General features: G+C 50.9%; 36 protein-coding genes across 36 annotated transcripts; 19 read left to right on the top strand and 17 right to left on the bottom strand.

The window, feature by feature from the left end:
• Positions 1-2,799: 2,799 nt before the first annotated feature.
• Positions 2,800-3,994, bottom strand: GCG54_00010156 (uncharacterized protein; the record flags this gene model as incomplete). The annotated part of the gene is made up of 4 exons (XM_045410087.1): positions 2,800-3,544; positions 3,605-3,751; positions 3,826-3,925; positions 3,976-3,994. The coding sequence occupies 4 exons, from the start codon at positions 3,992-3,994 to the stop codon at positions 2,800-2,802; spliced, it is 1,011 nt and encodes a 336-aa protein (XP_045260254.1).
• A 1,049-nt stretch (positions 3,995-5,043) lies between these two features.
• GCG54_00010155 (uncharacterized protein) lies at positions 5,044-7,735 on the bottom strand (the record flags this gene model as incomplete). Its single annotated transcript, XM_045410086.1, has 2 exons — positions 5,044-7,424; positions 7,483-7,735. 2 exons carry the CDS (start codon positions 7,733-7,735, stop codon positions 5,044-5,046), a joined length of 2,634 nt encoding a protein of 877 aa, XP_045260253.1.
• Positions 7,736-10,102: 2,367 nt separating this feature from the next.
• Positions 10,103-11,447, top strand: GCG54_00010154 (uncharacterized protein; the record flags this gene model as incomplete). The annotated part of the gene is made up of 4 exons (XM_045410085.1): positions 10,103-10,262; positions 10,325-10,431; positions 10,501-10,673; positions 10,721-11,447. 4 exons carry the CDS (start codon positions 10,103-10,105, stop codon positions 11,445-11,447), a joined length of 1,167 nt encoding a protein of 388 aa, XP_045260252.1.
• A 702-nt stretch (positions 11,448-12,149) lies between these two features.
• GCG54_00010153 (putative formamidase) lies at positions 12,150-14,117 on the top strand (the record flags this gene model as incomplete). Its single annotated transcript, XM_045410084.1, has 8 exons — positions 12,150-12,224; positions 12,276-12,294; positions 12,480-12,537; positions 12,590-12,820; positions 12,898-13,200; positions 13,259-13,347; positions 13,409-13,651; positions 13,780-14,117. 8 exons carry the CDS (start codon positions 12,150-12,152, stop codon positions 14,115-14,117), a joined length of 1,356 nt encoding a protein of 451 aa, XP_045260251.1.
• Positions 14,118-14,408: 291 nt separating this feature from the next.
• Positions 14,409-15,611, bottom strand: GCG54_00010152 (putative ubiquitin thioesterase otu1; the record flags this gene model as incomplete). Its single annotated transcript, XM_045410083.1, has 2 exons — positions 14,409-15,196; positions 15,245-15,611. The coding sequence occupies 2 exons, from the start codon at positions 15,609-15,611 to the stop codon at positions 14,409-14,411; spliced, it is 1,155 nt and encodes a 384-aa protein (XP_045260250.1).
• A 1,520-nt stretch (positions 15,612-17,131) lies between these two features.
• Positions 17,132-21,064, top strand: GCG54_00010151 (Chromatin structure-remodeling complex subunit RSC2; the record flags this gene model as incomplete). The annotated part of the gene is made up of 5 exons (XM_045410082.1): positions 17,132-17,637; positions 17,694-17,796; positions 17,858-18,710; positions 18,773-19,332; positions 19,841-21,064. Coding segments are annotated over 5 exons (3,246 nt in total), but the record flags the coding sequence as incomplete, so codon positions are not given.
• Positions 21,065-22,720: 1,656 nt separating this feature from the next.
• Positions 22,721-24,109, top strand: GCG54_00010150 (uncharacterized protein; the record flags this gene model as incomplete). The annotated part of the gene is made up of 1 exon (XM_045410081.1): positions 22,721-24,109. The coding sequence occupies one exon, from the start codon at positions 22,721-22,723 to the stop codon at positions 24,107-24,109; it is 1,389 nt and encodes a 462-aa protein (XP_045260248.1).
• Positions 24,110-25,953: 1,844 nt separating this feature from the next.
• On the bottom strand, positions 25,954-29,187 carry GCG54_00010149 (White collar 1 protein; the record flags this gene model as incomplete). The annotated part of the gene is made up of 2 exons (XM_045410080.1): positions 25,954-26,247; positions 26,314-29,187. 2 exons carry the CDS (start codon positions 29,185-29,187, stop codon positions 25,954-25,956), a joined length of 3,168 nt encoding a protein of 1,055 aa, XP_045260247.1.
• Positions 29,188-33,999: 4,812 nt separating this feature from the next.
• GCG54_00010148 (Importin subunit beta-3) lies at positions 34,000-37,646 on the bottom strand (the record flags this gene model as incomplete). The annotated part of the gene is made up of 6 exons (XM_045410079.1): positions 34,000-34,207; positions 34,265-36,336; positions 36,389-36,820; positions 36,874-37,137; positions 37,197-37,358; positions 37,464-37,646. 6 exons carry the CDS (start codon positions 37,644-37,646, stop codon positions 34,000-34,002), a joined length of 3,321 nt encoding a protein of 1,106 aa, XP_045260246.1.
• Positions 37,647-40,888: 3,242 nt separating this feature from the next.
• On the top strand, positions 40,889-42,474 carry GCG54_00010147 (Protein SDS23; the record flags this gene model as incomplete). Its single annotated transcript, XM_045410078.1, has 3 exons — positions 40,889-41,248; positions 41,304-41,770; positions 41,826-42,474. 3 exons carry the CDS (start codon positions 40,889-40,891, stop codon positions 42,472-42,474), a joined length of 1,476 nt encoding a protein of 491 aa, XP_045260245.1.
• A 516-nt stretch (positions 42,475-42,990) lies between these two features.
• On the bottom strand, positions 42,991-43,460 carry GCG54_00010146 (uncharacterized protein; the record flags this gene model as incomplete). The annotated part of the gene is made up of 4 exons (XM_045410077.1): positions 42,991-43,054; positions 43,122-43,184; positions 43,245-43,315; positions 43,380-43,460. 4 exons carry the CDS (start codon positions 43,458-43,460, stop codon positions 42,991-42,993), a joined length of 279 nt encoding a protein of 92 aa, XP_045260244.1.
• A 2,264-nt stretch (positions 43,461-45,724) lies between these two features.
• On the top strand, positions 45,725-46,042 carry GCG54_00010145 (uncharacterized protein; the record flags this gene model as incomplete). Its single annotated transcript, XM_045410076.1, has 1 exon — positions 45,725-46,042. The coding sequence occupies one exon, from the start codon at positions 45,725-45,727 to the stop codon at positions 46,040-46,042; it is 318 nt and encodes a 105-aa protein (XP_045260243.1).
• Positions 46,043-46,710: 668 nt separating this feature from the next.
• On the bottom strand, positions 46,711-48,791 carry GCG54_00010144 (putative membrane protein C3B8.06; the record flags this gene model as incomplete). Its single annotated transcript, XM_045410075.1, has 6 exons — positions 46,711-46,881; positions 46,939-47,331; positions 47,385-47,576; positions 47,638-47,751; positions 47,808-48,484; positions 48,539-48,791. The coding sequence occupies 6 exons, from the start codon at positions 48,789-48,791 to the stop codon at positions 46,711-46,713; spliced, it is 1,800 nt and encodes a 599-aa protein (XP_045260242.1).
• A 2,375-nt stretch (positions 48,792-51,166) lies between these two features.
• Positions 51,167-52,024, bottom strand: GCG54_00010143 (Lactamase-like protein nscB; the record flags this gene model as incomplete). Its single annotated transcript, XM_045410074.1, has 1 exon — positions 51,167-52,024. The coding sequence occupies one exon, from the start codon at positions 52,022-52,024 to the stop codon at positions 51,167-51,169; it is 858 nt and encodes a 285-aa protein (XP_045260241.1).
• A 1,306-nt stretch (positions 52,025-53,330) lies between these two features.
• Positions 53,331-55,216, top strand: GCG54_00010142 (putative ubiquitin carboxyl-terminal hydrolase 8; the record flags this gene model as incomplete). The annotated part of the gene is made up of 6 exons (XM_045410073.1): positions 53,331-53,415; positions 53,489-53,725; positions 53,780-53,890; positions 53,993-54,768; positions 54,824-55,022; positions 55,080-55,216. 6 exons carry the CDS (start codon positions 53,331-53,333, stop codon positions 55,214-55,216), a joined length of 1,545 nt encoding a protein of 514 aa, XP_045260240.1.
• Positions 55,217-55,580: 364 nt separating this feature from the next.
• On the bottom strand, positions 55,581-58,589 carry GCG54_00010141 (NADH-ubiquinone oxidoreductase 40 kDa subunit; the record flags this gene model as incomplete). The annotated part of the gene is made up of 15 exons (XM_045410072.1): positions 55,581-55,807; positions 55,864-55,935; positions 55,996-56,113; positions 56,171-56,287; positions 56,350-56,518; positions 56,626-56,640; positions 57,039-57,133; positions 57,188-57,523; positions 57,575-57,733; positions 57,785-57,926; positions 57,979-58,070; positions 58,129-58,223; positions 58,276-58,338; positions 58,389-58,402; positions 58,462-58,589. The coding sequence occupies 15 exons, from the start codon at positions 58,587-58,589 to the stop codon at positions 55,581-55,583; spliced, it is 1,842 nt and encodes a 613-aa protein (XP_045260239.1).
• Positions 58,590-59,217: 628 nt separating this feature from the next.
• GCG54_00010140 (putative 26S proteasome regulatory subunit rpn9) lies at positions 59,218-60,476 on the top strand (the record flags this gene model as incomplete). Its single annotated transcript, XM_045410071.1, has 3 exons — positions 59,218-59,485; positions 59,512-59,777; positions 59,835-60,476. The coding sequence occupies 3 exons, from the start codon at positions 59,218-59,220 to the stop codon at positions 60,474-60,476; spliced, it is 1,176 nt and encodes a 391-aa protein (XP_045260238.1).
• A 266-nt stretch (positions 60,477-60,742) lies between these two features.
• Positions 60,743-64,617, bottom strand: GCG54_00010139 (Rhomboid protein 2; the record flags this gene model as incomplete). The annotated part of the gene is made up of 8 exons (XM_045410070.1): positions 60,743-61,231; positions 61,283-62,399; positions 62,459-62,708; positions 63,621-63,779; positions 63,840-64,027; positions 64,100-64,181; positions 64,237-64,374; positions 64,437-64,617. 8 exons carry the CDS (start codon positions 64,615-64,617, stop codon positions 60,743-60,745), a joined length of 2,604 nt encoding a protein of 867 aa, XP_045260237.1.
• Positions 64,618-65,240: 623 nt separating this feature from the next.
• Positions 65,241-65,732, top strand: GCG54_00010138 (Zinc finger protein bud20; the record flags this gene model as incomplete). The annotated part of the gene is made up of 3 exons (XM_045410069.1): positions 65,241-65,290; positions 65,321-65,524; positions 65,597-65,732. The coding sequence occupies 3 exons, from the start codon at positions 65,241-65,243 to the stop codon at positions 65,730-65,732; spliced, it is 390 nt and encodes a 129-aa protein (XP_045260236.1).
• An 89-nt stretch (positions 65,733-65,821) lies between these two features.
• On the bottom strand, positions 65,822-68,858 carry GCG54_00010137 (DASH complex subunit DAM1; the record flags this gene model as incomplete). The annotated part of the gene is made up of 4 exons (XM_045410068.1): positions 65,822-66,085; positions 66,338-66,388; positions 66,458-66,924; positions 68,837-68,858. 4 exons carry the CDS (start codon positions 68,856-68,858, stop codon positions 65,822-65,824), a joined length of 804 nt encoding a protein of 267 aa, XP_045260235.1.
• On the top strand, positions 68,769-70,641 carry GCG54_00010136 (CRAL-TRIO domain-containing protein C3H8.02; the record flags this gene model as incomplete). The annotated part of the gene is made up of 4 exons (XM_045410067.1): positions 68,769-69,839; positions 69,893-69,934; positions 69,987-70,086; positions 70,142-70,641. Coding segments are annotated over 4 exons (1,713 nt in total), but the record flags the coding sequence as incomplete, so codon positions are not given.
• A 168-nt stretch (positions 70,642-70,809) lies between these two features.
• Positions 70,810-71,538, bottom strand: GCG54_00010135 (Hit family protein 1; the record flags this gene model as incomplete). Its single annotated transcript, XM_045410066.1, is given in 5 exon segments — positions 70,810-70,917; positions 71,043-71,146; positions 71,163-71,262; positions 71,326-71,408; positions 71,493-71,538. The coding sequence occupies 5 exon segments, from the start codon at positions 71,536-71,538 to the stop codon at positions 70,810-70,812; spliced, it is 441 nt and encodes a 146-aa protein (XP_045260233.1).
• A 1,001-nt stretch (positions 71,539-72,539) lies between these two features.
• Positions 72,540-73,298, top strand: GCG54_00010134 (Nuclear import protein mog1; the record flags this gene model as incomplete). The annotated part of the gene is made up of 3 exons (XM_045410065.1): positions 72,540-72,616; positions 72,678-72,927; positions 72,981-73,298. The coding sequence occupies 3 exons, from the start codon at positions 72,540-72,542 to the stop codon at positions 73,296-73,298; spliced, it is 645 nt and encodes a 214-aa protein (XP_045260232.1).
• Positions 73,299-73,608: 310 nt separating this feature from the next.
• On the bottom strand, positions 73,609-75,577 carry GCG54_00010133 (HMG box-containing protein C19G7.04; the record flags this gene model as incomplete). Its single annotated transcript, XM_045410064.1, has 2 exons — positions 73,609-74,701; positions 74,754-75,577. The coding sequence occupies 2 exons, from the start codon at positions 75,575-75,577 to the stop codon at positions 73,609-73,611; spliced, it is 1,917 nt and encodes a 638-aa protein (XP_045260231.1).
• A 6,739-nt stretch (positions 75,578-82,316) lies between these two features.
• On the top strand, positions 82,317-88,251 carry GCG54_00010132 (1 3-beta-glucan synthase component FKS1; the record flags this gene model as incomplete). The annotated part of the gene is made up of 3 exons (XM_045410063.1): positions 82,317-82,519; positions 82,578-87,857; positions 87,912-88,251. 3 exons carry the CDS (start codon positions 82,317-82,319, stop codon positions 88,249-88,251), a joined length of 5,823 nt encoding a protein of 1,940 aa, XP_045260230.1.
• A 1,076-nt stretch (positions 88,252-89,327) lies between these two features.
• GCG54_00010131 (Serine palmitoyltransferase 1) lies at positions 89,328-91,138 on the top strand (the record flags this gene model as incomplete). The annotated part of the gene is made up of 5 exons (XM_045410062.1): positions 89,328-89,558; positions 89,635-89,735; positions 89,793-90,303; positions 90,363-90,854; positions 90,926-91,138. 5 exons carry the CDS (start codon positions 89,328-89,330, stop codon positions 91,136-91,138), a joined length of 1,548 nt encoding a protein of 515 aa, XP_045260229.1.
• Positions 91,139-93,017: 1,879 nt separating this feature from the next.
• GCG54_00010130 (Cell surface mannoprotein MP65) lies at positions 93,018-94,264 on the top strand (the record flags this gene model as incomplete). Its single annotated transcript, XM_045410061.1, has 2 exons — positions 93,018-93,087; positions 93,141-94,264. The coding sequence occupies 2 exons, from the start codon at positions 93,018-93,020 to the stop codon at positions 94,262-94,264; spliced, it is 1,194 nt and encodes a 397-aa protein (XP_045260228.1).
• An 804-nt stretch (positions 94,265-95,068) lies between these two features.
• On the top strand, positions 95,069-96,896 carry GCG54_00010129 (Delta 8-(E)-sphingolipid desaturase; the record flags this gene model as incomplete). Its single annotated transcript, XM_045410060.1, has 2 exons — positions 95,069-95,313; positions 95,393-96,896. The coding sequence occupies 2 exons, from the start codon at positions 95,069-95,071 to the stop codon at positions 96,894-96,896; spliced, it is 1,749 nt and encodes a 582-aa protein (XP_045260227.1).
• Positions 96,897-103,367: 6,471 nt separating this feature from the next.
• Positions 103,368-106,653, top strand: GCG54_00010128 (Protein VAC14-like; the record flags this gene model as incomplete). The annotated part of the gene is made up of 9 exons (XM_045410059.1): positions 103,368-103,435; positions 103,553-103,715; positions 103,791-103,958; positions 104,057-104,708; positions 104,767-105,662; positions 105,721-105,839; positions 105,896-105,975; positions 106,027-106,186; positions 106,290-106,653. The coding sequence occupies 9 exons, from the start codon at positions 103,368-103,370 to the stop codon at positions 106,651-106,653; spliced, it is 2,670 nt and encodes an 889-aa protein (XP_045260226.1).
• A 108-nt stretch (positions 106,654-106,761) lies between these two features.
• On the bottom strand, positions 106,762-107,688 carry GCG54_00010127 (uncharacterized protein; the record flags this gene model as incomplete). Its single annotated transcript, XM_045410058.1, has 1 exon — positions 106,762-107,688. The coding sequence occupies one exon, from the start codon at positions 107,686-107,688 to the stop codon at positions 106,762-106,764; it is 927 nt and encodes a 308-aa protein (XP_045260225.1).
• Positions 107,689-108,418: 730 nt separating this feature from the next.
• On the top strand, positions 108,419-110,048 carry GCG54_00010126 (DnaJ-like subfamily C member 7; the record flags this gene model as incomplete). Its single annotated transcript, XM_045410057.1, has 2 exons — positions 108,419-109,411; positions 109,458-110,048. 2 exons carry the CDS (start codon positions 108,419-108,421, stop codon positions 110,046-110,048), a joined length of 1,584 nt encoding a protein of 527 aa, XP_045260224.1.
• Positions 110,049-111,096: 1,048 nt separating this feature from the next.
• Positions 111,097-117,928, bottom strand: GCG54_00010125 (Autophagy-related protein 9; the record flags this gene model as incomplete). Its single annotated transcript, XM_045410056.1, has 11 exons — positions 111,097-111,133; positions 111,204-111,675; positions 111,735-111,791; positions 111,853-111,945; positions 112,004-112,136; positions 112,201-112,236; positions 112,320-112,389; positions 112,489-112,654; positions 115,498-116,389; positions 116,441-117,167; positions 117,231-117,928. 11 exons carry the CDS (start codon positions 117,926-117,928, stop codon positions 111,097-111,099), a joined length of 3,381 nt encoding a protein of 1,126 aa, XP_045260223.1.
• Positions 117,929-119,747: 1,819 nt separating this feature from the next.
• Positions 119,748-119,888, bottom strand: GCG54_00010124 (uncharacterized protein; the record flags this gene model as incomplete). Its single annotated transcript, XM_045410055.1, has 1 exon — positions 119,748-119,888. A coding segment is annotated over one exon (141 nt), but the record flags the coding sequence as incomplete, so codon positions are not given.
• Positions 119,889-124,474: 4,586 nt separating this feature from the next.
• Positions 124,475-126,668, top strand: GCG54_00010123 (Conserved oligomeric Golgi complex subunit 6; the record flags this gene model as incomplete). Its single annotated transcript, XM_045410054.1, has 2 exons — positions 124,475-124,795; positions 124,854-126,668. 2 exons carry the CDS (start codon positions 124,475-124,477, stop codon positions 126,666-126,668), a joined length of 2,136 nt encoding a protein of 711 aa, XP_045260221.1.
• Positions 126,669-127,252: 584 nt separating this feature from the next.
• On the top strand, positions 127,253-129,838 carry GCG54_00010122 (Protein SAP1; the record flags this gene model as incomplete). Its single annotated transcript, XM_045410053.1, has 3 exons — positions 127,253-127,290; positions 127,343-129,543; positions 129,618-129,838. 3 exons carry the CDS (start codon positions 127,253-127,255, stop codon positions 129,836-129,838), a joined length of 2,460 nt encoding a protein of 819 aa, XP_045260220.1.
• A 395-nt stretch (positions 129,839-130,233) lies between these two features.
• Positions 130,234-130,725, bottom strand: GCG54_00010121 (uncharacterized protein; the record flags this gene model as incomplete). The annotated part of the gene is made up of 1 exon (XM_045410052.1): positions 130,234-130,725. The coding sequence occupies one exon, from the start codon at positions 130,723-130,725 to the stop codon at positions 130,234-130,236; it is 492 nt and encodes a 163-aa protein (XP_045260219.1).
• Positions 130,726-135,880: the final 5,155 nt, after the last annotated feature.

Here is a 135,880-nt window from a genome sequence, read left to right as displayed (position 1 = left end):
TTTGGTACTCGACACCCCGCTGCCATTGGGTCTTTCGGTAGGTCCAGCGGGGGGCCCTCCCACTGTCTAGGGTGCGTCCAGGGGCAGTACCCTGTTTGGACTCCCGCAGGCGGCCCCTAAATGAAATCCCCAGACCCGTTTTGGTAGGTACCTTAAGGAATCCGTACCTTGGCCCAATCAATCTTCCCGTCGAGCTGCCTGCCCGCCGGTCTTCAATTTTTCGACGACGGCCTTCATTACACACGCCGCACATTCTGGCTTCATATTCCGACATTTCCATACGACATCAAGCTGTCAAGGCGACGCGACGGCAACCGCTGCTTGGGTCTCCGTGTCTCGTGCATGACCGTGTCTTTGCCCATGTCATTCGTGTTCGCATACTTAGCTAAGGTACCTACCTATCTAGGCATGTACGGATATCGCCACGTTATAAATATTATACGAGCGTCATCAGACCCTTATTAAGTTGTGTACTTTGAGAAGTTGGGATCCCTTACAAAAACAGACAGCACTACTCACTATCAAACGACCACAAGATCAGGTAGATTGATCAATTCGCCGTTGCCGCTGCTCAGCCTCCCTTGAGTTGCTGGCCTCTTCGGATTCCGGCAGCTGATTGATGTACGGTTGATCTATTCCGCTTTCTTGTCTACATTGTGTGTACGTCGACCGCCGCCGCCCCGTCACATCAGATCTGGGATCCGTGTTTTACAAGACAAGACGAGACAATAAGGGTTCATAGGTACTCATCCAAGCAAGTCGTTGCTTTGCATTGCGGCCGTGTGTCCCGACTCGTCGGCCGCGGCCGATGGTGACATTTGCCCCCCGTCCCCTCCGTTCGAGTCGCCAGGTTCCAGCATGTCAATTGAACCCGCCGCCGATCAGCCCCCCGTCGGCCGCCAATCATTCCAGAACAGAGACCCCGCCGTGACCATGTCACCGGCTTCGATTGGATCGCCATTCGAATTGACTCTGGCAGGCGTGCGGGACTAGTGAAACCTTCCCCATCCATCACCGCTGTGGAACCGCATCTCGTTCATCAACTAGGCAGCCATATAAAAATCTTCCGAGAAGCACTCGTCGTCTCCTCGCCAGCAAGAGACTCCTTTTTCCTTGCTGTAATTCCCGCCTCCGCATGCCGAAGGCCGGAACTGGGGCGGATAAGGCAAGGGAGGTTTGATAACAAGAACAGGAAATGGCTCAACTGCAGCCAAGTTGTCCATCATCTGCCGAGGAGGGGGGGGCCTATTATCATAAGGTGGGCATCATCAAATCCTGCAGTCTGATATGGGGCACCAGATTCATCATGACATTTCGGCCGCAAGATTGCACGGATGCGGTCAGCGAGTGTGTGATGACAGGACACAGATTCAGATCGAAACACGCTGCCTGATGCAGTGCCGGAATTCCATTCTCGTACGGATACTGGACGTTACCTCATGGAACCTTCCAAGTCGGCTTCCACAGGGTGGACCGGTCAGCACCTAAAAAAACAAACCCAGCCATCACGCCGCGCACACACGCCTGCACAGCATCTGTAGCCCTGCACAGGAGATATTGATAGGAAATATTCCATAACCTGGCTATATCGTGGGTAGTGCCGTGCGGCAAGGTGCAGGGAAATGAGAGCAGCTTCACCTGAGAGCCAATGACAGAAGCGAGCCTCGAAGGATTGTTGTTAAATGAGCTCAACAAGTCTAATCAGTTTGATCTTTTGTTTGCTTGGTGCCTTGCATAGAGGCACGCGGCACGGTGAGCTGCTGCCGCCAAGCTTACATAAGGCGAGAGGTCAAGCCACACACACATGGAGACTTCGCCACGGACCATCCACAGCTATTTTTGTCCCCTTCCTAATTCGGGTGCACGGTTGCAAAAAACTCCACTTTTCCCGACGTTCCTACCTATGGAAATCCGCCCCGATCACACCCATCCCGATAACATGGACGGCTCTGAATCCATCTCGGCTGCAAGCATAAAGGCACCTCCGCCTTGAAATATCGGAAGCCTGGAATCCTTTCCACCAAAGTGTCTATACACTACTCTGGTCCACCGACCGCGGCTATCGTTGGCGCTTGTAAGCCTTCGCCGGACAGACGCCGCAAGCGCGGCTCAATGCTCACGCAGGATGAGCCCTACCGGCACCGCCTCTCCTGCCTATTTCGAGGTCCATTTTCAACCTTTTTTCTCCTTCTGCAACTCGCAATCCCCCATCTCATCCTGGAACCGAAAACGCCAACACTGACGGCCCAGAATCCGTTTGCCTGAGAGAGAATCCGCCATGTTTGGCAATTTTGAGTGGTTGCCTTTCGTGTTGGACGTCTTAGCTCACGATCCTAGTCCACGATCAAGATCTCATCGTCCGAGCTCTGACGCCGCAGCCATGCCGATGGGTCTCTGCTATTGACGTCGTTCTTGCTTTCGCGTTCCAACACTTCGACCCTGCAACAAGCGTCATTGTGCAGCCCTACTGACTCCCGGAAACTCGACGACATACGCATCGGCGAAAGCTTTGATGGCCTGATTATGCCCCTTGCGCCAGACACGAACCACCCAGGCCGTGCTCCATGCGCAGCCACAATACCGTGTTGGAACTTTGGCCGGGAAACCAGCATCTGGAAACTTCTTTATTCAGGCTAATTCAATCTAGAAGGGTGCCGTATACCCTCTATTCAATTCTAAAATTACAACCCGCTACGCCAGACATGGAGCAAATCCAGCCTCGACTCCAACAAGCACCCCAGCCCGAACACACCAACAGCCCAACAAACACACGACCCCCAAAGCCCATTCATCGGCAACTCACACTGCGCCAGACCCCTTCCTCGTCTCTCCGCTGGCATCTGTCTCCCAGAAGCGATCTTTGCTGCGATCACGCCCCCGAACCAGCCCTCCGAGGTCAAACGGATCCACGACCGTGAGCCAAAACGGCCGCGGGTCCTTCCATCCGGGCCCGTCAACCTCCGTAACCCCGTCCTTGGCTATGTACACCGTGTACTTTTCGGGCAGATACCTCCGCGGATGCCGCACGTTGAACATGACCACGTTCGCCAGCATCAGACTCGCCTCAAAGACGTAAAAGAACCACTCGTACCGGATCGCCGGCGAGATGTCCTCGACCTTCATGTCCGCGTCCCATTTTGTGTTCGCAACCCCAAAGTACTCCACAATCCTGTACACCGTCCTCGTCAAGATCAACAGGACGCTGATATACAGCGTCGTCAACGGTCCAGCCACCCCCCTCGTCCTCGCGAGCCCCAGCTTCGCGCACCGCCGCTGGAACGCAGCAGTCAGGGCCACGAAGCACGCAATGACGAAGATTTGCAGCAGGAGGGAGGTCTTTATGAGGGCGTGTCCCGCCTTCATCTCCTTGTCCGACAGGGACCGATTCGCGGAGTAGCTCGCGCCCCATCCGTTCAGCGCCTCGATGATGCTGGAGAAGAAGGCAAAGGTGCTCAAGACCCTGCCCGGGTGGAGCGGGGAGCAGTAGGGGGCGTAGTAGAGGACGCGGCCGAGGATGTGGTAATTCGCGAGCTCGAGAAGGGGCCTTGAGCACACAAGTCAGTCAGGCAGTGTCTCCCATGGCAGGGGGGCCGCTACTACTCACGGTGCCGCGTAGATTAGACACACGCTCGCGATGAACGGGTTCAAGTCGTCGTAGTGATACGATCCGTAGATCCGCATCGCAAAGCCCGCCGTGAAGAGTAGACAGCAGAAGGAGAAGAGAGCCGTAACCTTGAAGAACTTGTAATGGCTGCGAGGGAACCCGTCAGTTGCTAAAGAAACTTTGCAATCGAGGGGGCCAGCACCGCAGGCCACCAGACATACTAGCTCTGCCAAAAATGCATCATCCCCGACGCCAGAAAGGCGACTCCGAAAAAGACCGGCGCCCCCTTATTCGGAGCGTAGAAGTAATAACTCCCATCGACTACAATCTGTCAGCCCCCCAAGTCCTGCAGCTGTCGGTGCTAGACATACCATAGTTCCCGTCCGTCATGGTTATTCGCAAGTCCGGTTCTATCGAGCATTCAACCGTGAAAAAGGCAGAAACAGGTCGTCGTAAAGCAACAGCGAGCTGTCGACGGAAGTCATCTCAAGCCCATGCCCAAATATATATACATAAATCCAAACATTACACCCTCCGAGAAGCCTCATCGTCAGTTCAGCCCCGTCTGCCAATCCCACACAAACCCGAGGAATACGGTCTAAATCAGCCTTACACCCTGCCCAACCAATCGCATCGCTCCCTCAAATACGATTCACGAAGCCGGCATCAGAGATGACCCGAACCCAAGACACGTCCCTCAAGTATCCATTCCTCTCATTCGCTCTCCCTCCAGAAAGCCAGCTACTGGTGCAGAGAGCGTGCATACCTCTGCCCTTTGACCAGTGAGGTCGCGGTCGACACAGCCGTCGGGGATAGCACGTGGCGCATCATCGTCGTATCTCGCATTGGTCTGAGAGAGAAAAGCCACACGCCCTGGGATTGAGAGCGTCTGGGAAGTGTACCCGACGAGCGAATTTGAAAGGGCACCGTTTGCATGGGTCTGGTGCGTCTAATGTGTTGTCAAAAGCCACCGTCTTCGTTCAATGACCATCCAAGATGAAGCTCTCCCGTCGGTACAGCCGAGCTGGATTTTGCTGATACAGCTTTTCGCTCAACGATTCGTTCAGACACGACCAAACTCATGCCAACGTAGAATGTAATCTCAATTGGTACCTGATGGAATCTCTGTCCTAACTAAATGCTTCATGATACAAAAGCAGAGGAAACAAGAACCCAATACCACCGTGTCCCAGGCGACTAGTATTTGTACATCAAAACAAACCAGCCCAATGAACCATGACATGCCGGCCGCAGCCTGGCACCAATCGGCGGATCCGACATATGAAGTCCCGAGTTCCCCCAGATATCCAAGGCCCGCCCGCGCGGAACCTCATTACGCAAACGCCGCAAAAGGTTTCCATCCTAGATGCAATCCCTAGTAATTAAACATACAGTGGTCATACATGAACTCATTAAAGACGTTTTTGGCTTTGTAGGCTTTAGTCAACTTCCCATCCGCGACCCATTCCGTCCGCATTGTCGTCCGCCATGCGGTCGTCGTAGTCGCTGTCGCCTACCACGCTGTTCGCGCGCGATGACTCAACTTGGCTGAGGTAGTAATCATCATCTTCTCCCCAACTGCTATACTCGTCGTCTGAGTAGTCCCATTGCACAGGAATGGTCTCGCCGCCCTCGCCGAATCCAAACATCATACCGCGCCATTCTCCAGCAGCGATCTTGGCAGCTACTTGGAGCATCAGAGTGATCAGATGGGCGGGTGGGCCCAGCAAGACTTCGCAGGTCTTGGAAACAATAGCCATGGGAATCCTGCGGACGATGTCGAGCCGGCTGCGGAGGAACGGCTGCCGTCTGGTGGCAGTAGTCGTAGACGCGAAAAGGTTGGCCGCTGACGGCAAGGTGGACAGGGCTGTGCGACCGACCGAGATGCTGCTAGTTGTTGCCCGGTGGCGCATGTATGGGCGGCGAGCAACAGCTGTTGTGACGGCTTCATCCTCAGAAAGAGCAACCTTGTCGGGTTGCCCTGCAACTTCGGATGGGATATCCGGTGCGGTTGCAGCGCTCTCTTGAGAGCTGTCATCCGTGAGGCAAGACGTCGCGTCCCAAGTGCGTCTAGTCTCGGGAGTGACTGTCATGTCAGAGATGTCGCGATAATGCCATGGCTTCTTAGGAATCAATATGTTGTCGTGCGGATACGGGAATCTCGTGGGCGAGACTTCCGATGCGGGTGACCGTGGGATCGGAGTCACGGGCGAGTGCCACGACTTCACACTATGAAACGAGTCGGATGAGTCTGTCGGTGACACCGGTTCCTTCGCATCGTCCTGCTCTTCGAGAATAGGGGTTTGTCTCATTGCTGACTTTGACGGCGGCGAGGTGACGAGAGTCAGCTGAGGAGGGACAAGAGCGCGACCTTTTCTAAAGCTGCGCAACTTCTTCCGTCTGCCAACGCCAACACCGTTGCCTTCAAGAACCTCGCCATCAGTTCCAGAAGAAGACTCTCGGCCCGATCCAGATCCAGTGTCACTGGCATTGCCTGTCTCCGCTTGAGGCTGTACCTCGACGACCTTGATCTCTTCAATAGGCGCTGGTAACGAAGGAGCTGCGGCCAACTTCTGCTCGTAATTACGAATCACATCGTAGATATTCGTAGGCGTGGGCGTGCCGACTTCAAATGAAGAGGGGGACCTTGGGGTCGCCTTAACGGTAACCAACTGTTCTTTAATCTGAGGTTCAGCGGTCGGGCTCGATGACGATCTCGAGTGTCCTGGAATCATCAGTTTGCTAGCACGTTTCTCCGCGCCGTCCTTGTCGACAGGAGATGTTGGCATCTTTTCCTCGGGCTCATGCGATGCTTCTTCACTTTTGTTTTGCGTTTGAGGACTGCTAGTAACTTCCTTGAACAGTGAGGGGTCCACGGCAGCAATGGCAATGGCGGTGGTGGGGCGAGTTGTCTCCAATTGCTCCCTCGATTCTTGCAGCTGGGCCGCCTTGTCCTTCTCATTATCCAAGTTCAGAGATCTCCCGGCCAGAGATTCCTCGGCCGGGGAACTTTCGGACCGCTTTTGGAATTGTTGTTCGACGGCAGGTGCCATTCCTGTCTCCTTGGGCTCTGTCAATGAGCCTCCTGAGGCAGTGGTTTCGGGGCCTGATTCAACGCGGCTCTTCTCCGGCTGAGGATTTGAGGCATCTTCCGCCTTAATCTTCTCAGCAAAGAACCGGCGACTTTTCTCGGCATTTGTGATGGTTTCTGTGGCAGATGCACTCGTCTGAGTCTTTTCCTCCTCAATCGCGGATTCGCTCACGAGTCTCTGTTCTCGGGGCGGGTCGCCAGACCGCGATGTCTCGGTGCTGGTTCCTCGCGATTCAGAACTTGACTGAAATTCGGTGCCAATAACAGAAAAACGGCGCAGTTCTGTTCGGCCTCTGACGCTGAGGGATGCCGAAGCCCTCCTCTGAGTCTTGGGTGTGAGAGCCTTGGGTTGCGTGGGCGATATTTCATGGGTCGGCAGGGAAAGGACAGGCAGAGCACCCTTGACTGGAGGCGTCCATGGTCGCTTCTTCACTGGCGTCTTTGGCTTCTCTGGGAGCGCAACAGTAAATGACCGCTTGAAGGGGCATTCTGTCTTTTCGAACTGCAATATCTGGGCAAGTACAACCTTGAAAGCCGCAGCGAGTTCTTGCTCGGTAGGATTGGTGACCGGGATCTCTATTCTCCAATAGTTGGGTCGACGTATTTGCAAGACAAACTTGCTCGAGTCTTCTTCCAAAGCCCAGCATTGGCTCTTGGGAAGCATTGGCTGCAGGGCGGAGCCACAGTTGAGAAAAGCAACGGAGCCAGTACGATATATGCGAAATGGACCTGGACGCATAATTGTCAGCGAATGATGTAAGTCTTGGAGAGATATCGCCGGACTGACCGATTGCAATCGTCCTCTCTAACTGCGAATACGGCGACAGAGTGCCAGGCTCGTCTGCGGGGCCACGGCCGGGACTCCGAGCGCGGCCTCTGGAGGCAGCCGAGAACGCGACAATCTTGACATTGGGATGGTTGTATAATGTCTCGACAAGGCCACCGACTGAAGCAGATCGAGGGGCGGGCACGGGCGATGCCGTTATCGGGGCTGTCGCGACACGGCGAGGGGCCGGGTAGTTGTTGCGGAGGGATTCCATGGTGGTGTCCCTGGATAAGGGCAAGAGAGTGAACGGCGTCAATCGTAGCTGATGGCTCCGTCACGTAAGGGCAGGTTTTGTCGGCTGATGGGAGGAAACGAGGGCGAAGAGGTGGCCTTGGGTCATGTCGATAGCGGGTTCGGCGACATGGCAGGCTCCCGGGGATCTCTTGAATTTTCCGTGCCGCTTTGTTTCTCGCAATCTCCGTTACGTGTTCGTCGCGGCGTCTGTCTTGCTTTCACGGGGAAGAGATGTGATGGCAAGGGGCAGAAAGAGGGAATTCGAGGAATCCGATCGGCGGACGGGAGTTAGGGAAGGAAGGTAGCGGCGCGGGTGTCGATTGGCGCGCAGCGTAAGGTAGGTAGGCGAATGCAGGAGGCGCAGCTGTACAGATTACACTACCCAAGTTTACCAGGCGAGGTACGCAAAGTATTCGTGGCGGGCGGCGTGGGCAAGGAACGGCAAGATGAGGCAGGTTAGTAGGTTAGGTTAGGTTAGGTTAGGTAAGGTAGGTATGAAAGAGAGGGACAGAATTAGAATTAAGGACCCCTTCCGAGCCGACAAGATCGATAGTTATGCGATGTCTTGCGCGGGTCTCACTCAGCAGCCGTTCAACCTCTGCTGCAGTGCTTCAGACGAAGAAGAAACCACTCTTGCAGCAAAATGCAACGAGACAACCCCACGAATCGAAGACGAGAGGACACTGAGAAGGAAAAAAAGGTTTTTGGAATGGTGAATGGACTGAGGATGGTTGGGGAAACAAGCAAGGCTATGCCAGGGTGCAGCACAACCTGGACAGAAGCTTGGACGGATTTGCTCATGGTTCGACCAGGGGGCGGTAGTGTCACGGCTTCCTGGGGACTCGTTCGACGCACCACGCGCCGCCCGGGGGGTTCTGACGCTGCCGGTTTCCTGCCAATGCCTACCACAGCGCGTCTCTGTTTGATCCCCTTGCTCTTATTTGCGGCTGCTCTGCAAGACCCTTACGATCTGCGCTGCCATTGGGCACGAAGCGCAGAAACACTCGATTCCAGTCGTCCGGGACAGGACTCAAGACATACGATATTTTGCCAGACGGGCCACACGGGCGTGGCCATTCATTCACATGTTGTGTCTCTTGTTCCCGGTTGAGATTGAAGGATCCCCTAGGATATGCCATGCCCCTTTCTAACTGCCATTTGTGCTTGGTACCGTAAGGGGTATGATGCATCCCACCTCGGTTTAAGGTACCTCTTGTGCGCAACGGACGCAAGCCATTGCACTAATCAACCAACAGCGCGTCTCTTGATGGTGCCCGGCCCCTCTGCATCTCGCCAACCGTCGACGTACTACGTACCATCAAGATTGAGATTGCTACAGTGCGCGAGTAGTATCCAAGGCTATTGGGATCGGGGCGGGGACAACCGACGTATCCCAGCGCAAATACTCCCTCAGCACAGCGGCTCTGATGGGGAATTATGGGGGATCCCGGACGCAGAAATCCTCGCTAGGGGAATGACATGCATGGGGGGTCCCTCGACACATTGTCACTCACAGTCACAACCCAAGTGAGGCCGAGTGACGGGAGAGTCAAATAAATGCTCAGTGCCCTCCGTCTGTGTTGTTGATGGTGCTCAACTGCAACTGAGGTTGACTGTGTGACTGTGTCTCGACGTGCGCTCATCGCATTCTTCGACTGAGCTTCCATCTTGGTTCCACCGGGTCTCCCATGACAACTCCCGTCCCAAAAAGCCTGCATAAAGAACGCGGCCCAAGATCCGAGCAATGCGGCAGGGGTTGCAGCTGTAGTCGATGAACACGTTTCTGGGATGCAAGTTCGACGCGTGGGCAGTGCGTGCAGCTGCAGCTGTAGCCAAACGTAGCCGCAGCATCCCGCCAACATGAACCGGTGCCGCAGCTCTAGCCTCTACTTGCATATGGATTCCGTGCCCATGTGATTCGTTAGGTACCTACCTAAGGTATCCGTAGATAACTACCTCAGGTTATCCACTTGAGCCAGCCTGAGCACTGACGCCCACACGCCAAAATCTGCATCCGTGAGAGGTGCCAGAGGACAAAGGACATGCAGCTGGCTGCCAGTGTCAGTTGAGTCCCCGTGAGGGAGGTAAGATAACGTAAGCCTGTCAACTGCACGGACCATACCTGACCGCCCTGCGCAGGTGCCTCTCCAGCCGTTATTCCCGGCAGTGTCGTCATCATTGGATCGCCCGCCAAGTCAGCTCGAGCTCAGCTCGTCTCGTTCTGGCCAGCAGCCCCGGTCCTGTCTGACGAGAGCTCGCGTGCCCCTCCAACCATCGTCGCTGCGAATCCTCAATCACAGAATATTCTGCGTTGATCTGCACAAGCAGCCCAGCATCCGACGACACCATGGCCACCGAAAAGCGCGAAAAGCGCGACATCCTTCCTTTGGACAAGCTGCCACTGGACAAGCTCCCTCTGGACAAGGAGACCCTGAAGCAGGAATTCGACCTGTCCCACTTTGACATCAACTCCGTCATTCGAGGTGCTCAATTGACCCTAGTCGGAGGTAAGTTGTCCAAGACCGCCGGAGACATGTTATTTTGGAACAGACTGGCTGACTGCAAGAAGCTCACCGAGCGTTCCAGAATCCGGCCCTCTTCACCTCCGATCACTACCGACAAGCCGGCGTTGCTGTCCTGACTGGCCTCGCCATCCGCCTGATCATCTCCGTGCCCGTAAGCCTCCGGTCGAGTCATTCGAGCGAACAAACATTGTTTTGCAGTTGAAAGTTGACAAGCGCCTAGATCATTGGTGTCAAGGTTCTTCTTTGGTTTATTTCCCTGCTCTTTAGCTTGGATCATGTTACCTGGGACGAGAAGCTCGTGGGAGGCCTCAACTTCATTGAGGAGTACGTCCTCCAAGTGCCCTTCTTCCTGATGGCCTTGATGCGATATGTCACTCCTACTTTGGACAACATGTAAGTCCACGAGACCTGTGGCCGACCGGCATTTGCTGACAATTCAGGTTCATGGACTCCCTCAATTGGGTTGATAGGACCTACGTCCAAAAGCACAAGCACGATGACCCTAACCACCTTCGGGATATGTACTATCCCAACCTGAAGCAGTACAAGGTCAGCGACGGCAGCACTCACTCTACCAGCACGGCCGAGGCCATCAGCATGTTCCTCTACCGCTTTGCCCGCAAAGGCGCCATCTCCCTCGCCATCTTCGCCCTCTCCTACGTCCCCATCGTCGGCCGTTTCGTGTTGCCCGCAGCCAGTTTCTACACCTTCAATAAGGCCGTTGGCTTAGGACCTGCTTCAGTCATCTTTGGAACGGGAATATTCCTGCCAAAACGCTACCTCGTGATCTTTTTGCAGAGCTACTTCGCCTCCAGGAGTTTGATGAGAGAGCTGCTGGAGCCTTACTTTTCACGGGTACACTTCACCAAGGAGCAAAAGCGGAACTGGTTCCGCGAGCGCGAGGGGGTTTTGTTCGGCTTCGCAATCGGCTTTTACACCATGATCAAGATCCCCCTTGTCGGTGTTCTGATTTACGGCATTGCGGAAGCTTCAACGGCGTACCTAATTACCAAGATTACAGACCCTCCTCCGCCTCCTGCCGAGAAGGCTGCATTCGCGGAGAGCCAACAGCAATGGACCAACAAGCACGAGTTCCTCAGCTTGTCGCTTGCCAACATGGATGCCATTCACAACAAGTCATCGGGAGAGACGCACAAATCTCAGTGAAGGCTTCTGGGAAACGTCGAGTGCGCCCTATGGACGTGTCAGGCGTCAAAGACAGTATTAGAGCCTTCTTATCCAATAGCAAACCCCTGTCATCACCTCTATCGTAGATTGCTTAGCGCGTACTCTGTCTGGTATTGCTGCACCCACAAGGCACAGAGAGCATCCACATCAGATGCCGAGATAACTACCAAAAGCGACCCCCAAATCAATTACGTTTCAAGAAAGGGTCTCCATGCGGAATGAGATCACCATGAAAGTCTTATCGATTGGCGTGCCAGTTGCGCTTCCAGTCGGCCGGCGGCACAACCCAGACGTTTTAATGCGGGGGTTTGCCAGATACAAGCCCGATACGGCAATTGGAGGGGAACTCTCTTATCAGACGCAAGCTCCGCACTGCTCCCGGCCCCAACACCGTAACAGTCGCCTAAGAACTAATCGTATCTTCGTTTGCATTCTCCAACTGATAGCCAGGCGTGGCAGATGAGGCGTTGTTGGGTGCATGGGATAGCTCATTCCGAGGAATGAAAGGCGGGGTAGTTTGGAGGTGCTGGCTTGGGCTGGATGTTCTATATCTAAAGAAGCCGGCCTGTTTGGGGTTGGCTACAGATTCTTTGGACACCATCGTCCTCAAGTCATACACGCATGTTTCCTTCTTGAAAGCAATCAGATTCCGCACACTTGACTCTCGGATCTTAATTCGTCATGGGAAAGACTGGTATTCGAACGGCTAACAAGGTTAGCTTTGACAAGCCGGCTTCTGAACAGCCTGGACTTCATGTGAGTTGATGTTCGGTGCGCGTGAAATGCTGCTGACACTCATTCATTTAGAATAGATGGCATCCTGATAGTAAGTGATCAGTATTCGAACTGGTTGTGCCCTACTCTGGCACGTCACCAGCCAAGATCACATGAACGGTTCTGCGTGCAGTGCCGTTGACGATCATTTTCATTTTCGTCTCTGTGCTCATCTCTCCACCCCTTCATCTCTGATTTAGTAGTAAGAGCAAGGTCACTCTCTCTGACGCTCTGCAGTTCCCTTCTCCGGAACGATCAAGGATGGCGAGACGGTCAAGATTGAATGCGTAGACTGGTAAGTCCTCCCCTTCTCTCAATAATGTTCTCGCAGCTCAAATTCATCTCAGGACCGGCGGTCAGATTGGCAACAACGACTCCGCAGACGACATGCTCAATGTGGATCTCACCAAGATTCACTACCTCTCGGGACCCTTCGAAGTCGAAGGCGCCCAGCCCGGCGATCTGCTTCTTGTCGAAATCATGGATGTCCAGCCCTTCGAAGACCAGCCGTGGGGCTTCACGGGCGTCTTTGACAAGAACAATGGCGGCGGATTCCTCGACGAGATCTACCCGACCGCGTATGTTGTTTTTCTCATGATAATCCTCGTTTTGCAGGAGCCAGAAGCTTGAAAGACTGACATAGATGAGGGAATAGCGCAAAGGCAATCTGGGACTTTGAGGGAATCTACTGCACATCGAGACACATCCCCGGCGTCAAGTTCGCGGGCCTGATCCATCCCGGCATCCTGGGCTGCGCGCCCTCCGCCGAGGTCCTCGACACCTGGAACACCCGCGAGGGCGAGCTCATCAGCGCCAACAAGCTGGAGCGGGACGTTGCGAAGCCCCCCGAGCCGATCAACGTCCACGCCGGTGCAGCGGACGCTGCGCTCCAGGAGAAGGTGGGGAAGGAGGGCGCGAGAACAATTCCCGGACGACCGGAGCACGGGGGCAACTGCGAGTGAGTTTACAGTCTTCTCGGATGTTTGCTGGATGACAGAATGCTGACGGGGTCACAGCATCAAGAACCTGAGCAGGGGAAGCAAAGTCTACCTCCCGGTCCACGTTCCCGGTGCCAAGTTCAGCGTCGGCGATCTGCACTTCTCCCGTAATGCCCCCCCCCCGTAAGGAGTGTACCGATAAAGAACTAGTGCTAACACGCGAACCAGAGGGCGACGGAGAAATCTCATTCTGCGGCGCCATCGAGATGGCCGGCGTCATCACCATCAACTTCAAAGTGATCAAGAACGGCGTCGCGGACCTCGGCCTCAAGTCGCCCATCTACATCCCCGGTCCCGTCGAGCCTCAGTTCGGCCCCGGACGACAGATTTACTTTGAAGGTTTCTCCGTCGACGAGCACGGCAAGCAGCATTACATGGATGTGACGGTCGCATATCGGCAGACCTGTCTTCGTAAGTTCTCTTCCTCTAACGCCACTTTCCCCCTGAGCGATCCAAGAGATAAGGGTCGGAGTCGACCTCAGCGGAGGAACTGTCCAACGGAAAAAAAGATGGTATGCCGCGATGCTGACATTGGCAAGGCGTTATCGAGTACCTCCGCCGCTTCGGCTACAGCGATTACCAGGCCTACCTGCTCATGTCCTGCGCTCCAATTCAGGGCCACGTGGCCGGCATCGTCGATATCCCTAACGCGTGCACGACTATCGGTCTGCCGATGGACATTTTCGACTTTGACATCTCCCCGGCTGCCGGCAAGGTTGAGAAGCGCGCCTTGGGCAGCTGTGCTTTTGCTACCGGGGTGACGGAGGGCAAGATCACGAAGGGCGGAGAGAATAGTGAGCACAGCTACGGTGGCGGACTGACTTACAAGAAGTCCGTGGTGGAAGATGTGAAGGACAAGGTAATGGGCGGTGTGTGAGAGACGGACTGTTGTCTAGCTGTTTCTGATAGTATCTTGTGTAGTTGAGAGTTGGAGCGGAAGAAAAGCCGCCAGTGAGTCCCGGAGGCTCTATGCACAAGACTTCAGCATGTTCGTATCTCGTTTGTCTAGGAATAAGGCAGTAATTTGTTCACAGTCCTTCTGGCAACCTCAGCCTCCATACGCCCGTCTAGCCTGTATTCTCAGCCTCTTCTTCATCGTCCAACAACTCCTAGCGCGCTTCCATGACCAATGCAAATATGAATCACTGCATATAACGTCACACCCTCCTCAAAAATCAGGGATCTCGCTCATCGAGGTGTGACCTGTTTCGCTCGTGTGGATGCGAGCCTCGGCCGTGCTAGTACCAAGCCACTCGCAACCAGGAGCGTTACACTTCCGCAAGGCACTATCTCCCATGGCAGCAAAGGCACTTGCACCACCCGCACCGCTGTGAGACACATCTTTGATCTCGTCAAAACCCATGTGGCCCGTTTGCGAGGCATGTTTGTTGGCCTCCTTCTCACCATTACCGATCCAATCGCAACCAGCAACGGTACAGCGGAGCAGAAACTCGACAGTGTCGGTGAAGTAGTGCATCTCATGCAGCTTGCGGATCAGCTCCCTGGTCTTGTCAAGAACGGCCTCGTCAGAAGTGCTCCAGTTGGTGCGATCCAGCTCGGGAGGTAGATCAGAATGGGTGTAGGGAGGCTCCGAAGGGCTGCAGGCAACCCGGTCGTAGTGGATACCCGAGTACACCAGAATGCATCGCGACTCCTTGTTCTCGCCGAACTTTAGCGGGTTCTGGCTCTTGACGTCGAAGGCAAGAACCTCGAGGTCAAAGAGGTCAGAGAAAATTCCCAGCTCGATCGCGCCGCCCCAGCGGTCTGGGTCTTGCATGGTCCGACAATACTTGTCCGGGGCCATGCCAAGGACAGCTTCAGAGTATTCATCAGGATGCTGGCGAATGTAGTCGGCGACCATCTTGCGAAGTTCCTTGGCCTCCATCTGCTTGCCCGGAATGGCGCCGCCGAAAGCTGTGAAGAGGCAGCTATTGTCGTCGGGCATGACACGTAGTACTGCGCAGTGTGAGCTTTCGCGCCAGGCGGGTATTGATGGCTACTTACGCAGGGTTGACTCGCGTTCAGGCCAAGGTATGCTGATGTCAGAGGGGGTTGGATCACCCGAAGAGTCCAGGCGAGGCTCTTTGGACAAGGGCGCTCTTCCTTCGGAGGGTCTCGTCACGGGCGGTGGGGGCGTAATGACTCTTGGCTGAGCCGGCTCAATGGTGAAGGACTGGCCATTGAGGCCGAGGTCCTTTGCGTTGGCATCTTTTTGCTCGAGAGTGAGCGTTTGAAGAGGATAGCCGTACTTTAAGGCGAAATCGGCGATGCCAGTTGACTTCTTGATCTCGTCGAAGAGCTGACCCACGGTAGCATCATCTCCGAGGGATACTACACCAGAACCCTCCGGACCCCTGTACCTGGCTCTCATGGCGTCCGGGATTGGCGATTCGGGAGAGTTATGTTAGAGCAAAGGTCCAGGTATGGGGGAGGAGGATTAAAGATGCCTCTTGTTCCGTCTTGGGGTGGGGTGAGAAAAGGTTCTAAAAGCGACCGGAGACGGATCCGGAGGGTAGCCGGAGGGCAGCCGAGCGGTCTTGGCTGGAACGGCGGGGTCGCGGAGGGACTAATCTTATCTCAAGCAGATACCGGGGTTCCAATGATGGCGGGGATGGATGGGGCCGGTCGTAGCCCAGGATTGAAATGATGGGAGTCAATGTCTCAGCAACCTTGCTTCAAGCTGATGTATTGGAGCCAGGTTGATCGGACAGGCAGTGTATTGTTTCGGTGGCCCACGTTGCGGGACGAGTGAGCTGCAGTCGCAGGTGATGAAGGCTCTGTTGAAAGGCTCTGTTGAGTGAGCAGTGTTGCGAGTGTCTTGGATACGCAAGGAGACGAACTAGAAGCTTCTCCGCTTATTAAGTACTTCTGGAAGACGTCGTCGGGGTCAAGATTGAAGCTAGGACGATGGAGCAAAGACAGGGCCAGGTCAGAGCGTCGAGGGCGGCGACTGCTTTGGGATGCTTCTGTATTCGAGGTCAGACGTGTGTAACATGAAATGCGAGCCAAAAGAAGGCCATAAGAGAATTGGGATCGGAGTCGCGCTGTCCTCATCCCACTCTGATTGTCGTCGTGGTGTGGAGAAGTACTCCAATCAGATGTGTTTGGCCATCTCACTGGACACACTCCGGAGATCCAGTGACAATGACTTCATTGTGTCCATCTCGCCAGCAGCCCACTTTTCGATTTCACCAGAGACTTGCGTGACGTTTGCGGATGCTCTCCACTGGGCCCAAGTCACTTCATAATTGATAGCGAGGCCGTTGGATCGAGAGCCTTTGTAGGACGGGAGTCTCACCTCATACCTAATTGGGCAGGCTGTTTCAAGGATTGGTCGTTGGTGCAACTTCCAATTATTGGCTTCCAAGAACAAGGGTGGAAACAGTTGTGGCGTCGTCAAAAGTCAATGGAGAATTCGAACGACAACGGGCCTATTGATATCGATATTGTAACTTTCCAACCAGCAACAAACACTGAATGTGAATAGAATGGGACCTTCCTCTTAGTACCTTACCTTCAATAGTGGTCTGTCTACCTTCGACCGTTCAGCCGTTTTCGTTAGCCGAGGTGGAGCCGGCACACAGTCAACCCTGGGCAAGGATGCTTCCTTGCTAACACCCACGACCGACTGGTGCCTTGTTGCACTGGGCCATTGCCATCTCGGCCATGTCTAAGGTACCTAGCGACTAATAGTACCTGGCCGGCCACAGCACCAGCCCAGCTTCCGCTTCGCCGCTTTCGCGAACCTTCAATTCTTCCCTCTCGACGGTCTTTTCTGGAAATTTTGACCTTTGCGACAGAGCCTCTCCTCCCCCTCTCCCACTCAGGCTCACCTGTGCAGAGGGTTTAATTACTCCACTGACCCTTTGCGCCGCCAATTACACTCTCAGAGACGACCTCCAGTTCCCGTGCCTGCGCTTCGAGTCGGCGGTGCAGATGATGTCTTCGACGCGCAGCGACGCGCCCGAAGTGCGCGAGTCCATCGAGGCCAAGGTTACCAACGATGTTGAGATGACCGACGCACCCGCCGCCGCCGCCACCTCGGCCGACACCGCTCCCATGCCCGTCGATACCACTGCTGTTCCCGCGAAACTGGACGCTTCCGACAAAATGGATGTCGACGCCGACGCGGACGCCGATGCCAATGCAGATGCCGGCGTGGATGCTGATGCAGACGGTGAAGCGGACGCTGATGCCGATGCACCTGGCGAAGTCGACGTCGATGCAGACGCAGACGCTGATGCCGATGCAGATGCAGATGGAGACGCTGATGCCGATGCCGACGCTGACGGAGACCCTGACGACGGTGCTGCTTCTCCAGCAGAGTCTGAGCCGGGCGATCTCTTGGACATCATCCAGATCCTCAACACATATCTCAGCAACTATAAGGACGATGAGTATGTGTCGCACCGAATCGTGCCAATTGCGCTTCTTGCTAACATATGGTTCGTAGTGGAGAGTGGTGGGCCGCCAGCTTCCAGCGTATCCCGAATAAACGCCAGCTCCCTGACTATTTCGAGATCATCGAGAACCCCATAGCCTTCAGCACCATTCGCGTATGTCTTGCCTAACAACAAATTGTACAATCACTCAGATTGAGAAGCTAACCTGTGACAGCACAAAATAAGTAAAAAGCAGTACAATAACTTCTCCGAGTTCGTCCGTGATGTTGCCCAGATCTGTCATAATGCTCAGGTGTACAACCGACCTTCGTCTGCCATCTTCAAGGGCGCCACTGTAATCAGGGATCTTCTTAAGCAAGAGCTACAGAAGCTCGTGAACAAGGGTACCATACAGCCTGCGGAAGCCGAGCTGCCGGATCTGGGAGAGCTACCGCCTGCCGAAGAATCCTCCCCCGAGGCTGAGTCCGAAGAAGAGGAAGAGGAGGAGGAGGAGGAGGAAGAGGAGGAAGACGAAGATGACGACGACGACTCTGACGATGATGGGAGAGGGCGTCGCAATAGGAAGCGGGGGAGAGCGTCATTTGGCAGACGCCAGACTGGCGAGGCCAGAGAGGAGGACGAGCACAAGAAACGCGGCCGCCCTCCCAAGGTTCTCACACCCCTCGAGGCTCGTATACACAACGTCATCAAGGGCCTTCGGAAAGTCAAGTCAAACGACGGTGACCTGCTCATCGGTCCCTTTGAGAAGCTGCCCGACAAGACCATGAACCCAGACTACTACCAGGTTATCAAGGACCCCATTGCGCTGGATAACATAAAACGGAAGGCCAAGAGGAAGAAGTACCCGACCGTTGACAGTGTCCTCAAGGACATTGATCTCATGTTCAACAACGCCAAACGTTACAACGAGGAAGGAAGTGATATTTTCGAGGCTGCAGTAGAGCTGCAGAAGCAGGCCCATGGACTGGTAGCGCAGGAGAGGGCCAGACCCGATGATGAGTTCCGAGACGAGGACGGCAAACTACCGTTGGCTGAGATTCAATACAACGGCCAATCGTGGAAAGTTGGTAAGTTGCGTCCAGTAACCCCTGGTAGCATTGCAAGTGGCCCTGATTAACAATGGTTCTAGGTGACTGGGTGCACATTCGCAACGTCAACGACATGGCCAAGCCCATTGTCGCCCAGATTTTCCGCACCTGGCAAGATCGTGCCGGCCAGCGGTGGATCAATGCCTGCTGGTACTACCGTCCCGAACAGACGGTCCACCGATACGAGAGGCACTTCTTCGAGAACGAAGTGGCCAAGACGGGCCAGTATCGTGACCACCAGATCGAAGAGGTTCTCGACCGATGCTTCGTCATGTTTGTGACGCGCTTCAACAAGGGGCGGCCTCGCGGTCTGCCACATGACAAGGAGGTGTATGTGTGTGAGTCTCGCTACAACGAACAGACGTGCCGCTTCAACAAGATCAAGACGTGGGCCAGCTGCGTGCCGGACGAGGTGCGGGAGAGGGACTACGAGATGGATTTGTTTGACCAGCCACGGCGGCTCAAGAAGGTGCCCAGCCCGATCAAGCACCTGCTGCAAGCCGACGCGAAAGAGACGGACGAGCTGCCGAAGCCAACATGGGGAGCTCCAAACGCACCGCCTATCATCGGCGCTGTGCACCGTCGGCCCCGGGAATCGAACGTAAGTCGTGATGTGTTTGCTGTTTCTTTGCTATTTCTGCCCACTGTTCATCCACACTCTGCAGGCCTGGTCTGGCTGGGACTACTTGGCCTTCGGCCATTCTCACTCCCAGCCGCGCCGCCTTACCTGACCCTGGTACCGCCCAAGTGAATCCTGTTGCATGAGCTGTAACCCGTGCCCCGACACCTCTTCTCTCTTTCTCTCTCACACACACAACTTCTGCGTCGCCTTATCCAGTACAACCCGATAAAGAGAGCGGCGCAGAGGCGATGGTTCAGCAGCGGCAGTACCCTGCATCCCGTCTCCAAGCCCTGGCGAAATTCCTGCCCCCGTCACTCGTTTGCTCACCCTCACTCACCCTTCACACTCATCTTTCCGCCTCTTTTTTCTTGATTTTCCCCCCTCGCCCTCCCTCTCCGCAGACGTCGCATGTCCGTCTTGCTGTGGTGGCTTTTTTTTTTTTTTACCAAGACCAGCCGGGTTCTAACAAACATTCCTTGGGATGTAGGAGTCCCCTCCACCTGAACCAACACCATCGCCGCCTCCCATGAGTCAGGAGGCTCCTCGACGCCCATCGGTTCTCCAGGCAATGCGACAAACGCCCAGCGACATGTCGATGAACAACCCGCCAACGCCGTACGGACACGGAATGGGCGCGGCGCCTTCACCGTCGCCGGCGATGTACGGGCAGCAATACACGCCTCAACACGCGTCGGCTTCGCCTGTCGCGGTGCCTCATCAGACACCAGTGCCGCTGCCCCAGATTCCTCCTCACCAGGCGTCTCACTCTCCGCAACAGCCCATCCGTCCCATGTACCAGCAGCAGGGATACGTGCCAAGCCCCTTCCAGCAACAGCAACAGCACCCACAGCATCCACAGCACCATCCCCACCAGTTTCAGCAACAGCAGCAGCAGCAACAGCACCTTCCACCACAGCAGCAGCACCACCAGCCGCCGCCGCCGCACTACCCGCAGGCCCAAGCGCCCCCCGTGGCACAGCACGGACATGGACACCACCAGATGCATCCACAAATGATGACAGCAAACTCTTTGGGCCCAACGACGTTCAATCACCACCAGATGCAGCCTCACCCAGCTGCAGCCCGCACCCCCATGGCGTCTGCACCCAATGCCATGCCGCCAAACAACGCCTACAACCCCCCGCGCCCTCCCGAGGTTTTTGTCCTGCCCGACCACATCAACGACCAGATTCCCGAGGAGGTGCGCAGCCAGTACAACAGGGACGAGAACGGCAGAATCATATTCTTCACCACACCGCCCGCTGCGCGCCCCGAACACGGTCTCGCCCCGGACCACGCAAACACGGGCCACAGCCTCGCCTACCTTGCCAAGAGCAACCCGGAATGGCTGTCGGAGCGTGCGAGCAAGGCAAAGGCCTTCTCCGTTGTCAAGCAGAAGGAGCTGAAGACCAAGATGGTCATTGACGAGATCACCAAGGGCAAGACGCAGGAGGAGCTGCGTGACTGGGCGAGCGACGCATGGGCTTTGTATTGGAAGAGCCATGCCCAGGAGACGATGCGCATGCGCGAGGATGGCGACCTGGATGGACACGACCAGATGGTGAGGGAGCAGCGTGCAATCAAGGTCAAGTCCAGAAGGGAGCGTGAGGAGGAGGCCGACAGGGCCGAAGAGGCCAAGAAGGCCAGCTATCTCGAGGGCATCTACTCGGCCCACACCAGCATGCGTTCCTCCAAGCCACGTGGTGTCTGAACGCATAGTTCACCAAGACGTCGCTCTAATGGATGCTACGTGTTCGCGCTGCAGCAGGCGGTGGACCAAGATGCGTAGAGATTTAGCTTTCTCTGGGTAGACAGACGGGAGGAGTTTCGGTGGGTGATTCAGCTTGTTGTGATACCTTTTGGGGTTTGGAGTTTTACGGAAACCATTATGGCTCAGTGTGTCGACATGGAACCTATGGAGTCCCTATGGTTATTGTACATCATAATGCTAAGAATTGAAGACGCAAAAGAACATTCCTTCCAGTCCCGATAGCGTCAAGGTTTTTTGCCGTGAAAAGCTTGTCAAGTGCCCAAACACACACACACACATACACCTTGATGATGATTATTGATGACGGTCGAGTTCGTCCCCAGTACCCCTGTTTCTGTGATGGAAACAATGTAGACATGCAACATTGCCATTAGGTGGGTAGCTCGGTAGAAACAAAGATAAGATTTAGTGGCGACCAACTGGCCAAGGGAGAATAAGAGCTATCCAGTGCCTGATTCCAGGATCGAGGTCGTGGTGTCGGGTCAGGAACCTCGCCCCACAAATCCAGGTCCTAAGTTCGCTGTCGACAGGACGTCCAGGCACTAAAAGAATCGCTGCAAGGCCTTGCCGGGGGCGCCGCCCGACCACGCACAAAGCGCAGGTGCCAGCCCAAAGAGGGTCTAGTGCAGATCTGATTCGCCCACTCGAGACGCTCCAGCCACTGAGTGCGGTGCAAGGTGACTCTGACAGCGAGATGCGCTGGACCTTTTTCTCCCAAACACCTCAGGCCCAACCAATGTGGGAACCGCTGGGGGGCAACTTCCTGCGGCACACTCACGGGACGCTAAGTGAGCCTCAAGCGCGGCTAAACCACCATTTGCTGACGTTCTCGACTTGCCGTCTTCACCTCCTCCTTTCACCTCTTTTTCGCCTCCTGCCCTCGTCTTCAAAAACCACTCGCAGTCACCCTCAAAAGCATCATCCCTCTTTAGAGGCACCCGACTTCTGTCCCGAATCACCAAATCTATCTGGTTTTTGGCGTTGTTGCGTCTGCGTTTCCTTGCTTTCCGTTGACTCCCCCCACTTTGCGTTCTTTCTATAGTTCAGGCAACGAGGCAAGACCAAGCAAGGTTGGCATCTCTCAGATTCCATCCAAGTTGTCTTGACTTTTTCCCTCGGATCCGTAACGCAGACTACCAATACGAGCAATCTTTTCCTCCCAGGGACCATCTACATACAATTCATCGTCTAGCACACCTCACCCGGGTCTCTCGCTACTCAACCATCTTTCTTAGAAGAAGATTGCGAACTTTACTTTCCCGACACCACAGCGGTTCATGATTAGCAAAGCCTGCATACGAGAACCTGATATAAGGCACGATGGCGTCCACAAGCTCTCGCAGAAAGCCTCGACAGAGACGGCCACCTGCTAATTCTGATATCACGAATTTGAATTCCCAGCACCTCACTAGTATCATGTCAGAGAAACCCTGTCTTGGCGATTTTTCAAAGATATTTTCTCTTTTGAATCATCATCAGAACCCCGCCTCCCCTACGGATAACGATAGTCCGTGTACTCAGCAACCTGTGCCCAGTCAGAGCATCTCTCCAAGCTCACGCCTTCTGTACATCCCAGACTCCGTTGTCAGAGACATCATGGGTGGGAAGGTTCCCAAGCTTAAGAGCAAGGTTGCCGGCCAGAACGCTACTAACGCCACTTCTCCCCTACTCTCCCCCCCACTGTCTGCAACTTCAAGCGACTCAGACTCGGTCTCGTCGCGTGGGGATTTCGATCCGGTCGACATGGAGTTGGATCTGAACGGGGGTGCTGGTTTGTCAGACGTCACCACGCCGCCCGCCACACCTCGTCTCAAGGCCACTTCTGTGTCTGCTGGAGATTTTCTCTTCGAAAGGCACACCGCACACAGGCTTCCCGTCTCTTTCGAGGAGTCTTTTTCGAACCGCCTTGCGCATCAGTTCAAGGCGCACGACCAACGATTCGAACAAATGTGTGCCAAGCTCGACAACAAAGTGTCTCACGACAGAGTGTACATCTTTGTCGACGGCTCCAACATCAGCACCAGCTTCTACCAGGACCTCAAGAAGAAGTTTGGAATGCGCCACAATGAGCCGCTCCCCGGTTGCCTTGACATCGTCAGACTGCATGAGATATTGCAGCGAGAGAGGCATGTCATGGCCTCCCACATCGTTGGCTCTAAGGCTCCCGGCAAGACTGAGGCTCAGTACTTCTTTGATGCCGAGGAGATCGGCTACCAGAAGACCATTCTTCCTCGAATCCCCAAAGATGGCAAGAAGCTGTTCTCGAACACGTCTGATTCTGACGACATATATTCGAGACGCCGTGAGCCCATGCAGGAGCATCAGGTTGATGAAAACCTTCAGCACCTGATGATCAACTGCGCCGTCGACAACATTAACAACAAAGGTGTCATCATTCTCGTCACTGGGGACGGCAACTCGAATGAGTCAGGTACTTCTGACGGCTTCCCCGCTCACGTTGTACGTTGCCTATCGTTGGGTTGGGCTGTTGAAGTGTACTCTTTCAAGTCGGCGTGCTCCGAGGTCTGGACCCAGCCGGAGCTTCTCAGCAACAAAGAGTGGGCTGGCCGCGTCTCGGTCCACTATCTGGACAGCTATTTGCACGACTTATGCAAGCCTTCTTTCGAGAAGCAACTGTCGGAGGTTGCTGCAAAGCATGCCACTCGGGCCTCTTGTCGCCCTACACCCATGACTCTGAAGCGGATGACGCCGATCGCTGAGGATAAGGTCACCTCCCCTCATTTTCACGCCGCTCACCTTGACAACGACTGGAGGACTCCTTCCCCCAAAAAGGCAAAGTTCACCGGTCCAGCGATGTCGGTGACTGCTACCAAGTCGCACACCACGTCCGATTACCAAACGCTTTTGCAGACTGCCAGCACCTTTGGCGCCAGCAAGACCACCTTTGCCTCCACAAACGGTTTTGTGGGCGGTTGCTTCGGCTCGTTCCAACAGCACTCAGCCATCTCTGGTGCCAAGGTGTAATCAAACTACAACCCATGGCAACCGTGTGCTCGCCGAAAGGTGCACCGGGATCGCCCTCTTTCGAATAGGTAGCCCGTCGACGTCGTGCGTCGATGGGATTTGGGACATGCACTTGGTAGCCTGCTAGACATTGGTATGTCATGCAGGAATGGGATATGAATCGGGAACGCAAGCTGCGAAGCGGCCCGACTTCGCTGGCTTTTGCCTTCTCTTTCTCGACTCGAGAATCTACCGGCCGGCGTCACAAGGGAGGGGGCATGAAATAAGGCCCTCGTGCACTTTGACACTGCCGATGATTACTTACTTGGATGACAGGCAAACAGCAATAACCGCTATACCAACAACAAGCACATTTTCATTTCGAGTTCTTGGCTATGCTTCTTATTACGGCATACGCATCCACGGACAATCTCAGCTTTCTGGGTTATGTCTGTGTGCCTTTTTTTTTATTAGCATTTGGGTTTTCTGCGTTATCTGAGAGATTTTGCGAGTCCGTTCCGTCTCTCTTCCTGGTTCTCTTTCTTTTCTGGTTCATGTTTAGCATTGTTTGGCATGGCTCTCTTCTTTATTTACTTGCCGCATCAGCGTTGTTTGTTTCCTTTCATCGGAACAATGTTCATGACAACAAGCCTTGGTTACGAATCGGGACGTTTGATATGGTTAGGGAAAAGAGATACCCCCCTTCCTCATTTGGTAGCCTCATGATTTTGTTCTTAGACGGCAATTAGGCAAAGGGTGTACATACATGGTATCTGGACAGGAGAGATGCAACAGCACGGATTGTGGCGTCCCAGGGAATCATCGAGGGATAGGATAAGCCGAGAAGCATAAAATGTCCGGCAAAGGTCCTCGGAATACCGAAGGCTGAATCGAGGTATTTCATGTTTCAGTGCTCAGCTCACAGAAATACAACAATACAAAACCGACTTGGCGACATCACAGCCTCGGTCACACAAACTTACTGTCCCATCTATCTCATGAGTGAACTTTTACTTTCCACATCGCCATCACAAATGTCCAGCGCCCAGCCACAAGTAGGCACGATTTCATTCAGTTACGTCGTGCACACTCATAGCCACCAAAGCAGGCTACGTAGGTGTTTGATCCTACATCGCCAGCATCGAAGTCGCAGGCTCCTTCGCGCAAAACGAACTTACACCTCGACCGAGACTGTTATTGAGTGGGCAACGAATATTCCTTAGCACACACCTTGCGCGGCACCATTCGCGGAATGATAGGAAACAAGAAAGGTAAACCCAACCTCCACCGCCGCTCCCATAATCGCCGGCCGTTCAAAAAATACTTTGCCGATGTTTATTTTTCTAGTCACGCTTCCTCACTCGGGTAAACCAGATCATGTCGCGCCGCCGTGAGGTGCCTGCAAGCGAAAAGGGGAAAAAAGGAGACGGATGGCAAATGAGCACCTGCGAGACCATCACATGTACATCCCAGAGAAAATCTTGACCTGCGGGCAAGAAGAAGGCAAAGTAGTTTACGCCCAGAATGGCGTCTCAACATTGCTATCGAAAATGCGTAGCAGAATATAGCGTGGCAACAAAATGGACACATCCCACTTCTCGCGGCTTCCCGGCTTACATAAACTAGCGCCCCGTGTGCGTTGAATATTGTGAATCCAACGGCTTAAATTTGCAATAATAACATCCGTAAAGCTGCCAAATATTTCAATCTTTCCTACCGGCGCCGGCTTGAGGCATCTCTTGGGTATACCGAGCCATCACCTAGAAAGAATCGTGAAACGATAGAATTGTGGTATCTCGAAGGGGAGGGAAGGCGATCAAAATCATTAGTTGTTTGGCTGTAAAAGGTTGTAGTTTGTTCGAGCGTTATCCAGGACCGGTGACTCCCTCCTCACGTATCGAAGTCATGCCACCTTTGCTGCCGCCTTCAAGCAGCGGTTTGCTCGGTGGAGGCATGGTATTGTGGCCCTTGGATACACTTGTAGCAGGCGTCGCGTTGCCTGAGGATCCGTCACTAGGCCGAGCCGGTGTGCTGCTACTGGCTTTTACCTCGTTCTGCAGCTGGGAAGAATGATTCGGGGAGTTCGACTTCTTGCTCAGCGCGTCCGCATTCGTGTTTGCGCCTCCTCTAGAGGAATTGCGTGGGGACACGCGTCCAACCTATTCCTCATTAATATCGTGGCCCTCCGGTCGTGAGTCTGCCACTGATGGCTCGGCGCTTCTCACCTGCTTCGCCCAGCGTAGACCACAGCTGTTGCACAAGTCTCGTTGGCCGCTCGGGCCGCGTCGCCACTCAGGGGTATTGCGGGTGTGACAGTTGGCACAGTCGCGAACGACGTTGCCTACACCCTTCCTCCGCTTCCTCTTCTTCTTGTTGGAGAGCAGGCCGCCAAGCTCTTCTGCAAGGATTCTGTTCACCTTTTCCATTTGACGTAGCTCGAACTGCCAGCTGGAGCACTTTGTGGTCCTCAGCTCATCAAAGATATTGTCGTCTGCGGCTAGAGCAGCATCTTGATTGCCTGGAACGGTGTTGCCACCAGACGTAGATATTGGACCGGTCTTTTGCAAGTCTGTTGTCTGCATAGCTTGTGCTTGAGACGACGACTTGACGCTTCCTGGCGGTGTTGCTGCTGGTGCGATAGCCCTTGACGATGCTTTCAACAGCTTGGTTTGAGCCAACAAAAATGTCGGCTTCTGCCCCAATGATGCATCTCCGGGGTACAGGGTTGTATGTGCCTGGAGAACCTGGCCTCTGTTGTTATGAACCTCGTGTTTGCAGGTAACGATCTTACCCCTTCTGGCCTTTTCGATAGCACGGCCGAACTCGGCACGGCTCTCACGACGCATGAGCTCTTGCATGCTTGTGCCCACCAAATCGCTTGGGTGCTTGTCGAGTAGAGATCGAATGTTGGAGGACACAAACAAGAACATGCCGGATACGGAAATTTTTGTCCACAGCTCACTGTCGCCAATGCCGCCATGAGCCTCTAACTCTCGCCGGCTGAGAGCGAACACCGGTCGCTTCCTTCCGACCAGGATAATACACTTCCTGCCCTTGCCGTGCTCAAAGAAGAGCGAGCCATGGCTTTCAAACCATGTGTAGCCGCTCTGTTTTCTTCTGATCCGGAAGACGATATTGACGGTGTTGCCGGCAGTTGCGTCCTTCAGCTCGCGGGTTACGGGGACTATGTCAGAGGGATGACAGATAGTCGACAACGCATTGCCGACCAACTCTGCGCCGTCATACTCCAGAACCTTCTTGCAAGAGGGCGACAAATACATGAAGAGCCCCTTCAAGGAAAGGACATGAACCACATCATCTGTATTCTCCAGTAACATCTTGTCCCAGGATTGCTTATGCCAGTCGGACACTACACCCTTGGGATTGAATTGTTGGAGAAGGGTCGACACGTCGTCGATTCCCAGTGTTTGTCCGTTCTCTGGCTCGACATGATTCGCTGTGGGTGGCGTCCAAATATACTGGCCAATGTCGCTGTGCTTATAGTTGACCTTGACACCGCCATTTTCTTGCCCCTGGGCAATAGCATCGGGGCACTCGACCAGATCGATCTGAAAGCCGACGAAGAATCGTACCTCGTTTGGGTCATCCCACGGAATCGGAATCATGGTAAGGAGGTTGAGGAAAGGCTTGCCACCCTTGCGGTAGTTGATCAAGCTCTGCTGGACCTCTCGACCCTCTGCGATTTTCTTCTTCAGGTTGTAGACGGAAGCATCGTCAACAAATTCTCTCTTCGAACCAGCCTCGACCTTGCCGTTGGGAGACTGGAGGAAGCGGCAATTTTGACCGACAATTTCATGACGGCTGTAACCCGTCAAGTTCTGGAAGTTGTCGGATACGTAAATGATAGGGCAGTCGTTGAGTGAGACATCGCATACAACAAAGGCGCAAGACATGTCGACGGCGCCGAGGTGAATTTCGGGGTTTTTTCTCGTCGCGACATACCATAATGCTCGCAGCATATCGAAGCCGCTCTTGGAGTAGACGTTCTTTTCCTTGCTTTCCGCGCGGGGGGTTTCGGGTCCCGCGGCTGGCGTAGTAGACGCGGTGGGAGGCGCAGCAGCAATTTGGCTTGTTGCCATGGATGAAGATCTGTGATTAGGTGACTGTGAAGAATTATTGGTCGAATTCGACATTTCCCTAGATATAGAAGACGGCGTCTGTGTCGGCCCAGTTCCAGTTGATCCAAAGTTCACAGCATGAGAATTTGACCGAGCATTGGTGTTGCCGTTGTCATCCTTGTCCGGCTGCGTTTGATATTGCTGGTTCATGTTCATAAGGTCGTCGTCGGTAGTAGCCATCTCTAGCGGCGTCTCGAGAGCGCTCTGAGGCGCCGTTACCGGAGTATCAACCCCCGCCATATCCATTGACATGTCATTCGAACTAGTGTTGAGGGGGCTTGGAAAGTTGTTCGCCATCGAAGTCTGGCCGTACATGCCCATGCTGGTAGTCGTCGGCATTGAGGGAACCTGCATAGCAAAGGAGTTGGGCGGCATCATCGAATTCATCATGTCAGGCGAGAAAGTGGTGAAGGCATTTGTTGGAGACATCTGGAGTGATTCGGTACCTGGGTAACCGTCCATCGCGCCAGGTATTGAAATATTGCCGGGTGCGTTGTTGCCCATGCCTACTGTGTTGCCCGACATGCCGCTGTCCAAAGCTGTGTCCATGCCGCTGCTCATCTGCCCAGCGATGTTGGCGAACTCGCCGTTCATGGCCGGGTTCTGGAAGGGGTAGTTGACGAGTTGACTATCACTGGCGCCGAACTCCATCATTGACATGCGTCGATCAGGGCCTCCGTTCTGGCCGGGCTGATTCTGGGATATGAAGGGTTGGTGTGACTGATGTATACTGCGACGGCGTTGAAGTTCGTGGTGATTGGAATTGATGATATCGTCCAGGGAATCGCCTCCGCCCATCATGTTCATGTCATGACCATGGCCATGTCCGTGGCCCTGGCTGATCTGCTGAAATCCATGGCTTCCGGGTTGGCCCTGCTGCTGCATCGGATGCTGCTGTGAATGTCGCGACATCTGTCGCTGCAGCTCCTGGGGAGTGAGCTGTGCGTAGTAGGCCTCCATGGCGAGTGCATCTGTGTTTGCCGCCCCCAAGATGGATATCGGAGAGTGCTGATTATCTCGCAGCTTCGGTGTGGGTCTTAAGATCGTGAGTCGTCAAGGCTTCGCGGGTGATTTCAGCCTCCGCCTTGTACTTTTCTCTCCCGAGGCGCCGGCTCAAATGGTGCCACCTGTGCATGCGGTCGGGGAGGCGTAACGGCGTCAGCAGGGCAGCTTCGTCGAAACGAGAGGCTGGAGAATGGGATTACGGATGACGAGGGCGAGGTCGGAACGAACGAGGTAGTCGGGGAGGGAGAGAAAACGCAATCTCCTGGCGAAAGACGTCGTTCACATGGGTCGTGGCTGAGGTTTCGAGGGCCGACGATGGCAACAATAATGCGGTGCAGCAAATTCTGGCCGGTCGGAGTGGAAAATTGAATGGAAGCAGCGGGTGTGGGTGTGGATGTTTCGTTGGCGCGGTCAATGATCGGGGCCTAGAGGTTTCGGAGGCCGTCGGTGGTGGAAAGTCGTGGAGAATCTAGGATAGGATGCTGCGGGGAGAGGAAGGAGATGGAGTTGTTGGCAGCAGTGGTGGTGTTGGTGGTGGTGGTTGTGGTCGTAAAGGAGGGGGATTTGGTTTGGGGGCGGCACGAAAGTCGAGGGGCCGCCCATGGTAATACCACACACGGGAGGTACCTAGGTAGGTAGCGGCGAGGTGTCCCTGGTTTGCAGGTTTGGATGCTGTTGCCGCTGGTGGTGGCCTTGCCTTTCAGGGCAGCCTTGGAAGTACCGCAGTACTCGGTCCCGTCAGCGCTGCGTGGTCCACGCCCACCGGGGGATTGGAGGCCGGGAAAGCCACAGAGACAGAGAGAGACCTTGGGGTTTAGGAGAGGTTCCCGGTCAACTTCGAGTGAAGAGCGAGTGAGGAGCGAGTGAGGAGGAGGAGCTTGGGGCGCAAGGCCGTAAGAAGACAAGGAACGTCTGATGTCTGTCTACGGATACCTACCTCACCTAGCCTAGCCCTTCGGCACCGGGCATTGATTTTTTTTTTTTTTTTTTTTTTTTTTTTTTTTTTTTTTTTTTTTTTTTAAAACGGGCNTTTTTTTTTTTTTTTTTTTTTTTTTTTTTTTTTTTGACTTTTATTTATATTGAACACGGGCTCTGGTTCGTTCGTTGCTGCAGGTAATAAACGGACATTGGATCAGGCACCGTCGACTGCGGGCGGCATTAGATGTTGTGTTGGAGCCCAAGTCTTGTTCTCTACTGAGGTGTGATGAGCACTGGATTGCAGCCCGGCCGCGACGCCTTTGAGGGTGCAATCGTCCGGTCGAGTCACATCCATCGGCGCTGCAAGACATGGCATGGCATAGCACGGCATGGCAACAGGGAAGCACGATGTACGATAGCCATATCGTGGAGCCGAGCAAGGAGACTTTGACCCGGTGCGGAATGTCGACGACTTGCGATATCAACGCCCTTGGTTTACTCTACAGTGCCTCACGGCAAGGTGTAGCTGGCGAGATGGTATCCGTAAGTTGTGCTGGCTGGCTGGCTGGCTGGCTACACTGCTTCGGAGTGGGCCATCCATGGGCGGTCCGAGACCCCCACTTCGCCTGCCCAAATCCAGCACCAGTACGGCAACATGCGTGAGGAATCAACGGCCCCCGAATAGGTGTGTCCCGCAAGACATGGCCTGAGTCTCTGAACTGCCCGCGCTACCTTACCTTGCCCTAGGTACGCTGCGCTGTGAGGTAGCCTGTGCCTTGGGCTTATTATTAGGTGTCTTTCAAAGAACGGGCAAGCGGAGCTAGCATTTCCCAAACCTTGGAAATGGCTCTCCCATTGCCACCGAGGCGACACATAACTAGCCGAAACCGCTGAGAGTAGGGGCTCCCCTACAACTCCCACGGATACTCTGGCTTAGCTAATAAAGAAGGGCAGTACACTTTGGCACGCCAGAAAATCCATTTCGTCATACAACTAGGCCTTCCAAACTTCAGACCTTGGCCGTACAGCACACCACCAACGCACCAAACCAAACCAAGGGCGCACTACAAACAATGCCGCACAGCAAGAAACATCCAGCCCCGGCTGGCCGGCGACAGAGAACCGTTGGTCCCATCCTTCCCACCGCGCTTGGTGCTGTGAGGCGTAAGGTTCCTGAGGTACGGTAGGTAAGGTGAGGTAGGTATCGTAGTAAACCTCCTCCCAGCCCCCCCAGGAGGGCAACGCATACGTAGATAGTAGATATCGGTTGTCCCAGCTAAACATGACCGTGAGTTACCCCCAGCACCCACCACCTAACTACCTGGCGTCCCATCTGCCTTTCCCGTCTGTCGCATTCTGCACTACCCAGATCCGTACCCGTACCGATATCAACATTCCCCCGTTTTCCCATCCCACACTCGCGATCTGCCCGTCCGCGAGTTGCCGGACTGATCGCTGACTACCTGACTCGCAGCAGCCTCCCGGCAGCCTTCTCGTCTCAGCCGCCTTCCAATGCCTCGTTTCTCCTCACCCCTCCCCCTGCCGTCCCCAGCCTTAGCAACCCACCCAGTTGGCCCAGTCCTCACTTAGACTCCAAATCCTATGAACAGCCATGTGTAGACCTGACCATTAGGGATTTACGACAGCCACACATATCACGCGACAAAGAGGACTGCGCTGTGGTGTGTGTACGTGTGATTGTGAGTGTAAGTAAATGTGTGTGTGTGTGTGTGTGTGTGTGTGTGTGTGCCCTGCGCCTATTCCCATGCGCCAGCCAACTAGCCCTCTCTCGCCATGTGACGAGCCGAATAAGGCTCCGGAAGAAGCAAGGATCAACAAACCCATCATCCGCTAGTTGTGATGTCTACTAGATTGATTTCCTGCCCGACCTACACCGTCTCTTGTCATCGAGATGTGCCTCTGCAACGTACGAAAGGCAATGCCACGAACCGTCCAGCTGTCAGTCATGTGCAAGGACGATGTGCAACCCCTTCCCCTCCCTTGCACAATTCCTCAACTCAACCGCGAGCCAAACGGAATGGCAGAAACGCCCAGCGGGAGCTTCCTGCACCTTTGCATTTTTATTTTTTACGTTCTTTTCTTTTTGGTTGGTTCGCCGTCTCTGAAACGCTTGTGATGAGAGAAGCCCTGCTAGCAGCAGCTCTCGGGAGGTGCGCCACCCCTTAGGCGTACCAAACGGACGTGCATCGATAGCACCCGAGCTGCCTTACCATCCCTTTGCCTGAAGAGAAAAAAGACCCAGCTATCCGGGCATGCCCACGAGGTGCCATTGCTTGGAGGCACTAGGAGAAGAGACGAGAGGGAAGGCCCTGAAATGGGTAGGTCGGTCCCCCCCCGGGCGCGGCTGAACCCCTGGAGCTATGCTATGCGGCCATCGCGATGAGATAGATGGGTCCGCGCGAGCTCGATGGTGTCTCTTGTGCGACTAGCTACCAGTTATCGACGTGCCTGCCATCGTTACACCAGATCCCCATCTTCGAAATCCCATCCCCGTGATCGATGCAAGGTCGCGTCACACCAAGCACAAATCCTCCCCTTCCCCCCGTCCCGTAGACATAATAGTGCAACGGGCTTGCGCTTCTCCAAAGTCCCCTCCCTCGAAGGCCCCGAGGGCGGTCGGACCTGTCAGTGTCAGACCAGACAGCTGGGCTACACCGTGCCCTATCGGAAAGAAAGAACCAAGGAAAAGGATTTGACACGAAATGAGAAAAAAGGGAAGGGGGAAGGGGAAGGGGGGGCGGAAAAAAAGAGAAAGGAAAAAAAAGGTAAGAGATTCGGCGGGTGGCTGTATCCATAGTTGCTGTGTTGGCTTGACTGAGCGCGCCTGTGTGCAACCGTGACTACAGTGTGCGGTTGAGACTGAGACGTCAATACCCCACACCCTCCTCCCCTGCAGCAGATAACATGGCAATTCAATTTGCCCATCTTTTTGCAAGTCAGGTTTCCCGCCTCCTTGTTCCCAGATGTCTCCAGCCAGCCAATCAATCACTCTTCATCTTGCCCATACAAGCCCACAAAATAAGACAGAACATCCGGTGAACTCAGACAGGAAGCAAGTGACTATCAAAATCTTATTCGAAGCCAAAGATGTCATTGTCCCTTATTTCGCGTCGATGGATAGCCGGGTGAATGAATGGTGGCTCGTCTGCAGTCGGTCCGGCATCAAGAGCATCTCAGCCGTATGGCTGACCAGGCTCATCATTCCTCACCTAGTGGCAATGCAGGACGAATCCGACATCACTGAGCATTTCCTGCCACCTCGTCGGCGTGATGTTTTAGACCAGAATTCTACCAGCTGCCGCCACTTCGGGGGCCCCATTCCCGACTTTGGCAGCGTCGGGTGGCAGCTTCATCACAGTACTGTTTCCTCGAAGCCGCGTTTCACGTCAAACATAGTAGCATGACCGGACCCGATGTTGCTGCTCCCTTCCGCGCACACAATCAGATTGGCATATTCGCGGTGCTTCATCATATCGGCTTGAATTTCTATCTGCAAAACAACCTCTCCTTTATATCATCGTATCGGCGTCACAGTGCGCCACCATCGGGCGGCGGCGAAAAAACGAAGGAACGGCCCAGACCGGCCTTCTTCCGCACACATGTTCATCCTCCAAGAATATCTCGGCTCTTGACGCCTCTTTCTTCCATGCTAGTTTTGTGTGGCTCGACATATTCAAAGTCCAAAACGGTTGCTGCGGAGAGGGTCTTTTCTTCGTGCCTGTGGTATCATCTCAACATCCATCTAGTACAACAACCCCCAACTCCATTTTCCACGGAATGCTGAGCCTCGTGTGTGCTACTTCAACTGTAGTCAAGCCACTAGAAGATCTACGAGAAGTAGGCCGTAATCGTACGTTGGGCTTCGGGTGAGAACTGCTGGAGCAAGGGTGCGGGATTCACGCCCGCCGCGGAGAGGAGCGCCTTGATAGCCGTGACAACGCGGCTGGCGGTTTGCCCCTGGAGGGTGTCTGCCTCCAATGCCTGAGCGGTGAAGACGAAAACCTTACCGGCCTGGCCCATGACCGCGGGATGTTGCCTAAAAGTGATTGTGTTAGCGAATGCCCAAATTGCTTCATATATATTCATCACTTACTGGTCAATGAGCTCAGCCAAGTAGGCATAAGCATACGGCGCCGCTTCTTCATCGTTGGTGACTGGCAGAGTCTCGATCCACTGAGTCACGATGCCATTGGGATCCTGGACAGAACTAGCGTTGTAGTGTAGAATTTTGGCGATAGCGGCACAAGCGTTTTCCGTGGCGTACACGTTGTCTTCGCTGCGCGCGTCGGGAACTTGCGTGACTTGGAAGAGGAAAGGCATGGCGCCGCCCAGAAATTGAGCCCAGGGAGCACCGCCACGGTGAGCAGCCACACCAATACCATACGCAGCGGCCTGGCGGATAGCCGGTGATGAGTCCCTGCAGCCGTCAACAAGAGGTTGAGTGATGTAGTTGGCGTAGCGCTGGCTTTCGGGCCCGCAGTATTCCAAAACGTCGTCCATAATGCAAAGACCCCACTGGCGCTGCGTCGGGTCATCTGACTTGAGGAAGCCTTCGTAGGTGCTGATCAGACGCTCCCAGGCAGGGAGGAAGGCGGATCCGTGGTTCTTGAAGATAGCGTGGAAAGCCTTGTTCATGTCTGAAAGGAGCGTCTGGTCATCCTCAATGGCCAATAGAACATCCTCAGCTTCATCTTCTGCGTCCTCAGCAGTCGCACCCTCCTTGTCTTCAGCGCGCTGAGCGACACGGTCCTTATAATCCTCAATGGCGGAGTGAACAGAGTCAATGAACCGAGAGAGGTGATCGGTTGTAAGACAGCCCTTGCCAACTACCTCGACTGACTCGTAGAAGCACTGGTACATTTCGGCCAGAGTATCGATAGCAGGCTCGGCGGTCAACACCTCCAGAAGCTTGTCGACGGTGGCAGCCCACAGTCCGCTGAGTTCTGGGGAAGGACTTCCGTACGTCTTCTTGTAAGAGCTGAGGAGCTGGGGTACCAACTTGGCAGAGATGAACCTGACCGGATCGTGAAAGAAGAAAGCCAGGCCTGGCAGAGCGATCTTCTCCATGATCTGTGCGACGTAGGGGGCAAAGCTGCCCTCGAGTACCTGGGCGTAGACGACCAAGAGCTCAATAGCCATATTCTTGTCTTCCATAGTGCTAGTACGGATGCCGATCATCTTGCCTTTGAGTGGAACAAGCTCCCATCCATCCTCTTGTTGGATCTGCTCGACCTGGTCATCGTCGTCCAGAAGCTGGATGTCGGCCTTCGCACTGGCCAACTCAAGAAGAGGAGGCATAACGTTGGGCAGGAAGGGCAGGAACTCTTGTCCAAGAACTCTGCACATGCGACCCCAGCAGTGCATCAGGTACTGAGCTTGCGGATCATCAGAGTCCGTAATGTTAGCCTGAATGTTCGCGAGCAGGTGAACCAGGGTCATGGCATCCTGGCCGAGTCTCTCCTTGCCAACAGCCAGAGCGATCAAGGTAGCACACTCCATAGCCTTGGCGCGAAGAAGACGGAATTCCTTCTCGTTCTCCGTCTGCAGAACATTCACCAACAGGGGCATGAGCGTGTCGTAATACTTGGAGAAAGCGGCCTCCGCGGCATCAGCAATGGTCGCAATGGTCGACAAAGCCTGCTCCTGGACGTATCGCTTCTCATTCTGCAGGAGCTGGAAGAGATGAGAGAGCAGCTCATCCAAGTAGGGCTCCAGGATGGACTTCTCGGCCTCCTCACAGAAGTTGACCAGAGCCGCAGCAGCATGAGACTTAACGCGGGCCTCGGGGGAGTCGAGGACGGGGATGATTGCCTTGAGAACGCGGTCGTAGTAGTCCGTTTGCATCTTCGGCGCGAAGTCCGTGCTCATTTGACCCAAGGCATTGCATCCAGCCCAGCGCACGCGGGGATGGGGATCCTTGAGCGCAGGAACAACAAGATCGAGGACTTGGCTAAGCTCCCCGATCATGAGCTCTCTACAGCCCTCAGAGATGGCGGAAATCGCCATAAGGGCCGCATGCCTATCTCTCCAAGCCATAGAGGTCATCATTCTAGGAAGCCAGTTAAAGGTCGGGGCGAGGATTGTCTGTCCGCCAAGCTTGTTGGCCAGTCGGTCCATGCATTGCTCTCCAGCAACGTGGTTTTGGTCGCTCTCCTCTTGGTCAAGCTAGAATTCGTTAATAGTTAAGCGCAAAGCCTGGGAAGTAGGAGCAGCTCACATCATCAGACGCCAGCCATTCAGCAGCGTCGTCATCATCTTCGCCCAGGTCGGTCATCAAGCTCAGGCACTGAGTGATCATGTCGTTCGTGTATGTGGGGTCCTTGCGACACAGAGATGGCGCGTAATCGGCGAAAGTCGCCATCAACTCCAGGGCGTTCTGGCGGCAAAGATTGTCGAGGTCCTTATCCTGAATAACAGAGACGGCGAACTGTACCAAGTTATGGAACAGAGGCTTGAACATCTTCGGCGCAGTCTCGGCCATATCGATGAGGGCGACGAGGGCGCCGCTGAGGTCTTCAGAGTCATGGCTGTCCTTGATCGGAGGCAGGATGTTGAGGACGTCGGGGATGAGAGGGTAAAACTTGGGCTGTGCCTTCTTGCCCAGGTTTCTGAAGAAGGCGGCAAAGGCCTCCATGGCAGCCAGGCGTACCTTTTCCACTGTCAATTCATGTTCTGCATGGTGGGCGTCAGGGTCCTTCATACCTGAACAGATTCATCCTTGAAGCCCTTCTGGAAGGCTCCGATAACGTTGTCCTCGTGTTGCTTTTCGATAACACCGGGTGTGGTTGAGAAGACGCGAAACGCAGTTTCGCGCTTCTCGGCGTCGGGAGCTATGCTAAGCTGGAAGAGACCTCCAAGGAGTTCGGGCCAGGAATCGTCTGCCATGATGTTAGGCCCAAGTTCAATCCCAAGCGCGGGGCTTCTCGCGGGCGTCTGAGGTGAGTAGAGTGTGAGGTGAGGGACGTACTGTTCTCGGTGTATTGCCTCGCTACCTCAGCGACAGCATCGCTGATTTTATTTCGTACGGCACGTTGGAAGTCTCCTCCCAAACTCTCGAGAAGCTTCTGGCGGATGACGGCAGCCTGGTCCTTGGACAAGGACAAGAACATATCGACAAGCTCGCCGCGCTCATTTTTGCGGCTCTTGGAGGCGATTCTTCGGAAAATAACGGCAGCGAAAGAACGTGTCTGTTGTGGTGGTGAAATTAGCCAGAAGTCGCGTCGCGAGGGGCAGAAGAGGGGCAGGGGTGGAGAGAGTGTGAGGGGAGCCCAGATGCGAGAAGGAAAACATACCGAAGTATCAGCACCGATTTGAATCTGCTCAGCCAGGCCCATCAACAAAACCTCGGGACGGGTGGTAGTCCAGTTGTTTTGCAGATGCTCCTCCGCTTGCGTACGGACAGAGTTCTCAGGGCTCTGCAGAGCTTGCAGGAGCTGTCCTAGCTCCTGGTGGACGTCTGGCGGCAACATGGACATGATTGCGACCGGTGGCAGTGGTAAATGCTATCGAGTCGAAGAAGTTTTTCGAGACTGAAAATGACCAGCCCCAAGACCAAGACAGTCGGGGCGGTGGAAGGTGGACAGAACCGCGCGAAGGGCGATGTGGAGAGGCTCGGAGGGATAAGAGTTGGCGTGTGTTTGGCTCTGGAGGGGGGTGCGTCTCTCGCTCGCTCTGGCTCGGTGGTTATTTTTTATTTTATTTTTTTTATTTTTTTTAAACCTTGTCTTTTGGCGGTTATCTCTTTTGAGAGCGCCAAAGTAAGCGAGCGCGCGTCGGAAGGCGGAATAGAAGGAGGAGGACAGTAAATTTGCGGGTAAGTACAGTCAACTACTGGATGCAGCGACTGGCGACAATGAGCATGGTATGCGTTGAGGGTGTAAAGAGGGAAGGAGTGGTTATGGTGGCTCAAAACAAAGGAACTCGTCACAACAAAGATATGAAGTGAGGCAGTAATGCCCACGATGGTTGAAGGGACTGGAGCCGGGTCTTTGGAGGGGAAAGCAACACAAAAATGACATGGAATAATTTTGCGCGGGGCTGTTGGGTGGTGGAGCAAGATAGGTACGCTGCTGCCCGCCCGCACACGCCACACCTCTTGAGTCCCTCCGCTCCACTTGCTGAACGGCCGGCCCATGGTGCCTTACCATTGCTTTGCGAGTGCCTTCCCTACCTACCTACCTTACCTGCCTTGTATACGCTACCTGATTACATAAGGCACATCTACGCTGTTAAACCAGGAACTTACATAGGTAACCAGGCAGGCAAGGACCAAGCTGGCAAGCTGGGAAAGGAGTCCAACCCGACACGCCTCAGGTCCCGTCGGGTCGTGGATCGGTCTGCGGGCTGGCGGTAGCCCGTGGTACGGGCCATCCGTCATTTGGTTCCATTCAATGCCTACTTGACTGGTTGCTCCCCAAGGTCTGGAATTGTTAGTGGGTTGGACTTTTGACTGGCTGTCAATGTATGTGAATGTTACCCGGTATTGCCTTGGGTACTTTCCGCCGGTAATTAGACATCAAGTCCCGTTGTAAATAGGTAGTTCATCGTTGGCTAATGAGGCAGGGCAGCAAACAATGGATAGTCATTGACCAGCCTGTCTCGTTCTGGGGAACAATCTTACCGGCACGTCCGTGGTATGCCACAGGATGCTACACATGTTGATGGGCGTAGCACGACAGCTGCCATACCTACCTACGTACCTTGGGTACGCAGGCAGAGCCCACTTGCTGGGTAGCAATCAAATGCCTAACAAACAGGTAGGCACCCAAAGCACCAATTTGTATTATTAGGACAATCGGTTCTCTCAATGGCTGGAGACTTTGCAACGCCCTGCTCATTGTGCAGCCCAGTCCTGAGGCATGTCCTGAATTTGCGTCCTACCTTACGTGCCTGCCTTACTTACTGCCTACCTATGTGGCTGCAACAAATTAACAGCGCGCGTCGTCGATCAGCAGGCGATTCTTCATCAAGGCCCTCCAGGTTGTTTGCGTGCCCGGCGGCTTGTGATTTGCTACCCTCCTTGCTAGGTATGCATTATGTAAGGTGCCTCGCATTGGATAGGCCCATGGGTAAGTACCTTACCTTAAGAACAATTCGGGTGGAGGATGGAGGGGCACCGGGACGGACGCCAGCTGCGGACGGTCCGGCGCCATGACTATGGGGCATCAAGCAGAAGCGGGGATGGTGACAGTGTCGCTGCTTTGGCCAGCCACCATCATCACCGCCACCGTCACCGTCACCGCCGCGCTCGCCTGTCAAAGGAGGGGTAGGTAGGTATGGCCCATAGTCCAGTGGGCTGCCCCTGCTGCTTGTCTATCTCTCCTCACCTCGCTCTACCTGCCTACCCAAGGTGCTTGCTAGGTACCTAGGCAAGCTAGGTAATCCAACCCAGTATCCGTACCTAGCTATCGGCGTTCAAGCACCTGGGGAACGGGAATGAACTAAGGTGCCTCTGACGACGCCCTCGCAAGCCGCCCCTCTCACCCCACGATTCTGAATCTATCGTTTTTATGTTCCATCATCCGACTTCAGGACACCCATCCCTCCTGGCTTTTACTCGAGTCGAGCCGGGTACTACCATCCCATAGTGATACTGCTTCCGGGATCCTCGTGTCATAGGTACAGTCCGTTGCGTTGACAGCGTCCGCCCCTGACTTTGTGGCCCAAAAAAGGCAAAAAAAGGGGCTTTTTGCTGAAAAACCACCAAATCGCTACAAACTTCATACCTTTATAGCTCTATGTGTATATAATACGTACGAATAAAAAATATATTAATTAATAGCCCTTAATTAGGTGATTATAATAATATCTTTTTTATTTATACGTATTATGTACGTATAGAGCTATAAAGGTGTGAAGTTTAGGGCGATTTTAAGGGGTTTTTTAAACAGATAGTTTAATATAACGCGCTAGGGGTTTCGTTTTTTCTTTTTAGTATTATATTTAGTATCTACTAGCTTAAAAACCCCCTAAATTACCCTAAACTTCATACTTTTATAGCTCTATACGTACGTAATACGTATAAAAAAAAGATATTATTATAATCACCTAATCGAGGGCTATTAATTGATATATTTTTTATTCGTACGTATTATGTACGCATAGAGCTATGAAGGTGTGAAGTTTAGGGCGATTTAGTGGTTTTTAGGCTAGCGGAAAATTTTCCTTCCGGGTCAAAGTCGGGGGCGGACGCCGTCAACGCAACGGACTGTACATAATCGCATCCCCTGCCCGGCCCATTTCAACATCCACCATCTGCTGCGTCGCAAGACCCAGGGTAGGGTGCCGTGCCGTTGCCCCTCAATTACCACCTCACCGTACGGATACAACCCGTAGCTCTATGTAATTAAGGCGGTGCACCTGCTTCTACCGTCATCACCTCCAGCTCCAGCTCTGAGGCACGCAGTAATAAACCGAGTCTCGGCAACGCTGCCTTGAAGTCGCAATCAGCCGGCCTGGCATTGGCCACCCCTCGTCTCTCGACACCCTCGCCAGCATTCTGCTCAGCCACCGTCGCTCCCGCGTTCCCTCTTTCTGCGACTATCATACCTGATCTTCAGCTTTGGACGACCATACACATTGCTTATCCGACGCGGAATCCGCAAGCACAGCACAAGCTACCTCGCAACTTTCCCAAAGCCTCGAGTCGACGTAACCAAACAATTTGGAAAATCCATCACCCTGATTTCTTTCCAAGTGACGCCCTTCGTGTAGAGCAATGGACGGAGCAGCGGCACCCGCGCCGCACAAGGACGAGAGTGCATTCGTCGCAACCTCACCCCCTGCCGTCCCCCAACGAACTCCCTCCCAGACGAGCTTGCACAAATCGACACACGCTCATCGCCAGAGCTTCGCTGAGAACCTCAGAAACGCTCCGGGCTCCCCTCGCGCCCAACGTCACCCTTCATTCACCCAGGCCGCCGTTCAAGAGCTCCTCAACCACCCTCCGGCAGCTAACAAGCACTCCAATCCGCGCTTCGCAGGCCGCGACTGGCGCGACGTCTCCGTCAACGAGCTCGTCGCTCAAGACGATGTCAAATGGGTCGACTTGGACTCCAGCATCGAGGAGGCCTCTATGGTCTGTCGTCCAAAACCCAGCTTCTTTGTTGTGTCAACTTCTAATACCTCGCTAGATTCTCGTCAAGCAAAGCCCCTCCAACGTTGTCCTAATCCGAGAACATGCATCTTCCAAGACCGCGGTTTCCACTTTCGACTACAACGATCTCAACACATACCTGCTGATAGTTGTCGGATTGGCAAGGCCCGATGAGGAGCAGATATCCATATACGATGACATCGCAACGAAGGCCCGGGAAGGACGGAGCATAGCCCTGCGCGATATACAACCCCTCTGCAGAAAAGAGTCGCTCATTACGCTGCCCTTCGACGAGACGCTTGACAAGGCCATCGAAGTCTTTGGCAGCGGAATTCACCGCGTTCTTGTGACTAGCCCTGCCGGCGACGTAATCGGTATTCTCAGTCAGCTCAAACTGGTAGAGTTCTTCTGGAACGAAGGCATCAACTTTCCTGCCATTGACAAGCTATACCCCATGATCCTGCGTGATTTGGGCATTGGAACCCAGCAAATCGTGGCGGTGAAGTGAGCAGCCTCCAAGCTTTACCCTTTTCTTCTAATCAAAGCTGACCCCTTGTAGTTCCGACAGCCCACTAGGCGACGCGCTGGCCTTGATGAACGCCGAAGGCTTGACGAGCGTTGCTGTCATCGACAACGGCCACAATGTTGTGGGCAATATCTCCAGCGTAGATGTCAAGCATCTGACGAACGCCGCCGATGCGCCCCTCCTAAAGTCGTCTTGCATGCACTTCATCTCCGTCATCCTCAGCGAGCGCGGCGTTGAGCACGGCAGAGACTCATTCCCCGTCTTTTACGTGAACCCTTATTCGACGTTGGCGCACACCGTCGCGAAACTGGTCGCCACGCAATCCCACCGCATGTGGGTGGTCGAGTCCGCGTCCCCCAGCCCGAGCGCGCCCGCGACACCCCTGCTGGCCCCGACGACGTCAAGCGTCTTGGTGCCAAGCTCGGGGTCGGCGCCGCAGTCGCCGCTACCTACGCAGGTGGTACACAACGTTGTGCCTGCGGCCGCTATGCCCGGCGCTCATCTCTCGGGACGGCTCACTGGCGTCATCTCCTTGACTGATATTCTGAATATGTTCGCCAAGTCGTCTGGCTTGCGGCCTTCGGATCCAGGCGAGCAGCGAGCGCGACGCCGTAGAAGCTCAAGCAGCTCCATCCGGCCGAGTCTCGACTCCTCGAGACCAAGCCTTGATCTGCGCCGGTAAGGGGAATCGAGCGCAACCTACTTCGGGGGAAGGATGTTGAAGTGGATGGGGTGTGTGTTGATGGGGTTTTACGACTGGCGTTTCATGGGTTTCGCCGCATGGGATCACTTGACAGGAGCTTGAGTTAGCTGAAGTTTATGCTTTACGTTAGACGGCCGGAACTCTTGCAGTTGATCCAAATTAGGAGAGCATTGCAAGCTCTTATTCCCAATACAGGGGATCTATATTTAGTTCACAGTGCCGGTCAGCCGTGAGACATGAGACGAAATCAGGTGGTCGGTGCTACTATTCTGCTTTGCCGAGTCCCTGAATGTGATAATACCTAGGTTAAAGCCAGGGAGAAAAGTAGTGCATTCAACTGCCTAGGAGCAACTAGTCATTGCGCCTGTAGTTCGACGGTTCAATCGAATGGGATAGGTATGTACGTGTTGTTTCACCCATTAACTTATAGGCGCATCCAAACATCTCCATCGCCTACCGACGTGCACCTTGTGGGCCTTGAAACGCAGTGTTTTCTCAGAGTTCAATGGGCACTCCAACGGAGTTGCAGGTCGTAGTAGCCCAGTTGAGGGCAGCAAGGCTTGTTGACAGATGTTAGTAGAGGCCATTGTGGACGGTGTCGGCCGAGGGGTAGGGGAGACACTTACACGTCGGCAGAACCGCAAGCGCCAAGGACACAGCTAGTGACGGCCGAGTTGTAGGCAGAGGAGCTGCAAGAAAAGTTTAGCGGTTTTGTGTTGCGTAATCTTCTGTCTAATGGCGTTACTTACGCGCAGATGCAAGCGAAGTCGGTCTGAGAGGCGCAACCGGAGATGGGGAAGTTGTCGACAAAGCAGGGCTCCTGGAAATCAAGAGGATCAGTCAGTCGTCCGTGACAGCGAACAATCGCTTTGAAAAGACCATACGGCGCAGTCGGGGAGCTCAGAGAGGTCCTGGGCAGCAACAAGGCTGGCGAAAAAGGCAACGGCAACGGTCTTGAACTGCATGTTGGCTGGTGGGTCGGATCGACCTGAGAGTAAGTATATATATCTTGGTTGGGTTTGAAGTAAGAGATAAGATTGTTGTGCAATCGAGTGGATTGATCACGACATTCCGGGGAAGACCATCATGGCTTTATATAGACGTTCTCTATCTAGCCACCGTCTCTTCTCACTTTCTCCCCCTCTCTCCGTACCTGATCTTCCAGAGAGTCATGACATCTTGCTAAGTCGGCTACCCCGCAAACTCCTCGTCGAACCAACGATTCCTGCCTTCACATTCCGCTTGCGAGTAACACCAATCTTCTTTCACATGAAGCCGACGGGGAGCACGGAGGCGCGGGGTCGAGGAGATGAGGAGGTCGCCAAGGCGGTCATCGCGGACTGAAGCGACCCCAGGCGGATGTGACGTTCCAGAGACAAGGCTAATGTCGGTGATATTTCCATATGGAGAATCTGGAGAATATAGCAGAGGAGAATCGTGTGGCTGCATTCAGCAGATTGTGAGTGAACAGACTAAGATGGCACTTCGACAAAACTGTAACATGCGATGTAAGTGTTGATAATCGGAATATCAGGTTTGGTTACGGCTACACAAGCCAGATTTAAGGGTTTCTATCATCGCTTGATAGATAGACTTTGGCTGGCACAACAAATGTTCCTTAGGCTCGCCTTCACGAGGGCATGCCTAGATAGACATGGAACACCTCGACAGCACAACACAGCTAGGTCGACTAGCACCACAGCAAGGTTTCCTTGCGAAGAACAAAGCATTGCAGATCATGAGGCCAAACTAGACGCCGGACAGCTCGACTGATGTGACATTACGGAGCATCGCGGGAGAAACCAGTTCTCAGAGGTTCGTCTAAGAAAGCTCACACACGCCACAACGACGCTTCTCCACAGGCAATCAAAGATTAGTTGCCACAAGGGACAGGGCCGGCATCATCACCCAGGCACAACGGTGATAGGAAGGAGGGGGGATCCGCCCTACTGGAAGGAAACCTGGCACTGGATGGGGAGGTGTGTGTTATCCAGCTTCTCCCCAGCACCGCCGCTTGGAGCTCGAAATCCGGGGTTTGCGGGGAAGAATGCGACTCTGACGATTTGTTCGGGGTTACAGTCGGGGAATGTGCTGGCCAAGGACGAGTTCCTGCATCGGGGAAAGCACCGGAGCGGACAAGTCGCGGGAGGCGGTTGCCGTTCGTGTGCCTCACGTCGTACTCTGTTCTGCCGAGGCGGCTTGCTTTGGTAAAAAAATAAAAAAAAATAAAAAAGCATCTGATGATGATGCAGAAAGAAGTCCTCGTCTCTGTTGACTTTAAAAGCAGTGCCAATCTTATGCGTCTGGCCGACGGTTTATTTAAGAGACCAGGTGTAAGCGAGTTTTAGAGGTTCACGAGATGATGGCTCCGAGAAGGGGGAGCGTTCATGGGCTCCCCGCGCTGGCAGTTGGATGCCGCTTTGGGAATCCGGGTCCGAGCTTGGTGGAAAATTCAAGGCTGGATGGAGGTGATCAGGGATTCGGGAGAGATGTGCGAGGGCATATTAAGATTGTGACATTGTCCAATCTCACAACCGTTCGTCTCATGCCAGGAAATCAAACAGAATGGCAAGAAACGACCACCCAACCTAGTCAATTTTATCAGTCAAAGCACATCTATCCTACTTAGCATGCAACGAGGGTTTGCGTCGAAAAGTTGAATTGAAGGGGGGAGGGGGGGAGGGGGTTTTGTCGCTTAAGGTATGAGAACTAGAAAGCCCGCCTGTGACGAGAGCAAAAGTGTTCCGAAACCGAGAATCGAACTCGGGGCTATGCCTAACCTCTCAACGAATGAGAGGGCATCATGTTGGCCACTACACCATATCGGATGTTCATATGACTCTCGACGCTATCGTTGACTAAGTCCCTAATCATTGTATTTTCATAAGTCATAGAGAGGCGACGAGACGGCTTTGGGCGTCGGATGGCTTGAAATAACAGGCTAAATAGAACAAACAGATTCATCAGACACCATGTTGCGTGGACGAAACTTGAGGAATGGGCTGAATTGATTTGGTTCGGCCGAACCTTCTCAAAGTCTGTAGTGGTTTGGACAGTCAAGAACATGGTGACTTCACACTGTATGTCAAATCTTTCACCTAGCAGAATTCGTCAGTAAGCTTTGCTGCAAAGTCGCCAAAATTTAACCTCATCAACTGCCCATAAAAGAATTCTCAAATCCCAGGTCAACAAAATAGCTCTACCGTTCCATACAAAAACATCAGTCATCATGTCCGTCTCCCAGGAATTCACGACTTTCTACCTGCAGCGCACCACACAAGAGTTCGCCGAAGACCTCGACAAGGTCCGCGAGGCCGACGACTTCAAGGCCGAGTCGCTGCCTTTCCTCATCCACGCCCTGCAGCAAGGCACCGCGCTGTACCCGTCTGCCGACCAGCAGCGCGTCATGCGTCCCGCCGCTGCCATGACTGCTGCTGCAGACGTCGCTGAGGATGAGGACGTCGACATGGAGGGAGCGCAACCTGAGAAAAAGAGGGCGAAAGGCAGCAAGAAGGAGAAGAGCAAGAGGAAGAAGTCCTCGGGTTGAAGATGGGAGGGCTAGGGAGGTTTATAGCCGAGAATTCGGGAAGCGCGCCCAATGAAGGGGAGGAAAGTCACGCGTTCTCGTTTGACCCATCGCCAGAGCCTGCTCACACGCACGAACATGGCATCGCGAGAATGACCCCAAGCAATGAGTATCGCTCTTTGCGTGACGAGCTTGGGCCAGAGCAGGACAACAAAGTGGCGGCGATCCAGCCTCAAGAGGCTTCAGCCAGGACCCGCTCGATCATCAACTAGAGCCAGCTGAAGGCGCCACCACAGAGGGTTAGGATGGGATATTGTTGCTGCGCTCAGAAGGAAGCCGTGAACGGAGTCATGAGTGAGTGTGTTGAGAGCACTTCAAGATCGGCAGGCGAAGGCGTGACCAGGGACAACCCATGAAATGTAAAGTAAGCTTAGTAACAACCATGAGAGCAACCAAGGTATCAAATGCGGCATCGTGTATACATGATCATCGTTAAAATTGCCAACTGCTTTGGCCTTCTAAGTATAAGGGGGTATCTCTGGATATCAGGGACCAAAATCAAACCACACACCAGGGCACCAATATCGTTTATCGCACTCGTCCATAACTGCGCCGTCGCAATGTCGCGCAGCGGTCCACACTGCCATCATCATCATCACCACCACCGTACCCTTGTAGATGCAAGGCGTTCAAGCGAGCCTGTAGGATTGCCTGCCGGCCTCTTTGCGCACTGCCCAGCCCTTGATGGCAAGGACGATGATCTCCCATGCCATCAGGACACCCACCAGTCCCATGGTCACAGCATACATGAACATGGCATCAAGCTCGTAATGGATCATTCCATCGACCGTGTCGCTAGCCTGGATTTCGTTAGTTGGAAAATCTCGAGAGGAAGAATGAGGAAGACGGCGACTCACACTAGCCATGAAGATGATGCCACCAGAGATCAAGCCAAAAGCGGCCAGGAGCTCCGTGGGAGGCCGAGACGGGAGAACAGACTTGGGAGGCTTCAGGTACATGATCACGTAGGTGAAGCCTCGCGCAAACGAAGCACCCGTCAAAAGGTTGCCCCACTGCTTGTGCACCATGCTTGAGATCATCGAGTGTTGGGTGTGCGAGCTCATCATGATCCCTAGGAGGAGAATGACGAGCGCCGGAATGGGGTTGATGGAGACTCCATATTGCTTCGGGGGCTGCAGGATTTCGCGCTCCTCGTCGTCATATGTCTGCTCCAGATTGGTTGCAGCGGCATCAACAACGGATGTGTTCAAGAGATCGCGGATGCGGCTCGACTCGATGAGCATGCCAAACTGTTGTCGCGTGTTAGCAAACCCCGTCTCGAAGCGACTGCGACCAAACTTACCAATCCACCACCGATGAACAGGACGGTGATCGAAATGTGCTCCAAGTCCTGGGCGCTGTACTCACCTCCCCAGTTTCCGAGATGCTCAAGAAAAATATTGGTTGAGCCGTAGACGAAAATGAGGGCGCTCTCGACGAATTCCGCCGAGGGCCGCCACTTGCCGTCGGCTTGTTTCGGCCGAACGTTCCACGCCTGTCGAGCCACAAGTCAGCAAAATGGGGCCGATGGCCTCCGGAAACGGGCCGTAACTCACCCATCCGAGTTCGCCGAAACTGCCGGTCCACCGGCCGAGGGTCAGCAAACCAAGCCAGAAGAAAATTCCACCCTTGATCCAATGCGCCAAACCGCTAAAGATCCCATTGCCCTCCTACTTCGAGTCAGCATTTACATACTTTGTGCACGGTAGTGCTTTTCAGCACTTACGAAGAATCTCCCGTAGGTCACGATGCCCAAGCAAAATGTAGCGAAGCCCAGAGGTAGGATGGTCCTGTCAACAAAGTTGTAGACGAAGAGCAGACCTTTCCACACTCTGGAAGACATCTTTCCCGTCACCTTCGCGATTAGCGAGCCGGCCTTGTTCTCGTGGCTGACAGTGGGCATAGGCATGGGTAGACCGTCCTCCAATTCGTCGTCGTCCTCAACATATTCTTTGCGGTGGACATCAGAGATGCGCGGAGAGACTTGGTTCGAAGAGGGGGACCGGGAGTGGCTTCGAAGTGACTCGGTACAAGGCTCGGTGCCCTGTCCGCTGTCATTAGACAGTCGGTACTCGTTGGCAATTGGCGATCCATTCATGCGGTGGTGCTCAGCCATGGCGGCTGTGGAAATGGGACTGAAGGACTGGTACTGGTTCTTGTTGTATATTTCAAGGGTCCGGCTACTCGAAGCGCCGGCAGCCATTCCTAGCAGCCCGATTAAGACCTGTGCCGACACGACCCAGGTCACCAGCCAGCCAAGCTTGTGATGAGCGTTGTTAGGATACAGATCGGGGGTATTGGCGTTGTAGACCGTGGCCAGGACTACGCCAAGCGCATTCACCGCAAGGAAGACAAATTGGAGGGCCAGCGTATACCGTGAGCGCGCGATTGAAAGCATGACGGCTGCAGGGCATATTAGTCGGCGTCGCATTCTCGGCGTTACCTTTGCAGACTCACCAACTGGCAGAATGAAGACCCAGGCAAGCACCATCGCCCCGATGTGCGCATACATGACACCGGCATGATCTGCGAGCGCGAAATAGGTTGGTGGATAGCTATCGTTGGGTTTGGTTTCTTCTGCGGCGCCGTGGGGCATGCCCATATTCGTGGACATGCCGTCTCCGCCGTCTTGATGGGCACCATGGGCAAAGACCAAGGGCATGAGGCCTGACACCACCAGTGTGGTGAGCTTCTCGATTGGTTGTTTCATTTGGGAGTAGGGAAAGTGTCGATGTCGCTCAAGAGATGGGAGAGCTGCTGCCAGCTCTAAGTAGGCGCAAATCGAACCTCGGGATTCCGTATGATGTATTCAGCAAGCTGGGGCTCACGCGGTTTGCTCCCGAGAACAGCTCTACGTGAAAGTGAGAGAGATGAGGTGGAGTGGGATAGCTTCACGGATCCAGGAAGGGCGAAGCCGGAATACAAGTACTCTGCGGCATGTGGATTGAGGCAACAAACGCAAGAGCTGAACAGCGCCGGAGCGGAGGCCGAGATAAGCCCATATTTCGCGACGGGCTTTTGGGCATGCTGCAGAGACGGTACTCGTGACAAGATCAGGTAAAGTAGGCACATCAAGGTAGCTAGGTAGCTTCTGGGCAGTACTCGGCGGAGGCAGTGACTGCCAAAATTGAGGTGTCGGCGTTCAAGGACAGGTGAGGCCAGGCCGAGTAGGGCTGGCTGGGTTGCATGTTGGTGTGTAAGTCGATGGCACCAAAGGACAAAGGCCGACTCCGAGGGTTCCGGAGGGATGCGGTGGACGTCGGCGAAGAAAGTAGAAGATGCCGCGTTGCTAGGGGTTGGGTTACCTACCTACGTAAGGTGAAGTACGTGAACAGCAAGCAACCCACCGACCCGAATTGGCGGGTGCTGTCCGGCGCGGAAACGGTGGAGGTGTGAAGTGCAGCTGGATCCTAAAATCTTTTTTCTTCCTCGTCTTTCCTCTCAAGTGGGGGAACCAGACAGGGATGAGCTGCTGTGTGCATGGGCTGGCTGCCTTAAGGTAATGGAAGGTAATCACGATGCCTGCTGCCCGCTCACTACTACGCAGTACTATGCAGTAGACGCTAAGCTGAGTGTGGTTAGGGCGGGGAGCCCTGCATCTTTGCGAGCCGCGTGCCGGCTGAGCTGTCCACTGTCGTCGCAGCGGGGTGGGGGACGCGGCGCGCAGAGGTCAGCCATGTGAGAGCTCATGCCTAGCCAGAGACGCTGCAATGCCGTTAATAATCATCAACGGAATGCCGGCTGATGCGGGAGGCGCCAAGTACCGAAGGTGGGCGGCGTCTCGATTTCGATTTCAAATGGACCCGTCCAACTCGGAGCACGTCAGCCTCAGTTCTTGTCAAACATACTTTGTACGTGATATCGGTTGTCGCAGATGGAGCTCAGCCAAGATAGAGCTGAAAACTTGCCAAGACGGCTCCTTATATACAGCAACGGAGGAAAAGAGGACACCAGATAAAGTCCGTTCCAGACACGCTCTTCGGCGCTCGTAATGGACCACCCGGCGTCTTGAGATGCAACATCCGGTTCTCCTCCGTTTTCTCTCACCGACTCGCTTAGCCGTGCGTATGGAGACATACTACGCCGCGAAGTCCTTGCGTCCGATCCATCCATCAAAATCGTGATCCCGCCCTCCCTGGATAGCCCCCACCCAACCTTACCGGCACCCTCTTCTTGTCTCCCGTGGAATCCGGACTCAGGTCGGAGTCCGACCCGCATCGATCACGGGATCGCAGGCCGCTGTGATTTACTCTACATGTCTACCTGCTGCGAGTCCGTCTGCAACATGCACAGCACCAACAGGACAAGAAGAAGTGGTGGGTGAGATTTTGACTCCAGCACCGACCGCCACATCACCATTCCAAGAGCGACGTCACGTAACGTATTTCAAGTGTTGTGACTCACGGCAGCGAGGTACTGAGTACACGCCGGTAACTTACTGCATAACTACCTACCTACCTTACCCACGCGTCGTCTTGGAGCTCCCGTCCAGGACTCCAGAAGCGTTGCTTTGCCCCACTGTTACCCTCGCTGGCCACGCGCTGGACGTCATCCCTTACCTAAGGTAGTGTACCTTACCTAGGTAAGGTAGGTAAGGTAAGGTGAGGTAGGTAGGTAGGTAGGTAGGTGCTGAGGTTCCGCCCCGTCACAAGACAAGGTAGAAGCCCGGCTCGTCCGAACCTTCCGAATGCCTTGTCTGTCGGTCTGTCTGTCTGCCTGTCTGTTGGCACTGCTTTGGCAGCATGTAAGAACACGCCAGCCTTTGACAAGGCGCGCGAAAAGTCGGTAATCACGCACACACAAAACCTGCCGACTTACTAACACTGACATTTACGGGCCTTCTATTGAACATTCCGTCTCCGTCGCGGAAACGTCCGGATTGTGACTCTACCATGATACGATCCAGCTCCTGGCAGCGCGCGGTGTCCCCGCTTCGATGCCTCATCTTCTTACCTAAGGGACGGTCAAGACACGCTCTGCCCGACCTTGGACAGGCCATCTCGCGGCCGCGGGCTCCCGTCTTCGGCCCCGATGCCCCGCTAAAGCCCGTCGGATTGCTTAGGACTCTATGAGTCTCTACGTACTTTACAACGACGGATGGCCCCTCCACGTCCATCTTTCGCCGCTCTGTGAAACCCTGTCTTCCCTCTCGAGTTTTTCGAGAATTTGTATGACTCCGCTGGACGCAGGGACATGCAGCTCCTCTGGAACATCACGGTAAATAACCTTGACCAGCTCCATGGGTGTCCAAGTGTCTGAAGGGCCTCCGTCAGGACCGACATTTCTCTTGGATCGCAGTGTTCGGATGACCTGCTCCTCTCTGGTCTTTCGATGGTTGATATACTCCATAATCTTGGATGGGCCGTTGTCAATCACCGGCCCATGGCCTGGGTACGCCCTGCCCTTGAACAGGTGCCTCATCTTCTCCAGACTATTTAGGTATGTGGCGAGGTCCTCAAATACGGCTGTGCCCTGCCCCAAGACATTGTCTGCCGTGAACATGGCGTCCTCTTCCTCCAAGACGAAAGCCATGTGATCCACAGTGTGCCCGGGGGTAAAGACAGCCGTAAGGCTGACCCCATCAACGGCGAACTTCTGCCCGTCCGTAATGTCCGACTGGCCTTCCTCGGGCTGGTTCTTGAAGATTTTGGAATTTGGCGACAGCTCCAAGAGCTGCTGAATACCACCCTGGTGGTCTCGGTGCCAGTGAGTGATCAGAACCGTCTCAATGGTCGCCTCTTCTTGCTCCAGAGTGGACTTGACAGCAGCAGTCCATGACGGCAAGCCTTCGCCGGTGTCGATCAAGATACGGCGGCTACCCCGGCCGAGCAGATATGTGTTGGTGCCTTGCAGTGTGAATTTCCCCGGGTTTCCGCCCAGAATGCGTACACAAACGGGACTCAGGCGCTCGACCTCGGGAAGAGAGACAAGCTTCGTTGCCATTTTGACGCTGTGGCTGTAAGCAGAGCCGAGATGTTTGCGATTCGGAGGGGCGAAGCTGTGCAGTCGTCTTAGTCACAGACCGGCGTTGGAGATGCAATTTGAGAATGCGCTTCGGAGCAGACCCCGCATTGTTGTCCCGTCGTCTTATGTGTTTTTCAACCCCTATGATCCGCGATGGAATTGTTTGGATATGGGCAAATCAAGTCGCCGTGCAGATGAGTGAAGGCGCAATCGAGGGGTTGCAGCCAAAGATGCCGAGGTTGGCTGAGACGAAAGGCGCCCAATCTCCTACCGGCAGTAGCTTAGCACCGTAAGGTAGGTAGGTAGGTACCTTAGGTCGGGCTGACTTGGTTCCCTCAAGGGTCGCAGGATTACCTCATCACATTGGTTTCCATCGCCAGTGACAACCACTCCTTCAGGCCCTTGGGCTGATCACACCCCCACTAAAAACTTCCCTGGGCGCCAGTGGAACAACCTCTATGATATCTGCCTTCAGGGGCGAGGCGGCAGGCGGATAAGGTCACCTCAGTTCTTATCGATAAGAGGCGGTCCCCCCGATCAGGTGCCGATAAGGTGGAATTAATGCTGTTGGCTGAGGTGCTTCTCGCGCCCGTCTCTGCTAAGGTACGAAGGCTAAAGGACGGCCTGCAAGTGTTCTCGTCTGTGCACGCGGCGCCAGCTTCGACCTTTGCATCTTCCAGGGATCGTCCAAAATCCCCCAAATTGCTCGCCCTCTGTCCTGTCCTGGCGATCTCCAGGTGCTGTCTGATTGCTGCAGACCGCGACTGCTTCTGTCCGCCGCCACGACGTCTCGAACGCGATTCCCTGGGCTCGGCGCCTCGCGAGCAAAGCTGCCGCCTGCAACACTTGGCTTGCGCCGTTGAACCAGTGTCTTGAGCAGCTTCATCATCACGATTAACTGCTGCCAGCCCATCCCCAGCAAGCCTATAGTAGCCTTGTGTTGGCCGTTGACGGAGGTGAATGCGTTTTCTGTTTGCTACGGCTTTACCATCCTACATTCGTATCCTTGAAGCTAACAATTGGTGTCGTCGCAGATTCCCTGCCGTTGTGGTCGCCTTCCGACCTGCGCTGCCGATCACCCTCCTCCCCATCATTACTGCCCTGAGACTTTTCTCTCCATCACAAGGCAACTTTCTCATAGCTGTCGCAACTCTTTGACGACAAGCTACCCCTATCGCTGTTATCGGTGAACAGAACAAGAAAAAAAGAAATAAACCCTGAGGGGTTTCCTTCAAAGACACAGGCTCAAGTCCGCCGAGGACCTGGCTGGTCAACTACAAACAACATGTCCGCGCGACCAACAACACCAATGTCCCCCAAGACCGCTAAGGTCAAGTCGCCAGTTCCAGGCACACCGGTCTTTGGCTGTGGTTCGTAGACCCTTGCTCCATTCGGAATTAGACGCGCTGCTGTGAAATCATAGACAATACTGACCGACACTAGAGCATGTTCAGAAACTGTTCTCCCAGTCACAGGATGTCATGAACTCATCCGTGTTTCACTACAAGATGATATTGAAGAACATCTTTGAGGGAACTCCAATTGTGCCTCAAACATCTAAGAATCCTGATGGACAAGCGATTACTTCCCTCACATCCAACTATCTCTGTCTGCAGTGCTCAACCATTGTCACCGAGGACGATCGTCTCAAGCACGGTACAAAGAAGCAGCACCGCTTCTGTTAGCTCCCTCTTCTACCTACCCTGCTCCTTTGCCACTTACTGACTTGGTCAGATGTTGATTCCCGCAGCGGGGCTCTCTACTGTCAAATATGTGATGACCTAGTATGGGACCCCACTCTTGAGGAACTGCGTGTACGCAAGATGGGCACAGGAACCTTTTCAAGTAAGCTGAATCTCTACAAGAGATCGTTGAATACCCACACACTTGTTTCAGGATGGATAGCAGGAGAGACAGCCAATATAGACGAGTGCTGACGAGTGCCAGACCGCAAGAGAAAGCATGATGAGATGTTCTCCGACAGCATCAAGGACAACCCCCTATACATCTCAACCAACACGACAACCGCCTCCTGCAAGGCTAATGGCCTGCGTGGCATATACAACGCTGGTGCTACTTGCTATCAGAACGTCGTGCTGCAGAGCTTCCTTCACAACCCCATGCTGCGGAACTTCTACCTGAGTGATGGACACCAGAGCAACGATTGCCAATTGACAAACTGCCTGAGCTGTGCCATGGACGATATGTTTCAGGACTTTTATGCAGTTGAGAATACCAATGGCTTTACAGCGGCTAGCATCCTGTCTGGATTCTGGATCTCGGAGAAAAAGGCTTTTGAAAACCTTGTAACCACCAAGGAACAGGACGCGCACGAGTTCTTCCAGTTCCTAGCCGAGGAGCTACATGAACGCAATGGGGATGGAAAGAAGCCGGAGACGGGTAGCGAGCATACCTGCAACTGCATCATCCACCAGACATTCTATGGCAAGCTTCAAAGCTCCACGACGTGCCAAAACTGCGGCGGTGTGACGAACGCCGTGCAATCTTTCCTCGATCTCAGCTTGGGACTCGAAAACCTTGCTCATAAGAGGAAAAAGGGCGGCCAGAAGATCCCGAGCCTGACACTTCAAGAATGTCTGGACGAGGAGTACGTCAAGTACGACAAGTGCGAGTACCGCTGCCACAACTGCAACGGCATGCAGCAAGCACGAAGGAATACCAGTATTAAGCGTCTGCCCAACGTGCTTGCCATTCAGCTGAAGGTCAGTCCGGCTCTTGCTTGAGCCATCATTGTATACCACTAACCTGGTTGGAAAGCGCTTCGAGTACAAGCAAGGCCGCCACGACAGGGCGCCGTCAAAGATTGACACCGTTGTCAACTTTCCACTGCAGCTCAATATGCTGCCATATACGAGCAGAGGCAGAGGAACGGAAGCCAAGGACGCGCACGAGCTGGGCAGATCCTGCACATACGACCTACTTAGCGTTGTCGTCCATGTCGGCGAAATCGACACTGGTAAGTAATTTTCGGAGAACAATGCAGCTGCAGTCCAGCACTAACTCCTTTTGCCAGGCCATTACGTGTCCTACTGTCGGGTGGGCGACCAGTGGTTCAAGTTCAACGACCACAAGGTCGAGATGGCCTCCAAGTCGGATGTGCTTAGTGCCCAACCCTATCTACTCTTCTACATAATCCGCTCCCTCTCGTAATCTTCATCGGGAAAGAGCACATATTACGCCGAGTATATGATGAACGGCGTTCGATAAGGAGGAGCGTTGGCAGGGGGTGATAGTCTGAAAAACGGGAAAGGTGTCAGGACTAGCATTTTGTCGGCGTTGGAAAGAATCTCGGTCTTGCATCAACATTAGGTTTGGGTCTTTGGCAGACATCAAACGCATTGGATGGCAAGCATTGGCATCACATCCCCTGGCGACCAGGGAAAGGCCATCTTTGTATAGAACAGCGAGAAACCAGCGAATTGTACTACTATTTCAATTCACATCCGGGGGAATTGTTTGGTCTTTGTAATGAGAGCTCGTCCAAAGCCAAGAGAAAAGCGCTCCTCCTGCTTCCTCAACTAGCCTCATTCCTCCACTCCCAGTCTTTGCACTCAAAGTTGGCGTAGCAGTAAAACTCGTTGCTAAGACCTCTGCTATGCTTGGGCTCGAAAGTCGTGGTTTTAACGCCCAGTGCTTTGTAAACCTTGTTGACGAGACTCTCCATTCTCTCGCCTGTGCAGACAACTACTCGTCCCTTAGAAGCGGTGTTAGGCTTCATCATCCACCGCACCGTCATGGCGGCTGCATTATTGTCAGAAAGCGATTCAGAGGCTTAAGAATGGTTTAGGATTTCGTACCTTTCGTTTGGCAATCCTCGCTGAGAAACGGGGGGTCGCAAACGATGCGATCAATCGCGCCCTTCAGCTCAACTGAATCATCGAATATCAAAACACTATTCTCTCACAAATCTGTGGTCGAGAATGACGCACCTGGAAGCTTGAATGGCTGCTGGAAATCGTAAAAGACAAACTCGGGGAAAACGTTGAATCGCATGTCGTGCTCAAGGAGCAAAACCTTAGGCCGTCCCAGAGTGCGATCGCGCGCGTTCTGTTCCCAGACTTAGTCACGCGCCTGCAAAAGGATTGCTGTCCCTGATAACCATACTAGCAAGTTCCGCAACGCAACAAACACGCTGGGCGCAGACACAACGCCAATGGTCATGCCTTCGCCAGCACCCTCTAGGAGCTGTCCGGCGATCAGGTTTGCAGTCTCGTCGGAATACTGCGCACCAGAAAATTAGTACGTACGACGTTGAGTGAAATGAGAACTTCAATGATTCGTACCCAAAACTGCGACTCGTTCCAGTCTTCAGTGAAAGCCTCCATGGACAGAGGAGCACCGCCGGCAGCATTGGCCTCGGCTTGCGCCTGGAGCTTCTCAAACTTTTCCTGATGGGCATCTTTCTCGGCGTTGAACTCAGCCAGGGCCGCAAGAGCGTGAGAAGAGAGGGTGCTGTTGATTGATATTAGTCGGTTTCTGCCATGATTTTTTGAGGGGCGTTTGATTAGTGGGGTGGCGTTTGGAGAGAAAATTTCAGACGGTTCTAACAAATGACTTACAGAGGCTCGTCGTCACTGTCCATATCGAGTCAACGTTCAGTGAGGGATCCGCTTCTTCAGGTCAGTACGGCTCGACAATTGACGAGAGCGATGTGGTGGATCAAGTGAGCACTTGAGTTTTGGTAATTGCAGCGTGAGGTAAACGGCAAAAGGAGGGTGGGGGACCCTATTTTGAGCGTCAAAACCCAGCGTAGCAGCCTCAACGAATCAGCTGGCACCGCAAACCTTCATTCGACGATTGCCGCTACGAACAATCTCACGGCCGCAGTCTAGACTTGCACTCTTAAATGACGTATTCAGACTGTACATGAATTCCTCGACTTTTGCAACTTGTCTAGCTGACTAATATTTACACACTAAACGACTTGCTGGCCCAGAATAATCCCTCCCCAACAAATGGAATCCAGGCTTACTGATCGTCAAGAACGTGCAGGTACTTGCGCTCCTCCTTCTTCTCCTTCTCTGTTGCTGGGGGAAGGTCGTAGAAGTTGCCGCTGCGGAATCCTTGCTTCAGCATAGTTAGTATCGGCTATCTCCAGATAAACCTCACACGGGGTCTTACCAGGTAGTGGTAGGTGAACTTGGCGATGTCACCGGGCTCAATGCCGAGGTCCTTGAAGGTCTTTGCTGTCTCGTCGATCTCCTGGTCAATAAACTCACGCTCGATCTCGTCGGCGGACATGACGTCCCACCAAAGAAACTTGTTCAACAGGCCGGCAACAGGCTGAAGGACCTTCTTCGGAACGTTGATGTGGCGGCGCTTCTTGAAGATTTCACGGTCGACATACTCAGCGATTTCGGCCATGGAGTAGTTCTTGGGGCCGTAGAGTTCGAAAGTCTGGCCAGCGGTGCTGTCATCGTAGAGCATCAGCTCAAGAGCCTGGCCTACATCGATAGACTACAACTGTCAGGGCCCGCATTTCAACTAATACTCGTGTTTCAAACGTACGTGAACGGGCCAGAATCTCTCCTGCATGTTGTTGGCAGTGAAAAGGTTCATAACGCTGGCAAGCTTCAGGAGAAGGTTGTCTTCGAAGCCGAAGATGGGTGCCGGTCTCACGATGGTCGTCTCGGGGTAAATGCTGCGGGCGACCTGCTCTCCGCGTGCCTATTGGACTGGTTAGTCCATCACCTTTGTCTTGAGTATTCTGTATCTGACCTTGGTGCGGTAGAACTCGGATGGAGAGTCCAGGCTGGCGCTGTGACTCGACATGTGAATATAGCGATCCACATCGTACTTGGCAACAGCCTCAGCTATGCGTTCGGTTCCCTCAACGTGAACATCCTCCAGCGAGAAGTTCCTGCGGCGCTCTTAGCCATTGTTCCCGGTGCCCACGCATACAGATAACCTACTTGGTGGGATAATTTCGGCCGACCAGGTTGTAAACTACATCGGAATGTCTGACGCTCTCCTCGATTGACTGGGTGTTGTGGAGATCGTACTCCTAACATGATATTTAGCCATTGATCGCGATGAACCCCTCTATTGCAGGGAGACCATACAATGAAGACGACTCTGCCCAGATCACCAGAGACCTTGAGATGCCGCTTGGCCATCTCCTCACGGAAGGGAATGACGACCGTACATCCCTGGCGGGCTATATTGAAGAGTCAGATGTGTTGCCATTGTCGAAGATATCCGCGTCGTACCAAGTCTGTTCACGATGTACCGTCCAACCTGGCCCGTTGCGCCAAATACCGTCGCAGTGTGTCCTGCGATTCGTTTTTAGATAGAATTCCGGGTCGAGCGAAGGAAAGCATACCACCGAGGGAGTGTCTAGGAAGAACATGGTGTTAACAGTACTCTTTGCCCGCACAATTGAACCGTCCACCTACCTTCCGCCCTGTGTTCGTAGGATGGGCTTGCCCGTCCGGGTGATGGCAACATCAGAAATGGGCTGCCTTCTCAGGACATTGCGCGCAACCTTCTGGGTTGACCGCACGGCGGTCGGAAAGGAGGCCATTGTCGGGTATCGAGGCGGCGATGAATGAGTGCGATAGCCTCCCAATTGACTGCCGATTGAATGCTTTAGCGTAGTCGAAAGCTCCAAAGTCGCGAGCTTCATCCAGACCGGGGCGGCGGACGGGCGGGTCACGTGGATGCACGGACCAGATTTGGTCATAGGATCGGAAAAACGACCATTGGCTGTAGCATGGATCCGGTCGGGACCCGTCCCTTACTTGGCAGCTTAGGTAAGGATTGTCAGGCCCAAAGCGTCCTGAGTACGGATAGCAAGAGTAACTTAGTAAGGTAGGTAGAGGTAGGGTAGGTACCTTAGGTAGGTAGGCAGCACGTAGCTGACTGACCAGGCTGCTGGCTAGCCGCGTTGTGTGCATCGTCCCTCCGCTCCGGAGCTTGCATCCATCACATACCAACTGCTTTACAACTCCACGAAGCTTCCGGCGTTTGGCACCACCAAAACAGACACTCGGCTTCTAGGCAGTAGCGCCTCTACCACGTATCTACGAATTGAAACGAAACTGTGATTATCGCAATCAGCCTCGATTGTGTCGTCGCCCCGGGCACTCGAAGCTCTCCCACCCCACCACACGAGCCTCTCAACCTCAACCTCCACCTCCACCTCCACGAAGATGAACGTCGACACAATTCCCGATTTCCTAGCGGAGCAGCGCGACGAGGCCCCCGAGGAGCTTCAGCACCTTGTTCTGGAGTTTGAGAACTACTGGGAGCGGAAGCTGTGGCACCAGCTTACCGATGCTCTGGGTCAGTTCTTTAGCCACCCAGGCAGCAAGGCCCAGCGGCTGTCCTTCTACAAGGTCTTCATCCTCAAGTTTGCGGATAAGATAAACCAGCTCAAGCTCGTTGATCTGGCTTTGAAGGCCGCCACGGAATGCAAGGGTAAGAAGCAATGGGACCTTGACCAGTGACGGTGGACGCTGACAAAGACGGCATAGATGACGAGGAGCGCCTCTCTTTCCTTCAGGGTGTTGCGATGAAGGTCGATAGCGAGAACTCACAAGATGCTCTGGTGTACGCATCTGTCGCCGTTGCTAGAGTAAAGTTGAACTTGGAGGATATGGACGGCGCCAGGAAGGACCTCGATTCGGCCGAGAGAATACTGGACAGCTTCGATTCGGTCGAGACCATTGTCCACGCCGCCTTTTACGATGCGAATGCCAATTACTACCAGGTAGGAAAACTGTGGTGTTATCGATCTTGGGCCGTTACTGACTGAAATTTCCCATAGCGCAAGATGGACTTCGCCGCATACTACCGCAACGCCCTCCTATACCTCGCCTGCATCGACCTCAACTCTCTCACACCTCAAGAGCGCCATAGACGGGCGCTGCACCTCAGCATCGCCGCCTTGGTATCCGACACCATCTACAACTTTGGCGAGCTTCTTCTGCACCCCATCCTCGATGCCCTCAAGGGAACCCAGGACTCGTGGTTTCGCGACCTGCTCTTCGCTTTCAACCGTGGCGACCTCCAAGGTTTCGAGGCCCTTTCTGCCAAGATGCGCTCAAAGGAACTCCTCAACGAGAATGCAGGCCACCTGCGCCAGAAGATCTACCTGGCTGCTCTGACAGAGGCCGTCTTCCGCCGCCCGCCCCACGACCGCGCTATGTCTTTCAGCACCATCGCTCAGGAGACTAAGGTTCGCCCTGACGAGATCGAGCACTTGATCATGAAGGCCCTGAGTCTGGGCCTCTTGCGTGGAAATATTGACCAGGTGGATGAGGTTGCGCACATTACTTGGGTCCAGCCGAAGGTTCTTGACATGAAGCAGATTGCCAACATGCGCCAGCGGCTGCTTGACTGGGACTCTCAGGTTAACCAGCTCGGAAACTGGATCGAGACGGCCGGTGGCGATGTGTGGGCTGCTTAGGAAAGAGGAAAGATTACGGGCTGACCAAAAAGGCGTCTGTAATGTTGGTCGGTAGGAAAGGCCAGTGTACACCACTAGAATTAGAGAGACGAAGAGAAACTGGCCCTTGACGGTGGGCCAAAATGATTCTGATGACAAACAAACAACAACGGCCTCCATGCCTCTGATATATGCAAGTCCTGAGTTAATGGATGCTTGAAAACATGCCCTCTTCTTGAAACGCCCCACTGGTTTTTCTTGAATGCCAACGACTCGAATGGTCGCGTCTAAGCCCTTTTCGCTGAGGACGCAGGGTTCCCGAGGACAATAACCGAACCCATCAGCCAAGCAGGCCACCACACACCCCAGATGATGACAGGCGTGTACATGCCCCAAACGTCCCAACCGAAAGCCGCCTCTTTGAGGACCTCCCCGATGCTAATATCGAAGTAAGTCGAGACGGAGTACAGAGCTGCCGTAGGTGAGACGAGTTGAAGGAAAGCCGCGCAAGCCCACCGAATGGCAGGATGGTGCGGCCATGGGTGCATGAAGGAGAGTGGACTGGCCATAACCCCCACAAGAAAGGCCAGAGAGAAGTTAAGGGTGGCTAGAGCGGAGAGAAACATGCCCAGCAAAAGTAGGGAGAATGACTTGATGAGCTGGTATTGCTGAACCGTAGGGTTGTAGACGGATGTCATCAGCGAAGAGATAAGGAAGGGTAGAGCACAATTAGTGAGCGAAAAGACCGTGTACGCCCCAGCAAGCATCTGTTGCAGCTGTCAGAGAAAAGCAAACGAAATTAGGATTCAGGATTGGTCGAAACTTACACTTGCGGGCATGTGGTTGAAGACGTACAGCGGAATCACGCCCAGGAACTGGCAGATGGCCACGACACCGAGTGGCAGGAATAGATCCCGCTCAACGGCTCTAGTGGGAAGTGTGTGTTTCGCTGTCTCCCGCAAAGCGTCTTCGGAAGGCTTATCATTCGCGGGGACTTCGCCTTCTGACTTGATGGCTGACTTGACCACAATGGGAGGCTGTTCCTGATGGCCGCTTTTCACCCACAGCGAAATGGCAGTGATTGTGAAGCTTGCTGCCAAGATCATGGCGCTAGGCAGATAGGTGCCGATGCTGACGAACCTCTCTTTATGCATGAGCAGATAGAAGAAGAAACTCTGATGGAGGTGTTCGAGAAGGTTGTTCAGACTGCGGAAAGTGCCTTCGATCGTACGGCCCATGCCCATCTCATCATGCCATCCCTCACCGAAAGGCTGCAGTGTGACCGCGTCGACGTGGTAAGGTATGAAGCTGCTGTGGGGGCCAGAGGCGTGTCCCAGGCCTTGATTCAGCATGCCTCGAAGCATAGTACGCAGACGGTCCTGGTACTTGTCCGAGTGCGTCCACATCTCTTGAATGGCGGTTCCCATACCCATCTGGCCTCCGGCAATATTGACGACAGAGTTGATGAGATCCAGGTTTGGAAGCTGGCCATTGATGCCGTCGTAAATGATGTGGATGGACTCGAATCGATGTTCCTGGGGATAATCAATGGCAATGGCGCCTTGGAGGGCGCCGGACTTAAGAGGTAGAGAGTTCACTCTGGCGGAGTCATGGGAGTCGTGGTAGGCGTCGACCCAGGCTTGGGTTCCTGTTCTGCTGTCGGGGGGAACAACCAGGATAATGTCTTTGGACCATAGAGACCACCTCTTGAAGTACCGGGCCAGGGTCAATGCTAGCGGAATGCCATTTTGATTGAAGTGGCCATCGACCGTCCTCCAAGCTGCTACCAACACAATCGCTTCCGTCGCATCGCCGCGTGGGGCTTGTAGGATGGCGTAAATGTTCTCGCCTGAGTAAATGTCGCCGGCCGACTCGTACGTGTAGTTTTGGCGACCGACTTTGAGCCCGACGTTCTTCAGGATACCTTCCAGCTTGTCATTAATTCTAGATGGGGACGACCGTCAGCTCGTAGCTATGTGGTGCTTCAATGGGAGTGCACACACTCGTAGTTGGACTTGTCCCTAACCGAGTTGACCTCTTGCTTATACGCCCGCAATACGTTCTGGTCGCTTCCTCCGAAATAGGTGTGTACCTGACCGGGAAGAAGCGCATTCTCGGAAATGTAGGTTCTACGGGAGTAGTCGTTGAGCGGCAGGAGGAACAGCCAAGCAATACCACCGAGGATGCAGGCCAGAGAAATGTAGGGCGGAAGCTTGAGGATGCGTGGATCGCGTCGCAACGAGAGGGCCGAAGCTATTAGGGACAAGTCAGAGCTGCTCGATGCCAGACAGAGCAACGGCGGTTTGCGTCCTCACATATCAGTCGTGACATGACGATTTCGTTCTGCGGCAGCTTCACTAAGCTGCGCAATCGCACAATTCTGATCGACCAGTCTGCGCGATGGTTCTTTTGAAAACAGTCGTCATCCCCAGGGGGGTGGTTGTTCGTACCTTGAGGTTAGGCCCCTGACCTTTTGTCAGCTAAGGTAGTGAGGTACCTTACCTTTCCTCAAGGTACCTAACGCCGAGGTGCCAGTAGGGCTGTAGGTAAGGTGAGGTACGCTACGAGTGCCTTGCCTGTGCTGTAACTTTGCCCAAATATTCCCGTCATTTATCCGAGCGCGTTGGCCAAGCTTACCTACCTACCCCTGGTCAGATGGCCCGGGGTCGTTGAGGCCCGAGAAACACAATTCGACGAACATGCAAGGGACACACACACATCCAGGGTCCCGTCAAAAGGTCCCGTCAAAAATGTACAACTCAGCTTCTTTCGCCTGTTGTACTCTTAACCATCGATGTTTGGGAGGCGTGCGGCTTTCAGGTTTTGCCAAAGAATTTGCACACCCATGAGATATCTTATCATTCAGGTCTTCAGACTAACTCTACTCCAAGCACCTGGAGTTTTATAAGTGCTGGTCTAAGCGCACCCCGAGAATGGACGAGGACGAATCCCGTTTTACAATATACTACAAAGAGAAGCCCCTGGCAGAGGGAACAGAATCAACACAATGATGTCCCCTTTGCCCGTAGCGTAACTCCAAACTCCTACCAAGACGCGATTCGTCTGCTTGGGGCAATAGATCGAATATATAGTACAGTCCGGCGTTCCTGTTTCAAGGACCGAGTCTCTGCGTGCTGCCCACCAGAGCAATGGGTGCGCTGGTACCGGGAGGGTGGCTGCTGGAGGGCAAGACACCGAAACGACCATACGTCTTCTGGTCGACGCTTACGTAGTGAGGCAGACGTCCCAAGAGGTTCAGCTTTGACTCAACCCAGCGCAATGCCTTCTCCGGTGGGCTCAGGAACTTGAGATATCCGAGGCCAACTGAAGGCAGGATGTTAGTGTTGCAAAAAATAAGAAGGGTGCTTGCACGTTGTGGCTCACAAAGATATCCAACCAAAACACCACACAGATGGCCTAGCAAACTCGTGCCGGGAACGAGCGCTGTAACGACCAGAACGAGGATCAATGGCGTTGTCCATGTAGGAATGGAGTGGGTCGCAATCGTCAAGTAAGGGTTCGTCTTATATGTGCGGATAGCCTCCATTCCGAGAAGCAGAAAGACCCATACGCTGTGATGCGCCAGACATCAGTCTCTATGTCAAGTTTCTTAGATTCATCAAGTCTTGGGTTCTCTTCCTCACCTAGCGCCCATAACACTAACATTGCCCTTGAAGAGAAATCGCTCTATCAGCACGTATACGACAGCCGGAATCGTTGAGAGCGCTGCCAACAGTTCAGTAAGAGATGGACCGCAGGGATATCGTGAGGAAGTTCGTACGGCCGATGAACAGCGCAACAGACGTCAGGGTACCGAACTCGGCCTCGAATCGCTCCAGTAACGGTGTCAAGGCGACAAGGTTGAGGATAACATGGATGAAATTAATGTGCACGAAGGGATATGTATTCATTCGGTACGCTATCGCGGAAGCCAGAATTAGCAATCAGGCCTTCGCAGAAGGGGATGCGAGAGGGGCTCACACGACGTGAAGGACAGCTGGTCTGGGATCAACGCGCCCCATTGCTTCACGTCCCAAGCCGGTTGTAAGCTGGCAGCCCATGCTGCCACAATTGCGAGCAATACGATGCGCGTAAAAAGAGGTAGCCGAAAGATGTAGGACCGGGCCCTGAGAGTGCTGAAGGACGTCACGTTGGAGGCCATTGTTCCGCCTTCTCCGGATCCGACGACGGTTTCGCGGAATCCTCAAGGGTTCCGCAGGCCAATTCTGGTGGATTTTCCTTTTTATATCCTCTGGGCGATCTTTTCGGGGGGAAGTTGATGTCGGGCGACGCAGGAACCTCGAGTTGGGACCAAGCACGCTTGTGTCTGGCGGCGAGTGGGAAATTGAAGACAGCCTGTCGCATGCCCACTGTCCTCTCGGGCCTCTTCGGACGATCCTCCAAAAATGCCAGATAAGAAAGAACCAGCGTTCCAGGCCGTTCGGCTTATCACCACGTGATCATATTCTGTCAGCAACATTAGACATACCCGACCCAGCTATCCCGGTACACTTAGCGCCGATCTTGTGTACGTAATTAGGCACCTTCAGGTACCCACTACCTACCTACCTTAGGTGTCCCGTCTTCCATGGTTGATGGGTTCGGAGCCGAACAGACACACGGACCCCCGTGAGCGGTGAAGCAACTTTTTTACAGTTACTGCCAAAATTCTGCCCCGCCATTCCCATTTTGACCTACATTTTTGGGAATTCTGCCACTTTCAGAATCCCGAACGCGCCTGCGAACCTCGCCCTTCAAGCCAACCATCACTGATAAGCCAGCAAAATGGGCGTGGGAAACAAGCGGACATTGACCAAGACGCGGAGGAAGTTGAGGTAGGCCCGAAGACTTCGCATTGTATTCAGGGGCGTTTCTGACAACCTGGACAGAGACGTCGACCAGATCAAGGCCGACATGCTTTCTCCACGACATTTGCGGCAATGGAAGGACACGAAGGCGCCTGAGGACCTCCCTGGCTTGGGTCAGCACTATTGCGTCGAATGCGCCAAATGGTTCGAAACCGAGATCAGCCTGGTCGGTCATCAGAAGGGAAAGCCTCATAAGCGCAGGTTCGTACCGAGTCGACATCCGCTACATACTTGATCCTCTTCGTATTGTCACACTGCTAACTATCTTTTAAGAGTCAAGCAGCTCAAGGAGGAGCCTTACACCCAGAAGGAAGCCGAGGCTGTCGTTGGTCTCCGGACGGATAACAAAGGCCCTAGCAAGGGCGGTCCGGAGAGGGCCGTCGACCAGGAGGTTGAGATGGAGACCTGATCGTCTCCGCCCACACGTCTACCTGTGGCTTGAAAGTAGACAACTGAATGATACCCTTTCACTACGACGAACTGGAAATGGCCACTGTATCATCTCGTTCCCACTTCCCTGCACTCGACATCCTCTGCACTGACGCCAGTAGAATCCGGTGCGGTGGGGAAGCAGTACCTCGACTTGTTTTGTATGCCATGGCGAAATCTCCATGGAACATACTCATCGGACACCACGGCCTCGGGCACGGGCCAGACCACTAGGCCGGCCTCTTTGCGACTCGGCGGTTCCACGGCGTCCTCCTCTTGCGCCACGGGCTGAAGTGCCACGAGTACTTGGAGCCGGCACACGCGAGCCTCGGACTTCGGGTGTTTTCAATCTCGGGGTCGGCTTGGCGGACGCGGGAGGGTTGTCGACGAAAGAAACATCTGTGGTCCTGTTGGTAGGTTAGGAACTGTCCATAACGGTACTAGGGTAGCCTGGAAGAAATACATAAAGGTCATCTCGCCGTCATTTTCTGGCCCAGTGTCTGTTCGTGTGGGCGCTGTGCATACGAGACTCGTCAGTTCGCAATCCATGATCTGCAGATTCTGTGCGCTGAAAGCGAGGCGTACCTGAATCTGCGCCCGACTCCTCTTGCTGCCTTGCGCGTCGGAAAGATTCTGCTATGGGCCCCTTGTATCAACGTCAGCCACGCCTAAAAGCAAGAAAGCCGCTGGTTGGGGCACACGCACCTCTGGGTAGTCGACGCAGAAGGCGTTCATGTTGAGGCCGTACAGAAAGCTGGCAAAAGACTCGCTAAAGCGAGCCAAGCTCTCGTGCATCAATTGGAAGTGCATCATATTGGCTTCGAGGTCGGCCATGGCGTCGGACAGCTCAGCAAAGGCTGGCTCGAAAGTGTTCAGAGGGAAAGGTTCGCCTCCATGGACGCTTTCTCTGGCCGATTCCCTGAAAGATGATCTGGAAGAGGGGCGTAGCGGGGTCGTGGGACGCGACGTACGCGTTCTTGAGGTCGACCGCTTGCCGCTGTACTCGGGGTGGTCGGCCATGCTTGGAGGCGGTGTGGTGCGGATGCGGAGAGTACAGAGATTGACGACGATGTGTTCTTGGTAGGTGGCTATCTGCGCAGCGTCGGTAGCAGTATTTTCGCGGCGTTGCGATTGACGCGGGAAGCTGTCGAATGGGTTCGGAAGGGCATCAACTGAAGCGAGAATCAACGTCAACAAATGATGCGAGTGGCCGTTGCGCACGGCTGTTGTTCCTGTCTCTGGCGGGGTTCAACCTGACAACCTACCTTACCTACCTTAGCCCCCCGCAACCAAGGTTGCTGGCCGGGACGACGAATCGACCACATCGTTGACGGTGCCCGGGCCCTGTAAGTTGGGTCCCTAAAACTGCAGTTCTGCACGTGTTGGCATGGAGGGGTCAACTGACAACCACTGTACCTAATTATAATAGGTACTCGACGGGGAGCAGAATTTTGTTCAATGTCACTGAATGACGCAAACCTCGGCAGGTTACCTAGTAAGGCACTGGACCTTATTCGTCGCTTGGGCAGCTAGGTACGTCAGGTACCTGTCTCCGTATTCCCCAGGTTCCCAGCCTGGGTGAGGTCGCGTGGGTGAGTCCAGTATCTGCAGGTGGAATAAGCTGCGCCGAGTGAGTCGCAACGGATGTCAAAAGCCAGCGGGCTTTTTCGCGTAACTTCGGTAGATACGCTACGAATACCTTGAGCCCTTCATTCATACGAATACGCAGAGTACGTCGTATTTCATCGCTCGGCTCCATCATTGTCGTCTCAAACATCTGGATAGCAGTCAATAATACCTAAGGTAAGGAAGGTATGCAGGGCCAGGTAGATCGGGCGCTGCGTGTACCTACCTACCCTACCTCTCCCGAACCGTCTTCGCTCCTTCCCGTCACAGCCACCTTTTCACAAAAGACAGGCACCTAGGTAATTACCCCTCCCCTCCCCTCCCCTCCCCTCCCTTGCCCCAACACTTGCGCGCACACTTGCTCACATCCGCGCTCATGGAGAACCATTCGTCGTAGTTCACAGTTTCAGCATCGCACCCGCCATTCACCTGCTGATCTTTACAGCTGACGTTCTCCAGACTGCCTAACTACTACCTACCCACATTAACGGAAGCTGTCCTGTCTGCTGGTGCGTTTGAACTGAACCACTCACTTCCGGAACGCCCGGAGATTGAATAGCTACCGCAGCTTCTTGGTTGCCAGCAGAGCGTTCGATCCTTGCGACGGCGTCGTCGTCGTCGTCGCCGTTTTGGTCCACGTCTAAGCCTCCCCCCTCCCTCAATCTCAATCCCTCAATCCCTCCCCTCCATTCCCCTCCTCTCCCTTTTCCCCTAACCCTGCCCTCCATTTGCTCCCGCCAGCTAGGTCTTCCGTCCGCATCATTCGCGGCTCATCATCACAGTCCGAGCGTCAGCTACAGCTCCGGCGCAAACCTACCTTGCGGCGCTCGCTCGCTCTCCGTTACTTGTATACCACCTACCAACAACAACGAGGCCACTGTGTACTGTCCGTAACTGTCGGCCGTGTGCTTGCCACATCTTAATATCGCTGCTGCTGTTGTCCGAGCCCACTTTAGGACCATCATCGATCGCTCTGTTGTTTGCGGTCGTGGTCCTCAACAGCATCAGACAACCCACGAACATTGGTACTCTACTCTTCGGCGTCTTCTTCAAGTCCGCGTAAGTGCCTTTGTGACTCTCAGCTCATTCCACCTCACATATTGTGTCATTACGGCATTTTTTCCTCGCCTAGTCGCAGACGAGAACTGTCTTTAGCAAACACCCCCTCGGCCTCGCCTGCTTGGCTATTTGACGTCGCCCTTTTACAAGTGGCTTTCGTCTTCCACAAAGTTCAATTTGGGATGACCCTGCTGACCGTGCCAGATCCTGTGTCAGCTGCGTCAAATTAGGCCCGGGCATTAATAGACCTTCTCGACTGATGCTGGCCAGCTTGAAACCGCAACCCTCGGCTTTGCCTCGCATTATCACATTTCCACAAAGAGTCCTTGCAACAACTTCGAGGAACTGCTTTGTGCCCTCGTCTTCGCACATTGAACGGCGCACCCTGGTTGAACTTACCATTGGGCGATCCAACTGCCATCTTGTACCATCGAAATTCGGGCGAGTGCGCATACACGGACTAGGACAGTCATCGCCCTCCAACTTAAAGCTTCCGCGCGTCTTGCTGCAGTCCCGCATCGACTTCGTCACACTCTCAATCGCCGTCTTCTTCGTTTGCCTTGGGTTCGGCCTGCAATACCAGCAATCCGCACCTGGCGCCAGCACCAACACCGACCCCTTGAGCTCCGAAAGCCTGTCGCTGGAAACCATGGCGTCCGACATGCCCCCAGGAAGACCAGGAAATCTTACCCCAGACCAGGAAGAGAAGTTGCGCAAGCTGTGGAACCTGATTCTGTCCTTGGGTGAAGACAATGCAACAGCAGACAGCGCAGCCGCAAGCACAGCCCCGAGTGAGACTTCGACTCCAGGCAAAAATGAGAAGCCCAAGAAGAAGCGCGTCTCACTTTTCAATCGCAAAGACAAGAAAGAGGAAGTAGCTTCCTCAAGCACCGTCAGCAGCCACATCAAGGACGATGGAGAAGACAAGTATGGTCAGACCAAGCAATTCCTCGAGGCCCTGGCCAGTCAGAGTCCCGATGCCCTGCGTGCCACAATATGGTCCATGGTCAAGCATGACCACCCAGATGCCCTGGCTCTGCGCTTTCTGAGGGCGCGGAAGTGGGATGTTGATAAGGCCTTCGTGATGATGATCTCGACCATGAATTGGAGATTGACTGAGATGAAGGTTGACGAGGAGATCATGAAAAACGGCGAGGAGGGTGCTCTCGAAGCTTCTCAGAGCGCGGACGCAAATACCAAGAAGCTTGGCCAGGACTTCATGGCTCAGGCCCGATCCGGAAAGACCTTTATCCACGGCATTGACAAAGCAGGACGACCAATTTGCATGGTGAGAGTCCGTATGCACCGACAAGGCGAGCAGTGCGAGGAGAGTCTCGAGAAGTACACAGTTTTCTTGATCGAGACGTGTCGCATGGTTTTGGCCCCCCCCATTGACACTGCGGTATGTACTGCTCCAAGGCATGGACTGGACAACATGGTACTAAATTATTCCAGACAATTGTTTTTGACATGACTGGCTTTTCTATGGCCAACATGGTGGGTAGCATCACCAATATTAGCTGACAGGCAAGACTGACTATTATACCAGGATTACACACCCGTCAAATTCATGATCAAGTGCTTCGAGGCAAACTACCCTGAATCCCTAGGAGCTGTCCTAGTGCACAAAGCACCCTGGGTATTCCAAGGTTTGTTCACTCTGGGCCACAAGTATCAAAATCTGTAATAGTTAACAAAGGGAAGGCATCTGGAAGATCATCAAGGGCTGGCTAGATCCTGTCGTAGCCAGCAAGGTTCACTTTACCAACAACGTCAAAGAGATGGAAGAATTCATCCCCACGAGCCACATCCTCAAGGAACTCGACGGCCAGGAGGACTGGGACTACAAGTATGTCGAGCCGGTCGCTGGAGAGAACGATAAGATGAAGGACGCCGCCGCGCGGGATGCTCTCCTCGCCGGGAGAGAAGAACTCATTTCTCAATATGAGGAAGCCACACTGCAATGGATCAAGGAGGCAGGAACCGACAAGGAGGCTGGTATCAAGGTGCAGAGGGACGAGCTTGCTCACAAGCTCAGGGACGATTACTGGAAGTTGGACCCTTACCTGCGCGCCAAGTGTGTTCTGGACCGAACCGGCGTCATCCGCGATGGTGGAAACGTCGAATTTTATCCGAAGACTGCAACCGCCGTGCCGACTAACGGTGCAACCAACGTCGAGACATCAGCAGACGACGTAGATTAGAATCCGACGAGATCGGCACGAGTTTCATGAGGCTACACACGCGATAGAGAGATCAAAAAGAAAACAAGCTGGCGGCGCCCGGAGGGTTGTTTGAATTACAGGGACCTAGACGTTCTTCCTGCTGCTATAAATAGCAGGAGGGCTCGAATATACCACTTTTGAATGGGTTTACATCTTGGACTTAAGGTCCTCAAACAGCGCTTTGAGCTTGTCCATATCGGTTGCCTGTTGAGGCCAACCGACACCAAGACCTTCGGCCTCGTTTGGCTTTGGAATCTAGCGAAGAAGTTAGCGACGTATTCAAAAGAGGAGAATCGGACGACAGTTACCATGTGGAAGTGAACCTGTATCATGTCAGTGGTCGAGTATTGCGAGGGAGGCTGGGTAGAATGTCAACTTACATGGTCGACCATCTGGTGAGCAATGCGGCCGTTGTTCTGGAGGACGTTGTAATCTTCGGCTCCGCTGGCGGCAACGAGTTTCTTGACGACAGGCTGGTGGCATGCTGTTAGAAAACTGACGACTGCCAAAGAATTGCGAGGTAAGACAGACGAGAATTTCCGAGAGGTGCTCGTCAGGGATATCAGCAAGCTTGGCACCGTGGTGCTTGGGAATGACGAGCTGTGCTGATGTTAGTCAATGGTTTAAAAAGATGACTTGCTGAAATTCGAAGCAACTACTCACAGCATGACCGCGACTAAGCGGGTTGATATCGAGAAAGGCCAATGTCTTGTCGCTCTCGAAGAGCTTGAAGCAGGGGATCTCGCCTGTGTTGGGGAGTCAACTTCATGATCACGTTGATACTGCGGGGATTCGGAGAGGTATTAGGATCACGTGCTCTGGTAGCTTACCCTTGATAATCTTGCAAAAGATGCACGAAGCCAGGGTGGATGTCATGATGGGCAGAAAATTCTTGTCTGCAGAGGGGTAAATGACAGGTTTGCGGCAATAGTTTGGTCTCAGGGTGACTTGGGAGGCCGACGAGTTGAAATTGGCAGATATGGACGAGACCTTCGAGGGATTGAGCTCAATACAGAGGATGGACGCGAAGAGCGGGGGTACGGAAGCAGAGGGAAAAGAGTGGATCTCTTGGGAGAAAGGGTACTTAGAGTGCGAAAGTCCTGGAAACCGCCGGAGTGGGACCTCCTATCGAACTCACCTCTTGCCTTTTACCAGATGTGACCGTTGGATGGCCCAACAGACTCCATTCCACCAATCTTTGGACACCTCTCATCTGGAGCACCCAGGTTCGACTTTTGTTTTGCCATATTTTTAAATGCTCCATTCAATTATGCTGGACCGTGCGATAGCAAACATATAAGTAGCTTAGTTCTAATGCGCATGCAGCTGCAGTTATTGCGCAGAGGGGGAAGAGAAAAAATGGCACAGTCAGCCGATGCTTGAACATGCAGCCTTGAGGCTTACCGCGCAGCTTCCAGTGCCGCTCAGTGCTCAGCCCGAAGCTCCGCAGCAGCTCGAATTGGCGACATGATCCCTGGCCGCACCGTCGTCATAAGGTATCCCTCCATCCCCCTCTTTTTTCCAGCCACCCCACCTCGAATGAACCAGAGTAAACTTGGACGAGCCTCGCTCGGCACCTGCAAAACCCCACGTAAGGCAGCCAGCTAGTGCCCGCCGTTCGCTCTTTGGTGGTAATCTAATAGTCACTGTCCGCTTCATTATTCAACTCTGTGATACCCGAACACTGCTTGTCAAATTAGCCTGTTCGTTTGCGCCTGTTCGTTTGCGCCTGACCCAGTGCCTGATTCGATCTCTGTAACTGTTCGACTTCGTCCTCGCGATCGTTGTCTGCGCTCTTCGACTTTTGCATCACACTCTGACGGAGCTGTTTTGCGCCAAACCCATTACTAGCGACTTCACGTACGACTACGAGCGACATGACCCGGTACAAGAGCACTCCCCTGTACGGCGGCGCCCTGGTCTGCGACTTGCCAGAGAAGTTTGCCGACGTGAGGTTCGTTCCGCTCCAATCGCGTCATTCTTGTAAGCTTCAAACTGACGAGGTCATCCCGTAGCAAACTGCGCGAAGTTCCCGACAACCAGGAAGTCTGGATCGACCAGGACGGGTTCACCAGCATCATCTTTGACATTACTGAGCGCGTCGGTCCCGCCGGCAGCAGCCCCGAGATTGACGGTCGCGCCATGACAACGCATCTCGAGGAGCTCGTCGGCGAGGACATTGATACCGTCAAGGTCTGGAACACGACCGAGACATCCTTTTCACGACTTAGGTGGGTGGCTATCTTCGCCAGGCTCACATATTCCGTTCGCTCTGCGCAAAGATTCCTGGCACTCCTCCCTATTACCACGGACGGCAGCTAACACGGCGATACCCCCTGAGCAGCACCGAGGTCCCCGCGTACACCCTCATCGCGACGCAAACCCCAAAGTCCAAGTCCGGCTCCGCGGCCCCTGACTTTACTGCCATCATCCTCACCTTGCTACGTCTCGAGAAAGAATCCACCGACATTCTCATCACCATCAACGTGCCTCACATCAAGGGCGAGTACGACGAGGAGGACGTCGATCTGGAGCTGGGCAAGCAGGGCAAGCTTATTGGTGACGCCGTCGAGTATGCGGCGCGCATCTGGGAGACCTTCAAGGTCAAGGACTGGACTCTGTTCGCCGAGGTTTAGGGGCAAATATTTCTCTTTCTTTTTGCGAGCGCAAAGGTTGTGAACGGCCCGATGGCGGATGATACGAGCACATTTGCGCGGGATACCTGAGCGAACGAATGAATGGGCGGAACGGTCTCTACATTGTCATTTTTGACGGGCGTTATTTGGACCCGGCGATCTGTATACGAAGAATGTCAAATTGGGCATGTCGAGTATGGTATGCCGTCCGACCGGCTCTATCTGACGAACCCAAACGCATCACACAGCGGAATCTATACCAACTTCGCTACCCTCCCACTGTGTGTATTTGTGCCAAACCGTCGTCTGATCAGAGCTTTATACTATTGAGGCGAGCTCCGACGTTGTCAATACTTGCCTCCGCGCTTTCCGTCTCAGGGGTTGCACGATTGCTGCCACCTCGCTTCGCCCATCGATCAGCGATGATCTTCATGACCTCCTTTTGCGGGCTTTTAGGGTGCTCTTGCTTGACTATCTTCATCTGCTCTTTGAAGAATTGTTGGTATTCGGATGGCTTCGCCGCTGCTCGTGGCAAGGGTTTTGTCTGCTTCAGCTGAGCCTTGCAGGAACCGCATCGGTGGCGCTCCGGATTGATGCTTTTGGAGTGACGTTTGTATTCCAACCCGCACTCGGCACACTCCCATATGTACTTGAAGTCGATTTCGTACGAGTGCTTAGTCGTGACTTCGATGCCCCTGTCTCCAAAGGTTTGCGAGCATTTGGAAGCCCAGATCTTGAATTCTTTGCCATGCGGATTGCCAGTAATGCCGTTGACCATGAAGTTTGCCAGATGACAGAACTCGTGGGCGACGACGTTGAGAAGACGGTTCTCGTCGTCGATGACCTTCTCGGCAAGCTCGATAGAGGCGTGGTGACGATGAGTAACGGACTTTTCGATGCCATCGGCTACTTTGTGAACAGTCTCCCGTCGCCAGTTGGCTCTACCAGCGGTGGTGCTGAGCTTGGCTGACCACTTGATCTGAACTCCGCCTGTGGATTCAGCCAAAGACTGTAGCTTGCCCTGCGTGATGTTGTCGTCGAGTTCACGCAAGAATGCCTGCGCCAAGTCGTGTTTCGTCTTCTCAAATGATCTCTTTGTCTCTTTCTGCTTCGCTGCTTCTGTTTTGTTGGTTTTGGCTTTTACAGCGCTCTTCGCTGGGCTCTTCTGCGCTGGTGGCAGTATGAGCTTTTTCGGGGAGTGCTCCTCGTTCCATTCGTCAACAAACTCTTGGCTCCAGAACAGGTCCATGCTGGGTCCGTGGGGGGTCTTTGGGATGGCAGGAAGCTTCTTGGGGGAAAGCAAAGTTTTGCTAGTTAACCTGGGCGGTGTTGATGGCGGTGTTGCCTGCGGGGCGTCTCTGCTTTTCTTCTTCGTGTCTTGTTTCCCTGACCCTGTAGTGTCACTATTGTGCGTTAGTGGCGATAGTCAAAGTTGAATGGGTTATGTAGGCCTACAGATCAAGGCGACGCAGGGAGTCGGTCACGCCGTCTGTCAAGTCGATCAGAGTCGACCTTGGCCGTGTCCTTCCCCTGCCCAAGGTTTTGTCGACACTGCTCTCCTTGCTTGAAGCTCCTAGCCGAGGTCTGTCGCCGCTGGAAGGCTTTGGTTTTAGCATCTCGACATCTGGTGTGCTTCTGGACGCTAGAAGGTCTCCTGCTTTTGAGCTGCCCCCCTCACTTCGAACCGCCGGGGGACGACTTTTTGGAGCCGGCTCTTCTCGGTCAAACTGGGATGGAGTGTCGTCATCATCCTCAATCTCAGAGAGGGCGTCGTAGAAAAATTCCGAGATATCAGCCTCGGTGATCTCGGTCGCGTCATTGGTGCTATCTTCTGAGCATTCTTCAGTTGCCTCGACAAGGGGTTTCGCCGGTGGTGTGACCTGGTCCCGAGCTCGCAGCTCACGCACTTTTACGCTTGTTGTTCTCTTCGTCTGTGTCTTGATGGGGACCTCCAGAACGTTTTGTCCCTCGTTCGCTGGACAGGTCCCAAACCGCTTCAGAAGCAGGTTGTCCGATTGCTGGCCAAGCTTGCGACGTCGCGTAGTCGAGGAGGGTTTCGAATTGTTCTGCTTCTGCTTCCTCAATTCGAACTTATGTTCCTTACTTTCTCTTGGTTCAGTCGTTTTCCCGGTCCGTCTCGGAAGATCATGGCTGTCGATAACAGACTCCTGTTGCGGTGTTTTGGCCTGGCGCTTGATCTGTTTACTCCTCTGGAAGATTACGTCCAGATCAGGGAACTCGTCTTCGCTGGACGAGGCAAAATGGATATGTTTGTTCATGGCTCAGGGTTATTTTCGCAGGTCTCGGGGTGAATTTCACATGCCGTCTGAGTCTCGGTAGAGTTCGCTTTACACGAGATGGCTGCGTAAGAGCCGCATAGTCGATAAGCGTTTGTCGTCGTTGCGAGGGGCAACCAGCTGTCAAAAACCGGCGGTGCCCCACCTGCTAGAAAAAGTCCCGTCCTTGGAAACCACGCACGGTGTTGGTGAGAACAGAGCTACAGCACGTGACGCTCGCGATGGTTCATTGTTGTTAGTACCTAGTGTTTCGACGTCAAGCCAGACCTCGCGAGCTGCACGAAAAAGGCGCCGAAGAAAATTGCGATTGCAATTCTTGGTGAGAGTCAGCAAGCACGAGGAACGAGCAGACCGAGCACAGCCCAATCAGCCAAAACAAGCCAGTCTCATCATCAAAAAGATCTAATTGTTTAATGCGCGCTGCGTGTCATTTGGGATTGTTGCAGCAGCGTCTCTCATGTCGCTGGACCATCATAGGCCTCGTCTCAGTCTGTTCCTGATATCAACTTGGGTACACAGGGCGGTTCGGGCCAACATAGGCCGTGTTCGAGACCGAAGAGGGTTCTAGCCTCTAGGTAGACTGACAAGCTCCGGGACCCCTGCGAAGCTTGATGTGATACTGCACAGCCTTTCGGCTGAGAGCATCGCAGTTCTTCCACGGCCGGAGGGGACCCCAGCAACACCGAGATTCGAAGGCTCCAGCTGATCCGAGGGGGGCGAAAGGAAAGCCGTTGCCCAATGCCACAACTCTCCGGCGTAAGTGCTGTCTGTACTGCGGTATAGTACGGATAGGACATGATTCCTTTAGCAAAAGAGATCAGACGAAAGCAGAGCTGCTATGTCATCCAGGCGATCGACACGCACGGAAAATTGTAGTTAATCCCCCCATAATTAAAGTACGGGCGATTGCGCTGCTGGCAAGTCTGCATCGACACATAAGGTAAGCAAGGAGGCATTGAAATGAGGAACTCCACCACGCGAAGCCCTGGACTCATAGCGATTTGTAGCGGGAGCAAGCCAGATCGTTCGTGGGTCGTCTTCTGGGGAGGCACGGCCGCGCGCGGGAAGCACGGAGGATGGGCATGGTCTATCTAGGGCGTTTGCATACGAATTGCAAGGTAAACATAGCATGTTCTAGGTTTGGATGTCCAGCACATGGTCCACCCCCCAATTTGAACGAATGTCTCGGTCAATGTCGACGCTTGGATACGAGACAGACTGATGTAGTGCGATCTTTTGTGGACAAAGGACAAGCAAAAAGTGTCTCTCTCGAATCAAGTCGCGTGGCTTGAAGGCCAAAGGGACAAAGGAATGCACGAATACCCCTGAGTGACGCCTTGCCAAACAACCAACTTGAGTGAGATGGAGGGCCGCCATCAGCCGTTGTCGGATGCCCACAGGTCCGTAGCGACGGTCGACTTTGCTTTCCTAGTGCGACTTTTCCATGTATTGATGAGGGCTAGGACGAAACCATAGTTCCAGGCGTTGACCTGCAGCTCGACTGGTTTTTAGCCCGACACTCGCAGACTGGTTGGCTGGGTCTTCGGCTGTTGCTGAAGGCGAAGTACTGATTCAAACAGAAGGGGGATAATGGCATGGGACGGGATGGAAGAATTGAGCGCATCGCGTCTGTCGATAGGGGCTATGACGTCAATTCGTCGAAGAGCAAGCGGAGCAGTAGCGGACGGAAGTGCCGCGAGGAGTCGATTCGCAATCGGCAATGCTACCTCTTTGGACGGAGGTGGTATCAATCTCCCTTTGATGCCGACGTTTTTCCAACGAGACGTGATGGACATTGGTCGCGGCACCCATCCGTCGTCCTAGGGGCTACAAGACACGGCGTGATCGAGATCAGGATTGAGCAGGCAGCACCCAGGGCGAAGTCTCGGGCGCAAGGTTGTATTCGTAGAGCGGCTGGCGCTGGTAGCGGGGCACGCTAATTGGCAAGGTGACAAGACTAAGGTGCAAGAGACGAGTGAGTGCCGCGTGAGAGGAGGAGTCAGCATGCAACTACAGGTACTAGAGTGATATTTCTTGCTCGAGTTACTGGTGACGAAGTGGGTGGGTGGACGTGTAAGGTGATGACGGCATCGTCCACTACACAACCGTTCAGCGTCTTTGCCGGCATCTGGCAACAAGTGTACTCAGAAAAGAAATGACAGACATTGGGAGGGGCCGACGCTAAGGCAGCTCAGCGCTCTGGTCCACGCTGGTTGACTCGTTCGAGGCCGGTACCTGCATCCGACAACACATCCTGCCCAAGTGGGCTCACCTTTGATTACCTAGCCCTCCAACCCCTCCTCTGTGCTGTGCTTCTTCGTTCCTCCGCCCGTGGTATTCGCCCCAACGGATACAGCCCTCAAAACCTCCGGACCCAAGCCAGCGAAGCCTCGATCCAGTGGATGCTGCACTTATGTGTCTCCTCACACTGTGCCCTGGCTCGCGAAGGGATCGCAGGTCTTTTGGAAATAAATAATGGGTCATCATAGAAGACAACGCAAGTTGCTTTGTTGAAGGCGGGCGAACGAGGGGCGGAGATGGCTGCCAAGCGGCCTTAGTCAACCATCAGTCTGACGGTCCGCCGTCTCCGTGGTTGGGAGGTGTTGTAATCTACCCTTTCTTCGAACGCATTGCCCACTCACACACCAGACGGTCTCTACTGCTACTGCGCACATAAGTAGTGCACAAGTGGGGATCGGCCGAAATACTGTCAGTTAGGTAGGCAGGTGTGTTCCAAGATAGGTAGATCAGGATGTTCGGGTGCCAAGAAGAGAGCAGAATACTCTCTAAGTCCAAATCTGGATGGTGGCGAAGCGAACCACGACACGAGCTGCAGGCGCGAGCAGCAGGGCGCTGTACGGACCACAATACGAGCGATGCAAGCCGGAACAACGAACAAGCTCGTGTCCGTGAAGAGTGTTGGGCCTGCGAAGCCACATACAACAGACACATCAGATATCCTCCAGAAACTGGAAGACGGATACCCACGCTGATTCGCTGTCAACAACTATTGGTGGCTGGTCTTTACAAAACCTGCTTTTTCTTGTCTGCGAGGCTCCCACCATTTATAGTGACGATTACGTCTGACCTTGCGCCCGGGCGTGTTAACTAACTGTGCTGAATTTAACCACATCTCCGATTGCGAGTTGCAGCTGGCAGTTGCTCAGACGGAGGGTCATAACCGGAACGGTTCAACTCAATTGCGTATCGAAGACCGAAAAGCCGGATTTCCTGAGCCCAATCTTGGACATACGGCATACTGCGGTACCAGTTCTGATAGGACCAAACACACAGACGTGCGGCTCATGTCGTAGTGCGTGCGGTACATGCTTTTCAACGCGCGATGTGTTGAGATGGGATGCAAGGGAAGCCATATCAGTAAACCTCCATCTGCAACGGCCTGTGGCTTTCTTGCGTGTTGTCTTGACTCTTGAGAGCTGATCCAAATTTCGCCGTCCTCATTCCTCAATCTCGAGGGCTGGGGGTAGGTTGAAATGGGCTGACATGAAGTTGAGGTGAAGCGAGGCGAGGCGAAGTGAAGCAATCGTCTCGCCTCGACTTCACTGTCCTGCCCAAAGAATGGCGAGAATTTCGGTACGGCTGTGTATGCACGGAAGGCGACGGGAGGTGTCTGGGATGGGATAGGTACTGGGATGCATGCTCTGTCTGAAGCGGCGTGTGACGCTCTAGCAAAGGACCAAGGATCAAATGCCAAACACCAGACGCACCCGCGACGAGACGAACCCTCTCTTCCTATAGCGGTAGCCAATCGCCAAACGGTCAGGTCGCAAGTTGGAGATGACCTTGGCGTGATCCTGGTCCACCAAGTACCGGAACGTCCGGCCTCTTGCTGAGGAACCCAGGCACCTCCCCTGATTCCCCTTGCCATGAATCTATTTGTCCGCCGTGCGTGGCTACTAGTCCCAAGACAGTGACATGCTGTGTCAGCGGCCAATGAACAGGACTAGACTCAAGGCAACTGGAAAAGACGCACTGTGAAGCAGTGATCCTTGGACTACGACCGGGGCACCGTGGGCGAGGAGCCTCTTGCTGTGCCTTTGCCCGTCCAGATGCAGATGCCATTTAGCAGATGGTCAGAACTCAGACAACAAACGCTAAGTCTCTACCGGCTGGCAAGGCCAAGCCTCGTTGGCGACGCGTTGTGTCCTTGTCGGTCGTCGGTGAAATACGGATACACCAGGCTGGTCGGATGCTTCAAGACGTATCAAGATCAACTCAGCCACAGGCAGACAAATGCGACAGCACCATCGGAGGTCAACCTAGCTAGTCACTCGCGTTAAGGACGATGACAGGAAAAAGTCAAAAACGTAGCAGCGGAAACCAAAAGCGTAGAATGCAGGAAAAAAAAAAGGAAGAAAAAAAAGTCATGTCCGAGTCGGTCCAAGNAAAAAAAAAAGGAAGAAAAAAAAGTCATGTCCGAGTCGGTCCAAGGAATGTTCGAGACGGAAGCGAGAGAGTGGCAATGGTGCGGGTGTTGTGTTGTGTTGCCAGATGAGCTCAGGAACAACGACGACCACATGGTGGGTGCTGGCACTTGGCACGCCTGGCAATGAAGGGAACGTCAGGCTGTGGGCCTTTCCTCGGACAGTTTGCTTCGTCCTAAGGTACCTCCTTGCTACGTATCTACCTTGAGTGTACGCGTACTGCGTAGTAGGTACGCACATAGTGTAGGTAGTGTTGTGAGCCGGTGGGGCCGTGCCAAAAAAAGCCAATGGTGCCCCCCATCGTTCCAGTTCCTCCCGGCTTTGCTGCCCTGTCACCCCCCCTGTCCAGGTCCGAGGCATCCCATCCCGTCCCTGCTTTGGCACTGGCGCTGCCACTCCAAACCCAATGGCTCCCTTGTGATGGAGGACGGTGAGTGCTTGAATGCGATACTGCGCAGCAAAATTGGCATGCAATTCAACACTTGCGAGTGTGACATGGCGAACAATCACCAGACTTGGCTGGCTTACATTTCCTCAGCAACCTCAGCCAGATTCAACTCACCTAGATCGTACCGAGTGTGTGCATTTTGACGGATGACGCATCTCTTCTACAAAGTAAATTCGCATCTCGACTCACCTCATTAAGGCATCCATAGACTGGTATGCACTTATACAGTGTGTGATTGCAGTATCCCCACCCAGCAGCGCGACACACTACCTTAAGGTACGCTGTCAGCCCCAGTCCCCTGCCCAGCTGGACCTAGTTTTGGAAGTTTTTTGATTCGTACTGTGTACTCAAGTGATAGTAATGGAGGTGCCTTACCTAATGTAAGGTAGGTACGGACACTGCATAGTAGGCAAGTAGGTATGGCCAGTCAGCGCTCAGGCACGCTTCGCACTGCCACTCCATCGACAGAACGTCCGAAGACCCCGGTACTCTTTCAGACGTGCCCCACCTGCGTTGTGTACATTCCTCCTGGGCTTATCCTTGGACAGGATCGGCTTTCTGCGACTCCATCCCGCCTCCCCGAACATGGACTCCAGTGTGGGTGAGATTATGATTCCGGCCCATGCTTGTTGCTGCTCACACTGCTGCCGTTGCCGCCTGCGCTGCCATCCCTGTCTTGCCAGCTGCAAACCGTGTCTCCTTTTTTCGTTGTAAGCAGGAAACTACCTACCTATCCAGTGAGAAACGGCGACGCGGGTCCAACCAAAAAAAAAAAAAAAAAAAAAAAAAAANAAAAGGGGGGCGGGGGCCCAAAAAAAAAAAAAAAAAAAAAAAAAAAAAAAAAGGGAAAAAAAAAAAAGGAGACACGCTGTGCGCCTTCTGCTGCTCCATGTCCCTCCCCTCTTCCCCCAGTGTAGCACCCATTTTCTAGTGACCCAGCCTCCTCAAGCACCGTCATTGGTGAAGCATCCATCCTCTCCTGGCCCTCTGCTTTTTACCATCTCATTTTCCGTATCGCCCCCCCTCCCCCCTCCTTCTACATATGCTATTTTCCAATCCCTCCCTTAGCGCCTACAGTTTGTACCTCACCCCCTTTTGTGGCCTAGTGGCGTGGGCGTGCTTGTGTAAAGGTACCTCGCCGTGCCTACTTTACCTCCTTAGCTCCTGCTGCTGCTACTGGTCCTGCTGAGGTACCTGACCGCGCCGCACTTCCTAACTCACACCTTCCAACCGGTTCGCACCTTCCATCCAGCCCGTGTTCCGTCACCCCTTTCTTTCTTCTTGACAACTTCCACCTTAATTCACCACACTCGTTCTGAGACGACTGAGGAGGCAGTCGCGACAATAGGAAAACAAACCAAATCCAAAACGTCAACTTGCGTCTTGTCAATCGCTTCACCTCTCTACTTCTCGTTGGCAGAGTCGGCCAAGCGTTCTGCCCTTCGACGCAACACACACAAACCTCCCGACGCTGGCTCCCAACCCCCTTTGTTACTTCTTCCAACCAACCATCACCAAGCCAATCGCTTTATTTTGCTTCCGTAGTCTCTCAGCATCCTCCGAGCTACTGTAAGCACTCGGTCTTCTAATTTGGACGACTGTCGTTATCACCTTTTTTTGCTGTGCCGGCCACATCAGTCCAGGCTCACAAAACCCAGCCTCTGGCTCATCTCTCACTACTCCCGCATCCAACCTCATGAGTCTTTGACGGTCAGTCAGAATCCCCTTGGCGCGAATGCGACTTGTTTCTTCCTACGACCCCAACCATCATGCCCCACGCAATCGTCGACGCGTTTTTACTGACTTGCACCAGATCCCCGCCTAAACAATGTCTGGATACCCAGCTGGCGGCGGCGGCGGCGGTGGTGGCCACCACGACTACGATGATGGCTACGGTCAACAAGGCCGCGGTAACGGCGCCAACGGAACTCAGCAAACCGATTCGTACTACCAGGATGACCAGTACTACGACCAAAACGGTTACGATGATCGTGGGCATCACCAGGGCAATGATGGTTACTATGACGAGTCGTATGCTCACACATTCCTCCGCACTTGTCCTCAATTCAACTAACTAAGTGATTCCCAGTGGTTACTACAACGCCGACCCGAACAATCCGTACCACCAGGAAGGTGGCTACTACGAAGGCCATGATCAGTATCAAGACGACTACTACAACGGCAATGCCCAGGGTGGTTATTATGACCAGGATTACAACCAGGGCTATGGCTCTGGTGCTCGTCGCCACGGTTCTGAAGATGATTCCGAGACGTTCAGCGATTTTACGATGAGATCAGACATGGCCAGAGCGGCAGACATGGACTACTACGGCCGCGGCGATGAGCGATACAACAGCTACGACCAGGGCGGCGCTCGTGGCTTTCGGCCCCCGTCATCCCAGATCTCGTACGGTGGAAACCGTTCTTCCGGTGCTTCGACACCCAACTATGGTATGGACTACGCGAACATGATGTCTGCCGCATCCCGAGAGCCGTACCCAGCCTGGACGTCGGATGCTCAGATTCCCCTCTCCAAGGAGGAGGTTGAAGACATCTTCCTTGACCTAACTTCCAAGTTTGGGTTCCAGCGTGACAGTATGCGAAACATGTACGACCATCTTATGACGCTGCTGGACTCCAGAGCTTCCCGCATGACTCCGAACCAGGCTTTGTTGTCGCTTCACGCCGACTACATTGGAGGTGACAACGCAAACTACCGCAAGTGGTATTTTGCCGCCCATCTGGACTTGGACGATGCCGTTGGTTTTGCAAACATGAAGAAGGGCAAGGGCCTGAAGCGAAAGGCCAAGAAGAATAAGAAAAAGGGCGAAGCCGACAACGAGGACGAAGCTTTGGAGGATCTTGAGGGCGATAACAGTCTGGAGGCTGCTGAGTACCGCTGGAAAACTCGCATGAACCGCATGTCCCAGCACGATCGTGTACGCCAGCTCGCTCTGTACCTGCTTTGCTGGGGTGAAGCCAACCAAGTCCGATACATGGCAGAATGTCTCTGCTTCATCTTCAAGTGCGCCGACGACTACCTCAACTCGCCCGCATGCCAGAACCTGGTCGAACCTGTGGAGGAGTTCACTTTCCTTAACAACGTCATCACACCCCTCTACCAATTTTGTAGAGATCAGGGTTACGAAATCTCTGACGGTGTCTATGTCCGCCGTGAGCGTGACCACAACCAAATTATTGGTTACGACGATTGCAACCAGCTGTTCTGGTATCCCGAAGGCATTGAAAGGATCGTGCTTGGCGACAAGACACGTTTGGTCGACATCCCCCCTGCCGAGCGGTACCTCAAGTTCCAGGACATCAACTGGAAGAAGTGCTTCTTCAAGACCTACAAGGAGACTCGTTCTTGGTTCCATTTGCTTGTTAATTTCAACCGCATTTGGATTATCCACTTGACCATGTTCTGGTTTTACACCTCCTCCAACGCCCCCAGCCTGATCGTCGGATCTTCGTACGAGCAGCAGGTCAACCAGCAGCCCTCGACTTCCAGACAATTCTCCATTGTTGCCCTCGGTGGTACCATTGCCGCTCTCATTCAAGTCTTGGCCACTCTCGCAGAGTGGGCTTACGTCCCTCGTCGCTGGGCTGGCGCGCAGCACCTGACAAAACGCTTGCTCTTCCTTATTCTGATCTTGGTTATCAACGTGGCGCCTTTTGTCTACGTCTTCTTCATTCCCAACCCGAACGAAGAAATTGCGAAGATCCTGGCGATTGTGCAGTTTGTTATCGCGCTGCTCACCTTCCTCTTCTACTCGATCATGCCTCTGGGCGGTCTCTTCGGAAGCTACCTCACCAAGAACTCCCGCAAGTACGTCGCCAGTCAGACCTTCACAGCCAGCTACCCGCGCTTGGCTGGCAACGACATGGCCATGTCCTACGGTTTGTGGGCTTGCGTTTTCGGAGCCAAGTTCGGAGAGTCGTATGTCTACCTGACTCTCTCCTTCAGAGATCCTATTCGATACCTGACTATCATGCAAATCGACTGCTTGGGGGACAAGATCTTTGGTGATGTCTTGTGCAAGAAGCAACCGTTCATTCTCTTGGCTCTGATGGCCTTCACTGATCTGATCTTCTTCTTCCTCGACACCTACTTGTGGTACGTCTTGGTCAACGCCATTTTCTCGATTGCCAGGTCTTTCTACATTGGTTCATCGATCTGGACTCCATGGAGAAACATCTTCTCTCGCCTTCCCAAGCGCATCTACTCCAAGATCCTTGCCACCACAGACATGGAGATCAAGTACAAACCGAAGGTCCTCATCTCCCAGGTCTGGAACGCAATCGTCATCTCCATGTATCGAGAGCACCTTTTGGCCATCGACCACGTCCAGAAGCTTCTTTATCATCAGGTTCCTTCTGAGCAAGAGGGCAAGAGGACTTTGAGGGCCCCGACCTTCTTCGTTTCCCAGGAAGATCACTCATTCAAGACGGAGTTCTTCCCCACTAACAGCGAGGCGGAACGTCGTCTGTCCTTCTTCGCTCAATCCTTGTCCACGCCCATTCCCGAGCCCCTCCCTGTCGACAACATGCCGACTTTCACCGTCATGATTCCCCACTACAGTGAGAAGATTCTTCTTTCTCTCCGTGAGATCATTCGTGAGGATGAGCCTTACTCCCGCGTAACCCTTCTCGAATACCTCAAGCAATTGCACCCTCATGAGTGGGATTGCTTCGTGAAGGACACCAAGATTCTCGCCGATGAGACTTCTCAGTTCAATGGTGACGGTGAAACCAACGAGAAGAATGAGAAGGATACCGCCAAGAGCAAGATCGATGACCTGCCCTTCTACTGTATTGGTTTCAAGTCTTCCGCACCCGAGTACACCCTCCGAACTCGCATTTGGGCCTCACTCCGCTTCCAGACGCTCTACCGCACGATCTCCGGCTTCATGAACTATAGCAGAGCCATCAAGCTTTTGTACCGTGTCGAGAACCCCGAGGTTGTTCAGATGTTCGGCGGCAACTCTGACAAGCTCGAGCGGGAGTTGGAGCGCATGGCGCGCCGCAAGTTCAAGCTGTGTGTTTCCATGCAGCGTTTCGCCAAGTTCAAGAAGGAGGAAATGGAGAACGCCGAGTTCCTCCTTCGCGCGTACCCTGATCTTCAGATCGCCTATCTCGATGAGGAGCCTCCAGTCGCCGAGGGCGAGGAGCCGCGTTTGTACTCTGCCCTCATTGATGGACACTCGGAAGTAATGGAGAACGGCATGCGCAAACCCAAGTTCCGTATTCAACTTTCTGGAAACCCCATCTTGGGAGACGGCAAATCCGATAACCAAAATCACTCCCTCATCTTCTACCGTGGTGAATACATCCAGCTTATCGACGCCAACCAAGACAACTACCTCGAGGAGTGTCTCAAGATCCGCAGCGTTCTCGCCGAATTCGAAGAAATGAAAACGGACAACGTCAGCCCTTACACCCCTGGTGTCAAGAACAAGGTTACTGCTCCTGTTGCTATCCTTGGAGCCCGCGAGTACATCTTTTCGGAGAACATTGGTATCCTTGGTGATGTTGCTGCCGGAAAGGAACAGACGTTCGGTACACTCTTCGCTCGTACTTTGGCCCAGATTGGTGGTAAGCTGCACTATGGCCATCCCGATTTCCTCAACGGTATCTTCATGACGACTCGTGGTGGTGTCTCAAAGGCTCAGAAGGGTCTGCATCTGAACGAGGATATTTACGCTGGTATGAACGCACTTCTGCGTGGTGGCAGGATTAAGCACTGCGAGTACTACCAATGTGGCAAGGGTCGTGATTTGGGTTTCGGCTCCATTCTCAACTTCACGACGAAGATCGGAACCGGTATGGGTGAGCAGATGCTCTCTCGCGAATATTACTACCTGGGAACCCAGCTCCCCCTCGATCGCTTTTTGTCCTTCTACTACGCCCATCCTGGTTTCCATCTCAACAACATGTTCATCATGCTTTCCGTCCAGATGTTCATGATCTGTCTGCTCAGCTTGGGAGCCCTCCGCCATGAGACAATTAAGTGCGACTACAACCGCGACGTTCCCATCACCGACCCTCTCTTCCCCACCGGCTGCCAGAACACGGACGCTCTCATGGATTGGGTGTACCGCTGTATTCTGTCAATTATCTTCGTGCTGCTCTTGGCTTTCGTGCCACTGGTCGTGCAAGAGTTGACGGAAAGAGGATTCTGGCGCGCTGGCAAGCGTCTCGCCAAGCAATTCCTTTCGCTCTCGCCGTTCTTTGAGGTCTTCGTTTGCCAAATTTACGCCAATTCGGTACAGCAGGATCTCTCGTTTGGCGGTGCTCGCTATATCGGTACCGGTCGTGGCTTTGCTACTGCCCGCATTCCTTTCGGCGTCCTTTACTCTCGTTTCGCCGGCCCGTCTATCTACTTCGGATCCCGTTTGTTGATGATGCTTCTCTTCGCCACTGTCACCATTTGGCAAGCTGCGCTCGTCTATTTCTGGATCTCCCTGCTCGCATTGGTCATCTCTCCGTTCTTGTACAACCCCCACCAGTTTGCGTGGAGCGATTTCTTCATCGATTACCGCGACTTCCTGCGATGGCTATCCCGTGGTAACTCGCGCTCCCACGCCTCTTCGTGGATCGCCTTCTGCCGCCTTTCTCGTACCCGTATCACAGGTTACAAGCGCAAGGCTCTGGGTGACCCCTCTGCCAAGATGTCATCTGACGTGCCCCGAGCAGCGATAACGAATCTCTTTTGGGGCGAGATCTTGACTCCTCTCCTTCTCGTGGCAGTCACTGTCATCCCCTACTTGTACATCAACGCGCAAACTGGTGTCACCACGGACAACAACCCCGGCAAGTCAATCTTCCCGACCAACTCCCTCATCCGTGTTGGCGTTGTGGCCCTCGCCCCAGTCGCTATCAACGCCGGTGCACTGATGGTCTTCTTTTTCATGGCTTGTTTTATGGGTCCTCTCCTCAGCATGTGCTGTAAGAAGTTTGGAAGTGTCCTCGCGGCCATCGCTCACGGTATCGCCGTCATTGTGCTTCTCGTCTTCTTCGAGGTTATGTTCCTCCTGGAGTCTTTCAACTTCGCGCGAACCCTTCTTGGCATGATCGCCGTAGTAGCCATCCAGCGTTTCATCTTCAAGCTCATCATCTCCCTGACGTTGACGCGTGAGATTAAGACGGATCAGGCCAACATTGCATTCTGGACGGGCAAGTGGTACTCTATGGGATGGCACTCAGTTTCGCAGCCTGCCCGTGAGTTCCTTTGCAAGATTACGGAGTTGAGCATGTTCGCTGCCGACTTCGTCTTGGGGCACTTCTTGTTGTTCATCATGTTGCCGGTGATTTTGATTCCCAAGATCGACATGCTGCACTCGATGATGCTCTTCTGGCTTCGTCCTGGGTAAGTGTTTTGCTTTCTTGTCTCGATGCGCACCATTGCTAATAAACCTTACAGCCGTCAAATCCGCCCGCCAATCTACTCGATGAAGCAGTCCAAGTTGAGGCGCAAGCGTGTCTTCCGATACGCCATCCTTTACTTCACTCTGTTCATCGTTTTCATGGCGCTCATGATTGGTCCTGCCGTCGCCGGGGACATGATCCCCACGTCATTCTTGTCCTCTCTAAGCGGCAAAGACCTGGCGCTGGTGCAGCCTAATTACGAGAAGGACAACACGCGCAACGAGACGGAAACCGGCACGGGCGCGGCAGACTACTCCGGAGCTGGCCTCACCGTCTCTACGGCATCAAGAAAGGCAACAGCCACCAAGCGTTCCGAGAGAGTTCGCTTGTTTTAATTAGGATTGTACCATAAGATGAATAGGAATCCGCAAGGAAGCGTCGCCGCAGAGGAAGGAACCCAGACTAGTGACGAACGCGGAGGTTGGGACCCGAGCAGCATTGACGGATTTTTAATGTCCATTGTCTGGCGTGTTTTTTTGTCTTTCCACAGTTACCTATTCGTTTCTCCTTTTCTTCTTTTCGTTAGGGCAGGGAATATGGCTGGCAAGGGATCACGGCTTTTAGACCTGCAAACTAAGTATATCGTCAATTGCCCAGAATAAGACTGGACGGGCGTATAATCGAGTTACGTTGCGTTCAGCATAATGGCCCTGTGCCTCGACGAGTGGCGTTTTTGACTCAATTTCATTGCCGCTGCGCCATTCGTCAGGCACAGTATGTGGGCTAGTTGGCAAATGAGGATGTAATGAATAAGCTCTGTGGACTGGGTCGCCAGCAGTGATGAGTTGTCCAGAGGCTAGATTGCGTGGGTGACCTTGACTTCAATGCTCGTCGCCCCTGAAAATGAAGAGCGGGGCGGCCCAATGAGAGAGAAGCGTCAGAATTTTTGGCCAGGGGCGCGCACGCTCGGGGAGCCACCGCGTCACAGGCCTTGTCACTCGTGCACCTGAGATGTGCTCACGGCCCTCAGGCAATGCACTTACTCCTCCAATTGCTAACGAGAGAACTAAGAATACCTCAACGGCAGCAAGGTCTGTCAAAATTCGCATGTGCGTTGCTGCCAGTCACCCGTCGCCCGCTGCACTTGCCTCAAGGCTGTCTTACTAAGGTAGCATCCCCGAACTCGAGGCTCGAGGCACCTCAAAGGCTAAGTCGACCGCACCACTGATTGTCTGTCACCTTGGGTACCTGCCCACCTGGAACTTTTGCGGCACACACCGACCCTTCCGCCAACACCAACCTGTCGTTCTTGCCTACAAACCCCGAAGCGACCAGCTGCCCTCTGTCTGCTTGCTCCCGTCGCCGCGCTGCATACCATCACTGGATTTGGGGTCCTTCGTCCCGTCGTCCTCCGTGTCTCATCCTCCCGATCTGCCCGTTGTTGCACCCCAGATCAACGCCCACCCCCATCATGGACGCCAGCGAGGTCCAGGCGATGGTGACCGACTGGCTGCGCGATGCCTCCGCCGCCTTCCAGAAGGTCCCTGGATCTGCTGTCCTGATCCGCTACATCCAGTCCAGCTACCAGAACGATCCCATCCGCTCCGGCATCGAACTAGTCCTCTTCATCTTCTTCGTTCGCTACCTCCTCTCGCCCTCCTATTCCACCCAGAAGCAGAACTTCATCAAGCTGCGAGACGACGTTCGTGGCGCCCACTGCTCTTAAGCAATTGCGTGAAGCAATTGCATCACATGCGTCTGGCTGATCTGGCGTTCAGGAAATTGATGAGTTAGTCGACGACTGGACTCCCGAGCCCCTGGTTCCTCCTCAAAGTGCACTCGAGGAGATGGAAAGCGAGCGCTTGCCCGTTATTGTTGGGTATGAGCACACTTCCCTTTGAGACTGACGCAGATCGATCTTTCTAACAAGCCTTAGACCTACCGGACCCAAGACCAAATTGGCAAGCGGCCGCACCGTGACGAACCTCGCTTCCTACAACTTCTACAACTTCAATGCGAATGAACAAATCAAAGACAAGGCCATTCAGACGCTGCGCACCTACGGAGTCGGTCCCTGCGGCCCTCCCCAGTTCTATGGCACCCAGGACGTGCACATGAAGACCGAGGCAGACATCGCGGCATACCTTGGTACGGAGGCTTGTATCGTCTATGCCCAAGCCTTCTCTACCATTTCCAGCGTTATTCCGGCCTTTTGCAAACGTGGCGATATCATCGTGGCTGACCGAGCCGTCAACTACTCCATTCGAAAGGGTCTTGAAGCATCTAGGAGTACCATCAAGTGGTACGCACATGGCGACATGGATGACTTGGAACGTGTCATGCAAAAGGTTGTCAAGGACCAGAGGGGAAAGAAGTTGACGCGCAGATTCATCGTGACCGAGGGCTTGTTCGAGACGACAGGTGACCACGCTGACCTTCCCATACTCGTGAGTTCCTTGGCTGGGTCTTGGTTGTCGCGATACGCAGGCTAACGGAGTGGGTGTAGGTCGCTTTGAAGGAAAAGTACAAATTCCGCATCATCTTGGATGAGACATGGTCGTTTGGCGTCTTGGGCCGGACTGGCCGTGGCCTCACTGAGGCACAGAACGTCGACCCGTCTCAGGTAGACATGATTGCAGGCTCTCTTGCCGGCCCTTTGTGCGCTGGCGGTGGGTTTTGCGCAGGAGCCAAGGACGTTGTCGAACATCAGCGCCTTACTGCGGCGTCTTACACGTTCTCAGCCGCCCTTCCTGCTATGTTGGCCGTGACAGCGAGTGAGACTCTCAGCGTGCTGCAGTCCAACCCTGATATCCTCACGCAGTGCCGTGACAACATCAAGGCAATGAGAGCACAGCTAGACCCACGCAGCGATTGGGTTTGTTGCACAAGCTCGCCCGAGAACCCAATCATGCTTCTCGTGCTTAAGCCCGAGGTTGCTGCGGCGCGAAAGCTGACGAGGGAGGACCAGGAGCGTCTCTTGCAGGAATGCGTTGATGAGGTGAGTTGTTGATGTCTCGAGGTTGTCTGCTACTAGACACAACGCTAACGCGAGCCTTTGTGGCTTTCAAGGCACTTGCGAATGGTGTTCTGATCACGCGACTCAAGAGCATGGCTATTGCCAACAACCTAGACCCCAAGGACAACAGCTGGAACATTCAGCCCGCGCTCAAGGTTTGCGTTACATCGGGACTTCCAAAGAAGGACATTGAGAAGGCGGGCGTCACGATCAGACACGCAATCACGAAGGTCATGACGCGAAAGTCGAGCTCCAAGTCATCATAGAAGATTCAGCACACAGACGGCTTCAAGCACTTAGAGTGATGTGTATTGAAATACACCGCGTCGAACCGGCGTGAGGCGGCTCATGTGGTCTGAGTCTCTTCGTCAGGTTCAGCTGAGCTTGGTTGGAAGGGATATGGAGGACGCAGGGCAAGCGTCGTTGTACACTTCTCTTTCACTGTTCTCAAGGCCGAGGCTTGGAATCCACGAGAAGCGGGTTCCCGGATACCCCGCATCTGACTATTTCATGTAATGAAACGAATATACTAATACTTGATAACAATACAGTATACATGCTGTTCGTCTGCGGCGCAGCTGTTGAAACGAGGGAAACATGCTGGTGAACCAAGGACATTGTGGTGCGTAGCAGCAACTCCAGCCACATCTGGCGACGTTGGACATTATCCGGATCTCCTCCCCCCCCTTCCCCCCTTCTTTCCCAGCCCTGTGCAGGCAAAGAGAAGAGGATGTCTGACCTACGCAACGTTCTAGACTCAACGACTGATGATGGTATCAGCCATTCTTATCAGTCAACACCCCATGGGATGGGACAGCAGCTGGCTTCGTTTTTCTGTGGTCCTGGTCACCCGGTTGGTCTCCCATTTGTGGCAGTCGTGCAGCTTCTCGGAAGTCCGTGATAGGAGGCGCCTCGGTCAAGGCAATGGCCGACCGAGCCTGGAGCTGCGAAGGCTCCTTTTTCCTCGAGAACTTGAATGACGCGAGCCTCAATCGAGTTGTCTGCGCAATCTTGCATCGATGTGCTGACTTCCATGCGCATGCGCAGCTTCATTCTACCCCCGGCCTTGGTTTAATTGTACCCGTTGCCGACGAAGCATCGCGACATCACTCTTTCAGTAAGGGGGAACCAGTCAATACTCATCACCCATCCGCAAACCACGTATGTGCATCATCGCCAAACCACTTCTCCGTATGCTCTTCACTGCAAGTGCCTGTGCATCATAAAATTAGAAAGCATTCATTGCCACGGATGCAAGTGAACGATGACGTCTCAGGCATGCCGGCATATTCATGTGGGCATCCCAAGCTAGCCTCTATCTGCCCGTGGCATAGGATACCGCCAATTCTTTCATTCCTGGGGGCAGATTTGCCTCGGTCCCATCTCAGTCGTTCTTGTACATGCGTCAAGTTTGGGGTTGAGACCGGTCTACGATCTTGATTGTCTCAGCCAACTGAGCCGCCAGTATGCCAAACAAACCGAGTTACCAAGGTGAGCCCCACGACTGAGCTTTTATTCTCCCTCTGCACAATGTCCAATTGTCTTGCTCCCTTTCTTCGTTTGCTCCGAAGTTCCTGCACTATACTGCACTTGCAGGCATGACCAGCATTCCTTCCCCAGTCGATCGTCTCCCTCCATTCCCTCCTTCCGGTCCGACCCCCATGACCTTCATCTACCGCCGTTCCTGCACCTCTTGGTATTTGCCAAGACTCAAGGATGGCCCTCCAACTGCTCGAGTTGCCCACCGATGGCTGGCAAGCTCTACCTGGCTGCGGAATATTTGACTGTCACGCTGCCACCTTCGGCTGGTCATTGTCCTATTTCTTTGCCTTAACCTCATCCCTTCTGTCGGATCATCGCCGCTCGCTGCCGTTGACGTCGCGTTGCCCCAAGCTGTACCTACAGCATTTCGTTCCTTTCAGCCCGTGTTGGCTTGTATTCCAGTCACTCCTTCAGAACTATACAATTCTTGACTTTCCTTCACCTCAATTAACTTACCTCGAAACCAGACCCGACTCGTTCCTTTCAAAGTCGAAAACGGCTTTCCTCCTGATCGACGTCGTCCGCTCAACTTGAGAATCGTTCTCTGCGCGTCTCAGCTGAGGACCCTCACTTGAAATCCGCCAAGTCCTCGAGAAAGACAATATGAAGTCCGCAGGCCTTTCATCAGTTGTGCTCTTTGCCTTGGTCGGCTTGTCCAGCGCTCATCCTCAGGGTAAGGAACGTGTTATACTTGTTCGCCCTAAAGGTGCTGACATGCATATCCAGGCACTAGAGATGTCAAGGGAGCTATACGGCCCGGTAGGATTGTTGTCACTGAGACATCGCTGAAGGAAGCCACCGAGGCTCCTCAAGTCGTCGTCTACGTCAACGAAGAGGGCACTCCCTTGACCACCACCACTGAAACAGTTCGGTTCGTACCTGCCAGCAGGGCCCTGGATCATGGAACGAAACCCGCAGGTCTTGAGACTCGCTCTGGTGCCGCTTCTCCTGAAGCTGTATACTCTGGCCACGTCCCGGGATATTCGAAGACGCCTCTTTCCTCTTCACTTCCTCTCTCACCGTCCTCTTCTTCATCGCCATCGGCGTCTGCCTCGGCAAGTCGCTACGGGATCGCCTATGCGCCCTACACGGCGTCAAATGATTGCAAGTCAGCGGCTCAAATTGCGGCAGACTTTGCTGAGTTAAAGGGCAATTACTCGGTCGTTCGCATGTATGGTACCGATTGCGAGCAGATTACTAAAGCCCTTCCAGCAGCCAAGAATACAGGTCTCAAGCTTATTCTCGGCCTCTTCGATATTGGCCCTATTGAAGATCAGATTCAGACGATTGTCACGGCCATCGCCGGCGACTGGTCTTCTATTGACACCGTCAGTGTTGGCAATGAGCTGGTAAACAGCGGCAAGGCCACTGCTGCGCAGGTCATCGCAGCCATGACAAAGGCGCGGACGCTTCTCCGAGCGGCGGGGTACGCTGGGCCCGTTGTCACTGTCGACACCTTCATGGCGGTATTGACCAACCCATCTCTGTGCGACGCGTCAGACTACTGTGCAATGAACATCCACCCTTTCTTCGACAAAAATACTGCGGCCAAGGATGCTGGGCCTTTTGTGACCAGAATAGTAAGCCAGGTCCAGGCGAAGCTCTCAGACCGGAACAAGCGCATCGTCTGCACAGAGACAGGTTGGCCGTGGCAGGGAGACAGCAACGGCGCTGCGGTACCTGGCGTCGGTGAGCAGAGGCTGGCTGTTGATTCAATCAAGGAGGCGTTCGCAAGCCACCCAGGGGATGTCATTCTCTTCTCGGCCTTCAACGACCTGTGGAAACACTCTGATGCCAGCACTTTCCACGCAGAGAAATACTGGGGAATCGGGGGAGTTTTGTCTGGTTAAATAAGTCGATGCAGCCACTCGTTTGGCTCTGGCTGCGGGCAAGCCATGGACGACGAGAAGAGGTTCGGCTGGGCTGATGGCGATGAACCAATTCTCTAGCATATATATTCGTATTGGCTTCCATCTCCATATCCCAACCGAAGTATCTGATGAGTGATGTCCAGGCAAATGTTGCTCAGCCGCTCTTGATCAACACGGCTTAATTTCGGAATGAGAGTAGATGGGACGACGGAAACACGCTACTGTGGACCCGCCCGGAGCTGTTCCTCGCATGATTTGCGCCATTGTGTGGTGGTGATGGCCCGGCGGGCTGCTGAAAGCTCCGAGAACCCTCCTGCCATTCTGTTCAAATATTGAGCCTACCACACGTGGCCATTGGCTGTACGCTGGCACTCAAGGTTCCAAGCTTATGCAAGGCACCTCGACATACTATATCCGGCCTGCCAAGTTCGCCGACACATCTCCAGGATCTGGCATCTGAGCCAGCAATATGCGGTGAATAGCGGCCACGAAATACCGCCCTGATCCCACCCATCCACCACTTTTTCGAGATTCCGGTTCTGTCTTGTCTTCTTTTACTTCCGGTTTTTATTTCTGTTTTTCTTGGAAGAACAGAAATCACATTTCGGCCTTTCCCCCACCACCCTCCCTCCCTCTGCGTCTCGGCGACAAAAAGCTACCCCTGCCAATCTGTCCTGTCAATCGTGCACGTTCGTTCAATTGGTTTCGAAGCTCGCCATCAGTCCCTCCCATCTCCACGCATCACTCACATCTGGTGGTTCGACAGTAGCTTCGAAGATCACAATGGTTGGCTTTGCCGCCGCCGGAGCTGCCGCCACGGGCGAGGGCAATCGGGAAACCCCCAGAAAGGAAAGGGAATACCCGTTCATGTCTCGACGCCAGGTCGAGGGCCTGATTGCCCATGGACGCACGATCACAATCGTCGACCAGTTTGTTCTTCGGCTCGATGGATGGTTGGCCTACCACCCTGGCGGTGACAAGGCCATTCAACACATGGTCGGTCGAGATGCCACCGACGAGGTCACAGTGTATGTTCATCCCGCGGAGAGCTCTCTTGCAAAGTCCTACCTTTGACGCTGTTGAGACTGACGCATACTTCTCCAACAGGCTGCACTCACCCGAAGCGAAAGCACAAATGAGCCGGTATCGAATTGGTAGGATTGAGGGGCATTGGCGGAACTTTGTCCCTCCCATTCAGGGTGGCAAGTTCAGATCTTTGGAGGAAGGCGACCCAGAAATCGACGATGCGGAGGAAGACGTCTCGCTACGCTTCTTCGGTCCCTCATCTCCCAGTGACAGCTCGCGGGAGGCTTCCCCGGTCTTCGATACCACCGACAGCAGCGTGCGGCAACGACGAGGTGCGGCTCAGAGCCCGAGCTCTGTGTCGTCGGCAACTTCGGACTGCGGCGACGAGGAAGATATGGACGGCACTGCGTTTCTAGATTCGGAGACTCGCAAGAAAATCAATCTCGATCTTGACAAATATCCACCCCTCGACGACGAGACCCAAACCGAGATCGTGCGCAAGTACAGATTGCTGGATCAGCGCATCAAGGATGAGGGTCTTTACGATTGTGACTATCGTGCATACGCCGTCGAAATGACCCGCTATACGCTCCTGTTCGTTGGCATGCTGACCTTTTTGCGTTGGGGCTGGTACGTCCCGAGCGCGGCCTGTCTAGGATGCTTCTGGCATCAGCTTGTATTTTCAGCTCACGATGCTGGTCATATGGGCATCACGCACAACTTCCACGTCGATACGTGTATCGGCATATTCATTGCCGACTTTATGGGAGGCCTTTCCATTGGCTGGTGGAAGCGAAATCACAACGTCCATCACATCGTTACCAACTCACCCGAACACGACCCGGATATTGAACATATGCCTTTCTTCGCCGTATCCCACCGCTTCCTCGGCAACTTGACATCGTCTTACTACGAGCGCATAATGACATACGACGCTGCCGCCAAATTCTTCCTGTCGATGCAGTCGTACCTCTATTACCCGATCATGTGCTTCGGCCGTTTCAACCTTTACAGGCTCTCCTGGGACCATTTGATTTTCAGGCGCAGCCCCAAGAAAGGCATTGCCTGGTGGCATCACTGGCTTGAGGTGGCTGGACAGGTTTTCTTCTGGGCCTGGTTCGGCTACGGTGTCGTGTACAAGTCTATCCCTAACAACTGGGACCGATTTGTTTTTGTGATGGTCAGCCACATTCTGCAGTCGCCGCTGCACTGTCAAATCACGCTATCGCACTTTGCTATGAGTACCGCCGATCTGGGCCCCCACGAGTCGTTCCCTCAGAAAATGTTGCGGACGACCATGGACGTTGATTGCCCGTCATGGCTGGACTTTTTTCACGGCGGGCTGCAGTTCCAGGTTGTTCATCACATGTACCCTCGTATTCCGCGCCACAACCTGCGCAAGACGCAGAGATTGGTGCAGGAATTCTGCAACGACGTGGGCATTCCTTACGCCCTGTACGGCTTCGTAGACGGCAACAAGGATGTCATCGGTCGCTTGGCCGAGGTGTCCCAACAAGCTGCCATATTGGCAAAGTGTCAAAAGGCTGTGGTCAAGAATGGTGATATCCTCGGTGGACACCACTGACAGACTGCTCGTACGACTCTGGCCCCTCGCTCCCCCAACCGACATGTACATACAATTGGGTTAGCGCAGCTGTGACCGGTGTGGGATATGAAATGAACGAGAGGCGCATGTACGCAGAGCCTGTAGCGCCCAGCTAGATCGGTCATAATGTCTAGAACGAGATCGATCCGATATGTGTGACTGTATCGATGTTGCATGGCATGGAATTATTCCTCCGATCCGATTCGCTACACCCGTCGGAGACGGCCCTCTCCTCCGCCGCACCCACATGGGCGGGCATCATCTTGAACCGGAGCGCGTGTTGTTCGTTTCTTTTCCCGGGCGAGGAGAGGATTGGCGCTAGGACAGCAAGCAAGTTCGTCGAGCTGCAATCGTCAATGTGAAAGCGCCAATCTCTTACGTAGCCAATGGCCATTTGGCTAGATGACACGGCGGTGAACTTTGCATCATGATGAACCCACACTTTTGTCCCTCACTTTTCCTCTCACCCTCTTGTACAGACGGCACACTTGTGTTCCGATTTTTCGCTCCAATCAAATGTGTTTCGAGCGAGACTGAGTTAAATGATTCTCTCCCAAACCCCTGTTTGGCTCTGAGGCCATCCGCGATACCGGCCTCCACGCAGACACAAACGCGCGCGCAAGCAAGCATGCCATCGATCCGCGGGTGCCATCCGATGCGATGTATGCACGATGAACTTGTGAAAGGTCGCACAGGAACCACACCACGTACCTTGTAATATTAGAGGAAAGAACGTCGGGAGGGTGAAAATGGAGAAGGAGGAAGGTGGCATCCAAGGGGACTACTGGAAGCATTGTGGTAGAGAGACTGCATAAAGGGGTCTCAGTGTCTGAAGAACAACCATTTCCTATAGCCAGGACCATACAGCTAAGCTACCGGCGAGAGACATGAAGTATGGACAGGGAGACAAGGGCTGTCGATTATGGTTCCCGCCCAGGCCCTGGGCCTGCTCTCCACCATCCCACAACGGTACCACAGAGAAGCAGACGGCGGATGAATCTCCTTGAGGCCTGAGACATGGACCTTTTAGTGCCCCCCACAGCTACATGCCTAGAAAAGGATTAATATGCTAGCTAAGCTACGCCACTAGTTAATATACTTAAGTTTTGCAGTGAAAATAGTACTTTTTAAGTACCTATACTTCTACTAAAATAAGCTAATATTTATCTACTTTTTTTAATAGCTATAAGTTAACCTTATTCCTTAACTTAAGTCCCCTACCTACTTACTTATAATACTACTATAATACCCCTACTTACTCTATATTAAATTAACCCTAAAAAATCTCTAAAAAATAGATAATATTTACTATAATAATATTATTAAGTTATTTAATAATTATAATAGTAATTTTAATATTACTAATAACTTTAAGGATCTTAATACCTCTATATAGCGCTATATACTAATTAGCCTTAGTGTTATTAATAACCCTTACTAGTTGCCTACTATAAGAGACCTTAATAAGATTAAAGTAGGTATATTAATACTACTATAGGCATATTAGTTACTACCTCTACCTCTAGGTAAGTAAAATCTACTGCTAAACCTCTAGCTAGTTATTCTATATAATGATAATATAGTATAGTATAACCCTTATAAGCTTTGCTCTCTACTAGGTATATAGTATAATAAAGAGCTTCTAGACCACACTAATAATATACTATATTATAAACTTCTTATAGAGTACTTTAAATATAAGATATATCTACCTCTAGACCTCTTGCTACTATAAATATAGTAAAAATTTGTTCCTAAGTAGATAGCTAAGTAGTAGGTATATTAGACTAATAAGAAGTTAGAGATATATTAATATACTTATAATCCTACTAAAGTAATAAAAAACCCTACTTAAGTATCTTATTAGTCTTAGCGTATAACTATAGTAGAGATATATATCTTTTTAGGTATACTTATCTATATAACTATTTATTAAGAGAGTACCCTCTATAACTACTAGATTAAGTATAACTACTACCTTCTTTACCCTATTAATTATTAACTCTCTTATAACTGCTTTAAGTAGCTATATTATAACTTTTCTACTTATAACTCTATCGCTAAGCCTCTCTATAATATATACCTAACGATATATAAAAAGGTTACCTACTAGAGTAATTAGTTATAGTTAGTATTAATATAGCTGTAGTTACTTAGCGTCCACGTTACTATTAATAAGAGTATAATCTGCTACTAAGGCTGCTACTTTAATATTTAGTATATATAAGGTAAGCTTATACTTATTAGCTTTAAAATATAGGTTATTAGGGAAGCTAAGTACTTTTTTTAGTAGGCTTAATATATAAATAAGGGTTTAGTAATCTCTCTACTTATATACTTACTAATAGAGACTAAAGAGCTTACCCCTATAAGAGCAGTTATTACCTATCTCATCCTATTACTACTAATACCCCTAAACTAGTGCTAGTAATACTACCTTTTTATTAATAACTTATTTACTTTAATTAACCTACTTTAATACCTCTAGTGCTGTAATATTATTACTATAGGTACTATATATAACGCCTAGTATAGTAGGGTTAGCCTAACTCTTAATAAGCTTAGAAGCTGTAATAGTAAGGCTAAAAAGATACCTTAAGGCACTATTTACTATAAAATAACTAAGAATAGCATAGTCTATTAGCTTCTATTTAAGGATAGTTCCCCTGTTTTAATAGTAACTATAGGCTTCTATAGCTTTAAGTATACCTTCCCTAGGCTCTAAAAGAGGCCTCATAGTAGTATAACTTATACTAATATATTATAAGCTTCCTTTAAAACTTATAATACTATTATAGGTAAGTTATTAATTATATATATAAAGATACTGCTCTTCCCTTAGTTTTACTATATATATAACTAATATATAAATGCTATTAATATTAGCGATCAATATAGAGCTAATAGCTACTATAAACGTTATATACGCTATAGTAGCTACTAAGTATTAAATTTTAACTTTAACCTACCTATTAGTGTTACTAATACCTACCTAGCCTTCTATAAGGCTTAATATAATACTTATATATATTATAATAGTAGTAAATAATATACTTAGACGTAAAAGCGTTTTTAATAACACCTCTATAAAGAGATTATAACTATATATAGAGAAGTAGTAATCCTAAGCTATAAGTCTATAACTATAAAAAAAGAGCTTTCTACCTAGCTAAATTATAACTTATTAATATTACTAGGGAGGAGGTAGTATATATAGTATTTTTTAATATATAGGTATAAAATGCTTAGTAAGAAGGATATTAATATTTTATTTAGTAACTATAGAATAACCTCTAGGTATAAGTAGTATAGTATAGTATTTTATAAGTAAGAGTACTAGGATACTTAGTATACTAGAGAGGGGGCTAAATATAAGTAGCCTAAGTTAGGAAGGATCTATAGCTAAATATAACACTTTAATTAGACACTTCTATAGCTATTTCTCACGCTATAAGTGTCTTTTGCTGATATACTGTGGAGTCTGAGAGCCTCTGAGGGCCTCTGCTGACTGGCTATACCTAATGGGATCTAAAAGGTCCATGTCTCAGGCCTCAAGGAGATAGGGGCCAACGGTTTGTCCACCGTTCAGGGGTACCCCGTGAGAATAACCGGAGGTTGAGCCGCGAGTGGCGGGCGATGGCTACAGCTGGCCATCTTGTCATCGCCGTCAGTAGTGTACCCCAAGATCTCTTGGCTGCAGTCACGTTGATGCACCTCATCGGAGGGATGCGGAACAGCCAGCCGTAGGGAGGGCACTTGGGAGCAGTCTCGAATCCGCCAAACCTCTGATGTCTTCCATGTTGTGAGATACTGTCAGAGTCATGCAAGAAATCAGCGTTCTGGGCGACTCCCTTGCCCCTCACTGGCAACCAAACACCTTCCTTCTCATAAGGGACAGTATTGGAAGGCGTCACTGTCCAGGGTACCGGGGGCCTCGAGACAACATGGGGAACAGGGTTTGGAACTGACGGGAACTACGCCGTGTCCAAGCCCGTTGCCTCAGACCCCTACCATACCAAAAAGACTCGCCCGACATGTGTCGTGCATCTGGACCGGGATACTCGAGCCTGCTCTTGCTCTGAGAGGTCATGTGGGCGCGTTGCTGTTGGCTAGAGATCGTACAGGATGAAGGTTCCCCGGCATGTCATGAGCAGAGCCTGGTCACGAGAATAATTATGGTCAGATATATATACATATACATCTGGCTGGAAAAGTATAAAGGACTGAGTCCTCTAGGGCAAGTTCAAGACGGAATCACAGCTCCAGATACTACTCTTCTTATACTTCGAGACAACATTGCACCTGTCGAGACTGTGGTTTCTGAAGCAAACAAGCCACAGTCTTGCCGTGTACTTCTTGAGTCGTTTCTTAATCCAAAGATATACCCTCGAAGAGGAAAACGAGACGGTCACCTTGATTGGTGGCTCTGAGATCAGGCTTGATTCAATTCTTCGCGTACGAGCCAGAATTTTCCAAAGACTATTGCCTTGAGCTTCTATCAAGCCCTCAACGATGGGAAAGAGCAAGATGGACGACGCAGCGGCTGCGCGTATCCGCAAAGCCCGCGGTGACAAAGTAAATTCCCCGAGGATCTTGTGCCATGAGGTGGACTGCCTCAAAGAAAGACAGCTAAACATGATAGGATGACTTCGCTAAGCGTGCCACTATGGCTGCCCAGGCCAATAGAGACAGGGAGGTGTCAAGTAGAGAGCAGAAGGGTGGCTACTCGGGCAGCGGAAGTAGACAGGAAGGGGTAAGAAAGAAATAAAACCCCAGGCCTCTTCAGAGCAGGCAGGGCAAGGTACGCCATCAGGATACAGTAATGATAGATCGGAATGCAGTTTGCACGACCCGTCCCAGGTCCAGGTCTGTCGGTAGTAAATCAATTGCTAAACCATGAACAAGCAGACGACTAACAGAAGAGAGAGGTTCGATGAAGGATATGGGAAAAGAAAGCTGGGCAGGGCAGGTACGGTGAGTGTCTCTGGTGGGTTGCACATTCCACGAGGGGTATGGCGGAGAAGAGAAAAGAGAATACTGAAACGAACAGTTAGTTCACCGGTCTCGGTGATGGCTTGCGCGAGTCGTGGGAGAAGAGAGGACAGAGCAAGATGGATAAGGACAAAAACCAGGGTTGCTCGAAAATGACTGGGACGAAGAAAGACTGAGACGACCCAAATGGCTGGAATTTCGGGGGAGTCCAAATCGGACGTTAATAGCCAGGATCAGTGCTGTAAGATAAACTAAAGGAATGCCGGGGTCCGCCAGATGGTAGAAATTGCCATTGGCCGGGAGGAAGAAGATCATCACATACAGGGCCTTTGGGGGCGCCGGGGCCAAATAGGTGCCTAGTGTATGCTGTAAGTGGCGGAATGAGGAGACACCATTCAGACATCTTGACATCTTGTGAGGGTGTGAGGGTGCGCGGGTGTGTTGCAGCCCGGAAGAGAAGGCTCTGGTCCCCGACTGCAAGACGAAGAAGCCCCCATAGATATGACGGACGCTACGTACGGGCGTAAGGCGGCGCCTCATGCGATTGAGAGGCCGTTGCCGACAGTTGGAAGCATCCTGATAGCAACTTACGGGGTGCGTTATGGAAGGAGGGCGTTGAGACCAAGGAGGAAACTTGGGGCCCATCAAGACAACCCATCAAGACAAAAGAAACGTTTGGGTGGAGTGAGGCTTTGTGTTGTGAGAAAAGAAAGGTGATGAAAAGTAAAGAAGGCAACAGTAAGGGCTGCCAGCTTTGGTTCTGCATGGCTTGCGATTGGAGACGACGGGAAGCAATTGCAGATGCGCGTGTGACGCATTGGTGCATACAGAGTTCCTACCTTAGTGTACCATGCAGATAATGGGGCCGGCACCTACTGCGCGTTAAGGTCGGGTACCTTATACAATAGCTGCTAAATAATTAAGCCGGGCCCGATGGTTGGTAAGCCCCCCTCAGTGGAGTGGCGTAGGAAAGGTCGGGTACCTATCGTACTTGGCTTGGGGACGCCACACACGACGCGGGATGCACCAAACCCCCTGCACCACCTCCTGCACCCGCCTGTTTTCTGACGTCTTGCTGCTTGCCAGCCAGCCTCACCTCAGCCGTCCTAGGTAGGTACTTACCTACAACCTCACCCCCGCCGAGCAGCACATCTTCACCTTTGAGTCTGTGTTTTCTCCTCCCTGATCCCCCGACTAGTCTCCGTCACCCAAGCTTTGTTTTTTGGTCTTTCCACGCCCAGTCTAATTGGTACTCAGGTGTGAAGCCATCTGCAACTCCGGTCCAGAGCCGGGCCTCCTTCAGAGCCACAGCCAGAGCCTGACCGCATTGCGTTTGCCAGCCCAATCCACCGCTCTAGCCCTACCCGACCGATTTTTCACATCCAACTTTGCAGTCCCAGGACATGTCACTACTGTAGTCTCTCACCGTATCCGTATCTCTTGCCCGCACCAGTAATCATGGATGTTGGTATACAGCGAGCTCTGAATGACAAACTTTACGACAAACGGAAAGTTGGAGCACTTGAGTATGCAACCCCTCCCCTGAACGGGACCTGGCCTCCATCTTCTCCTTGTCGCCATCTTCCATGACCTCCCCCCGCCCCCCCCCNCCCCCCTGTTAGCTGACATCCCACTCTTTCTAGACTCGAGCGCGTCATTCGCGAGTTGGTCGTCACCAGAGACTATTCGAGAGTGCAAGCCATCCTCGAGCAGCTGTGCAATGAGTTTGCTTACGCTGTTCACCAACCTCATGCCAGAAACGGAGGCCTGATTGGCCTGGCTGCCGCTGCCATCGCACTTGGTCCTGTATGCCTACCTCCCTCTGTACCTGGACTCTTGTTTTTCCTAGTCGCGATACGTATTCAACTAACCATGGTCTAGGAGCTGCCACGTTATTTGGAAAAGATAGTGCCTCCAGTCTTGGCATGCTTTACCGACCAAGATGCCAGGGTGAGGTACTACGCCTGCGAGGCCATGTACAATATTGCCAAGGTGGCCAAAGGGGAGATCTTGATATACTTTAACGACATATTCGACGCCCTCTGCAAGGTAATGCCCCCGCCTAGCTCATACCTTGCCGCATCATCATTGGGCTGGTATCCTTTTGTCGTGAGCTTGCAATCTGACATGAGTTTCGCGGTTCTTAGCTTGGAGCAGACTCAGAGTTATCCGTCAAGAACGGCGCTGAACTGCTCGACAGACTCATTAAGGACATTGTCTCCGAGTCAGCTGCATCCTACGTATCCGTCTTGGAAGGAGAGTTGGGCCAGGAATTCACCGACAAAGCAGACGGCGAGGATCGCCCTCCTCCGCCAACCGCTTTCTCCTTACGCCGCTTCATACCTCTTCTCCAAGAACGTGTCTGGGTTATCAATCCCTTCACTCGCCAGTTCCTTGTTGGCTGGATTACACTGCTCGATTCTATCCCCGATCTCGAGCTGGTTACATTCTTACCTGACTTTTTAGGCGGTTTGCTCAAGTTCTTGAGTGATCCCAATCGAGACGTTCATGTTGCCACCCAGTCTTGCCTAGACAAGTTTCTCAGCGAGATCAAACGGATCTCGAGAGTTAAGAAGGGCATCGCAGAGAGCAAAAGATCTCGAGAGGGCGGGAAACGCAAACGTGAGGAGTCTGTCGATTCGGGAAGTGTTCAAATTGAGCCCGAAGACGGCGATGAAATCACTTCACACAGCGATGATGAGGGTAGTGGCGAAGAGGACTGGATACCAGGTCAAGATGTCCAAATCAACTACCGAAAGATTCTTGAGATCCTTACAGCTACGCTCGATTCGCCCCTTGGTTTGTTTACCTTCTCGCCCCATGGAAGATCGTTCATTTACACTAATTCATCCAAAAGAAGAAGATTCCCTGCTGGAATCTCTGCGCTGGATTGTCGAGTTTTTGGACATTTGCCCTGAAGAGGTGTTGCCTTTTACCCCCAAGGTCCTGGCTCATATGCTTCCTGCTATGGCCAGCGGCGTCGAATCCATTCGCCAGGCTGCCGCCCGTGTCAACGCCGGCCTGATGGACTATGTTGTTTCGCTGTCAGACGAGCCCGAAATCGGGGGCCTTTCCCACTCTAACACTCGAATACCTCTTTCCAGTGAGCGCCAAGATGGAGCGTCTAGTGCGCGCGCTTCTCTTTCTAGCTCTCGGGATTTGGAAATGAGAAGCCCGACCCCTGCTCAGGGACATAACCGGTCCCTCTCAACACCAAACCCACCATCTTCGACCGCTCATCCCCAGGTTGACTTGGATTATGCCGCAGCGGTCAACGCGCTCACGTTGCTATTCCTCAATGATCATGAGGCAACCCGGGTTGCCGCGCTAACGTGGCTGATCATGCTCCACAGGAAGGCGCCTCGCAAAGTGCTCGCCTTCAATGACGGAACCTTTCCGGCGTTGCTCAAGACACTTTCAGACCCAGCTGAGGCAGTAGTGACTAAAGATCTACAATTGTTATCACAAATCTCTCGCAACAGCGAAGATGACTACTTTTCCAACTTTATGGTCAATCTGCTTCAGCTCTTTGCTACCGACAGAAAGTTGCTTGAGACTCGCGGAAACTTGATCATACGCCAGCTCTGTGTTAGCCTCAGCGCCGAGAGAATCTACCGAACACTCGCCGACTGCATAGAAAAAGAGGAAGATGTGGAGTTTGCCAGTATTATGGTGCAGAACCTGAACAACAACCTCATCACAGCACCGGAGCTTTCGGAGCTTCGCAAGAGGCTTCGCAACTTGGAATCCAAGGTAAACAGATCTTGTCCTTGAGGCTTCACCCTCCAGAGCGCTTATACAACAGTACCAGGATGGTCAGACTTTCTTCGTCGCCCTCTTTCGTTCATGGTGTCACAATGCAGTCGCCACTTTCTCTCTGTGCCTCTTGGCCCAAGCCTACGAACAAGCGTACAATCTCCTGCAGATCTTGTAAGCTCCGTACCCTCGATGTGAGTACTCATGTGACGTCTTACTAACTAAATCAGCGCCGAGTTGGAAATGACAGTGAATATTCTGATCCAGATCGATAAGCTGGTGCAGTTGATAGAGTCTCCTGTGTTCACCTGTAAGTGGCCGTTCGCCCGTTCTGATATGTCTGGTGGCTGACGATGTCAAGATCTTCGATTGCAGCTGCTGGAGCCAGAAAAGTACCCCCATTTGTACAAATGCCTGTATGGACTTTTGATGCTCCTGCCACAATCCTCCGCCTTCGCCGCCTTGAAGAACCGTCTCAACAGTGTCAGCTCGATCGGCTACCTTCATATTGCACCCAAAGTGTGAGTATTTATGGCAATTCCCCTTTATCACTAACCCATGACCCTTGTCGGCTTGGTCCGGCTTGCAAAGGGGAGTGGACTGCAGCTAACCGCAAGCCTACAGAAATCCCAGCCCCGCCACTAGCTCGAGCTATGACAGACCGAACAGGTTGAAAGGCCGAGAGGACGGCATCATCCGTTGGAATGAGCTGCTTGAGAAGTTCCGCAGTGTCCAGGAGCGGGCTCGACGGGCTCAGAGACACTCCGGGGACGTTGACGATAGTCGGGGCAGTCTTGGTTTAACAGACTTGCGCTTGGGAGAAGGAGCGGACATCAAGGGGGGCAAGGAAGCACGTAACCCAAGTGGACCACCAGTTCCAGTGAAGGACCCTGCACCTCCGGCCGCGCCACCTGTTAAGCGAGCTGGTCTGGGGATGCGGGGGATAAGAAACTTGGGCGGTGCAGTTAGGGGTAAACGAGCTGGCTGATGTTGTTTTCTTTGACAAGCGAGTTTTGTCTTTAGCGCGTAGTAATTCTAATACCCTAGTGATGCAAGCTGCAGCGTGTGATGTATGCTAAGCTACAGTAGAAAGTGGTTATGATCGGTCCTTGCGGGGACTCTCGCGTTCGACCCAGCCCTCGAAGATGGTGTCTCGGCGCCGGATAATGGCACGGATCTCGGTACGAAGATTTTCAAGCTGAAGCCGAGCCCTCTGGACGTCGTCTGGAAGGCTCGAAAATTGGGTAACGTGGGCATCCAATCCTCTCTTCTGGGCCAGGAGATCAAGATACTTGCTTTCTTCCTGTACAATTTGCTCGATGGCGGGTTGGGCAGAGATATGCGATCGGTTCGCATTTGACATTCGGTCCTTCAGCTCGGGCAAACGAGCAGCCATGGCCTTAATTCTCCTTTGCATGTCCAAATTCTGGCGGGCAAGGTCGTTGGTGGGTTTGTAGTCGTCGCTGCGCAGCGTTTGCAGAAGCTCATCTGCAGTAGTAGACTCTTGCTCAATGTACTTCAGTAGTACGTGCACACGAACCCTCATTTGCTCGAGTTCAGACGCTCGGGCATGGAGATTTATCATGGACTGGCCGAGGTTTTCGGCATCCGGGTACGCCACGGAAAGCTGGCATGAAAGTGTCGCCATGGAGTTGAGGGCAGTGCTACCCTCTCGGGTGAGGTGATCCTGGACGGCAGTCAGAATCCTCTCGCGGACGGTGGCCGTTGGGGGCAATTCAGAGAGACGCGCTTCGGGTTCATGGTAAGCTTCGCCGAGTTGATGCAGAGCGGCAGCCTCAGCCCTAGAGACGAGTTCGCGTTCCTCATCCACAGTCTCGTTCAGCGAAGCCAGAGCGAGGAGGGCTTTGAGGGTTTCTGGATTCCGCTCAAAAGGCGGGACTGCTCGGCCGTGGAATTTGGCGGTAAGCCAACCGTCAACATAGTTCCAGTCTTTAGCAGTAGAGGCAGCAATGCGTGCTATTGAGGGAGAAAAGATGGCGGTTGACGGGGGGAGGTGAGACATGTTGACGGAGGTAGTAGGCTGATAGTCGGAGACAGCGGCGGAAGGCCGTGATTTTTGTTATGGTTGATTTGGCCTATCCTGCAAAGGAAGGCCAGATCGGGAAGGTACAAAGTTTCTCTGGGTCTGGCGAAGCCGATGACAATAGCAGATGCCGTGACTTCTTCAAAAAGTGGCTTGCGTACCGGTCAGAGTTAAGGTAGCAGCAGCCACCTGCTTCTTGGGCGGTAAGTAGGTACGTAGCCTAATTAAAGTGTAAGGTAGCTAGGTAGCTACCTGTGTGTACGTATGCGCGAAAGTGGGGCGGATCTGATCTGGACACTTGACGGAAGAAGTAAGGTAACACTATGGGTTGAATAGGCATAATCGGAATACTTGCGCCGTACCAAATTACCCAAGTACGCGATACGTATAGTTTCCTGAAGATGCAGGGGGAGGCTGTGCGACAGCGAAGTGAGAAGCGTTAAGGACTACCTGCTCCACAGCCCATCTCCATCGTTAGCATTTGTACCTTCCATCAGATCGTGGCGGTCTTTAAGGACAACTTTTCCATTTCGACCACTTCTATAACATCACTCGTCGTCTCCCCCTCCACTCCTGTTTCTAGCTTATTGTCTTCGACCATTTCTGCCCGTCTCTCCTTGCCGCAACATCTCTTTTCTCTACCTGTCTACTCGAGGATCCGCGGCTGCCTTTGGTTGCTCGTCCCGGCCGCCTGGCGTCAGCGACAGCCATGCACATGCACGTTCGCCTATGCGCTCTGGCTTTCGCAGCCACGACACTACTCTCTTCGCCAGCTCTCGCAATTTCAGCCGACGAAATCCCTTCTGATACCCCAGTCTCGTCTTTGCTGTCCTCCGCCCAAGCCCATCTCTCCAAGGGACAGACGAGCGACGCCCTCGTCTACTACGATGCCGCTGTCGCTCGCGATCCCTCCAACTATTTGACCCTCTTCAAGCGCGCCACGACTTACCTCTCCCTCGGACGAACCAACCAGGCGACCGACGATTTCAACAAGGTCTTGGCATTAAAGCCCGGCTTCGAGGGCGCTCACGTTCAATTAGCCAAGATCAAGTCTAAGGTTGCCGACTGGGATGGCGCAAGGGAACAGTACACTCTGGCAAACAAGGGCGCCACCTCACCCGAGCTCGTCGCCCTCGACGAGGCTAAGGGCGCTGCTCACCTCGCCGAGATGGCAGAGAAGAATAGTGATTGGGAGGCATGCGTCACTCATGCAGGCGAGGCCATCCTTACCGCGAACCGGGCTATCTCGCTCCGCGAGATGAGATCTCGCTGTCGTTTCCAGCGCGGTGAGGTTGAAGAGGGCATGAGTGATCTGCACCACGTCCTGCAGATGCGGCCTGGAGACACTTCACCACATATTAAGATCTCCGCCATCACCTTCTACGGACTAGGCGACCTCCAGAACGGCTTGACCCAGATCAGGAAGTGTCTACACTCCGACCCAGACTCCAAGCCATGCAAGAAGCTCCTGAAGCAGCAAAAGGCCATTGACAAGACTTTGACCAGAGTAACGAAGGCATTCGACAAGAATCAACCTATGACCGGAGTCAAGTTGTTGATCGACTCGGCCGACGAGACAGGTCTGATCACCGACATTAAGACCCATGTTGAAGAGCTTCGTGCGGATGGCACCATTCCCGCCACTGCCCCCTCAACTCTGTACACCCGCGTTGTGGAAATGGCATGCCAGGGCTATTACGACGTAAGTCATCGAAGACGTAGGGCTTTCTCTTAAACAGTGTTAACAGACATTGCAGATGAATGGCAAGAAAGCTAAACAGTACTGCGATGATGCGCTCGCGCTCGACCCTCAATCGTTTTACGGCCTCCTATACAAGGCCAAAGTATTGATGGACAAGGAGGAGTTCGAGGCTGCCATTAGGTCTTTAGAGGAGGCCAGCAATGCTAGACCTGACAAGAACGACGTCATCCAGCCTCTCATGCAGAAGGCCCAGATCGCGCTCAAGCGCAGTCAGACCAAGGATTATTACAAGGTTCTAGGTGTATCACATGATGCTGATGAGCGTCAAATCAAGCAGGCTTATCGTAAGCTGTCAAAGCTTCACCACCCCGATAAGGCTGCGAAGCAGGGTCTCACCAAAGAGGAAGCCGAGAAGAAGATGGCGGCCATCAACGAGGCGTACGAGATTCTCAGCAACCCGGAGCTTCGCGAGCGCTTCGATCGCGGCGACGACCCCAATAATCAACAGCAAGGCAGCCCTTTTCAAGGAAACCCCTTTGGCGGAGGCCATCCATTCATGTTCCAGCAGGGTGGGGGAGGTGGAAGTCAGCAATTCCACTTCAAGTTTGGTGGCGGCGGTGGCGGGTTCCCATTTTAGAGGGAGCTCGGTGGTATGGAAGGAGTTAATAGGTTCAGCCTGGAGTTCATGGGGCCTTATTCATCAGTGGCATCTAACTCACATCACTTCTTGGTATTGCCAGCAAGAAGTTGGTGAAATAACTCGACCAGTCTTGGTCACTTACTTTCATCTTCAAGACTGTTGTGCCAGCGGAATGTAGAACATTAGTCTCTTTGAAAAATCGGCTCGCGTGATACTCCGATGTTCGCGGTTAGCTCGCTGCTTGTCCATGTGTCTACGAGTGACGTATCCTCACGGTTCCTGCGAGTGGGGCTTGGCTCGTATCAAGTCGCAATGCGTAACCGGGTCATTGATAGTACTTCGACATCCATTCCGTCAATGTGTCACATAGCAGTCTTCATGCGGCTCCGGTTACTAAAGCCATGCCCAAAGCAGGCCAGATAGTTGGCGTCGAGTGATCGGTCAGGTTGATCATATCTACGACACATTTTCCCTGGCGAAGAGCGGGTCGACAGATTAGCGACGGAACACAGTGAGATGTATTGCGGCCAAAGATTGCTCGAACAAGCAAGTGCCCGTCGCAGAGTCAACTGGGTTGCGAAGGCCAGTTGTGACAGTCTCGACCAGTGAGCAAAGCCAATTTGGAGGAGAGTAAGAGATGATATTCCAGATGAACGTCTGTAAATCCATCCCCGAGCATACCACCTCCCGACAGGTGTCATTTTCCGACGCCAGCGTGTTCAATATCCTTTGAATATGTAGCACTTTGCCAAATCGGCTCTCCAGCAACATATACAGCCCGCTTGCGAGTTGACCGACTATCAGCGTCCATGTTACAACACAACGAGGTTTTGATTTTCTTCTTTGGGGAGGAAGCTCTCGCTCGGAGTGGTACACTGTGCTCCTCCAGCGTTCCGTTGCTGTAATTCCCGGCACCAGGCCAATTGTTGCTCGGGTGTGGGAATCGATCCTGCCTTGCTCCGCCGTCTAAGATTTTACACTACCGCTCTAATCGGTCACAAAATTTGCCAACAACCCCTCTCTATGTGTAGAGCAGCAAACCGCTTCAAGGTGAAATATCGTTCCTTGCGATGAAGTAAGCCCTGTGAGAGAAAACCGTTAGTTCCTACAATCACTTCCATACGTCTGTCCAATCAAAGACGGTGAACCTACTTGGAAGCCTCATAAGCAGACCAGCAAATAGCCGTGCTGGGCATGGTCGTCACTACACGGGGGCGCACACCCTTGAAGAATCCCCGAAAGCCCTCTCGCTCGTACAGTAACCGGCACCCGGCCATGAAGCCATTGACGTTTCTCAACGCCGGGTCGGTCGCAGTTCCTCGCGTCTGCAACATAGTCTTGATCACATCCATGGGCGTGGTCAAGGCGGCGGCAAAGCCTCCAGCGACAGCGCCAGCCAGACAATGTGTTGTCGGGTCGTACTTCTTGCTCGGATTCATCGCCGTTGAAATGGATTCATAGGCGAGGAACTGCAGAGCAGTGAAGGGAACCGTCATCGAGAGGGTGGTCGGGTAGGAAACGTAGAAGGCTGCCAGTCCCTCGGTCTTGTAGACGTACTTAGCACAGTCCGTCATGGAGCGGTACATTTTTGCAGAGTCCTGGATTTGCATTCGCTGTTTGATGACTGGAGGCGCGAGTAAGTTGTCCGCGTTCGTAAGGGCAGGTGCTTCGCAAGCTACTTACCATCGAAGGGGTTCATAAGCGCATCGCTTGCGATGGTAGCACAAGCTCCACTAGTAGCTATCGCGCTGTGTTAACCATCTAGTTCACTCGAAACGAGGGCCTGCGCAAAACAACTCACCAGCAGCAAGAGGATGGTGAACACCCGCCTGGTTGCCTCCCATAACATGCTTAACGGCCTCGTACGTAGCAAAGTAAACAGCATGGGCAGGTCCTGATGCAATTAGTACGGGAACTTGAAGGTTTGAGGCCAGCTGGGGCAGGGCACTCACCAGCTCCAGCGACAACACTGGACATGCCTCTCCACAAACTGAGGACTCCCTCTCGGCTGGCTATGCGGTATGTACCTTGGATGACACCGTTGTAGACAGCTGAGGGGTTAGGGTTGAGAACTTGCATTCGGGTCTGGGAACTCCGAATTAGCAGAGGGCGAGGATACGTAGGCAAAGGAAAGCGCTGTCAACCGTACCTTAATGGCATCGATAGGGTACATGACGGTATGCTCCTGCAAGTATTGAAAATCAGCTTCGAACCTTTAAGCAATCTATCCGGCCAAAGCGAAGCTCCATAAGATGGGACAAAACGTACAGCTATGCCCGCGAACGCCCCGGCCGCCATATTTTGGACCAGGGAGAAGTTGGGAGGGAGCGATTCGTAGCTGTGGAATATTCCAAGTCAGCGATCATGGTTGCTACCACAAAGGTGCATTGGGAACGGGCCAGGCGGGTGTGGGTGGATGGGCGAGAGGAGTGCGCACTCATATTCCTCGACGGGCTCTGCATTGGGCTGGGCCATTGCGGCCGCAGCGTCAGATGCTTCGCCGAAAGGCTTAGGCTGAAGAGCCGCCAGATTGACAGCTTGGGGGGGATGCGACAGAGTTGTCGTGGGCGCCAGCGATTGCGGCGGATTGAGCTCTCGTTGAGCTGTACTCAAGGATCGTGTTGTCGATTGTCCCGGTGTCCTTTTTTGGCCTGGAGGACGTAAGGTTTTGCGCGTAGGTGCGACAAGACAGATGCCGGGTCGGCCGGAGGGGAGCGAATGGGGTTCGGCACGGGACAAATCGCATGTAAACTCGAAGTGATCACTGAGAATAGCTCATCGGCGAGCGGCGCAGTCGTTGCAGATTGCGATGCACGGTCGGCGAGGACGCAGGAAGGCAAAGTCGAGGTTGCAGGCGAGTCAAGGTCGTCGGGATTGGAGACGGGGCAAGAGGGCAGAGTGGTTTGGGGAGAAGGGCAAAAAAAAAAAAAAAAAAAAAAAAAAAAAAAAAAAAAAACNGGGGGAGGGGAAAAAAAAAAAAAAAAAAAAAAAAAAAAAAAAAAAAAAAGACCACTAGCAGATACCATGTACCTGTACGTGAACACAGGCAAACATATCTCGCTTAGTACTTTGGTGTGTTAAGATACCTTAGCTTCGGACTTTTGATCCCAGTAGGTGCAATACACCTACCTCGGGTCGCCTGGTTAGGCCTGATGCTGTCTCCTTCTTATGCTTTTACCCTCCTTCACCTCTGCCTCCCAGGTTATCACTGTACGCTGTATTGATATGTACATTTAGGAATGGGCGCGAGTCCTGAAGGAAATACTGGCGGGCGAATAACTGGCCACATGGCCCGAAGGACCGAAAATTTTGTATCCCACTTCGTCCGGTGTCGACGGTGTCGAGCGGACGTCGGGGTTGTCTGCGGCCTCGGAGACAAAGGCCGGCTTTCTTCACCTCATTTATCCTTACTCAGGTACCTTAGCTCGAGAACCCCGGCTTGTTTCCTAAGGTGGACTTCCCCCTTCGGAAGCGCGGTTTGCTTCGAAAACAGCATCGTATAATGCACCAATTGTATGGTTTGAGTGCGTCATGGCTACTTTAAAGGCAATTTGTACGCACTTCGCGTCGTGTGTATTGAAACTCAATTGTGGACGCCAATGCCTTTCAGCTCGGGTGGAAGTTGTAACCTGAGTTGAGTACTTGAGGGACCTCAGCTGCGGAACGTCCACTACAAGCTGGAAGCATGGGATGGGCTTCCATTGCACGGAAAGCTCAAATGATATTAGCAAGTGGGTGAGGCCCTTCCCCAGTGCCCTTTGGCAGTCCAGCTCCCCTCCCCCACTAAGCGCTCCGCAGCGAGTGGCTACCTACCTTAAGGTAGGCAGAGCACCTTAGTGGCACCACGACAGCCTCGGAGCAACAGACGACCCGTCATCGATCGTGCGAGGTGCCCTGGTCAACTCAACGACCGAGGTGCCTACTACGCAGTACTATCAATCTCGGAGGTTTTTATTTTATTTTATTTTATCTAAACCACCTGATAAAGGTAGATAGATAGAAAACACGACCCCGACATCTAGAAGCCGTCCCGGGCCCCTCCACAGGCACGTACCCTCTACACAGGTGCCGTAGTAAAGCTCTCAGAAACTTTCCTAGGATCTCAAGGTTCCAGATCACACACTTTTGCCCCCTTTTTTCGATCTAGTGCTGCCAGTAGCAATTACTGAGCAGACGGGGTGGCTGGACGTCAGTATGCTACTCGACGTCGGATTCAGTAGCTCGTCTTTCGTTATTTTATTCCATCCATCCGCCATCACCTATTGCTTCGGCATGCTACTGGCGCTGCTTCTGTCAACTGACAAAATAGGCCAGCTGGTATGGTAATACCAACACTTTGGCAACTTACCTAACGTAAGGTACGACAATAGTATCAAAGCCGACCACGCCAGGGCGTTCAAGAGCTTCCTTAAAAAAAACAAAAAACAAAGGGAATTTGAAAAAAAGGAGAACAAAACCGACCTCTTAAGTACTTATGTTTGCTGGTAAATCCAACGCGTGACCACCGCATCATTCTCTTTGTGCGTGGCCTCTCTTGTCATTCATCTCGCCGTTTCTTAATTAGCGATCGCCGCCCACGCCGATTTGACGTCGGGTTCTTCGGAGTTACGACGTCCCCTCGTCAGCCCGACGTCGTCTCCAAACCGTTGTCCGCCGAGTTCCGACGCCGTCATCTGCCAACTCAACTACGGTCACGCTGATCGGATCTCCAAGCTCTGAAATCTCGCCTCTCACAAACCACTGCCAGGCCCTACTGATTCTGCCAATACTTCTAGGGCTTCATAAGAATATCAATTTACGTCCAACCACTCGGTATTTTCTACCTGAATGTCCAAAGCCAACACCAGGTTCCTGTTGTAGCATCATTCTTTCCCGGCACTTCTTAACACATCGTGTGATCATGCAATCCATGCACCTCGCAAAATCTTGTACACCAGAACGCCACCAACCTAATATCCATTCTTCGGGCAATAGTCCATACTCGCTGCACCTCAAAGTGCTCCACTTTGGCGATCTGTGCGGTGTGCCTGTTGAAATTGATAAATCAATCCCAAGACCCCAGCGTCTTGCCCCCCAGTCTCCACAGTCGTACTATTCTCCCGGCTCAACCCTTTCGGAGGCGATGTTTCCCAAACCGATTCCCCTAGGGGCCCAGCTTCCTCAAAACCTTCGTCCTCATATTGTACTTGCGAATCCAATTGCTCGCCCATTCCAAGGCTATCTTCCGTCGTCTCCTCGATGATTCCTCCGCCATGGTATACACCCCGACTCCCTCGGCTCCGATGTGTGCTTCGGGCGCCGAAACCCGCCGAAGCCGGTTGGTGGTGTGGGTCAAGAAGCATCGACGCCATCGGCGACGGGGCTGTCAATGAAGGCCCAAATCGTGGCGTCCGGTTTGGTTGCCCCATACCACCTCCGGGTGCTCTGCTTCTTGTGAGATCGTAACGTCCCACTCTGGAGCTTTGCATTTCGGCCGCTAGAGTGGGCGATTGAAGTCCAGGGAAGGCCGGCGGCGGGTGAAATGGATGTCGACTTCCAGGGGGGATGTGACCAGGAATGCCCGTCTTTGGATTGATAACATAATTATCTAGAAATCCGTAGTAGGACGCCGCCATTTTTCCATGCTTGGTTGAGTAGTAGTCGTCACGTACATCTCCGGTTGCCACCTGGAACTTGGCCCTTTCCGCGCCCTTCTTGAAGTCGAAGACGGCAAACGAGCATACGTAGCCGACGCCATCCACATGTATCGTGAACTCTCGGAAGAAGTCGATGATCTGGTCGCTACACTTGGGCGCCGAGAAGATGAGAACCAGAGACGCCGTGAGTATACCGACAATCTCCTCGACCAATATCAATACCTTGAGCTTGTAAAGCTCTGAAAACTCTCTCTTGACTTCCGCGGTATGGAGTCGAGCTTCCCAGTGAGCTGGCATGTAGTGTATGAAGCTGATGACGTTGCGCAAGGCGTATTCAGGGTTGAAAACGGTAGTTTCCTCGGAGATCATGCCTCTCGCGGCCGCCCAGGCTGCAGCGAACACTCCAATGTAGAAGAGTGCCGACTTCCCGAACAATAGTTCGAAGCCCAAAAAGTGTTCGGGCTCTAAGAATGATGCAATGGCTAGAACGGATGTGACTGCCCCAGCGATGAAGGTTACCGATCTAGCAAACTGCTCCGTCAATCTCTTCGGGAACTGGTCAATATACGCATGGGCGGCCGGATACGACATATTGAGCCGTTCTTGGAATAAGTGTGGGAGTTCATTGAATTCCCTGAACTTCCATTCGGCAAGCGGTGTATATCTCCTGTGACTAAAAGTCCCTGGGTCCTTTTGGTATTCCTGAGGGGGTTTTGGTTAGCAACTTTCTCGAATTGGGATTGCATAGCTTACGTTATAGTACGTCAAAGCATGTACGATAATGAGATACGCAACCACGAATGGTCCTATCAGCAAATTGATGAAGCCGGCGAACATAAGTCTAGTCTTCAACATTGCGCTTAGCTGCCCTCGGCGATCTGCTTTGAGAAACTCCTGGTTGACCTGATTACTCTCGTCGAAGATAAAACCCAAAATGCTGAAGTGTAGGTTCCATTCTAGACTTCTCGAGAAGAACTGATGCTTTCCCATGAACGGGATGGGAAGCGTCAGGTCAAGCACGTCCTTATTCATCATGGCTATCAAGTAGTTTTCTCTCCGCATGAGTCGATTAGCGATGTCGTGGGCGTCAAGCCGCTCTTTGGATTGGTTCCGTATCCAGCGCCGCTGTGACGGGGTGATATTTATTGCAGTCTTGGGATTTGCATCTCTCAATGACATGACCCGCGAGACGATGTCTTGCCAAGAAACCGTCTGCATGTCTTCCTCAGGTATCTCGAGCAGATAGGTGTAAAAGTTGCGCATATTGCGCAGTCTCTGGAGATCAACGCTAAATTGGACGGCTTTCCAAATGAAGTAGAAGACATAGAGCCAAAGACCAAAATTCCAAAGGAATGACATTTTCCTGGTGCATTGCGGAATCACGATTTCGCTTAACGACTTTCTGCTTCGGTCGGAGAGAAGTGAATAGTCAACGCATTGTGACATGAAGGTAAGGAACACGGCGAAGAAAGCAGACTCCCTACAATCCTGTTAGCATTCAATCCCACTACGATTTGGTTTGCATGATAAATTGAATACTCACAAAAGGTGCAATGCTCGAGCACACACGATGCACCAGAAGCCGCTGCCTCGGTAGTATGAATACACGTCTTGGATGAAAAAGTCGAGGTTCGAAACGTTGACCCATCGCCAGAGTGCCTTTTCCTTCTCATTGCCCGGCGAGAAACCTCGCGCGATGCGCCTGAGCTTCGGTTTGAAGCGTTTAACGCTATCTGCCGGATGCAGCCTCTGTTGGGCTTGAGCCGCCTCCCACTGGCCATGAGTTCGTCGATCGGACGGACCAGGTATGGCTCGCTGCTGCGTCGAGGCTACGGGCTGTTTTCTGCGGTTGAATTCTTTTGCGCCCGCCTCCACCTCGTGCGGTTCGACGAGGAGAGAAGCGGGAACATCGTTGTCTCCATCTTCTTCGTGCCCTAGCCATGCCGGTCCTGTGTCGCGTCGAGCTCCGGTTCGCTGTGAGCCTCGCGTGACGGTTTCTTGGGGGCTTCTGACGAGGTTGGCGTTGCTGTCGAGAGTTGTGCGGCTGTCGTCGACGGCAAGATCCTGTGCGTGATCAAGGTCATAGTCTTGGAATTGTTCCTTCAAATTCTCCTCGTCGACATCGAGTCCGGCCTGATCTTCGATATCAAGATCCTCGTCACGTCTGCCTCTCAACTCCTCGTAAAATGATCTGGATCCTCTTGCGGGAGGACCCAGCCGGGAGAAGATGTTGGAAGCCATGCCGACTGTGTGGTGCAAGAAGAATTTCGAAATATTACTGACAGTACGCACTCGTTACGCATGTCGACTGATGCATGTTTTGGAGAAGATGGCTTGAATACAGAGTTGGGATCGACTTTTGAGAATGTGAGGATCGGTCTTCCAGTGCTGTTAGGAACGAGTTAGCTACAAAGACGCAGTGGCTGTTCAAGATAAGCTGGCTGAAGGACATATGTCTGTCGTTTAATAATAGTCATGTGTGCAGGTACGGCGTGCGCAGGTGACCGAGGTGCTCGCGGAAGATGGGAATGAATACCTTCTGGGATAGATCTTTGACAACTTGTCCGGAGTCGCCTTTTTGGGGTTGCTGGTGTTTGTGTTTGTGGCTAAAGTTGAGGTGACATGTGCAGATGGTAGCTCCAAGTTCGATCGAGGCATCACGAGACGAATGTGACAACAAGCTAAGTAGTTGACTGCAAGATTCGGATGCGCGAGGCGTGCCCAACTGATACTCGAAAGGTGTCTGGGATCAGGTGCTTGCCTACCAGGTACCTGATTACCTACCTACCTTACCGTTTACCTTATCGGATAAGATAGGAGACTACCGTCTATGACTTTATGACGTGGGCGTGTTGGGGGTGGGTCGGCAGGGCGGTGAGCACTGGTAATGCCGTACTTATTCCAGGCCGCCTTCCTTTCATGCCTGTTTCATCCCTGGAAAGTCATTGCTGTAGGTAGCTTCCATTGGTGTGGTCTCCAATCCTGATACCGAGGTACCTAAGGTACCTTAGGTAGGTAGGTGTGCTAGGTCTCCCCACAGTGCTTACCTACCTAGGTAGGTATACTCGCTCTCACAGCCAGGGTGGCAAATTAGTTTAGTTTAGTTTAGTATGGGGGTCAGTTAGTTAGTATTAGTTTAGTATAGGGTCAGCTTAGTTAGTATTAGTTTAGTATAGAATTTTTTTAGTAATTATTAGTTTAGTTTAGTATAGTTTAGTATAGGCAAAATACTAAATTAAAAAATAAAAATAAATAAAGATAAGTAAAAATAATAAGAAATTTCTTTAAAACTTTAAGTAACTTATATATATAGAAGTATAATATAATATTATTATATATATATATATATTTACTAAGGTTTAAAGAAATTTTATAATAATATTATTATATAGTATATTATGTATAAATAGTTAGTAATACTTAGCTATTAACTTAGGTTATTAATGTTAACTACTCTATTAACTGCGTTAATTAATAAAATCATTCGGGGGTACTTAAAAGTTAGCTTTTAATTTAGGTTATTAACGTTAACTACTCTATTAACTGCGTTAATTAATAAAATTATTTGGGGGTACTTAAAAGTTAGCTTTTAACTTAGGTTATTAATGTTAACTACCCTATTAACTGCGTTAATTAATAAAATTATTTAGGGGTACTTAAAAGTTAGCTTTTAACTTAGGTTATTAACGTTAACTACCCTATTAACTGCGTTAATTAATAAAATCATTCAGGGGCACTTAAAAGTTAGCTTTTAACTTAGGTTATTAACGTTAATTACCCTATTAACTACGTTAATTAATAAAATCATTCAGGGGTACTTAAAAGTTAGCTTTTACTTTAGGTTAAATTATAATAGTAAAAATAATAGTAATAATAGAAAAATAATAGAAAAATATTAAAATAAATACTAAAAATAATAGTAAAAATTATACTAAAAATATACTAAAGAATCCTATAAAAATAACTACTCTTCTTCTTCTTCTTCTACTTTTTCCTTACTAAGATATATACTTTCTAACTTAGTTAGAAAGTTAATACCCCAGTATTTTAATAATATTATCTATTTAACTATAATAGGCTGAAGCCTATTCTGGTTTTTACTAATAATATTACTTATAACTGAGAAAACCCTCTCTACTAGAGTAGAAGTACTAAGAATAGCTAGATACCTTCTAGCTAATATAGATAAAATAGGAAAATTAGTTTTATAATACTTCTAATAAGATAAAGTATTATCCTATATATAATATATTAGTATAATATAATATAATATAATATTTTTTAAAAATAAAACTTATGAATTTAATAACTGGTTCTTCGTTTAAATAGGTAATCTACTCTTCTTAAGAAGTAGCCTTATTAATATATAACTTATCCTCTAAGTTAACTTTAGTAGGTGAATTATTATTTTCTTAATTTTCTAAAGGAAAATAGGTATTATATTCCTTTTTAACTCTATATATATATTAGTATAAAGTAATTATATTATTTATTAAATAAAAACTTACTTATTATACTTATTTTTAAGTATTTCTTTAATATCTTCTATTATAATATCATAGTAGTATAGAATTTCATTACGATTAAAGTAGTGTAATTTAAATCTAAGATCTAATATATAGCCTAATATATAGTTTTTAAACTTAGGAAGTTTAAGATAGTTAAAGCTTTTAGGCTAATAAACCTAGAATTTTTTAAGGCCTTTTTCTATACTTTTAGTAAGTATTTTATAATAAGTAGCCTTTTTTATATTAGTATTAATATATAATATAATATTTAATTATAAATTTAATACTTATTAATTATGGAATAACTACTCTAAAGTTACTAAACTTAGAGTATAGAGTAGAAAGCTTTTTATATATTCTATATATATATATTAAGCTTATTAAATATTAGTATTAATATATATAATACTATTAAATATAATATAACTTACCTTTATTAAGACTAATATAAAACTGAGATTATAGTCTAATAGAAGGTCTAATAAAGACCTCTAATATAGATATTAAGTTATTTATAGCGATAAATTCTTAATCTATTAGGTAGAGTCTTATAAACTTTTTATTTTTAGTGTTATTCTTAACCTAAGATAATATAGGCTTAAACTCTATAAGAGTAATAAGTATTTTATAAGTAGAGCTCTACTTAGTAGTATTATCTATATAATATATTAATTATAATATTATTATAGTTAGATAGATATACTTACCTAAAGGAATAACTCTTTTATTAAAGTTAGAGGGTATATAGTTATTTCTTTTATAGTAATTAATACTATCTGAAATTAACCTCTTTATTTCTCTAGTATATTTAACTATAACGCAGATTTTTTAAATCTGCGTTAAAAGCCCTATATAATATAAGTATTAATATATATCAAATAAAATAAAATAAAATAAAATAATAATTAAAATATACTTACTACTTAAAAGATTAGTAGGCTCTTCTATAAGCTCTTCTTTAACCTCTTTATCTATAGCTAAGTTACTAATAATACTTTTAGTACTATTAGTATAATTAAATAGCTTTTCCTCCTCTTTAGTTATTAAAGTAAACTGAGATAGTATATTATTTACTATAATATTAATTATATATGTTATATAATGAATATCTCTACTAAACTCTTCTCTAATAGCTAATAAATAGCTACTAGAAAATTATTTAATAAAGGTATTATTATTACTAGTATTATCTTTAGTAATACTATAATAAATTATTAGTATATATTAATAATAATATTATATATATATATACTTACCTTTGAATTGTTGATAATTGTAGGTCTGGAAACTCTATAATAGAATCTCTAAACTCTTTATATATATAGACCCCAGTATGAGGGTCTAGTAGTTCTTTAAAGCCTATTAAAATATTAATAAATTAATTAAATAATAATAATAATAATAATATACTTACTAATAAGCTTAAAAATTAACTCAAAATCAGCATTTATATAGCTTAATATGCAGCCTAAGTAGGCATCTTGAGGCTTAGAAGTCTATATATCAAAGGTAAGAGAAAATCTTCCTAAGGTATTAATATTAGCTTTAATTTCTGAATTTATAGTAAATATAAATCTACTATAAGTATTAGAAAGAAGGTTTTAGATTTTTTGTCGATTTACTATAATATGCAATCTATATAATAATTAGTATATTATATATATATATATATATATATATATATATATAATAACTTACTTATTATAATAAGATAGTAGTTCTTAAAAAGAAGGAGAATTAATAACTCTAAAAGAGAGATTATTCTCTATTAGGAAATTTAGTACTTTTAAATATACTTCTTCTTCTATAAAATTAGTTATAATACTAGAACGTTATCATTTTCTAGTTTCTAAAGCTATAAAAGCTTGTTATATAGTATTTATTATTAAAGATTCTATATTATATTAGTATATAATATAAAAAATAATATAATAAAATACTTTACTTTTTTGAAGGGTTTTTTCTGATTTTTTATTATAAGTAATAATAAGGTAGTGTTTTTAATAGTGTTTAACGAAATTAGAGCTTTAAAAATTCTTAATTTCAGGTTTCCATTCTTTTCCACACCTATATAGTATTAGTAACTAAGAAATATATATATATATATATATATATATATATAATTAACTTACGTAGTATAAATAACTAGCATTTTTCTCTCATAAGAATAATTAATAGGTAAAAAAGTGCAAGTAAAAAGATTATTTTGAAATATATAAGTCCTACTATTATTACTAAGGCCTAAAGTATAGGATTCTTTATTATATTCAGAATCCTTATATTTAGTACTAATATTAATAATAGGAAGAGTAGGGGTATTAGGTATAGTAGAGTGGGAAGCTTAAGTATCCTCAGCAGGAGAGTTATCTCTAGAAGAAATAGTAGTAAAAGAGGTAAAAAGGTCCATTTTAAGTAATTATTTATATATATAATATAAATAAATAAATAAAGTATAAGTAAGTTATTATAATAGTAGTAATAGTTATAATAGTTATTATAGTAATAGTTCTAAAAAAAGAAAGAAGAAATTATTAAGAAAGAGAGAAAAGAAGTCTTATATAATAATGCTTTAATAAGTAAGTTTATTTAAAACAACTTTAATTTAAAGTTTATTTTAAAGCTATTTTATATTAGTTTTAGCTTATACTTAACTCTAACTTTATTTTTAAAATAAATAATAATATTATTTAAAAATAATATATTTAATTTAATATATTAACTAAACTAATACTAATTATAACCCCTTATTAGATAAAGACTCTATAACCTAAGCTATAGTTCTTTTTATAGGTATTATTATAGGCTTAGGAACTCTTTTTAAATACCTAAGTGGTTTAAACTAGTTATTTAAATTAAGTATTTAAAACATATAATCCTCTATATCTTTATACTTATTTCTTAAGTATATCTCTATATTTTTAGCTTTAAACCTTTACTTAATAAAAAATAAATCCACTTTAGGCTGTTCTAATATAGCTTATCATATAAGCCTTTATTAATATAACCATATATTTATTACTGATATTATTTCGATTTTAGTATAGGTTGTTAAGTATAATTCCCTTTTAAAAGTATTTTTATAGTAATATATAGTTACTTATAAAATATTACTTATTTTAGGGGCCCCTATAGGGGTTTTTTTTAGCTATATTATAGCCTATAATAACTGAAAGGTAGGTAGGTAAATCAATAGAAAAGGCCCCACTATAATATAAAGTAAAAAGAGGAGCAATATAGTGCTAGAAGTTAACTTTATTAGTTTTCTGCATTTTGAATATAATATTCTTATAGAGGGGTAAAAATAGATATCGATTAATATATATATGTATATATAAAAGGTTAAGAATAAGAGAGATATTTAGGAGGGAAAGCTCTTCTTTTATAAACAAATCTCTCGGGGTCTCAGGGGGTAATTCAGGCCCAAAATACAACTAAAACGCTCAGATTATACAACTAACAGCGCTTAGACTATAAAAACTTCAAAGCTTTTTACGCTAGTGTGGCTAGTTATAGAGATATATAGTAAAGAAGTTTAAATCTTTTAGTTTGTTTTAAGATTATACGCTTAGACCTATAAGGGTCTATGCATCTTAAGTATATACTTTCTATATCTAAAAAATTAGGCGGATTTAAATATATTTTCTATTTCTTTTTACCTCTTATAGATAGCAAGATATAGTCTTTTATAGTATTTATTAATTCTTTTTAAATATTTTTAACTATATTTATATACTTAAGATATTATAAGTACCCTCAAATTAACCTATTAAGTACCCCTGAATAGGTTATTAAGTTATATAATAGCTATATAAATTAATATAGATTTATATATATAGTTTTAGTATTTTTAGTATTTTAATTAGTATTAGTATTAGTTTAGTATACTAAGCAAAAAAAAAATCATACTAAAGTATACTAATACTAAATTAGTATGCAAAAAACCGTACTTTAGTATACTAAACTAATACTAACTAAAAAAATCCTAAATACTACGTACTAATTTTGCCACCCTGCTCACAGCTGTGTGCACCCACCATCTGTAACATCCGTTCGTCTCCCTCACTAACCTCCCTTGTTCGTTGCTTACCTACCTGAGCTTGGTACCCTTGGCAGTGGTAATAAACGACAGTGCCAGAAGACGCGTCCACTTTCAGCCTATATCTTCGACAGGTCGGCGACGTAGCATATCGTACGAACCGCCACTCGGCTTGCAGCCGTTTCCTCCTCTCCTGGTCAATGGCAGGTTGATGAGACGATCCTACAGCTTGCTCTACGGAACATGGCGTCGGCAAAAGCTCCAGTGTCCTTGAGACCGCTACCCGTGCGAGATGCGTCCAATTCGTCCAGTTTGGCCACTTCGTCTCAACCTCCTCCCGCAACGCCCACATCGCTCAGAAGTCACAATCCCCTCACTTCCAAGGTCACGACGGTTCTGTCAACCTCATACGCTGACTCAGAGTTTCGGGACGCTCTACAGCTTCTCGACGGCAGGGGCCTGAAGAACACTCCCGAGACACGTCGGCAGTTACGCCCGGAGCTGCAGAAAGAGGTCATTGACAGTAACGGTGAAATCGTATTTCAATTTGGTCGCGTGGCAGACGTAAGTTTTCTTGACCCGTCAGACTTGCCTAGCCCGTTCCTCTGACCCATCCTTCTAGCAACTTCGCCGCATAGGAGCTACCCTGGACAAGCTTAACAACAACTACCAGCATGTGAGAAGTCGCATCACCGCCGCGCACCGGGACACAGACCCTATCTTAACAGAAGCCTCTTCCTTGATTCATCAGAGGGCTGAGGTTGATTCGAAACAACACCTACTCAAGACCCTGCGTAGCCACTTCATACTTTCCGACCATGAGGTTGCCTCCCTCACTTCGACTGCCGAACCTGTAGATGACGGCTTCTTCACCGCTCTCACCAAGGCAAAACGCATTAGCAAGGACTGCGAGATCTTGCTCGGCTTTGAGAAGCAAACGCTTGGTCTGGAGATCATGGACCAGATATCCAAGAATCTCAATCTCGCGTTTCAAAAACTGTACAAATGGGTGCAGCGTGAGTTTAAAACGCTCAATCTCGAAAACCCTCAGATGAACTCATCTATTCGCCGCGCTATTCGAGTCCTGGCAGAACGACCTTCGCTTTTCCAGAGTTGCCTAGACTTCTTTGCGGAAGCTAGAGAGCGCATTCTCTCTGACTCTTTCAACTTAGCACTGACGGGTACGACGGGTTCGGGCGTAGAAGACCATTCTGTCAAGCCCATCGAAATGGCCGCCCACGATCCCCTGCGTTATGTTGGCGACATGCTTGCTTGGATACACTCAGCGACAGTGAGCGAGCGAGAGGCACTCGAGATCCTGTTCGTATCAGAAGGCGACGAGATTGCCAAGGGGCTGCAGTCAGGTCGGGCGAACGAGTTGTGGCAGCTTCTGGATGATGGAGAAGGGGATGCGGCTGGCGATTACGACGCTCTGAAAGCGCTCAATGATCTCGTAGACCGAGACGTGTCCGGGGCGACTCGGATTCTGCGCCAGAGGGTTGAGCAGGTCATTCAGTCAAACGAGGAGACCATCTTGGCTTACAAGCTCGCAAACATTCTCGGTTTCTACCGCTTCACCTTCACGAAGTTGCTGGGCAGCCAATGTGGCCTGCTGGATCTCATGTCTGGTATTGAAGCAGGGGCACTCAGACAGTTCAGGTCACTTATGCGAGACCATATTGCAACGCTGCAGGGTGATTTTCAACAAACACCTTCTGATCTTGGGCCGCCGGACTTCTTACTCGACGCGTTGAAACAGCTAACTGCTGTTATGAAGACGTATGAGATCTCCCTAGCAACTTCTTCGGACCGTGAGAGTGACTTCCAGCCAATTCTCGCGGAGGCCTTTGAGCCGTTCTTGTCTGGGTGTAAAAACATGGCCCGGGGTGTTGGCTCTCCAGCAGACGCGATATTCTTGACTAACTGCTTGCTTGCAGCCAAGCAGACGTTGGAGCCATTTGATTTCACCCAGAGAAGGTCGCAGCAGCTGCAAGAGGAAATCGAGCAAGAGAGCGAGAAGCTTACAGAAGGGCAATACCAGTTTTTCAGGCGCGGTTCAGGGCTTGAAAAGATACTCAACGGCTTGAGTAAGTTGAGAATAGATAGCAGTGATGTTGAGAAGGCGGCATCACTCGAAGTGTTGCAGCCAGAAGCCATGAGCAGAGCCAGCCAGGTTCTTGACGACTTCCTACCGTCGGCACTCATGGATGCCGTGGAGAACGTGAAGCACCTGCAAGACCCAATTCTCGCAAGGGGGCTCACGGAAAAAGCAGCTGCGAGGTTTTGCGACGACTTTGAGCATGTTGAGCAGATGCTGCTTTTGGTGGACGAGAAGGCCGGCAGATATGAGGATGCTGATGAAAGGCTTGATGAATCTGTTTCATTGCGCGCCCTGTTTCCCAGGACAACGGGGGAGATTAGGGTGCTCCTGTCGTGAGCACTTTCGCTTCATGATAGGGGACCTTAAAAAGCATAAATCCAACCCCGATGAATACAGCATAATCAACTCTTTGCAGCCTATGGCGTCTAGCGTGTGTACCTACTTGCGGCTGCTGTTTGCAGAAGAGATGTACCACTGTAAGGAAAGTGCCATAAGCAGTACGTGGCTCGGGTACCCAGTACGTTACGTACCTACCTTACTTACCTTACCTAGGTACCTAGGTACCTAGGTAAAGTAGTTCCATCGACCTGAAGGATCTGACGCGGGCAGTCTGCTTGGTGGTACGCGCCGTAGGGCTGGTTCAGTATCGCTTTTGGCTTCAGCCGTGCTAAGGTAGTGTAGCGACGTCACTACCCCCTCTGTCACCCAACCGGCCAACCTACCTACCTAACTACCCTACCGCGCCCTCTAAGTCAGTCATCTTGAAAAACAAAGGCCTGGGAACCGTCACTTCTTGATTCCACGACGACGGACACCACATTGCGACCCGAAACCAAGGCAAAGCACTGAAGGAGACCTTATCCGCAGATTTAGTGCCAGGCCGGGACGACTATGGTGTTGCAACCCTCGTCATTACCACTATGTCACGCTCCCGAGCTCTCGCTGTCCTACAGAAGACGTACGATGACAGCTATTTGAAGTGCTCGACTGCTGTCTACTACGAAAGCCAGGTGTGTGATGATCAGGGAAGCCATAGCCCTTCTCAACCATGTCCTTTCTTTCTACCCTGCTGACGCGAACCATCCTTACTTTCAGGGCGACGAGAGCGAGGCGATGCGATGCTGGAAGAATGCATTGGAACAAATTTATGATCAACACGTTACCAAGCTGCTACCCAACTATGTGGCTAGATCCGAGACGGAGGAAGCCTTGATAGATTCCTTGCGTCAACTAGAGCTCCAGTGCAAAGAGCGCATTGACCTGCTTGAAGCGTTACGAATTTCCCGACAAGACGCCGCCATGACAACCCAAAACTCCAACGCTGCACCACCACTGTCAACCTCTCCCGCGCCGTCACATGTGTCGACACCGGAACGAGGCTGGATAGGCCAGGGAACAGTCCCGGCGATCAGGTACCCTGAGCTTTCGCGGCCCGCACTGCCCAAACGCCCTTCCATGGCTACAAGAGCGTCGTCAGACCATGCCGCAGTTGGACGCGGCCAGAGTCCTTCCGATACATCACCCTTTATCGGTCCTGTGTTACCCCCCAGCGCGGCTTCCACAAAAGAGCAGGCAATTCGATCACCAAGCCCTGAGAAATACACCATGCGGACCACTTTGCGATCGGGCAAATCCGGGGAGAAGACGCCTAGATCGAGCCGGAAGTTATCAAAGCCTGAAGGCCCTGGCGCGAGCAAAGCAGCCACTTTGGCTTGGAGCGCTATCAGCTCCCGAGACCGGTTTTCAAGGACTTCCCAAGTGATCTCGGAGCCTTCGTCTTCTACGCTGCCTTTAGCTACGCCCCCAGAGCAATCACGCAAGCCTTCTCCCGCCGCTACCCAGTGGGATGTCCACACCCGTAGGCTTGTCACACCTCGAGAATTGCCGTCGACGTTCACGGACATGCTTAGCAGCGGGCGAAACCCGGAAGATCTTTCATACGCCCGCCCTTCTCCGCTATCCGTCAGTGCCGCATCAAGTGCATTGAATGTCATGTCTGTCCGGGATGCATCCCCTGTGGAACAAAGCACACCAAAGCAAGAAAGGTCGTGGCGATCAAAAGACCACCCTTATTCGGTCCCACGAAGCAGAATATCTCCACACGATCGAACCACTTCACCGGATGCAGACGATCTAGCTTTGCGGCGCAAAAGCTCTCCAGATGTCACCAAAATTCGGAGAAAACCTGTTGCTGATACGACCAACCGGTCAGCTCGACAATACGCCAGTATCTCTGAACAGGATAGAGTGACCCGATTCCGCCGCCAAACCCAGCAGCCGCGGAGAAACTCGTCGGCAAGTTGCTCCGATGACACTGCAGCAACCCCGAAACTCTCCGAGAAAAGGCGCCAAGGCAAGCACAAGGAAGACGCTCTAGTAGCCGACGCTGGCGTAGGTTCGTCAGAAGATTCTGGTGAAGGTGACAGCGTGAGCACGGCTGCGGAGGCTGTCTGGAAAGAGAAGAAAAAACGGATCTTGAAAAATCTGCCCGCCGGGGTCGACGAGACGGCCGCGAAACAGATTCTCAATGAGATAGTTGTTCAGGGCGACGAAGTTCACTGGCACGACGTTGCTGGGCTCGAAATAGCCAAGAACGCGCTGAGAGAGACGGTGGTGTATCCATTCTTGCGTCCGGACTTGTTCATGGGGCTTCGGGAGCCCGCGAGAGGCATGCTGCTTTTCGGTCCTCCCGGGACAGGAAAAACTATGCTGGCTCGAGCTGTGGCAACAGAGTCCAAGTCGGCATTCTTCTCCATATCTGCTAGCAGTCTGACAAGCAAGTATCTTGGCGAGTCGGAAAAGCTTGTACGAGCGCTGTTCAGTTTAGCAAAGGCATTGGCACCAAGCATCATCTTTGTCGATGAAATCGACTCGTTACTATCGCAACGATCTGGGTCAGGAGAGCACGAAGCGACGAGGCGGATCAAAACCGAATTTCTGATTCAGTGGAGTGATCTGCAGCGTGCGGCTGCTGGAAGAGCGGTCGAGGAAAAGGACGTTAATCGCGGCGATCCCAATCGTGTTCTCGTTCTAGCGGCAACCAACCTGCCTTGGGCCATTGACGAGGCTGCCCGCCGCAGATTTGTTAGACGTCAATACATACCACTACCCGAACCGAAGACCCGCTCCACGCAACTTCGGACACTTTTGGGTCAGCAGAAGCATAGCCTTACGGATCCCGACATTGAAAAACTCATAGACCTAACAGACGGTCAGTATCATCCCCATGAAGCTACTTAGCTTCCTTTGCTTGATAGATCACAACATTGACACTGAGCATGACAGGCTTTTCCGGATCTGACATCACAGCGTTGGCCAAGGACGCGGCAATGGGCCCCCTTCGATCCTTGGGCGAGGCACTGCTAACCATGACGATGGATGAAATCCGGCCCATTGGGCTTGCGGACTTTGAGGCAAGTCTGGCCACAATTCGGCCAAGCGTGAGCAGGGCAGGACTGAAGGAATATGAAGATTGGGCGAGAGAGTTTGGAGAGCGAGGCGGGTAAGAGTTGGCAACTGATGACGAGCGCTGCATTCGGTCTGTGTGATTTGCAAAGGGCCCGGACAAGACACAGCGGGAAAATATGATACCCTAAGTAGCGATCGGTTGGTCACTGGCGCAGAATAAATGGTGGGAGTCATTTGACAACTGGGCCTTGTTTTCTGTCCAGCAATATGAGGCACCTGTCAGCCTAGGTTAGGAATGTTACATGAGTATTGGCAAATAGAAAGGCCACGCACACGATTTGCAAACCGGGCGTACATCACGACATAGGTCGGGCAGATCAATCGCCAAGGTTTCGTAAGATCCGCCTCCTGCAAAACCTTTTTTGCAGGTTGTTGTACATTGTGTTGTTTCTCTAGTACGATATCAAACTACAGCATTTCAGACACGCAAACTTCAATCAACTTCTGGCTGAGGTGCAGCCGCGGGTCTTTCTGTAATATCATGCCTCCTTTCCGCTCGTCTTGCGTCTTTTGTCTCCTTCATTTGCGTACGGGCAGCGACAAGCTCCTCTATCGTCGGGATGCTCGGGCGGTCTTCGATCGGAGTGCTGTGAGGTGCAATGATGCTCTTGACAACGTGGCGCTTTTGGGGTGATCGTCTCCAACCGGGAACGATCGAAACGATGTCGCCTTGCCTCAAAGAGTCGTTGGGATCATGGACGAGGTATTTCTTCGGTTTCGTAAACATCTGAAGAAGAGTGGTGATCAGCCATGGCCCATAGGTTTCAGTGAGAAACATATAAGCATTTACCTTTTGAACCTTTTGGTTCCATTGCTGGCCGCCCACGCGTACCTTGACCGTCTTCGACATCCGGCCGGCGGTCACTACAACGCCATGAAGCTCGCGAAAGACTTGGCCCGCGGTTGAGATGGCCGATTTCGACATAATGAACCTTTAAATGGGCCTGTACCAGGGCAGGACTTACGTATGTCGCATCTGCTTATTTTCGGTTCCGTTGTGACTGGAGGCGCTGGAGAAATTGAAGATTGTTATCCGCCGGGGCTAGTTGTGTTGTCTCGTTCAACTAGATGAATTTGACCTACGGTAAGTATTGATTGGCTGCTCGGAACAGCTATTACGCCGGCCGGGCTCTAACCTGTCTGGGCATCTACCAACGTGGGGCCTGCCCCACGTATGTGTTCCATGTCAAGCAGGACCCGACACTGCGGGAGGAGCGACGCTAAGATAACCTTAGATTGCACTGCACAGCTTTTGTTTTGTTCCCTATTCTGTGTAGTTTACTCTATCGCGTTTGCACTGCACAGCCTTGGCTCTCCCAGCGTATCGGCCGCAAATGGAAACGGGTGCTTCATATCCGGTTTTAGGGACAAGCGTTCCGCAACGTGCCCGACTATAGAGTTGGGGACTCTGGATTTCTGGAGACGGTGATAACTGCCTTATGCGCAGCCGTCGTACTGTCCCGTTCAGTGATGCGCCCAGGCAACCAATCCGATCAATTTCGATAGCGCTCGTTCGTTGAGGAAAGAGCTCGCCAGGGTCAGTCAAGACAATGCAAGGGCTCACAGGATCAATAGTGACAACTTGCATATTGAAGGAAGCTGCTAGTTCGTCGCCTTGGGTGAAGGCTTGTGGATCTGGGTCTGTGTTCTCAAATATCGGGTCAATAATCAATCATGCGAGAGACAGGGAGTACCGTGGTTTGAAGCAGGCCGATTTGTTGAGAACACGCCTACTTCTTACGTGGGGGTTTCTTCTCTAGTGTCTCCACAGATAAGAGCTCACTATAACAGTGTGAAGCCGTCACGGTACTGGCAACGGTGGGAGAACAGCAATAACATTCATCTTGCGTGTCCCCACACAACGGCTGCTGCATTCTCTATTTTTTGTCCGAAGCAGACTCGAAATTGTGTTTAGAAAGAACAACGAGATGACAAAAGCAGGTACGGCGACGATGCAGAGGATATATAGAGCATGAGAGACGGCATGAAAGACTACTAACGCTACTGGGGCACTTAGTTGTCATAAATGACAGCCCTGGAGAGTTTTGAGATTAATAAACCTATTTCCTTAAGGAGCCTAGTTGCCTTAAGTGCTAATCTGGGGTGCCTATATATACTGAGTAGGGTTTGAAGATAAAAAGAAATCTTATAGTAGTATACTATACTTTTAGTGTTAAAATATTATTTTTTAGTAAAATTATAGATATTAAGCTAGTCTTTGAAATATAGTTTAATTTTAATTTATTTATTATAAACTAATTAATTCTTTAAGTATATTAAATATAATTTAAGTATATATTTTAATTAAATAAACCTCTCTTTAAAACTTCTATTATATTATTAACTATCTCTAGTATTAATAAATTATATANAGTTATTTTATCTTTTAGTAGTAAATAATTTTAAACCTAAGAAACTATTATACTTTACTTATATTTTTAATCTAAAAGAAGTTATATAAGTTATTTTTAAAGTTATTAACTTACTTAATATTAGGNTTTAAAGGTATAATATATATATCTATATAATATAAAATTATAAATAGACTTATTTAGCCTCTAGCTATATATAGTAGAAAGAGATAGAGCTTTTAGAATTTTTAATAGTTTTAATTTAAAAGTAAAGAGATAAATAGACGTTTTTATAAGTATTAAGTATTATTATAAGAGGAAATAACCAATATAAGTAGCTAGAGGTTTAGTTAGTTTATAATAAAAAGGACTAAATAAATAAATATAAAATATACTTATTTTTATATTTTTTCTAATCCTCTTAATAACTTTAATAATTAATTCTTAGAGAAAGTTTTAAGATCCTTTAACTTAGTTTATAGTAAAAATTTACTAATCTCTACTCTTTAAATACTAAATGAAAATTAGGTATTTTTAAACTTTTTTAATTTTAATTAGTTCTATTTTTTATCTTCTTTTTTAATCTCTATTATATTTCCTTACTTATTTAAAACTAAAATAGAGTAGAATATTATAAGAGTAATACTACTAAACTTCTTCTTAGTAGTTTATTTTCTCTTAAGAGGATATATAACCTAAAATAGAAAAAAAATAGAAAATATAAATAAAGTATAAATTAATTAAACTTATATCTATATATCTACTTTTATATCTCTTATAGTTAGCTAGAAAATTAATATAGAAGTATTTAAGTATTTTTAGAGGCTTTTCTCTTAGAGTAGAGTGCTTAGTATAATTAATAAGGTTTTTTCCTTACCTTATTATAATAGTGATTTAATTTATTTAGAGTAATAGACCTCTTAACTCTATACCTTCTAAAAAAGTATTTAGCCTTTAGTTAGATAATTAAAACTCTCTTAATTAAAGCTATATTTATATATATATATATATATTAATAACCTTATTATTTTTAACTATACTTTAATAATAGTATAGTTTATACTTACTTAATTACTTAATTACTATAAACTACTAAACTATTAACTTATTCTCTCTCTTATATATAACTTATACTACTGATACTATTTCTATTATAGCTTTACTATCTATTATTCTTCTTATCTAATTAGTATTATTAGTCCTATATAGCGTAGTAGTATACACTTAATAGGCTTATATATTACCTAAACGTATAGGTATTAGTTTAATCTTAGCTATAAGAACCCTTATTCCTCTCTTCTGATTAGTTAAAAACCTACTATAAAAAGTAAGCCTCTTCCTTAAGGGACCTATATATATAATAAGGTACTAATAGCCTCTAACTAATTATTATATAGTATNTACTAATAGCCTCTAGCTAATTATTATATAGTATTATATATATATATTATCTACTTAATTATATATTATATAATATAGCCTAAGTTTTCTTCCTATAAAGGGTTTCTTAGTAGCATATTACCTAGTATTAAGTATTAGTATAGAGTATTAAGGCCTTAAGCCCTCTAGNGGGGGATATTAATATATAATATTCTTTTATAATAATAATAATAATATAAGAATAATAATAAGGCTTAACTTACTTTAATATTCTATATAAAATAAACTAATAAAGTTTATAGTATTAAACCTTATATAAAAATACTCTATTTATTATAACTTATAACTATAATATTAATTATGTAATATGTATAGTTATATAAGCACTTTATGTAATTAGTAGTTTAGTAGGTTATGTTTTAGATTATCTTTCCCCTTACTTTTCCCTACTAGAGGAGGAANAAACCTATAAGTAATAATAACTAGAATTATTATAATATATTAATTTCCTTATTATTATCTATATAATTAAATACCTATAAATACTTAGGATTATTACCTTTTGAGTTTATAGTTATAACGCAGCCCCCCTGCAAAAAGACTATAGCAAAATTCACCCTATATATAGGCATAATTCTAGAAACACTATATAAGTACTTTAACTTATACCCTCTACTAATTAAGGAAAATAGTATAGAAACTCTATATATTCCTACTAGTAGGCAAACCCTCTGAATATTATAAAGTTAAATATACGCCCTAGCTAAATAGACTAGTAGAATAGTAATAGCGCTAGCTACGTAGCGTGGGGCTAGTAGCGCTATATATAGTAGGGCTAATTATATTAGGGCTGAATAGGTTACTAAAGCTTTTATAGTAATACTACCACATAAGAGATAACTCCTTAACTAAAGAGGTTATTAGAAGAGGTTCTCATAGCTAGAAATATAAAAACTCTACTACTATATATAGGGCTTTATATCTATCCCTCTTCCTCTTCCTCTTCCTCATCCTTAAACTTATATTAACAACCTATTCTTATAACTTATAATAAGTCCTTTATAATATCTATACTATAAGAGATATATAAGAATACTAATCCTCTATAAAGTACGCCTTTCTATAAGTAAATAGCTAAGGGTATCACTATATAAGATAATATCTATATACTAAATAAAGCCCTTAAATTTAGTAAATACTCTTTTACTAATTAGTAGTATATTATTAGGGTAGTAATAGCTAAAGCTTTTATAAATACTCCTAAAGGAGACCTTCTTTATACTATAATTAAGGTAATAAATAATAGCTCTAAATACCTCTATATAGAGGCTATATATATCTCTAGCTATCCTAAAGAGTAGCCCTTCTTTATATAAGCCCTCTATAATACTAAAGTAGAGGTAGCTTAAGCTTAAGTATAGGTATAAGTATAGTAAGGCTTATTAGTAAGTACGCTTTATACTAACTAATAGAGAGAGCGTTATTAATAATAGTATAGCTACTATAAAGGTGTTAGCTAGCCTAATTAAATAAGAAGATAATAATAGTAATAACTTACTTCTAAAGAAGCTACTATAGCAGATAGCGAAGTAGTAATAGAGATAGTATTAGTAGTATAAGTGATATATAAGAGAGAGGATAAGTTAATAGTTTAGTAGTTAGTAATTAAGTAATTAAGTAATTAAGTAATTATAAACTATATTGTTATTAAAGTGAAGTTAAAGATTGTGAAGTTATATATATATATAAGTGTAGCTATAGTTAGGAGAGTTATAATTATATAATTAAAGGCTATATATATTATTAGGAGGTGTGGAGTTAAGAGGGTCTATTACTCTAAGCAGGTAAAAATCACTATAAACAGCTAGAGGCCTTACCTTTTATTATAATATAAGCCTATCTATAACCTTATACTATATAGGTATATATACTACGCCCCTAAATACGCTTATACCTATATTAATAAGTTATAAGCTTAGTTTAGAGATAACCTCTATTCCTTTTACTTCTTTATTTCTCTCCTACTTACTTATAAAACTCTACTTTTACTTAAAAGCTATATATACTAAAAAATAATCCTTTAAACGCTTTTCTATCTATAATACTTATATAGAAGTTAATATACTAGCTAGACTAATAGTTTAATTCTATAAGATATACCTCTTATAAATCTATATAACTAATCCTATATAAATTAATTATATTTCTATTAATCTTTTATTAAGTAGATAGTCTCTTACTACTATTTTATTTAATTTATATCCTTTAAATTATTTCTTTAAACTATTCTCTAGTTTACTCCTAATTTAGTTTAGACCTATATTTATAGTATAATAAACTTCTTCTTAA

The sequence above is a fragment of the Colletotrichum gloeosporioides genome (assembly GCF_011800055.1).
Source record: "Colletotrichum gloeosporioides strain Lc1 chromosome Unknown consensus_70, whole genome shotgun sequence".
Classification (NCBI taxonomy): Eukaryota; Fungi; Ascomycota; class Sordariomycetes; order Glomerellales; family Glomerellaceae; genus Colletotrichum; species Colletotrichum gloeosporioides.
This window is presented reverse-complemented; position numbering and strand designations above follow the sequence as displayed.